We start from the raw sequence: 144179 nt of genomic DNA on the forward strand, positions 1-144179 counted from the left end.
CGCAGTTCTACCGAGACGTCTTTGTTAACCGGCGGGACGTCGAGCCGCGGCTGGAGCAGGGCTACCCAAGCTGGAACCTCTACCCGGGTGACCTGGTGTCCTACACCCGCCACCACGGGGAGCGTGGGTGGTACACCCTGAACGTCCACAGGGTGTTTAAAGAGGATGCCCCGACACACCTGCCAACAGAGGATCGGTCAGGCTCTGTCGGCAAAAATGAGCCTTTTCCCCGGTGGGGATATTTTGACTAAGCGGCCCAGGAGGCAGAACCTCCATGTAAGAAGTTAAATTTTGTTTACACCCGGATTTGAGTTTGAAGAGACATTTGTCCCTGCGGACACTAGCAGTAGACAGACTTATTCTTGTATATAGTTTGCATCTATTTAGGTGCTCCCTATTGGTCTTATGCAAAACCGCTTCTACTTCTACTTCAGACCTCAGAAGCAAAACCTGTCTGGAGTGGCTCTAATGGAGGTCCAACTCAGGATCTCCATGCCCTGCAGCCACCCCAGGGCCTACGTTGAGGGTTTGGGACAGGTCCCTCATGCTGCTGAACTGACACGTTTCTACAATGTTTTCTACTGATCTGTCTACATGCATAATGTCTCTCTACTGTTTTCTATATTTATACTATATTATATTTATATATATATCATGCAACGTTAAAAGTGTCCTAACCTCCCATAAAGGGAAGAATGTTTTCATGTTTACAAAAACTTTTAAAAATTGAAGTCTGTACCTGAATTTTACTCTATTGCAGCCCGCGGACGTGCTGTGTTTCACCAGGGGGGAATGTGGCGCCCCTGAGGGTTCAGTCACCACAGGGGTACTGCACCTCAGTAGAGGTGTGGTATCTCCTCTTCCAGGTAAGGATGGAGCATTTCTCAGGACCTTACTTCACCACTCAACACTACACCACTCCTGTCCTGTAGGGGGCCTAAATGCACCAGGGTGCTGCCCCGGCCCGGGATAGAGGAGATGGGGGGGGGGAACCAAAGATAGGGGGAACCATGTAGTGGGTGAGGGTGGAGGACACATTTTTAGGAAACACTTACTAATTCATATTTAACCTACAGCCATCTTAAGTTCAAGGTCTTTGACTGTGATCTTCGTCTTTGATTGTGGTCCTCTGCTAGAGTCTGCAGCTGACAGAAGATACACGATCCTCGTTCTCTGGCCTTGAGACGAGGAGCGGGTCAGAGTTAACCACTGCCTCTACCCGGTCAAGGTCCTTACCTAAGAAGGCCTCGAGGGGAGCAGAGGAGATAGGCTCCACAGGCAAAATGATCCCAGGGGGATACGGACGGAACGGCATACGCCACCTGTATTTCTTACTCTGGCCTAGTCAGAGGGACTCCTGGTGCAAGAGGGGTGACCGGCCCCCGATATCTGACTTTGTTACTTCACGTCTCAGTCAGAAAAGCCCGGAGGCTTAGTGGATCCCAAGGGGGATACGGACGGAGCGGCGTATGCCACCTGTATCTCTCTACCTGCGTTCATCCAGTGGGACCCGACCTTACACCTTGTTCTAACCACGCAAACAGTCAAGTGAAGACTTAGTGGGAGAACTCACCAAGGAGAGGAACACACACCAGAGGGGTCTCGACAGGTGCTCCTGATCTACCTGGAAAGTGCTGGATCCCCCTTCCTGGTGGCCGCAGTACGCCATGAGGAGCAGAGGGAAGCTTTGCGGCTAAAGTTCATCTGAATGTGAGTAAAAACCCTGGATGACTTCACACCCCGCTTCAGCCTGTTATTTCCTGCGCGGCACTGCACCCACCATTCCTCATCACACTTCCCTGAGGCCTGCTCCGCCTGCGGGGAGCCGTCCCATCTAAGCTGCCTGTAACACCGGCCTCAGTGAACTGAAGCAGGGCTGGTGTCCATCACCGTAAACCGTAGGTGGCGTAGTCGGAAAATACCACTCAACCCTGAAAGCCCATTAAATCTTTTATGTGACCGCCCTGGGCACGGACCGGGTCCGGGCTACGACTGCAACCCCGAGACACCTACACTGACCCGGTTCCGAGTAACCCATTTCCCAGGGAGGGCTGAGAGCGTCACACATACATAAGGAGAGACCTTTCTGGAGCAGAGCTGGGAGAAAACAGCCAGGACCTGATTTTGACTAATATAATACAAGATACATTTAATTTGTAACACTATAACATTTCAGAGTTAAACAATAAAGCTATGTTCACATGCAGTGTTTCTGCAGCGTTTTTCTTTTTGCTGCATTTTTTTATGGAAATTAAAAGCTGCTTTTTACAGAACTAGCAAAAGCTATGAGATGTAATAAATATCGTGCACATGCTTGATTTTTTTTTTTCCTGAATGAATTTGAGAACTGCAAAGTTTTTAAAATCTGCAGCACGTCAATTCTTTCAGTGTTTTTGCAGCATTTTTTCACCTATAGAAAGCAATGAGAAAGTGTTTTTGGTGAATAAAACTAACTTTATCAAACACGTACTGTAGACGAAACACATATATAATCCACGCTCAAAAAACGCTGCAAAAAAAACAAAAAAAAGCCACAAAATGCTGCAAAAGGAGCATTTTGAAAGCAGTATTTTTACTGTCAAGAGAGCAGGTTTTGGTTGCAGGAAATATTGCTGCGTGTGAACATAGTGTAATACAGCCAGTGACTGATTCAAGCTGTCCATGGTTCATGAAGCAGGAATCTGATGACGGTGAAGGTGAAATTTCTGCTTCTCATTTGTTCATGAAAAATTTGCACATATTCTATGAGTTCTAGTCAGTGCTTGAAAATTATCCGAGACTTTTCTAGCAATAGGATTTTCTGCTTGTGATGCCACGGCCCCACTATCAGTATTTGGTCAGTATTCGGTCAGTATTTTTTTCTCAGGAGTGGGAGCCAAAACCAGGTGAGGAACAATCAGAGAAAAGATATAATAGAAACAAGTCACCAATTCTGCATTTATCACCCACTCCTGGTTTTGTCTCCCACGCCTTAGAAAAAATGATGACCAAATACTGACCGAATACTGATAGTAGGGCTGTGGCCTAAGGCTGTGTGCCCACGATGCGTTTTTGGTGCGTATTTGCAGCGCGTAAACGCTCCAGAAACGCATTGCATACCTTATCCCATGACTTCCTATGACATTCTGCAAGTTGTGTGCGCATGGTCCGTATTTTTCTGCGCAGATTTTACTCGCAGAAAAAATACGGACATGACCAATTCTTGTGCGTTTCTACATGTGTATTTGCCTATACAATGCATTGGAAAAACGCATGGCAAATGCGCATGCAAATACGCGTCAAATACTCCTCAAATACGCGTCAAAAACGCATGTAAAAAATGTATGCGTTTTTCTGCCAAGGAGATGCAGAATTGCTCAGGAAAATTTTTGCTTCATTTCTGCATCGTGGGCACTAAGCCTAAGTGTAATTCAGGGATCTCCACTTTTTCTGTTGCTAAAATATCTGACGCAATATAGTAAAAAAACATTACATAGACATGAAACATGGGCCCTGATTCATCCAAAAAATCTGAGTAAAATGCTTTGATAAGTTGCAAAGTTTTGCGCAACGGTTGAATTTATCATGCCAGTTTTTGCCAAAATTGGTAGAGCTGGAGTGGAATGGGGGTGTGATGGCACTGCTTGTCTAATTGATAATGAGTTGTGTTGTACCTTTTGCCAGAAATCATACTCCAGTCCCTGGCTGGAGTAAGATTTATTGCAAGGTGCACAGAGACTTACGCCACTTTACAGACACGCTGGATTCATTAAGAGGCATCTCTGACTTCAGCACGGACCCGTCATCAAGATTGACGCAAACAACGCCGGTCTTCATGAATCGGGGGCCTAAAAGTTCTAAGAATTTCTAAGAAAAAAAAAGCTTTGATTTCTAAAATATTGAAAAAGATTTCATAAACCTGTAAGGGGTGATAATTGGAGAAAAACCCAATTAAACTGAGAAGCCTTTTGGATAGTAAATCTTAACATAAGATTTTCATGGCAATCAAATTATGGAAAATATTTGATGTTTCTTTTTTAAAATGTTTAGTGGTTTTCTAGCTGGTCTATTATTTTGACGTTCATCATTGGTAGTAGAGTAAATTAACATTAAGGGCTCTTTCATACCGTCTGTGCAATTTGGTCCAAAGTTGGGTCGCAATGCTCGGACTGGCCGCGGCTCTCTTGATCCGAGCGTGGCAGCTTCATAGAGATGTATGAAGCTGTCACGCTTGGGTCGGGAAAGCCGCGGCCAGTCCGTGTATTTCGAACCAACATTGCACAGATGTGTGAAAAAGCCCTAAGAGGGCATTGTAGGGACGTAACAGCAGGGTGTGTGATATAATATTCATAAATGGTTATATATATGTTATCAGATTATGCTTAGACTAAGGGCACATTTATGGAAAAGATAAGGAGATCCAGACATTTTTTGGATAAAAATTGCAAAAAAAATTTTATTTGTAGAATTCAATAAAACAGAACATTTCCTGTATTATAGAAAAAGCTCTCGCATTTATTATTTTTTCTATCTGTTTCGAACTGACTCTCAATCTTTACTTATGGATTTAAGGATAATCGAGAACAAGCGTTGTTAGAATCCTGGTTTCGCTATTATCTTGCTGTGTGAACAGGCTGCCGATGACCCAATGAACGAGCAAAATCCTCGTTCATGGGGTAAAGCGATCTATTGCAAAGCATAAAAGTTCATCGTTCTCGCGGGGCATCATCCTGTGTAATCAGGACTTGCACTACCGAGAACCATAGCAGCCTACGCGTACTGAGTAACAAGAATGAGCATAGCAAGAATGCATTCCTGATTAATTCTGCTGTTCCAATTACATTCCTCTAGGGGGCATCACATGGCATCTTTCAGGAATCGAGTAACGCATAATTATTAGTTTTTATTTTACAATACATATTTTTGTGACATGAACAGTGAAGACACGACAGAGGCATGGAGGTTCAAGTCTTTGGAATTTATGAAGCTTTTTCTATTTTCTTCAGGTTCAAGTGAATGCCGTTCACAGAACGTAAGACGAGCTGAGGGACCAACTTCGGCTCATTGTCGGGGTCCAGACTCAGTTCAAATCTTGGTAATGTCAGTGCGATGGCAACTTTCATCTCATTCATAGCGAAGTTCTGTCCTATGCAGTTCCTGGGTGGGGGCGGGGGGTTAAGAATATAAAGGGTTATGGTAATTTTTACCATTTTAGCTTATATTTTGTACTGGTTATGTAGAAAAATATTGAAAATAAGAAATTTTGTTGTGGCAATTAAATGCCACTGATGGCAAATCTACAGTTTTTATATATGAACACCCAAAACACACCAGACAATAGTGTATATTGCGGGTGGATACAAGCTGAGATGACTGTTATATAGACTACCTGAGACAGAAAACGAGACAAACAGCTAAGCCTGGCAACTGTCAATTAAGTGATATACTGTATTATGAATTATATTAACAGTCAGTTCTTGTTATTGCCGGCAAGCTCCAATTTCTGTGCACAACTCTCATATGTAACCACAAAGCTCTGTGCCTCACCTGTGATGTGTAACTGCCAAGATCTGTGCCTTAAGTCTGATGTGTAACCGTCAAGCTCTGTGCCTCACCTGTGATGTATAACTGCCAAACTGTGTGCCTCACCTGTGATGTGTAACTGCCAAACTGTGTGCCTGACCTGTGATGTGTAACTGCCAAGCTGTGTGCCTCACCTGTGATGTGTAACTGCCAAGCTGTGTGCCTCACCTGTGATGTGTAACTGCCAAGCTATGTGCCTGACCTGTGATGTATAACTGCCAAGCTGTGTGCCTCACCTGTGATGTGTAACTGCCAAGCTGTGTGCCTCACCTGTGATGTGTAACTGCCAAGCTATGTGCCTCACCTGTGATGTGTAACTGCCAAACTGTGTGCCTCACCTGTGATGTGTAACTGCCAAACTGTGTGCCTGACCTGTGATGTGTAACTGCCAAGCTGTGTGCCTCACCTGTGATGTGTAACTGCCAAGCTGTGTGCCTCACCTGTGATGTGTAACTGCCAAGCTGTGTGCCTCACCTGTGATGTGTAACTGCCAAGCTGTGTGCCTCACCTGTGATGTGTAACTGCCAAGCTGTGTGCCTCACCTGTGATGTGTAACTGCCAAGCTGTGTGCCTCACCTGTGATATGTAACTGCCAAGCTATGTGCCTCACCTGTGATGTGTAACTGCCAAGCTCTGTGCCTCACCTGTGATGTGTAACTGCCAAGCTCTGTGCCTCACCTGTGATGTGTAACTGCCAAGCTCTGTGCCTCACCTGTGATGTGTAACTGCCAAGCTGTGTGCCTCACCTGTGATGTGTAATTGCCAAGCTGTGTGCCTCACCTGTGATGTGTAACTGCCAAGCTGTGTGCCTCATCTGTGATGTGTAACTGCCAAGCTGTGTGCCTCACCTGTGATGTGTAGCTGCCAAGCTGTGTGCCTCACCTGTGATGTGTAACTGCCAAGCTGTGTGCCTCACCTGTGATGTGTAACTGCCAAGCTGTGTGCCTGACCTGTGATGCATAACTGCCAAACTGTGTGCCTCACCTGTGATGTATAACTGCCAAGCTGTGTGCCTGACCTGTGATGTGTAATTGTCAAGCTGTGTGCCTTAAGTCTGATGTGTAACCTTAAGCTCCAATATTCTTTGTACGGCTCTGACATGTAACCACCAAGCTCTGTGTTTCATATTAAGTAAAACCCTCTCCTAATTAAACATTATGCAAGTCATTGTGCCATCTGTAAGTGGGATGCCTAAACATTGATGTGTGACCACCAAGCTATGTGCCCTAAATCTGAGTGTAACAAAGTTTTTGTCCTCAATTCTGATGTTCTTTGCCTCAACTCTTATGTGTAACCGGTATGGTCTGTTCCTCAACTTTGATGTGTAACTGCTATGCCGTAATGCCTCCTATTGAATAAAAGCCTTCCTCATTGAATTTTATACAAATCCTCAAGTTTAATGCCAATGTAGGGAGTCCATTTTTTTTAAATCTTCAAGATTTTTTACCTTGAGCCAGCTGAGAATGGAACATACGCATGTGAATGTCTACTTGATGAATTCTCTGGTGAAAACCTCAGTGGATCAAAAACCTAAAATCATAAAACAGACGCCTCATAAACTGGGTTGTGAATATTTTTGCTTCATAGTACAAAATAATAGAGTTCATTCACAATATACATAGTATATAAAGTACAATGTTAACTTAAAATTCTACATGAAAGGCAGAGAAAACATATTATGAAAATATAATTATATGATTAATAACTCTGTGGCCAATCAAGCGCAAGTTCATATATTTAGGCAAAATGGTAAGTGTTCATACATAATTGGTAAGCTATCTATCTATCTATCTATCTATCTATCTATCTATCTATCTATCTATCTATCTATCTACAGTGGGTACGGAAAGTATTCGGACCCCTTTACATTTTTCAATTTCGTTTCATTGCAGCCATTTGGTAAATTCTAAAAAGTTCATTTTTTTCTCATTAAAGTACACTCTGCACCCCATCTTGACTGAAAGAAAACAGAAATGTAGAAATTTTTGCAAATTTATTAAAAAAGAAAAACTGAAATATCACATGGTCATAAGTATTCAGACCCTTTGCTCAGTATTGAGTAGAAGCCCCCTTTTGAGCTAGTACAGCCATGAGTCTTCTTGGGAATGATGCAACAAGTTTTTCACACCTGGATTTGGAGATCCTCTGCCATTCTTCCTTGCAGATCCTCTCCAGTTCCGTCAGGTTGGATGGTGAATGTTGATGGACAGCCATTTTCAGGTCTCTCCAGAGATGCTCAATTTGGTTTAGGTCAGGGCTCTGGCTGGGCCAGTCGAGAATGGTCACAGAGTTGTTCTGAAGACACTCCTTTGTTATTTTAGCTGTGTGCTTAGGGTCATTGTCTTGTTGAAAGGTGAACCTTCGGCCAAGTCTGAGGTCCAGAGCACTCTGGAAGAGGTTTTCATCCAGGATATCTCTGTACTTGGCCACATTCATGTTTCCTTCAATTGCAACCATTCGTCCTGTCCCTGCAGCTGAAAAACACCCCCATAGCATGATGCTGCTTCCACCATGTTTCACTGTTGGGATTGTATTGGGCAGGTGATGAGCAGTGCCTGGTTTTCTTCACACATACCGTTTAGAATTATCACCAAAAAGTTCTATCTTTGTCTCATCAGACCAGAGAATCTTATTTCTCATAGTCTTGGAGTCCTTCATGTGTTTTTGAGCAAACTCTATGCGAGCTTTCTTATGTCTTGCACTGAGGAGAGGCTTCCGTCGGGCCACTCTCCACCCGACTGGTGGAGGACTGCAGTGATAGTTGACTTTGTGGAACTTTCTCCCGTCTCCCTACTGCATCTCTGGAGCTCAGCCACAGTGATGTTGGAGTTCTTCTTTACCTCTCTCACCAAGGCTCTTCTTCCACGATTGCTCAGGTTGGCTGGACGGCCAGGTCTAGGAAGACGTCTGATGGTCCCAAACTTCTTCCATTTAAGGATTATGAAGGCCACTGTGCTCTTAGGAACCTTGAGTAATGCAGAAATTCTTTTGTAACCTTGGCCAGATCTGTGCCTTGCCACAATTCTGTCTCTGAGCTCCTTGGGCAGTTCCTTTGAGCTCATGATTCTCATTTGGTCTGACATGCACTGTGAGCTGTGAGGTCTTATATAGATAGGTGTGTGCCTTCCCAAATCAAGTCCTATCAGTTTAATTAAACACAGCTGGACTCCAATGAAGGAGTAGAACCATCTCAAGAAGGACCACAAGAGTGTACTTTATTGAGAAAAAAATTAACTTTTTAGAAATTACCAAATGGTAATGAATGCAATGAAACAAAGAGTGAAAGATTTAAAGGGGTCTGAATACTTTCCGTACCCACTCTATCTATCTATCTATCTATCTATCTATCTATCTATCTATCTATCTATCTATCTATCTATCTATCTATCTATCTATCTATCTATCTATCTATCTATCTTTCGCTTACCTCAGGATTATCCCACATACTGGGAGATCTGTTCAGGCAAAACATACTCAGAAGTATAACAGTACCTGGCACATCAAAAAATAAAGAATGAAGTTATAATAAATTGCTGTAAGACAATATACAGTAATAAAACATGCTAAAACTAAAACCTTTCATTCCTTCAATATCAATGACAAACTTACCATTTTTAAGAATGTATACAGTGTATATATATATATGTATATATATATATATATATATATATATATAGTATAAATATATATAATCATCAAAAAAATGTGTCTGACCTTTTGGTAGACTTCGCCCATCAAAGAATGTGATTGGTTCTTTCAGCTCACGGGCTACTCCCGGTACAGGAGGGTAGAGACGCATACTCTCCTTTATACACATTGTGGTGTATGGCAGCTTACTCAAGTCTTCCCTGGAAACATGAAATAGCAATAATAAAATTATTAATATTACAATGTCTATTCTGTCAAATGTTTAAAAAAGGCCAACGTCTATGAGGAGCTTCTCGCTGACTTTAGTGGGTGAAAACCTGTTACAGAAATAATGCTTGTAAAACCTGTGATCATAAAAACTTCCTAGAACTGTTTCTTAAAAAAGGGAAACAATTGCAGCAAAACCACAATAAAAAATACCCTTATTAAGTACACTCTCCCCCACACACACAGTTTGATGACCCATAGTGCACTCCACCTCCCCACGCATACAGTATAATGCCCTGATAGTGCACTCCTCTCCACGCACACAGTATGATGCCCTGATGGCACACTCCACCCCCTACGCATACAGTATGATGCCCTGATAGTGCACTCCTTCCCACACACACAGTATGATGCCCTGATAGTGCACTCCACCCCCTACGCATACTGTATAATGCCCTGATAGTGCACTCCACCCCACACACACAGTATGATGCCCTGATAGTGCACTCCACCCCCTACGCATACTGTATAATGCCCTGATAGTGCACTCCACCCCCTACGCATACTGTATAATGCCCTGATAGTGCACTCCTCCCCACGCATACAGTATGATGCCCTGATAGTGCACTCCTTCCCACACACACAGTATGATGCCCTGATAGTGCACTCCACCCCCTACGCATACTGTATAATGCCCTGATAGTGCACTCCTCCCCATGCATACAGTATGATGCCCTGATAGTGCACTCCTCCCCACACACACAGTATGATGCCCTGATAGTGCACTCCACCCCCTACGCATACTGTATAATGCCCTGATAGTGCACTCCTCCCCATGCAGTATGATGCCCTGATAGTGCACTCCTCCCCACGCACACAGTATGATGCCCTGATAGTGCACTCCTCCCCATGCACACAGTATGATGCCCTGATAATGCACTCCTCCCCACGCATATGTAGCACCCTGAGGACTCGGCTGCTACAGGGGTATTGCACCTCAAACCAGAGGTATGGTATTCCACTCCCGGGTAAGGATGGAGTGTGGGACTGAGCTCAGTAGGCTGCATGCACTACATACATCCCATTTCCGGGGGACAGAACTACGGTACTCCCACCAAGTAGATGTGCAGGTACGACAGCGTCTGTCCCTGGCTGGAGTGGGAGGGGGGGTGGAACATCCCAGTACTGTAGGGGCAGATAGGGGAGGGGCTCTGGGCATAGAGATAGGAGCCCATTGGGTGCTGGTCACCTGGGCTCACACATAGAGGGAGTATATATGGTGGGCACCATCTAGAGATAGGGTCAGTCTGTCAGGAGAGTGCTGAGGAGGAGTTCAGCCAGGAGGGCTGACAGGGAGCTGTGGCTCCGGCTGGGCCCAGCTCCAGGGCCAGGCCTGAAGCAGAGAGGAAGAGGAAGAAAGGCCCAGAGGCCTAAGACCAAGAGGAAACCCTGAGATCCCACGAGTGAGCTAAAAAGGGTGAAGGGTTGGCAGAAGAGGGCACCTGATCCCAAGCTGGCGGAGGCAAAAGTAACCCTTAACCAGGAACCGGAGGTCGTGGGCAAGCTTTGCCACGACCCTCACCACATCCACCAGGAAGGTACACCAAGAGTAGGGTCAGGAAAGCCAGAGAAGGTTTTACCATAGAAGGCCCAAGGGAACCGGACAAAGGTGGATCCCTGGTGGGGACGGCCAGGAGAAAGAGAGAGAGAGGGAAGCTCAGGACCACGCTCCGGAACTGCCTGGGGGTTGGCCGAGTCCAGCACCTGGTGGATGCAGCACGGCTCGGGTGGTCACTCAAGGCCAGAGTGACTGAAGGAACACCTGTGAGTAAAAACCCTGAAACTGCATCTCACGTCTCTGACTCTCCTTTCTGCACTATCACTACCCCCATCATCCGCACCAGCTGCCCTGAGGCCATACCCCTCCCGTTGGGGGTTATACCACCATCGCTGCACCCATACTACCGGCCTCAGCGGACTGTTCTGCAGCGGCGGCCTTGTGACCGCAAATCAACGGGTGGCTTAGTCGACACAGAAACAACATCTACCAAGACTGCCACACACTTAGTTTGACACCCTGGGCATGGACCGGGTTACCGCCACGAGACTACTACCCCCATCTGATCCGGCTCCGGGTAAGCCCCCGTGCGCGCGATGCCGCACGACACAGCAGGCCCAGGGGCGCGTCAACTTTGGCGTAGTCGGCAGGATCACGTGCCCGCAACCGACGGGTACTGCGTGCCTGAAGAGAAGTTCACATTTACCGTAAAAAGGAGTCTCCCGCCAATTCCAGAGGGTCACCGCCATCGGACGCCATCTCGGATCGTTTCCCGCCGTTTGCCCGCCATCTGCAGTCTTTTCCCGCCGTCCACGGAGTTTCCCGCCATTGGGAGACGGTTCCCGCCATCTGAGAAGATTTCCCGCCCTGGCAGAGCGGACGCCATTATGGGCGTGCCAGAGGGTGGTAAGAGATGACCTCCCATCGTGGGCCTGGTCCCAGAAGAGCGCCAAAAGCAAGGACCGCCCCCACCAGCAGAGACTGCAATGATAGAGATGTCCATCAGCGTGGGGGGACTGCCCCTGGAACTGACAATCACCAAGTTGCCCCAGGACCGCCCTCAGTGTGGGCGGATCAAGAACAAAAGAGTGAGGATGGGTGCAGCCTGGAGGAGTCTGGGGAGGTCGCACCCGGAGATGGAGGGAGAGTCAGGCAGCACCGACCCTGTGGTCAGGAGCCTGTTGCAAGCCACCACCCCACAAGACCTGGTGGAGATCTTGGCACAGCTCCCCCGAGACCGGGAGCGTGCACAGACCGCGCTGGAGGGCCTCGCACGGAGGATGGCCCAGGTGCAGCGAGAAACGCTGACTGAGTGGAGTAGGGAGATGGCCCAGCAGGCTGGAACCCGCCAGCGGAGCACGCCACCCGAGACGAGGAGTCTGACCGCCTCTGAGGATGGTGCAGGAGGAATGAAGGCCGGAGACGACGCCGTGGAAGGAGCTGAAGAGACGGAGGCAGGTAAAGGGGACGTCACTACCCCAAGCCTAGAAACCGTGAGCCTGCCCCAGCTCCCCGTCGCAGAGCCCGAAATTCCCCCTACCGTGCCCGTCGCTGCACCGCCACCGCTCCAGACTAGGCCTCAAGCAGGAGCCGCGGCCACGCCCCCTGTGACGTCACGCGCCTCAACCCCGAGCGCGGCCAAGCAGGAGACGCCTCCGGCCTGGTCGCAGGGCCGAGTACCCCCGGGCGCCGCAGTTCCAACAGAGCCCTCTATCTCCACCAAGTCACTGGCTTGGTCGCAAGGTCGAGTGCCCCCGGGCGCTGCCGTCTCCACAGTGCCCTTTACCTTTAGAGTGCCACCGGCCTGGTCGCAAGGCCTGGTGAATCCGGGCGCCGCTACCACCATCGCGCCCTCAACCTCCACCGTGCTACCCTTGGGTGAAGACCTGTTCGCCCAGCACACTTGCCCGGATGGGCAGCCCTTTGAGTGGCCACCGGAGTACCTCCATCCCCGACTCCGGAAGGAAAGGCCTCTGTGTGAGCCCCTGATTCCGGCTCCGGCGCCCGCCAAGATCACCCCACTCCCGTTGGAGGAGGCGCAGTTCGAATGGGACCCCACCGGAGAAAACCTCATTGGGTTCACCCATGAGACTCGGGCGGCCGCAGCCCAGCGAGCAGAGTGCTGCCGGCAACAGCTGGAGGTCTTCGACCGGGAACGGCGAGAGAGGCGGGTCCGCGGGGAGCGGCTGCAAGTACAGAGTGCGGAACAGAAAAGCCGGACCAGACGAAACCCCCGTGCAGCCCATGGTCCCCGCGCCACCGGGACCGTAATCAAGTTTCAACTGCAGCACGGTTGGGGTTTTATCCGGGACCACAGAACCCCCGGCGACGTCTTTGTCACCCGCAGGGACGTCGAGAGCCATCTGCCGGAGGGACACAGAGGACGTGATCTTTACCTGGGTGATGAGGTCACCTTCACCCGGCATCAATGTGCCAAAGGTCCATATGCTCTCCATGTGCACAGATTGACTGAGGAGGAGCTGCGGTTTGAGGAAGGTCAAGAGGACCCGGACGGGTCTGAAGATTACCCTCAAGAAGGAGCAGGAGGACGCCGTTACTGAAGTACGGTAAAGTGGAACTGTAAATAGTTACCCGTGAGGGTACAAGAACTGCTGCTAATTAAAATATGGTCCCCGTTGGGACTAGTGAATAGTTCCCGTGTGTCCCTATCCCTAACCAGGCTGAGGACTGTGAGCAGCCATCCCTTATTCCCACTGACCGAGGACTGAGAGCGGCCATACCCTTGTAAATAGTTGCGCTTCCTAAGGCGCCCCCTACCGGTTTTATAGGAGGATTACTGTTTTCCTCCCAGTGACTGTGGCACTTTACCTGGTCACAAGTGCACAGTGGCCAGAAGCTCAAGAACATTTTATATAAAAGAGTTTTATATGAAAAAGTTTATATTGCTAGAATCTGATAATGTTTATAATGTTTTATATGTTGGTGTATGTTTTAAAAAGTTTGTATGTTTTGGTATGTTTTATTCTTTTACAGCCCGAGGACGTGCTGTGATTTACCAGGGGGGAATGTAGCACCCTGAGGACTCGGCTGCTACAGGGGTATTGCACCTCAAACCAGAGGTGTGGTATTCCACTCCCGGGTAAGGATGGAGTGTGGGACTGAGCTCAGTAGGCTGCATGCACTACATACATCCCATTTCCGGGGGACAGAACTACGGTACTCCCACCAAGTAGATGTGCAGGTACGACAGCGTCTGTCCCTGGCTGGAGTAGGAGGGGGGGTGGAACATCCCAGTAGTGTAGGGGCAGATAGGGGAGGGGCTCTGGGCATAGAGATAGGAGCCCATTGGGTGGTGGTCACCTGGGCTCACACATAGAGGGAGTATATATGGTGGGCACCATCTAGAGATAGGGTCAGTCTGTCAGGAGAGTGCTGAGGAGGAGTTCAGCCAGGAGGGCTGACAGGGAGCTGTGGCTCCGGCTGGGCCCAGCTCCAGGGCCAGGCCTGAAGCAGAGAGGAAGAGGAAGAAAGGCCCAGAGGCATAAGACCAAGAGGGAACCCTGAGATCCCACGAGTGAGCTAAAAAGGGTGAAGGGTTGGCAGAAGAGGGCACCTGATCCCAAACTGGCGGAGGCAAAAGTAACCCTTAACCAGGAACCGGAGGTCGTGGGCAAGCTTTGCCACGACCCTCACCACATCCACCAGGAAGGTACACCAAGAGTAGGGTCAGGAAAGCCAGAGAAGGTTTTACCATAGAAGGCCCAAGGGAACCGGACAAAGGTGGATCCCTGGTGGGGACGGCCAGGAGAAAGAGAGAGAGAGGGAAGCTCAGGACCACGCTCCGGAACTGCCTGGGGGTTGGCCGAGTCCAGCACCTGGTGGATGCAGCACGGCTCGGGTGGTCACTCAAGGCCAGAGTGACTGAAGGAACACCTGTGAGTAAAAACCCTGAAACTGCATCTCACGTCTCTGACTCTCCTTTCTGCACTATCACTACCCCCATCATCCGCACCAGCTGCCCTGAGGCCATACCCCTCCCGTTGGGGGTTATACCACCATCGCTGCACCCATACTACCGGCCTCAGCGGACTGTTCTGCAGCGGCGGCCTTGTGACCGCAAATCAACGGGTGGCGTAGTCGACACAGAAACAACATCTACCAAGACTGCCACACACTTAGTTTGACACCCTGGGCACGGACCGGGTTACCGCCACGAGACTACTACCCCCATCTGATCCGGCTCCGGGTAAGCCCCCGTGCGCGCGATGCCGCACGACACAGCAGGCCCAGGGGCGCGTCACATACAGTATGATGCCCTGATAGTGCACTCCTCCCCATGCTTACAGTATGATGCCCTGATAGTGCACTCCTCCCCACGCATACAGTATGATGCCCTGATAGTGCACTTCTCTCCACACACAGTATGATGCCCCCACAGTGCACTCCATTATTATATATAACTATATCTGTGTTCATAGTACAAAAATACAGTTGAAGGTGGGATATACCCCCGTCCTCCTGGGACATCAGAATAGCTTCCCAAATTTGGGGCATTCCACTGGATCAAGGTATGGAGATTAGTGATACTCAAATGCACATAATACAGATCTTCCTGGTAGCTGGAACAGGTCGACTGGGGAGGAAAAGCCCAGTATGAAGTGATAGACAAGTCAAGATATGCAGGCCTGAGTCCCAAGGAGATAGATACGGAGCCTAGTGGAGGCCTGCCCTGGGAAGGAGTGCTGCACTGTACACCATCAGTCCAGAACACCCGCTGCTGCTGCTGCTGATCTAGGTTTGAGGTACGTGTCTCTATATCGCAGATGTGAAACCGGCAAACTTTTGTACCAGAATATGTAACCATCAACTATTACTGTATCTCCAGTTTCATGGACTTTTTAATACTACGAGGTACACCACAAACTACACCATCCAGTCACAAGGAAACAGTATTGCTGATGTCACCCACCTTATTTACATTCATGCGCCTGTAAGAGGAAGCAGTGATACCCCTGAAGAGCAAGTCCCAGAGACCAGACATTGCCCATCAAGAGCCGAGACCCAGTCCTTAATGCCCCAAACCCAAGAGACTTCCACCAACGGTCAAGCCGCGAAGATCCGTGAGGAGACGACGACTAGAGAGGCACGCCTGCTGTTGCAGAGGGACAGCACGAGTAAGCATGGCCATCACTTTCAGCTATAACATATGGTACCGGGGTCGGCTGGGATTAGGACAACAGTTTGGGAGGCAGCCGGTTGGTGCGTGGGAGGCTCAACGCGCCCTTAAATAGACTTAGAAAGACTTGCGGCCCAGCGGGAAAACCAAGTGACCCCTGCTAGGGCCCGAACTACAGGAAGAACTTACGTGGTAACTCCCGTGAATGGGTGCCCCACTTTTGTAAAGAGAACATTAGCATTTTATAGTGAAGAACCTTCGTTGCTATTTCAATCTTATTGTTATTTGGTTCATTGTTGATTTGCTTTGTTATTATCACCAATTGTCTAGAATTACTGTAAATTACTACTGCATTTAAACAGAATTATACCGTTCACTAACTGTTCCTGCCTTGTGTCCTGCATTACATTACACGCCCACCGCTGAAGCACAAGGCAGCGGGCATGGCCACCACTGGCGAGAAGCATCCAACCCTTGCCTGATGTACTTGATATTGCGCACTGCATTAAGCCACCATACAGTGCCATTAACCCTGTGAGAAACAGTGTTTCTCCCTAGCCTGGGATAGTTGATAACAACGTACAGGTCCATTCATCTGCACAGTGTAGAGGGTTTAGGTGTGTAGTGTTAATGCATTTGTTCTTTTGCATGGATTAGTTAGAGCATACTAGACTTCACTCAAGTTCTCACCCACAATATAATATTCCGGCTAATTCTTGGCTTAGTATTACCAGTATTCATTACACCCATTACCATGACGGATAAGTACAAGCTTACATGAAACATTAGACTGGAGAATTCTCCAGTGTTGCAGGGCGGGCCAGCATTTTTTCTGCCATGTTACTTATTAGGGCCAATAGCACCCAAAAGCCTCAAAACTCATGTGTGACCCCAGAAAACTCCCTGTCCTACATCGCATCCATAAGGGTTCAGGAAGCTGAGATCTGAGTAGCTGTTTGGTGGGGTCTCATGTACTTACAGCCACCTTACTGCAGAGCGTAGTAGTCAGCGCCGGAGTTAGGAAGGAGGCAACTGCGTGGTGCCATTCTTTGTGGGTCCTGATAAGTCAAAAACTACTTTTGTGTTGTCTTGCAAAAATTTGACATTGCTGGTCATTAGGGGGCACTGTTAGTTAAAAGGGGGCTTTTTTATTATGCAGGGTTTGCTGTTATTTTGTGGGCAGAAAGGAAGTTTTTTTTATGAGTAATAATGATAATATTAATAACACCCTCTTTCTGTCTTCAATGAAAATGTCCACCGTTATTACCTATTTAGGGGGCAATACTACTTTGTAGGATGCACAAAGTTGGCAGTTTTTACTGTGTAGTGGACATAAATGCGGAATTTTATCTGGGTGGGGAAAGAAAGGGGACATTATTACTTTCCAATCCAAATTATTACTTGGAAGGGAGTACAAGTGTGGCTATTATTACGATGTGGGGTTACACTGGGGCCAAAAATCAGGTGTGCTAGTTGTACAGAAATGTAAGGACCATGAGTGTCCGATTGGCCAGTGTAAATGCCCCCTTAGCCTTGCCACGCTTATAGTGGTACAGCGGCTCAGTGCTGTTTTTGCTGCACTGCCATGGGCTGGAATCTGTTGATTATAACATAAAAAACAATATATAGTATTATATACAGAGAGTTCTCACCACTCCACTGTGGTCCGGTCTCCCAGGACCTCTCTGATCTCCTCCCGGCATTTCTCCTGGTGCTCGGGGTATTTAGCCATACAGTATAATGTCCAGGAGACACCGCTGGCAGTTGTGTCATGTCCTTCAAACATGAACGTGTCCACCTCTGCCCGCAGATCTTCATCAGATAGACCTTGACCATTTTCATCCTGATAAAGTCAGAAAAACCTGTGTTACTGAATATGTTGAGATAATATGTGTGATTTGATTTTATTTCCCCCAAAACAGCTCCACTCTTATCCATGGGTTGTGTCTGGTATTGCAGTTTAGCCTTGTTCACATGAAAGGAGCTGCACTACCTACCACCCATAAGCATAGGACTGTCTACATGTTCGTCAGACAGTGCTAGGGGTTATCTCTAGTGTTGAGCGAGCGTGCTCGTTTAACCCTTTAAAAGAGAATGCTCGGGTGCTCGCCGAGTATTTGCAGGGTGCTTAGCATCTAGGTTTGAGCCGCCGCGGCTGCATGTGTCGCGGCTGTTAGACAGCTGTGACACATGCAGGGATTGCCTGTTTGTTAGGCAATCCCTGCATGTGTCACAGCTGTCTAACAGCCGCGACACATGCCGCCCTGGTGGCTCAATCCTAGATGCCGAGTACGCTGAAGCTACTCGGCGAGCACCCGATCACACTCGCTCAACACTAGTTATCTCCTATCATATGCATACCTTGGCGCATAAAAGAATGTCCAAAAAATCCAAATGTCTCTTCTTCTTGATTTTCTCAACCTCCGTCTCCTGTTTTAGTGATTCCTTCCTCAGTTTGATTACTCTCGCTATATGAAACCAGAAAAAGAATATTAGTGCGGTGCGGTCATCATGGACACCAAACTGGATATTTTCCAACTCTCCGGGAGCGCCCAGGAGGTTCCTGGAGTAAAGGGAGACTCCCTGGAAGAGTCGAGGAGTCTCCCAGGCCTTGCAAATCTGCCTGAAGCCTCCTGGTAACCAGCTATTCTTGTAGGTATTTTCATTTTAGGGAGGACAGGAATGTGGAGTGGAAAGATGCAACATGGAGATGTGTGGCTTCAGAAAGAGCGTAACTACAGCAAAGTATTCCATCAAAAGTTGTCATGTCTGCTCTATGGTAGGTACATCACTGTATCATTGTGTAAGTGTTTATACATATATAAGATCTTAAAGGGGTTTTCTGGACTCTAAAAAATTTCCTGCTCTCACTCTATGACTGCAGATTGCCAAATTGTGACAGCGTGCAATGCACACACTGTCACGGTTCCCGTTGTGATTTGCATAGTTGCAGTCATGTTCCGACTAGATTCTCAGCCCCTTCTTTCAGTTTTGCTATCAAAATTATTCACATCCATTGTAATCAGTTTTATTACCAAACTTTACAAACTGTCTGCTGTTTCCAATAAACCCATGAAACAAGTACAATGTAAATAGTTCAACACAACTAATATTTCAAGTGGTTTCTCCAAATTCAGCACAAAAGCCCAGTTTTAATGACTCCTACAGTCTCAGAATTATTGGGATCTTCAAGATAGCTTAGCTTTTTAGTCGACTTCAGAGAGATTAACACCCGTCCTCATAGCTCCAGTGAGGATGAAGTAATGCACTTGCTCCGAGTCTTCACAAAGGGTAATGTGAGTATCGCCGGCACCTTCCTTCAGCAGACAGCAGGTATTTATACACCCAGGCCAGGGTGTTAATTAGCCAGAGGAAGGTAGCCTCTGGGTCTTAGAGAGACAGCCTCTAAGAAGGTGTTTTGTAATGCCAAACTTAGAGATCTCCTGCAACCAACTGCAGGGCGACTGTCTGTCACTTCTGACACACCCGTGACACTGGTGTTTGCCTATGCATGACATTTGCAGCAGGTCATAACAGCCAGAGGAGTCCTACTAAGTACTAAAGACTCTGGGCTTGAGGGAGTACAATAATTTAAAGACTGCAAGATTTAAATTCCTCTTGTTTGTTTGGTTTATTGCAAACAGCTCAACGTTTGTAACATTTTCCTATAAAACCTATGGTAATTAGAAAATTGGTTGAATAATTTTGATTGCAACTGTAGAATTTAGAACATTTTTTTTTTTAAATTAACATTTTTTTTTATAAAAAAGAAACTCGAGAATAATCTATGATCTCTTCTGACCTGTGTGTTCATGTGTTGTTTTTCCTGCTCTCACTCTATGACTGCAGATTGCCAAATTGTGACAGCGTGCAATGCACACACTGTCACGGTTCCCGTTGTGATTTGCATAGTTGCAGTCATGTTCCGACTAGATTCTCAGCCCCTTCTTTCAGTTTTGCTATCAAAATTATTCACATCCATTGTAATCAGTTTTATTACCAAACTTTACAAACTGTCTGCTGTTTCCAATAAACCAATGAAACAAGTACAATGTAAATAGTTCAACACAACTAATATTTCAAGTGGTTTCTCCAAATTCAGCACAAAAGCCCAGTTTTAATGACTCCTACAGTCTCAGAATTATTGGGATCTTCAAGATAGCTTAGCTTTTTAGTCGACTTCAGAGAGATTAACACCCGTCCTCATAGCTCCAGTGAGGATGAAGTAATGCACTTGCTCCGAGTCTTCACAAAGGGTAATGTGAGTATCGCCGGCACCTTCCTTCAGCAAACAGCAGGTATTTATACACCCAGGCCAGGGTGTTAATTAGCCAGAGGAAGGTAGCCTCTGGGTCTTAGAGAGACAGCCTCTAAGAAGGTGTTTGTAATGCCAAACTTAGAGATCTCCTGCAACCAACTGCAGGGCGACTGTCTGTCACTTCTGACACACCCGTGACACTGGTGTTTGCCTATGCATGACATTTGCAGCAGGTCATAACAGCCAGAGGAGTCCTACTAAGTACTAAAGACTCTGGGCTTGAGGGAGTACAATAATTTAAAGACTGCAAGATTTAAATTCCTCTTGTTTGTTTGGTTTATTGCAAACAGCTCAACGTTTGTAACATTTTCCTATAAAACCTATGGTAATTAGAAAATTGGTTGAATAATTTTGATTGCAACTGTAGAATTTAGAACATTTTTTTTTTTAAATTAACATTTTTTTTTATAAAAAAGAAACTCGAGAATAATCTATGATCTCTTCTGACCTGTGTGTTCATGTGTTGTTTTCACCGCTCTCCGGAAGCGGAATCCATGTGGGCTTATGTAGTAAAGAAAGTCATTATGATATGGAAAGCAGCGGAATCGATGATCCACCAGGTAGGAGAGCTCATACACGGCTTTGATGTAGTCATTTTCACTGCAAAAAAGAAGAATGTGGTCAAACATGTTTTATAGAGCGAAGAACCTGACTTTGCCTCTGGATAGGAGAGTCGTTTTGCCACCAAGTTGCAAATTGGATTGAACCAACCATGTTTTGGGCCCCTTGACTTCAAGGATCCCATAGAACCACATGATTTGCTCCTAATATATGCACGTCCTGGATAATCTGTGTAGTTTTAGACATAAATTGTTGTAAACAACCAACCTGTTATTCTGGCAGTTGCTCTCGTAACTGAAGGCGCATTTCATGATGGTGTCCAAGGTCATGAGACTGACATGATGGAAAAGCTCCACTGGTTTCCTTTTAGGGGCCAGTTTCTCCCATTTATCCTAAATAAGATTCAGAATTAACCCAAGTTATTGCAATCAGAAAATAGCTGCCCATAGATTGATTTTCTCCTCTGTCTTTTAGTTACTGTTTTACACTAGAGAAAGTTTCTGGATCTGGACATTTCTCCTTACCAACATGACATTAACACTGTCAGACGTCACTCTGACATACGGCTTCAGGACATCATAATGGAATCCTGGTGTCAACAGTTTCCGGTGCTGGAACCATTTCTGCCCCGACAGCACCAGCAAACCTTTCCCTGAATGATATGAAGGCCAAAGACAGGTCAAAGTACAGGAGGTATACTGTATGATGATTATATCAGGTCTTACTGTTAATGGAGCAAGGAGCATACAAAATGTCAGAAAAATATTAAGAATTTCTCCACCTGAAGCCCCTCTCAACCCTCCCCTATAGTATTTGTCAGGAGAGAAGAGCTGACAATCTACCATCTGTCTGTATGCATATTAACACCCACAGCAGAAGTAGCTTAAACAAATGCGGGCACAAGAGAGGTGCTACCAACCCAATTAAAATGCGAGTGTAGCTTTCCTCTAACACAGACCTGTGACAATTTACATCTAGCTGAGGAAGCTTGATTTCCAGGACTTCAAAAGGAATTTAACAGAGGCCTGTAGCCTGGCTGGAGCCAAAACGAAATATGGAATAACCAAAGTTCCATATTTCTGATAATAACGGGACCTTTACATTTTAAGTGGCAGAGTCAGCCAAGGAACAATAAGCTTATTTTTCTGTAGCTGTGAGCCCCTCCGGGGAGCTGTGGCGCAAAATTACCAGAATAACAGATCGCAGCTGTGCCATGTGTTGTCTCTACGGAGAGGTAAATTCATAATAAAAAATATGGTATCACTTTTGGGCTTCTGCGATCAACTAGTGAGGAGTTATCGAAGAAGTTAGAGTTTTTAATAAAAACATGAAGGGTGGAGCCGAGCCCACATGATGTCAGCACAAGGGGCATGTGGGCAGGTCCCCCCTTCGGCATAAAAGATCCAACTGAAGATTGATCCATACTCATGTTTGAAGTACATATTGATGTGTAACACGGGTCACGTTCGCTGAACGGTACAATAGAAGCGCCTCCCTCCAACTATACAGAGTCATCTCTGCGAACTTTATAGTAAGTTTCTTTTTAATCCTTATTATTTTGTGTATCTGCATATTCATTGTATTGTCCCCTTTGTAAAATCCTTGTATATTTTTCATAACACTGCCTCCCTTTTAAAATAAATATAATATTTAATAGTCCTGTTTCTTTTGTCCTGTAATAGTTCCCTCCCCCAAAGCCATATACGCTACCAGAACGCAGGCGTCCGGCCAGGCCTGTATTATAGTCCAAACTCGGCCGGTGGTGGCAGCGAATAATATTAATCGAGCTATCGTGAAGCTGGCAGTAACCGTACTTGGGCTTATACACATATTCCATGCGTTGGAATCCGGCGGTGTGATGTCATACGCTTTCTGCTCTCTTGCCGATAGCTACATAGTGAGAAATCGGGATCGTGTGCTCGCGAATCCCTGCTCAATCCTGTGAATTCTTGACAAAATGACAGCAGCGATGGGATATTGTGTGATCTCCCCGGTGTCGTCCCTGACGGTCCTGACACACAATAATTGCAAAAAAATAGTGTTAAAATGTAAAGCTTAAAAATATGTGAAAAATAGCCACTATTATCCTTGACAAATATGTAACTATTTGTGGACTTTCTTAGCATATATGAAAAAAAGATGTTTTAATGGAGCAGACTATGCTTACATATCAGGTCATGTTACGTACCTATCCATGGGGTTATGAAGTAATAGGCAAAGTTGTCCTTTGGATCTATAAAGAAATGATATGTGGATTAAAGATGCATTTATTGAACATGGCAAGACTTACAATTCGTATTAATATTAAAAAGGGTCTCTAGGGTTCATCTTGAACAACAGAGAATGCCAGTCACAAAAAAAGCTTACTACCATTCAGTCCATTTTAGGGCTGAGTTGCAACACCAGACACTGCCCTTGACTAAGGCTGGGTGCCCACGTAGCGTTTTTCAAGCGTTTATGCTGCGGAATTTCCGCAGCGGAAACGCTTGTGAAACGCTAGGTAATCCGCACCCCATGGTCCCCAAGGGGATTCCGCATGTTCTATGCACATGATGCGGATTTTTCCGCAGCGTTTATGCTGCGTACAAAAATCCGCATCATGTCATTTAATTTTGCGGAAGCGCAGCGGAACTCCCGCCATTGACTTGCATTGAAACGCATAGAAACCGCGACTGTACATTTGTACAAGCGGCTTCTATGCGTCTCTATGTGCGGATGGTACCCAGTTCTGGAGGAGAGGAGACTCTCATCCAGACCTGGGTACCATTGTACCTGTAAAAAAAGAATAAAATAACAAATAAAGTTTATACTCACCTTTCCGAAGGCTTTTCTCTGAATGCTGGCATCGCTTGAGGACCTGCGGTGACGTCACAGTCATGTGACCGCAGGCCCTTCACCGCTCTATCTCGCGATATGCCGGCAGCCGGGAACCAGACAGGAACGAGCGCTGCAGCAGACGCCGGGGCATCGGGGGTGAGTATAGCTTTATTTGTTTTAATTTTTACGGTTCACACTGTATAAATCCATGCCGTTTGCATGGATTTATATAGTGTGACCTAGTTGTCAAGCACTTTCCAAGTGATGCTATCGCCTGGAAAGCACTTGTCAATCTGCATGCGGAAACGCATGTGAATCCGCATGTGGATCCGCATGTATTCTGCAGGAAAAACGCATGCACAATCTGCATGCGTTTTTTCTGCCAGGGAGATGCAGAAATGCTGCAGAAATTTTCTGCTTCATTTCTGCATTGTGGGCACATAGCCTTAGAGTGGAGCAGTTTCTAAAAAAAAGAAATTGTCCGGGGGCGACGCCACCCCGCGCTCAGCCTCAGGGGACCGGTTAGCCTCCATCGGGAGGAAAGAGCCTTTTTCCCAGGAGGGAACCCGAGGTTTAAGGCAGCCCCGGCTGTTGCAGTTTTCGTTTACCAGTTTTATGAGTGTTGACTTTTCTACTTTTGCTTATTTTCAATCCCCGGTTTTCCTGAGGCATGTGTCCCTGGGGACTGGCAGCAGACAGACTCTTTCCTTTGTAAATAGTTTGCATCTCTTTAGGTGCTCCATATTGGTTTTATACAAAAACCACGGATATTCTCTACCTCAAGACCTCAGAAGAAACACCTGTCAGGGTGGCTCTCCGGGAGGTCCAACTTGGGATCTTCATGCCCTGCAGCCACCCCAGGACCCACGTTGAGGGTATAGAGCAGGTCCCTTGCACTTCTGAACTGACTCTGCGTCTTTTGCACCTTAACCCGTCTGTTTGCACTAATGTCTCTGGAAAAATGCTAGCACTTTTATAATTTTATAATTTTATACTTTTATATTTTTTTTGTACTGTGTAACCTGTTATGCAACGTTTAAGAAGATGTGCCTCCCATAAAGGGAAGATAGTTCATGTTAATATTAAAAAGAAAATTTCCTGGGTGTTGCTTCTTTTGCAGCCCGCGGACGTGCTGTGTTTTACCAGGGGGGAATGTGGCGCCCCTGAGGGTTCGACCGCCACAGGGATGCTGCACTTCTCTAATGGAGTGTAGTGTTCCTCCTCTGAGGTAAGAACAGTGTGATAGTCGTGACCCAACCTTTGCATCCAACACCACATTTCTCCACCAGAGGGGGCTAGTATGCACTAGGTGCTGCCCTCCTGGTTACAGGTTGACTGGGGAACCAAGAGTTAGGGGAACCAGTTAGTGGGTGAGGGTGGAGGACTTACAAGTTAGTTACACTTTAAATTTCATATTTAATAGAAAGCCATCTTTGGTCTTGGTCTTTTCGCTGGTCCTTGTTAGTCAAGGTCTTTCGGCTGTTCTCTGTGCTGTCATATACTGTGTGTAAATGTGACCTCTCTCCCGGAGCGCAGATCCTGTGTGGGCCTGCACCGGCAAGGGACACAGCCCTCGTACCTCAGACTTGGGACGAAGGGCAGGTTGTAGACGAGGAATGTCTCAATGACCAGGACCAAGAAGGCCCGGAGCTCAAGAGTGTGGCTCCACAGCAAATGGATCCCAGGCAGGATGCAGACAGAGCGGAGTACGCCACCTGTCCTCGCCATGCTGATATATTCAGAGGGAGTCTGGCTGCAAGAGGGGTACCGGCCCCCGACACCCAACCTTGCTACTCCATGTCCTGGTCGGGAAAGCCCGGTAGGCCCTGAGGATCCCACCGGGTATCAGAAGGAGCAGAGCTGCCACCCGTGCCCTTGTTCTGAGAGGAGTTCAGAGGGAGTCCCGGCCTATTTGCACGCACATGGACAGGAAAGGATTCGGTCTGTAGTTCAGGAACACTCTGGTGTAGGGTCCCGACTGAACGCTGGACTTACTCGGAGGTTGTCGGACCCCCATCGCTGGTGACCGCAGGACTCCACGGGGAGCAGGGAGTCGCCTTCCTTCTGCCATCTCTAAAGTGAGTAAAAAGCCTTGGAAGTTCACCCCTATGGCCTCCGGACTGTTTATTCTGCGCCACACCGCAGGACGCAGCGCCCGCCTTCCTGGAGCAGGAAGACACCGGACCGGGACAGCTGCGGTGAGGGGAACGGCGTCTCTGCCCGGCATGAGGCAGAGACGCTGATGCAACAAGTTATATATAAAGTTTGATAAATTATTCAAAAACACACACAAAGGAACAAGAAAGATACAACATGAATAAAATGCAAATGAAAACATAAAAATATCTATAAAACAGCAATGTTCCTCACCTTGCCTGGACAGAATGGCCTTTACATAGTTTGGATGATAGACAATGAGGGAGGCAAAGAAATTTCCAAGCCACATAGGAAAGGCATAGTCAAATTGTTTAGCATAGCCATTCACCCTGTCCAAATCTTTACCATCTTGTTTGAACTGTTGAGAAGCAGAAAAATATCAGATAAAAACTTTGATGGTGCGACCACTACTCAAAGTAGAAGGTCCAACTAGACCACATTTCAATGCAGTTTTCAAGCATCATGTTGTACAATTTTGTGAACTCTAGTAACCTCCAATTGTGTAGTGTCTCAAAAAGGGGCATTACTATTATATGGGTGCTGAAATATGGAAAATAGTACTGTATAGGGTCTTAAAAGGGGACATTACTATTATATGAGGTTGGATAACATACCGTAATTACTGTGCAGGGGCTTAAGGGGTTGGATATTGTGTATGGAGCATAAAATCGGCATTAGTACTATGTAGGGTCACAAAGATGGCTCTTAGTTGAGCATGTGAAGCACTCAGCGGAGAACTGTTACTATATTCGGGTGCAAAAGGGCATTATTACCATCTGGGTCACTGGGAATGGGAAGTTTATGTAGAGTGGGACTAAGTGGATTTGCTGGAATTAAGCAAATTCTACAGTGACGAATCGTGACTGGAAGAAGTTGTCATGACGGTCTGGGCTAGAAAAACGCAGATGAGAAAACTGTCTACAATTAGAGAAGAATTAAAATGTGATTCACTGCATGTATCTGTACTGTATCCACTTATATGGTCTACAGAGCTCCTGCGTATCATTGTGTAGTCCGCACCATGTGTTGGCGGGTTAGGAGTTGCCCATGAGGGGATGAATCCAGAAACGCATTCAATGCTGAATATCGATTGATTGTACTAATGGAAATTATTACCCTAAATTCAGATTCTACCTTAATTAATACATGGTGGTAATATTGGTTATTTATACTGGTTTTTAGTCAATCAGTACGGTAATATTATGAAATCATGGTGTACTTGTCTTGGTGTGGGGATATTATTTCCCCTTGAATGGTTGTATTATTATTAATTTTAGTCTTGATTTACAATACTAGTACTAGGTTTTGTTCAGTAAAAGCAATTGGATAATATCTTCTAGAATATTTTTTGGTGATTGTATTTTATCTAAAGGTAAATGATCAAACATAGAATGTTGTCTTATCATCCGAACTTTATGATTTTGGCCACTGTTGACTGGAGATTGTGTGTGTGTGTGTGTGTGTATATATGTACACTTAAACAACAGAATATAACTCCAAGTAAATCAAACTTCTGTGAAATCAAACTGTCCACTTAGGAAGCAACACTGATTGACAATCAATTTCACATGCTGTTGTGCAAATGGAATAGACAATAGATGGAAATTATTGGCAATTATCAAGATACCCTCAATAAAGGAGTGGTTCTGCAGGTGGGGACCACAGACCACATTTCAGTACCAATGCTTTCTGGCTGATGTTTTGGTCACTTTTGAATGTTGGTTGTGCTTTCACACTCGTGGTAGCATGAGACAGACTCTACAACCCACAGAAGTTGCTCAGGTAGTGCAGCTCATCCAGGATGGCACATCAATGCGAGCTGTGGCAAGAAGGTTTGCTGTGTCTGTCAGCGTAGTGTTCAGAGGCTGGAGGCGCCATCAGGAGACAGGCCAGTACACCAGGAGACATGGAGGGGGCCGTAGGAGGGCAACAACCCAGCAGCAGGACCGCTACCTCCTCCTTTGTGCAAAGAGGAACAGGAGGAGCACTGCCAGAGCCCTGCAAAATGACCTCCAGCAGGCCACAAATGTGCATGTGTCTGCACAAACGGTTAGAAACTGACTCCATAAGGGTGGTATGAGGGCCCGATGTCCACAGATGGGGGTTGTGATCACAGCCCAACACCGTGCAGGACGCTTGGCATTTGCCATAGAACGCCAGGATTGGCAAAGTCGCCATTGGAGCCCTGTGCTCTTCACAGATGAAAGCAGATTCACACTGAGCACATGTCACAAACGTGACAGAGTCTGGAGACGCCGTGGAGAGCGATCTGCTGCCTGCAACATCCTTCAGAATGATCGATTTGGCAGTGGTTCAGTAATGGTGTGGGGTGGCATTTCTTTGGAGGGCCGCACAGCCCTCCATGTGCTCGCCAGAGGTAGCCTGACTGCCATTAGGTACCGAGATGAGATCCTCAGACCCCTTGTGAGACCATATGCTGGTGCGGTTGGTCCTGGGTTCCTCCTAATGCAGGACAATGCCAGACCTCATGTGGCTGGAGTGTGTCAGCAGTTCCTGCAAGATGAAGGCATTGAAGCTATGGACTGGCCCGCCCGTTCCCCAGACCTGAATCCATGTCTAGCTCCATCTGTGAGGCCTCTACTCGAAAAGCCCTTTTCTTTACCCTGGGAGATGGGGGACTCGGAGTCGGGTCCTGTGATGGAGAGATGGGGTGCAGCCATGGCTCGGACCCGACCCGTGCTCAGGGCCGTCACATGAAAAAGGATGGTGTGGGCTTATCCGGGTTGAGTGGCTGATTTACGACTACGCCACCTGTGGCACCTGGTGAAGGCCACCAGCACCGCTGCAGTCCGCTGAGGCATGGTGTTATGGCGGCCAGAGTTATTACTACTCCCCACAGGCGGAGCAGGGCCTCAGGGCAGAGGGACAGGATGGAGGGGGTAGTAGTAAAGGAGAACGGATGTAGCGCAGAATAAACAGTCCGGAGGCCATAGGGGTGAACTTCCAAGGCTTTACTTACTTTAGAGATGGCAGAAGGAAAGCGACTCCCTGCTCCCTGCGGAGTCCTGCGGTCATCAGGGACGGGGGTCCGACAACCTCCGAGTAAGTCCAGCATTCAGTCGGGACCCTACACCAGAGTGTTCCTTAACTACAGACCGAATCCTTTCCTGTCCATGTGTGTGCGAATAGGCCGGGTCTCCCTCTGAGCTCCTCTCAGAACAAGGGCACGGGGGGCAGCTCCGCTCCACCCGGTACCCGGTGGGATCCTCAGGGCCTACCGGGCTTTCCCGACCAGGACATGGAGTAGCAAGGTCGGGTGTCGGGGGCCGGTACCCCTCTTGCAGCCGGACTCCCTCTGAATATATCAGCATGGCGAGGACAGGTGGCGTACACCACTCCGTCTGCATCCTGCCTGGGATCCATTTGCTGTGGAGCCACATTCTTAAGCTCCGGGCCTTCTTGGTCCTGGTCCTTGACCGGGTTGAGACATTCCTTGTCTACAACCTACCCCTCGTCCCAAGGCCGCGGTACGAGGGCTGTGTCTCCATCCGATGCAGGCCCACACAGGATCCGCGTTAGGGTGGGAGATCACAGTGCCCTCAGCAATTGATAGCATAAAGACAGTCAAAGAGCTAGGCTAAAGACGATCAAAAGACCAAGAACAAAGATGGCTTTTTATTAAATATGAAATTTAAAGTGTAACTAACTTGTAAGTCCTCCACCCTCACCCACTAACTGGTTCCCCTATCTCTTGGTTCCCCAGTCTCCCTGTAATCAGGGGAGCAGCACCTAGTGCATACTAGCCCCCTCTGGTGGAGAAATGTGGTGTTAGATGCAAAGGTTGGGTCACGACTATCACACCGTTCTTACCTCAGAGGAGGAACACTACACTCCATTAAAGAAGTGCAGCATCCCTGTGGCGGTCGAACCCTCAGGGGCGCCGCACATCCACTAACGTCACGTTGCATAACAGACTGTCCAGGAGATGGCGGATGCTTTACTCCAGGTCTGCGACGAGATCCCACAGGAGACCATCCGCAACCTCATTAGGAGCATGCCCAGGTGTTGTAGGGAGGTCATACCGGCACGTGGAGGCCACACACAATACTGAGCCTCATTTTGACTTGTTTTAAGGACATTACATCAAAGTTGGATCAGCCTGTAGTGTGTTTTTCCACTTTAATTTTGGGGGTGACTTCAAATTCAGGCCTCCATTGGTTAATAAATTTGATTTCCATTGATGATTTTTGTGTGATTTTGTTGTCAGCACATTCAACTTTGTACAGAACAAAGTATTCAATGAGAATATTTCATTCATTCACATCTAGGATGTGTTATTTGAGTGTTCCTTTTATTTTTTTGAGCATTGTGTATATATATATATATATATATATATATATATATATATATATATATATATATACATACACACACACTGTATATACAAAGGCTCGGACTGGCCCATGGAGGAGCAGTTGAATCCCCTGGTGGGCCCCTCTGAAGGCATGCTGATGAGCAGTGCTAACACACTTGATTCAATATTTACAGAGAAAGGCGTCATCTAATCATTCATTAAACAAGCTGCCAAGTTTGGTATCATATTAAAGCATAAGTAGATTTGTGGACAAGGGTCAGGGATTTTTTTTTCCACATAGCTGAACAATGGTGTTCTAAATTGCCACCCCTGTCCAACACTGTATGTATATACAGTATATAAAAGGATCATTCACAACGGCTGACAAGATCTAGTGTATTTTAGTGATGAGCGAGTATGTTCTGTTAACCCTTTCGGCGAGTATGCTCGGGCCGAGCATACTCGCCGAAAGGGTTAACAGAACATACTCGCTCATCACTAGTATTTATCTAAAATGTGTGGCATGATTGGATAACTTCAGCAGCTCATTTCCTACTGTGTTGTTGATGGACATCTTGGTTGCACAAACGATCCATCAAAACATAGATTGCCCACGCTCAATCAAAGCATAGCCAACTTTGATCCCCTCTGTCCAAAAAAGTTAAAAATGAAGCCTTCATATAATGCTTAACACTACAGCTGCTGCAGATCTTGATTCCGTCTTAGTAACAAGATATTTATTTTGAAGTACAAAATAATTAAAGTAACTTTGGGAAGGATAAAGAATTAGCACGTTCACGCCTTATAATAATTCAATTATCAGCAGAAAGAGAACTATGGCACCGGGAGCTCAGATAAAACTGAAGCCAAACTGGCACAAAGGGCATACATATCTGTGGAGTTTGGTCGTTGTCCCATTTTTCTGTACTATACATAATGAGCAGCTTGTTTATGGCATGAAAGGTAAAGGTGAATGTCACCAGTCACATGGCCTCCTGTTTATACACAAGTCCAGCAAGCGGGTCATTGCATAGTCATTGCACGGTCCCACCAGATATGTAAGTGCAGTTGACACCTGGTACGTTGAGTAAACCTAAAATATTATCATTATGTTCTGTGGCTCGGGAGGGTTTTGTGAGGTATCTGAGAAGCAATTTGATGACTTTTCCGGGATGTCCAGGAAGTCTCTTTTTTCAAAAAAACATTTGTCAAGCATGCCTTAATATCACAACCTTTTAGGATCTAGTTACAGTCACAAAACAAGGTTGACAGCCATCACTCACTAGTATTATAGAATCATAGAATGCGAGAGTTGGAAGGGACCTCCAGGGTCATCGTGTCCAACCTCCTGCTCAATGCAGGAGTCACTAAACCATCTCAGACAGATGTCTGTCCAGCCCCTGAAGACGTCCATTGAAGGGGAACTCACCACCTCTCGTGGAAGTCTGTTCCACTCATTGATCTCCCCACTGTCAAAAAGTTTTTTCTAATATCTAATCTATATCTTCTCCCTTTCAGTTTCATCCCATTGCTTCTCGTGTTTCCATGTACAAATGAGAATAAAGCTGATCCCTCCACTTACTTTACTCTAGCAAGGAGTGTGTGTGTGTGGGGGGGGGGGGGGGGTTGTGCACCCCTGATTAGTATGGCACATTGATGTACTGTAATTAGGTTAGTATACTCGAGAAATTTGCTTGAAATCCAGAAATCAAAAGCCTATACGGAAACAAAATCTGCACCTGTGATTAGAAATGTTTTTTCATTTATTATAAAAGTTTCTACTCATTGATAAGAAGCTGAAACTTTGAAAACCGTGAAAAGTAAAAATGCAAATTCCATGGGAAAGTTGCATAAATTAATTGAAAGAAAATATAACAGCATTTACCTCGTGGGCATTACCATACAGCCAGTGACGTTTAGGACCTGGGAAAGAGCTAAATATCCTCTGCAGCTTCTTCTGCCTGAGGAATAGACTGGAGACCTTGTAGACCAGGTAGAGGACACACAGGTAGGCTGCCCAGTGCAGGAGCTCAGCGAGGCTCAGGGAGAAGAGTCCTGGCAGCGTGGGAGAAGCCATGTCTGGATTTGGCTCTGTGCTATACACCCAGGGACATATATTGGTGACAGGAGGAGCTACAGTCTCACAAATCCAAAGGGCAATGAATAGAGGAGGACTAACACCTGAGGAAGGTGTGTGCTCCGGCTGATACACACAGACACGACAGTGATCAGTGCACCCAGGAAACCGGATTGTGCAGAGGAAGAAAGGAGATAGCCTTAATGTTATGCTCTATTTCTATCCAGTGACTTTTGAGTTTTGTATCAGAAAAACAAAGCTCAACTATGAAGATATTTTAAGAAATTATTCAGCAGAGAATATGGAGCCTATTAGAAAATGCAGAAAATTGTGTTCAAGAACAGTGAACATCAATTTTAAGGGGAAACTTTTAATCTCAATTTCTTCATGAATAATTTAGAGAAATTCTGTGAATTGTAGACAGTATTTGAAAATTGTCTGTGGCTTTCCTAGCAATAGGATTTATTGCCTGTGGACAGGATCTGACTGTACACACAGGTGACCAGGTGAATCACCTGGTGGGCCCCTGTGCAGGAGTGATGTTCCCACAGTTTCTAAATGAGCAGTGCTTGGCACAATATAATTAATGGTATATTTATAGACATGGACAGCAAACTACCCAGTTTATTATAACACAGAAGCATAAGCAAATTTGTGATCAAGAGTCAGGTAATATTGTATGTAGCTCAAACGTAGGCTCCCAGAATCAATGTCACTGGTGGCAAGAGATGTACTGATATAGATAAATATATATATGAATATACTGTATATATATGTACCAGTACAATGTGCATGTAAAGAAGAAGAATACCCTTAACACAGCTCACAAGCTGCTGCCTGCCTTGCTAAAGGTGCCAAGAGACACGGCAGTCACATTGCCTGTGGATGATACTGCTGGATCGCCACTCTTTCTATTGTGTGTGTGTGCTTACCTCCCAACCCTCCCGATTCCAACAAAACAGTCCTAAATTGGGGAAGATGTCCTGCTGTCCCAGGAGGTCAGGATATGTCCCAACTTCAAGTCTGTGTTCTCAGTACCAGCAGTCTGCATATCACTCAGGGGCAACACAGTGATGCCTCCATGTCTTCTAACCATTCAGGCTCAGTGCATATGTGTTACTGAGGATGTAGCTATGATATGGAAGAGTGGTCCTAGATTGAAACATCACAACCTTTAGCAAGGCAGGCAGCAGCTTGTGAGCTGTGTTAAGGGTATTCTTCTTCTTTACAGGCACATTGTACTGGTACATGTATATATTCATATATATGTGTATATATATATTTATCTATATCGGTACGTCTCTATATACCTGTATATTATGGGTAAAATAAAAGTCAGTGATTTTTTTTCCTAAAAAATTACTAAAAACAATTAAAAATAATTTACAATAATAACATTTCTTAATGCAGTTTAAAAGAAATTAATGAACATACATAATAAACCTGTAAATAACATTAACACATTTGGTATTCATGTAATCATAGCAACCCATACAATACAGTGAACATTTTATTTACAGTGTTCGGTAAATAATGTCAAAATATTTCATGATTGTTTTTTTTCTATTTAACCAATAAAAAATATAATAAAAATGGAATTCTTACATAAGTGTTTGGAAAAATGGCACTTAACAAAACTACTGGGTGGAGCACTGAGGAGGCGGCCTGAGACCAAAAAGGAACACTGGGAAGACGGTCTGAGGGCAGAGAGGAGCACTGACGAGGCGACCTGAGGGCAGAGAGGAGCGCTGGGAAGATGGCCTGAGGGCAGAGAGGAGCACTGACGAGGTGACCTGAGGGCAGAGAGGAGCACTTGCGAAGCGACCTGAGGGCAGAGAGGATCACTGATGAGGTGACCTGAGCGCAGAGAGGAGCACTGAGGAGGCGACCTGAGGGCCGAGAGGAGCACTGAGGAGGCGACCTGTGGGCCGAGAGGAGCACTGACGAGGCAACCTGAGGGCAGAGAGGAGCACTGACCAGGTGACCTGAGGGCAGAGAGGAGCACTGAGGAGGTGACCTGAGGGCAGAGAGGAGCACTGAGGAGGCGACCTGAGGGCAGAGAGGAGCACCGACAAGGCGACCTGAGGGCAGAGAGGAGCACTGAGGAGGTGACCTGATGGCAGAGAGGAGTATTGATGAGGCGACCTGAGGGCAGAGAGGAGCACTGAGGAGGCGACCTGAGGGCAGAGAGGAGCACTGACAAAGCGACCTAGGGGCAGAGAGGAGCACTGACGAGGCGACCTGAGGACAGAGAGGAGCACTGACCAGGTGACCTGAGGGCAGAGAGGAGCACTGAGGAGGTGACCTGAGGGCAGAGAGGAGCACTGAGGAGGCGAAATGAGGGCAGAGAGGAGCACTGACCAGGTGACCTGAGGGCAGAGAGGAGCACTGAGGAGGCAACCTGAGGGCAGAGAGGAGCACCGACAAGGCAACCTGAGGGCAGAGAGGAGCACTGAGGAGGTGACCTGATGGCAGAGAGGAGTATTGATGAGGAGACCTGACGGCAGAGAGGAGCACTGAGGAGGCGACCTAAGGGCAGAGAGGAGCACTGACAAAGCGACATGAGGGCAGAGAGGAGCACTGACGAGGCGACCTGAGGACAGAGAGGAGCACTGACCAGGTGACCTGAGGGCAGAGAGGAGCACTGAGGAGACGACCTGAGGGCAGAGAGGAGCACTGAGGAGCCGACCTGAGGGCAGAGAGAAGCACCGACAAGGCGACCTGAGGGCAGAGAGGAGCACTGAGGAGGTGACCTGATGGCAGAGAGGAGCATTGATGAGGCGACCTGAGGGCAGAGAGGAGCACTGAGGAGGTGACCTGAGGGCAGAGAGGAGTACTGACAAAGCGACCTGAGGGCAGAGAGGAGCACTGACGAAGCGACCTGAGGGCAGAGAGGAGCATTGGGGAGGTGGCCTGAGACCAAAGAGGAACAGTGGGGAGACGACCTGAAGGCAGAGAGGAGCACTGACAAGGGGACCTGAGGGCAGAGAGGAGCATTGATGAAGCGACCTGAGGGCAGAGAGGAGTACTGACGAGGCGACATGAGGGCAGAGAGGAGCACTGACGAAGCAACCTGAGGGCAGAGAAGAGCACTGAGGAAGCGGCCTGAGACCAAAGAGGAACAGTGGGGAGACGGCCTGAGGGCAGAGAGGAGCACTGACAAGGTGACCTGAGGGCAGAGAGGAGCACTTAGGAGACAGTCTCAGTGTGGACTTACAAGAACAAAAACTTAGGTTTGAAATATGATGGGAATCTTCACAGAATGTGTGACACCACTGATGTGCATCTATAGTGTGGCTAAAATGGAACAGGACAATGGAGGGGTTTAGCAGTAGTGTGAACACAGCCTTAAAAAGGTTATCCATCACGTTCTAACATTTTACTTATGTGGTCAGGGGAGAATGAAATGGTAAATGGGTGTGTCTATGTGGTTTTGTTAAGCATGTGGCCTAAAATATTGCCGCAGTGTACTACGCACACCACATAGCGTGTCCCTGGTTATCTTTTTTGAAACTTTGGAGGTATTGTGTGTGTTTTCAGAGGCATAACTCCCAACATTTGGGATTGTCCAGACTTCTCTCAGACCATTAGGCCATTTTAGCAATGCCCAAAAACACAAGACCAAAAGGGAGCATACAGGCTGAGTCAGATGTGGTGGAGTCGCTGCCAACAAGGTGAACTTTTCTGATGCAAAACTACAGCTAAATCTGCATGAATAACTTGCAAATATTTCTATGACTTTCACCTCTTTACATTGGACGTGAAAAAAATCTGCAGTGAAAATCCACAGTGGAAACTGACAAGCTGAAGATTTAAAAGTCCCCGTCCGCACCACGCGGTTTATTTACTTACTGAAAATGTGGAGCGAGCAGATGAGATTTGTTAAAATATCATCTATGTGACTGGTGCTAAAATACACCATGGATTTTCCATGTGCAAATTCTCACATAAAATCAACTGTTATATCAGTGCATCCATTGCTCCCATTATTCGTTACATTCCTGACTCAAGATGACCGATGAAGCTGGAAGCATCCTCAAGGCAATCACATAACAAGAATGCAGTCCTGTTTGACTTTGCTATTCCATTTAGATTCCTCTAGGGGGCATCACACAACATCCTTCACAAACTGAGTAATGCATAATTATTAGTTTTTATTTTACAATACATATTTTTGTGGCTCATAGCAGCAGTACAACATGAACAGTAAAGACACGACAGAGGCACAGAGGTTCAAGTCTTCAGGATTTATGAAGCTTTTTCTATTTTCTTCAGGTTCAAGTGAATGCCGTTCACAGAACGTAAGACGAGTTGAGGGATCTTCTTTGGCTCATTGTCGGTGTCCAGACTCAGTTCGAATCGCGGTAACGTCAGCGCGATGGCAACTTTCATCTCATTCATAGCGAAGTTCTGTCCAATGCAGTTCCTGGGGGAAGAGAATATGAGGGTTTTGGTCTTCTTTAGTGATCATCTTTACTATATTATGTTATATTTTGTACTGGTTATATATAAAAATAATGCAAATAAGAACTTTGGCTTGTGGCAAGTTTTTATGTATGAACATCCAAAACACACAGACTCTAGTGCTGACCAGGCAACATGTAGACAAAAGTGCCATTTAGTATATTAAAGGGAATAAAGTACATTTATGGCCTATCCACAAGATTGCTAGGGCGGGTACCAACATTGAGACCATCACTAAGCCCTGTCTATTAGGGCACTGCTCTGATGGAAAGTGCTGTTTACTGCTGGAGTGAACGCTTCATTAATAGATGTGACCTTGGGAATTGCAAGTGATAGCAAATTACTACAGGGGTATAGTTTGTACCTTGGGTGGATCTATGTCAAACTTTCCTGTTTTATATGGGTTACCTGAGGCAGCTTGCCAAGTCCAGCAACCACCTGTTGAACATTACATTATGAATTGTGCTAAAATGCTTAGAGACAATTTTTGCTATTGCTTGTAGTCACCAAGGTCTGTGCCACATCTTTGATATGTAATTGCCAATTTATTTGCATCAAATCTGATGTGTAACCACCAAGCTCTGTGCCTCAACTGTGATGTGTAACCACCAAGCTCTGTGCCTCAACTATGATGTGTAACCACCAAGCTCTATGCCTCAACTGTGATGTGTAACCACCAAGCTCTGTGCCTCAACTGTGATGTGTAACCTCCAAGCTCTGTGCCTCAACTATGATGTGTAACCACCAAGCTATGTGCCTCAACTGTGATGTGTAACCACCAAGCTATGTGCCTCAACTGTGATGTGTAACCACCAAGCTCTGTGCCTCAACTGTGATGTGTAACCGCCAAGCTCTGTGCCTGAACTCCGATCTGTAACCACCAAGCTCTGTGCCTCAACCCTGATCTGTATGTGTAACTGCCAAATTCTGTTCTCTGAAGTATAACTGCTAAGCTCTGTGCCTCATATTGAGTAAAAGCCTATCCTAGTTAAACCTTATGCACCATCCTAGAAGTCATTAATTAGATATTCAAGATGTCTTACCTTGATCCAGCTGAGAATGGAACATACGCATGTGAATGTCTGTCTGAAGAATTGTCAGGTGAAAACCTCAGTGGATCAAAAGCCTAAGATCATAAAATAGACACATAAACAGTTTCTTCATAATACAAAAAAAATAGAGTTCATTCACAATTTATACAGCTGCAATCAAAATTATTTACCCTCCCCCATTCCAAATTAGCTTTATTAGCAAAATTTACAAATGTTCTACCCATCAATCAATTACTGCATAAATATAAATACGCATAAACGGATAATCAGACTCATTTCCAATATATTATTCTATTTAGGAAAATAATGAGGATGCCCAATATTACATGTATTAATTCTCATACCTCATTAGAATAAATAAAAAAATGGTAATTCTTGTGCTATCAAAATATGTAAGTTTATTACATCAAAAAATACAAAATTACACAGGCAACAGACAAAACCCTTATATAAAATAGCCCCTAAAAAGACCTGTTTAAAAGACTGGGGCAGTGTGGTTCTAGATGAAAATATTATTCGGCATCATGATTATGCCATCAAAATTTAGTGGTGAACATGATACAAGAGTTCAATTCATATATTCCATTAATAAGGTTACATGGATAACATATATTATAAATTACATATATTTACAGCTTTATGATAACAACCGTTTATAACAGTGATTATAGTTGCAATACATGATTCTAGAATGGATATTAGAAGCTAATAAATGGATCACATATAATTTAAGTTTTGTATCATGATCATTATCTCAATGGGTCAAGAATTCATACATTTATAAGATATAGAAAGCCACCCAGAGATAGATCAGGATAGTAAGGGCAAAGAAAATTGCTATGACCCCCACAGCTTGATGAAGATCTATTAAGTCAGCAGTAAACATACAGACCATGTGCCATCTTATTGGAAACCACACTGCTTCGTACCCCTGGTACGAGGCAGATATGGTCTGTATGTTTACTGCTGACTAAATAGATCTTCATCAAGCTGTGGGGGTCATAGCAATTTTCTTTGCCCTTACTTTGCACTTGAAATGGGGCCTTTTAGGCATGTGGAGGCGGAATCTGGCCACCACATCATGGCTGCATCGGCGGCCTGGTATCCATACTCAGTTCCCAGCCGCCCGGCGGCCGGGTGTCCATGCTTGGTCCCCAGCCGCCAAGGGGCTGCCGGGTGTCCATAAACAGTCCCCAGCTGCCCCTATTTGAAGGACAGCCTAACCACAAACACATGGACAAGTGAATGTGGCCAGGGATGGTCCATCTGACTGACGCCTTCACACTGGGTTAATATTGTGGAAGCCGGGACACAGTTGGACACTGGGATGCAACACGTCCTCCAGACATAGAGGATTGCGGGTCCTGGGTCAATCAGGCTTCAACACAAAGTTCAGAAGGTAGACAGGAGCAGTGGTCGGCCTCCTACACAACGAGTAAATTATTCATGAGGCCATCCATCTCCTTAGCTTTCTGTTCCTTGGAATGCAAGCGCATGTATGTAGTAGCAGCTAGTCCTGAGGTGGTCAGCGTTTTGGCGGATATCCTACCTCCTCCGAGGATTTCTGGATGTTTTCCTGCTACTATCCCAGTTTTATGACTCCCGTTAAAACAAAGCTTCAGGTGATGAATGATGGATGAGGTGGTGGCAAAGGAGAAAGAGCAGGAGGAACAGGGACCATTCACATCAATATCAGGCCAGTCAAACACACATGTCTTGTAGGATATGTTTCTGTACCAAAAGGAGCGGTTCGGCTATACAGTTATAGGGCATACAGTGAGTGCAATGCCTACCAAAAATTTCGAGGCACTCCAATGCCCCTTGGAAGTGACATGGAGGTCAGAGGGCTTTAACTAAACTGTTTTTTCCATTTATAGCAACTGGGTCTCCTGTACACTGTTGGCCTAAGCAGTGAATGGAAGGCTTTCCAAAGATTATGAGGAACTGCAATGCCCCTTGAAACAGACGTGGATTACAGCATACTAAAAACCTTCTACCCATTATTGGGGAGTGGGTCTCCCTTAGTGTTCGCCTATGCATTGAAAAGAAAAAGCTGACTGAAATTAGGAGGAAATGCAATGCCCGTTATAAGAGTTGTGGAGGTTAGAGGTAATTAAAAACAACATTTCAATGCCCCTTGGAAGAGCTGTGGAGTTCAGAGTGGTTTAACAAGATGGTTTTAATGCCCCTTGGAAGAGACGTGGAGGTCACAGTAGCTTAACAAGACGGTTTTAATGCCCCTTGGAAGAGTGGTGGAGGTCACAGTAGCTTAACAAGATGGTTTTAATGCCACTTGGAAGATACGTGGAGGTCACAGTAGCTTACCAAGACGGCTTTAATGCCCCTTGGAAGAGTGGTGGAGGTCGCAGTGGAATAAAAAGACAATATCAATGCCCCTTGAAGAGTGGTGGAGGTCACAGTAGCTTAACAAGATGGTTTTAATGCCCCTTGGAAGAGTGGTGGAGGTTACAGTAGCTTAACAAGACAGTTTTAATGCCCCTTGGAAGAGACGTGGAGGTCACAGTAGCTTAACAAGACAGTTTTAATGCCCCTTGGAAGAGTGGTGGTGGTCGCAGTGGAATAAAAAGACAATATCAATGCCCCTTGGAAGAGTGGTGGAGGTCACAGCAGCTTAACAATACGGTTTTAATGCCCCTTGGAAGAGCTGTGGAGTTCAGAATGGTTTAACAAGACGGTTTTCATGCCCCTTACAAGAGCCATGCAGTACAGCATATTAAAAACATTATTCCCATTATTGGAGAGTGGGTCTCCCATAGTCTTTGCCTATGCCTTCCAAGCAAAAGCTGCCAAAAATTAGGACGGAGGAACTTGCAATGCTGGCAAACAAGAGCCATGCAGTACAGCATATTAAAAACATTATTCCCATTATTGGGGAGTGGGTCTCCCATAGTCTTTGACTATGTCTTCCAAGCAAAAGCTGCCAAAAATTAGGACGGGGGAACTTGCAATGCTGGCAACACGGACCACGGTCACCCTGGTGGTATAGTGGTGGTGGAGGCTGAGGATAAGGAGAAGAGCAAAATACAGCCGAAATGAGGAAGCGTATACCCATGTGTGGGTGTGAAGTGGTGCATGGGAATACACCTCCCGAAATAACACAGTGGATTTGACTTTATGTTACTCTGCTGTCATTTGGTGGTGATGAGAAGTCTGGCCCAATCCAGCCCTTGTTCATTTTGATAAGTGTCAGCTTGTCAGCATTGTCAGTTGACAGACGAGTGCGCTTATCAGTTATAATTCCCCCAGCGGCACTAAAAACACGCTCCGATAACACGCTAGCGGCAGGGCAGGCCAGGACCTCCAAGGCGTACAGAGCGAATTCATTCCAAGTGTCCACCCAATAATTAAAAGGCACAGAGGAATCACGGAGGACGCTAGTACGGTCGGCAAGGTACTCCCTCACCATCTTTTGAAACTTTCCACTCCTTGTGAGAGTACCCCGCGCCTCAGGGCCTGTAAGCTGGGCGGGTCTCAGAAAACTGTCCCAGAACGTTGACAGTGTTCCCCTGCCTCTGCTGGATTGGAGTTGCGTCTCTCTCGCCTGTACGCGTTGGTTGGGCAAAGAACTGTGACCTCTGCCGCTAGAGTGTTCAGAAGGGAATTTTTTTAACAGTTCTGCAGCAAGGGCCTTCTGGTACTGCCCCATTTTTGTAGACCTCTCCACCTCAGGAATAAGAGAGTGAAAGTTCTCCATGTAGCGGGGGTCTAAAAGTGTCCCCAACCAGTAATGACTGTCACCTAACATTTTGACAACGCGAGGGTCACGGTTAAGGCAGCGTAACATAAAGTCAGCCATGCTTGCCAGACTGGTAACGGGCAAGACTTCCGTGCCCTCACCAAGATGACGACTGACCATGCTCTCCTCCTCCTCCCCCCTGTGCTCAGGCCACCCACGCTGAACCGACGGTATGACAGTTGTACAAGTACTACCGTCTACAGCGCATGATACCAGCTCCTGTTCTTCCTCCTCCTCTCCCTCATTGTCCCCCAATGCACGTTGGGATGAGATGAGGCTGCGCTGTGTGTAATCGTCCGTTATGGCTTCTTGATCCATCTCATCATACTCTGGCTGCAATGCCTCCTCTTTAATTCTCTGCAGAGAGCGTTGCAAAAGACAGACAAGTGGGATGCTGATGCTAATGATGGCACCATCGCCACTAACCATCTTGGTGGACTCCTCAAAGTTTGTCAGGATGGTACATATGTCAGACATCCAGGTCCACTCCTGAGGTCATATGTGTGGAGTCTGACCTGAATATCGACAGCCTTGTTGCAGCTGGTACTCCACAACTGCTCTCTTCTGCTCACAAATCCTTTGCAACATGTGGAGGGTAGAGTTCCAACGTGTGGGGACATCACACACCAGTCGGTGTGCCAGAAGCTGCAAACGCTGCTGCAACACAGCAAGGTCGGCGGAAGCTGTAGCCGACTTCCGAAAATGAGCTGACAGGCGGCGTACTTTGACGAGCAGATCTGGCAACTCGGGGTACGATTTAAGAAACCGTTGAACCACAAGATTAAGCACATGAGCCAGGCATGGTACGTGTGTGATCTCGCCTCGCCTCAGAGCCGCCACCAGGTTATGGCCATTGTCACACACGACCATGCCTGGATGTAGGTTCAGCGGTCTCAGCCACAGATCCGCCTGCTCTTCCACAACTCACAAGCAGTGTGAGGTTTATCACCTAAGCTTATGAGTTTCAGCACAGCCTGATGCCGCTTGGCTGATGCAGTACTGCAGTGCTTCCAGCTTTTAACTGATGTGGTGATATCTGAGATGGAGGCTGAACATGAGGAGGAGGAGGAGGATGATGCGCAGGAGCTGTACACTGTGGGGGCAACTCAGACTGACATAGGGCCCGCAATCCTCGGTGTGGGGAGGATGTGTTCCGTCCCAAGGTCTGACTGGGTCCCAGCTTCCACTAAGTTTACCCAGTGTGCCGTCAGGGAGATGTACCATCCCTGGCCACAAGCACTTGTCCATGTGTCCGTTGTCAGGTGGACTCTCCCAGTAACTGCGTTGTTGAGGGCATGGCAGATGTTTTGAGTAGAGATGAGCGTTGTTCTACTCGAACTGTTCGCCAATCTCAAATTCGAGCTGTTTTGGGCGGTGTTCGAGCCGTTCGGCGAACACGAACAATTTGAGAAAAATTCGGCTGTTCGAGGTTATGTTCGATAACTGTTCGTGCACCAAAATCATAACTGGATTTTTTCTCAGTAATGATGAAAATTAATGTTAATACGCAGTTTGAGTGTACAGCGGGTTGGGGGGAGGGGCAGGGGATGGATCTCTGCAGGAACAATGAAGATCTCCATTTTTTTTTCTCTTTCCCGCATTTACAGTGGGGAGGTGCAATCTGTCAGCCTATCAGCAGCGCACACACGGAGCGAAGTGCTTTTTTTCACACAAGCAAGGGCATGTGTCATTGGCAGTGTATGTCACATGTCCTTGCTCTATAAGACCAAGCCATTTTCCCCGTCGCCACCATTTTCTCACTGCTGCAGCTGCGTGTTAGACGGCACCGCTGTTGCTGTGTGCGCTATACCTTGTTAATTTCAAGCCAATTTTCGCACAAATATACAGATAGCTTGGGAGTAGGGAATAGTTGTGATTGCAGTCCTTTTAAGGACTAGGTTACAGCATTTCCTACGACTTTTATCAGGCAGGTCTGTGCTCTTAAATAGATAGGTTGTGGGAGTAAAGACTAATTGTAATTGGAGTCCTTTTCAGGACTAGGTTACATCAGTTCCTATCAGTTTTTGCCAGGCAGGTCTGTGCCAGTGCTGTGCAAGTTTTTTTCACAGCATTTGGCTGAATCTAGCAAAGCTAATCCTTTTTGGCCTATTGCAGAGTGTGTTAGTCAGTGGAGTAGCCTATCTGTGTTGCAAGATATACCACCTGTGTATAGAATACCAATTTTTTTACTGCACCTAGTGAAGTAAAATCTTTTGGGCATAGCATCATTCTATTAGTCCATCTATACTGACCTCCATCAGGTTGCAAACTGAATCTAATTTTTTTCTGCATCTAGCTCTGAAAAAATATTTGGCCTTCTAGCAGTGTGTGGGACTTGTTCTATTAGTCCACCTATACTGACCTCCATCAGGTTGCAAACTGAATATATTTTTTTCTGCATCTACCTCTGAAAAAATATTGGGCTTCTAGCTGTGTGTGGGACTTGTTGTATTAGTCCATCTATACTGACCTCCATCAGGTTGCAAACTGAATATATTTTTTTCTGCATCTACCTCTGAAAAAATATTGGGCTTCTAGCTGTGTGTGGGTCTTGTTCTATTAATCCATCTATACAGACCTCCATCAGGTTGCAAACTGAATATAATTTTTTTCTGCATCTAGCTCTGAAAAAATATTTGGCCTTCTAGTAGTGTGTGGGACTTTCTCTGTTAGTCCATCTATACTGACCTCCATCAGGTTGCAAACTGAATATATTTTTTTCTGCATCTACCTCTGAAAAAATATTGGGCTTCTAGCTGTGTGTGGGACTTGTTGTATTAGTCCATCTATACTGACCTCCATCAGGTTGCAAACTGAATATATTTTTTTCTGCATCTACCTCTGAAAAAATATTGGGCTTCTAGCTGTGTGTGGGTCTTGTTCTATTAATCCATCTATACAGACCTCCATCAGGTTGCAAACTGAATATAATTTTTTTCTGCATCTAGCTCTGAAAAAATATTTGGCCTTCTAGTAGTGTGTGGGACTTTCTTTGTTAGTCCATCTATACTGACCTCCATCAGGTTGCAAACTGAATATATTTTTTTCTGCATCTAGCTCTGAAAAAATATTGGGCTTCTAGCTGTGTGTGGGTCTTGTTCTATTAATCCATCTATACTGACCTCCATCAGGTTGCAAACTGAATATAATTTTTTTCTGCATCTAGCTCTGAAAAAATATTTGGCCTTCTAGCAGTGTGTCGGACTTTCTCTATTAGTCCATCTATACTGACCTCCATCAGGTTGCAAATTAAAAATAATTTTTATCTGCATCTACAGTACCTCTGAAAAAATATTTGGGCTTCTAGCTGTGTGTGGGACTTGTTGTATTAGTCCATCTATACTGACCTCCATCAGGTTGCAAACTTAATATAATTTTTTTCTGCATCTAGCTCTGAAAAAATATTTGGCCTTCTAGTAGTGTGTGGGACTTTCTCTGTTAGTCCATCTATACTGACCTCCATCAGGTTGCAAACTGAATATATTTTTTTCTGCATCTACCTCTGAAAAAATATTGGGCTTCTAGCTGTGTGTGGGTCTTGTTCTATTAATCCATCTATACTGACCTCCATCAGGTTGCAAACTGAATATAAGTTTTTTCTGCATCTAGCTCTGAAAAAATATTTGGCCTTCTAGTAGTGTGTGGGACTTTCTCTGTTAGTCCATCTATACTGACCTCCATCAGGTTGCAAACTGAATATATTTTTTTCTGCATCTACCTCTGAAAAAATATTGGGCTTCTAGCTGTGTGTGGGTCTTGTTCTATTAATCCATCTATACTGACCTCCATCAGGTTGCAAACTGAATATAATTTTTTTCTGCATCTAGCTCTGAAAAAATATTTGGCCTTCTAGCAGTGTGTGGGACTTGTTCTATTAGTCCACCTATACTGACCTCCATCAGGTTGCAAACTGAATATATTTTTTTCTGCATCTACCTCTGAAAAAATATTGGGCTTCTAGCTGTGTGTGGGACTTGTTGTATTAGTCCATCTATACTGACCTCCATCAGGTTGCAAACTGAATATATTTTTTTCTGCATCTACCTCTGAAAAAATATTGGGCTTCTAGCTGTGTGTGGGTCTTGTTCTATTAATCCATCTATACTGACCTCCATCAGGTTGCAAACTGAATATAATTTTTTTCTGCATCTAGCTCTGAAAAAATATTTGGCCTTCTAGCAGTGTGTGGGACTTGTTCTATTAGTCCACCTATACTGACCTCCATCAGGTTGCAAACTGAATATATTTTTTTCTGCATCTACCTCTGAAAAAATATTGGGCTTCTAGCTGTGTGTGGGACTTGTTGTATTAGTCCATCTATACTGACCTCCATCAGGTTGCAAACTGAATATATTTTTTTCTGCATCTACCTCTGAAAAAATATTGGGCTTCTAGCTGTGTGTGGGTCTTGTTCTATTAATCCATCTATACAGACCTCCATCAGGTTGCAAACTGAATATAATTTTTTTCTGCATCTAGCTCTGAAAAAATATTTGGCCTTCTAGTAGTGTGTGGGACTTTCTCTGTTAGTCCATCTATACTGACCTCCATCAGGTTGCAAACTGAATATATTTTTTTCTGCATCTACCTCTGAAAAAATATTGGGCTTCTAGCTGTGTGTGGGACTTGTTGTATTAGTCCATCTATACTGACCTCCATCAGGTTGCAAACTGAATATATTTTTTTCTGCATCTACCTCTGAAAAAATATTGGGCTTCTAGCTGTGTGTGGGTCTTGTTCTATTAATCCATCTATACAGACCTCCATCAGGTTGCAAACTGAATATAATTTTTTTCTGCATCTAGCTCTGAAAAAATATTTGGCCTTCTAGTAGTGTGTGGGACTTTCTTTGTTAGTCCATCTATACTGACCTCCATCAGGTTGCAAACTGAATATATTTTTTTCTGCATCTACCTCTGAAAAAATATTGGGCTTCTAGCTGTGTGTGGGTCTTGTTCTATTAATCCATCTATACTGACCTCCATCAGGTTGCAAACTGAATATAATTTTTTTCTGCATCTAGCTCTGAAAAAATATTTGGCCTTCTAGCAGTGTGTCGGACTTTCTCTATTAGTCCATCTATACTGACCTCCATCAGGTTGCAAATTAAAAATAATTTTTATCTGCATCTACAGTACCTCTGAAAAAATATTTGGGCTTCTAGCTGTGTGTGGGACTTGTTGTATTAGTCCATCTATACTGACCTCCATCAGGTTGCAAACTGAATATAATTTTTTTCTGCATCTAGCTCTGAAAAAATATTTGGCCTTCTAGTAGTGTGTGGGACTTTCTCTGTTAGTCCATCTATACTGACCTCCATCAGGTTGCAAACTGAATATATTTTTTTCTGCATCTACCTCTGAAAAAATATTGGGCTTCTAGCTGTGTGTGGGTCTTGTTCTATTAATCCATCTATACTGACCTCCATCAGGTTGCAAACTGAATATAATTTTTTTCTGCATCTAGCTCTGAAAAAATATTTGGCCTTCTAGTAGTGTGTCGGACTTTCTCTATTAGTCCATCTATACTGACCTCCATCAGGTTGCAAATTAAAAATAATTTTTATCTGCATCTACAGTACCTCTGAAAAAATATTTGGGCTTCTAGCTGTGTGTGGGACTTGTTGTATTAGTCCATCTATACTGACCTCCATCAGGTTGCAAACTGAATATATTTTTTTCTGCATCTACAGTACCTCTGAAAAAATATTGGGCTTCTAGCTGTGTGTGGGACTTGTTGTATTAGTCCATCTATACTGACCTCCATCAGGTTGCAAACTGAATATATTTTTTTCTGCATCTACCTCTGAAAAAATATTGGGCTTCTAGCTGTGTGTGGGTCTTGTTCTATTAATCCATCTATACAGACCTCCATCAGGTTGCAAACTGAATATAATTTTTTTCTGCATCTAGCTCTGAAAAAATATTTGGCCTTCTAGCAGTGTGTGGGACTTGTTCTATTAGTCCACCTATACTGACCTCCATCAGGTTGCAAATTCAAAATAATTTTTTGTATGCATCTAGCTCTGAAAAAATATTTGGCCTTCTAGCAGTGTGTGGGACTTTCTCTGTTAGTCCATCTATACTGGCCTCCATCAGGTTGCAAACTGAATCTAATTTTTTTCTGCATCTAGCTCTGAAAAAATATTTGGCCTTCTAGCAGTGTGTCGGACTTTCTCTATTAGTCCATCTATACTGACCTCCATCAGGTTGCAAATTAAAAATAATTTTTATCTGCATCTACAGTACCTCTGAAAAAATATTTGGGCTTCTAGCTGTGTGTGGGACTTGTTGTATTAGTCCATCTATACTGACCTCCATCAGGTTGCAAATTGAATATAATTTTTTTCTGCATCTAACCCAGCCAATAGTTTTGGCCTAATACCACAGTTTGGCCACTCAGCTCTGCTCGGTTACCATCCATTGTTTTTTTGTGCAAACAACTCCAGAGTTGTGAATTAGTTAACCACCAAAATGAGTGGAAAAAGGCCTGCTGCTGGTGGAAAGGGGAATAGGCGTGTTGGGAAGGGGAAAAAAGGTTGTGTCCGTGGGGTAGGTGTTAAAGCAACAGTAACATCTGCAGAAGAAAGACCATCTTCCAGCCAAACTAAAATGTCTACTTCTTTTAGCGGACAATGTGATAAGATCCCTTTCTTACGGCCACGCCAATCGCTACAAATTCCAGATGAGGCACAAAAACAGCAGGTGCTTCAACGGATATCAAGTGCTCCTTTAAGTGGGCTCTCCTCCACATCAACTTCAACATCACAAATACTCCAGTCCTCAAAGGTGTCACCCAAATCGCACTTGCTTCCTCAAGGCTCCCAAATCTCCAGCTGCCCGTCTGAGTATGAGGTAGAACAGATGGTTGAGTCTGCAGAGCTGTTTACTCATACTATAGCCTGGGAATCAGAGGTCGACTCCAGCGCTTCTGTGAATCCAGACGAGGAAATGATCTGCACTGATGCCCAGAATCTTTATGAGTCGGATCCAGGACCAGACGCAGAAGGTTCTGACCATAATGTAGACCCTCATTCCCAAACTGTAACTCCTGTTGGTGGAGACAATGAGGAAGACGATGATGAGACTCAAATACCTGATTGGAGCGACAACTTTAGTTTTTTGTCAGGGCAGGAACAGGTTGGCTCTGAGGACGACGGGTGTGATAACACACAGGGTGATGATGATGAGGTTGGAGATCCCACTTACTGTCAACCCACAGTCAGCCAAGAGATGAGGTCAGCAGAGGAGGTGGAGGAAGATGCTAGTGACGACGAGGTCAGGTTGCGCCTTCCTGGACAGAGACATAGTACTGGAAGCACGTCACCAACTGCATCCTCAAACACAACTCTGCCTCTCACCACAAGTCGTGGTGGCTCTTCAGGTCGCATGGGTGCTAAGCCTTGCATAGCCTGGGCATTTTTTCAGATCGATAAAGATGACCCAACTCGTGTTATCTGTAACATTTGTCAGCAAAAGCTAAGTAGAGGCCAAAAAATACATAGTTTGAGTACTTCATGCATGAACCGGCACATGGACATGAAGCATAAGTTGCAGTGGGAAGCTCAGTGTGCTACAATGCGGCCTAGCCGGCCGGGCCAACCACCGTCTGCCATATCTTGTGCATCCGCGGCCTCTTCATCCTCTGTGACTGGGGGGACAGCAGTCACACCTGTTTTGGGGCGCAGACCTGCCACCTCTTTACCCGCAACAGCCAGCGTGATTGGCAGGTCATCATTTTCTTTGGAGGTGGTAACACCAGCTGGTGTTGAGCGCTGTCCGACATCGATAGCACCACCTTTGGATCAAGGCAACCTAACATGTCCGCCTGCATCTTCCTCACAGACCGGCAGTTTGCCGGGGACACCCTTATCAACCCCGTCTAAGCACAATAGCCAGCCCTCGGTCCCTCAGATGTGGACAAGTAAAAGACCATTTCCTCCTAGCCATGAGAAAGCTAAGAGGTTGAATTTCACCATCTGCAAGCTCTTGGCTACAGAAATGCTGCCTTTCCGCCTGGTGGACACAGAGGATTTTCGAGACCTTATGTCCGTCGCAGTGCCCCAGTACCAGATGCCCAGTCGGCACTACTTCTCAAAGAAAGGTGTGCCTGCGCTCCACCAGCATGTCGCACACAACATCACCGCTTCTTTGAGAAACTCTGTGTGTGACAGGGTGCATTTCACCACAGACACTTGGACGAGTAGGCATGGACAGGGGCGTTACATGTCGCTGACTGGGCACTGGGTAACTATGGTGACAGCAGGACAAGGGGCTGCTGTCCAAGTCTTGCCGTCCCCACGAGTTGTGCGTCAATCCTCTTTATGTCAAAGTTTCTCCACTGCTTCTGCCTCCTCAACCTCCTCTCGGTCTTCCACCTGCACCCAAAGCCTGTCTGGTCATGCCACAAGCTTTCTAACTGCGCAGAAGGGATCCTGCACACCTCCTTACTATGCTGGCAGTAGGGCTCAACGTCATCAGGCGGTTTTTACTTTGAAATGTCTGGGAAATGTGAGTCACACAGCTGAGGAGTTGTGGTCAGCTCTGGAGAACCAATTTCATGAATGGCTGTCTCCACTGGACCTGAAACCAGGGAAGGCCATGTGCGACAATGCTGCAAACCTGGGTGCGGCCCTTCGCCGGGGCAATGTCACACACGTGCCTTGCATGGCTCACGTGTTGAACCTGGTTGTCCAGCAATTTTTAGCCCACTATCCCAGACTAGATGGCCTTCTGCAGAGGGCACGGTCGCTGTGTGCTCACTTCCGCCGTTCGCATCCCGCAGCTCAGCGACTTACATCTCTACAGAAGTCGTTGGGCCTGCCACTTCACCGGCTAAAATGCGATGTGCCTACCCGGTGGAATTCAACTCTGCACATGTTGCAGCGACTGTGGCAGCACCGACAAGCCCTGGTGCAATACGTTCTGACGTATAGCCTGGGCCAACGAGATCCAGAGGTGGGGCAAATCACGCTGGAGGAGTGGTCTCAGATCAGGGACCTATGCACCCTTCTGCACAGTTTTGAAATGGCGACGAAGATGTTTAGTGCTGATGATGCCATTATCAGCATGACTATTCCGGTGATTTACATGCTGGAGCACATGTTAAACAGAATTCGGAGTCAGGTGGTGGCACAAGAGGAGGTGGAGGAAGTAGAGGAGGAGGAGTTGTATGCGGAAGGGCTAACATCTGCAAGGTCCAGACGGTCGGCAGCACCAAGGCGGCAGGCATGTGAGGGTGGGGGAGATGGTTTTACCAGGGCGCATGGTAGCAGCCAAACTAGTGAGGAAGGTGCAGGAGCCCAGGAAGAAGTGGAGGACGAACTGATGGAAGACTCATCAGATGAGGGAGACCTTGATCACATTTCTGTTGTGCGAGGTTGGGGGGAGAGGACAGAGGAAGGAAGCATGATTGTTACCTCGCCACCAACACAACAGGGACTTGGTGCTCCTGGATGCGCAACACACATGAGTGCCTTCTTGCTGCACTACCTGCAACATGACCCTCGAATTGTGAGAATTAGAAATAATCCTGACTACTGGGTTGCCACACTGTTAGATCCCCGGTACAAAAGTAAATTTGCCGAAATTATTCCTGCCATAGAAAGGGATGCACGCATGCAGGAGTATCAGCAGAGACTGTTGCAGAATCTTACATGTGCTTTTCCACAAAACACCAGTGGTGCACGTAGTGAATCTCACAGTTCCAACTTGCCAACCGTGGGACCGTCAAGTGTTCAGCACTCAAACCGTAACAGAACCACAGTATCTGCTGGTAACATCAATTTTGTGGAATCATTTCACCACTTTTTTAGCCCATCCTTTGCAAGGCCACAGGAGACAAGAAGTCTGACACATAGTCAACGCCTAGAGACGATGGTACAGGAGTATCTCCAAGTAAACATTGAAGCCACGACTGTGTCACTGGACCCTTGCTCTTTTTGGGCTTCCAATCTGGATAAATGGCCGGAGCTAGCCACTTACGCCTTGGAGATCTTGTCATGCCCCGCAGCCAGCGTTCTGTCTGAACATGTGTTCAGCGCTGCTGGTGGTGTGCTGACAGATAAGCGCACGCGGCTCTCCACTGATAATGTAGACAGACTCACGTTCATAAAGATGAACAAATCATAGATCCGAAACGACTTTTCTACCCCTGTGTCATCCTGGGGAGAGTAAAAGCTTGATGATTGGTTAAAATCACCCTACCAACCGTTTTAAGCTTTCAAATTACTAATCATGTTTATCTGTATCTTGACTGGAAAATAATTTGGGCTTTGTAGCAGTGTGCAGCACTGATCCTATTAGGCCATCTATAATAAGCTCCACCAGATTTAAAATTAAAAATAATTTTTAGCTGCATCTAGCCCGGAAAATAATTTTGGGGCTCCGAGATGCGCAAGACACATAAGTGCCTTCTTGCTGCACTACCTGCAGCATGACCCTCATATTGTCAGAATTCGAAGTAATCATGACTACTGGGTTGCCACACTCTTAGATCCCCCAAACTTTTCGATCAACCTTTTCATTTTAATAAAGACCAAAAAAATTGTCATTTTTGAAATTGTAAGCATTAGCAGGTTGTTAGAAACTGAAATCAAACAGTTTTCAACTCAAAACTTTATTCTAGGTGATGTTACATTTTCACATAGGACCCCTTGTTCGAAAGGAGCTTCTGAACTCTCTCGTCCATTGAATTTGTCAAGTTTTGGATGGTTTCTGCTTCAATTGTTTTGCATGAGGACAGAATACCCTCCCAGAGCTGTTGCTTAGATGTGAACTGCCTCCCGCCATCATAGACACTCCTTTTAATGATGCTCCAAAGGTTCTGAATGGGGTAGAGGTCAGGGGAGCATGGGGGTCACACCATAAGTTTGTCCCCTTTTATGCCCATATCAGCCAGAGATGCAGATGTTTTATGTGCAGCATGAGATGGTGCATTATCATGCAGAAAAATGATCTTGCTGTGAAATACACGGTTCTTCTTCTTGAACCATGGCAGGAAGTGCTGTTTGAGAAAATCCACATACATTATGGAGTTCATCTTTAGCGCCTTCAGGGATCCTAAAGGGGCCGACAATCTCTCTCCCCATGATTCCAGCCCAAAACATTACTCCACCTCCTCCTTGTTGGCGCTGTAGCCGTGTTTGCGTGGGGTGTCCATCAACCAGCCATCCTCCACTCCATCCATCTGGACCATCGAGCGCTGCACGGCACTCATCCGTGAACAAAACAGTTTTGAAATCAGTCTTCATGTAATGTTTGGCCCACTGGAGCCGTTTCTGCTTGTGTGAAGTGGATAGAGGAGGTCGACAGGATGGCGTATGCACAGCTGCAAACCTCTGAAGGACCCTGCATCTTGTTGTTCGGGGGACGTTGGAGGCACAAGCAGCTTCAAAAACTTGTCTGCTGCTATGACAAGGCTTTTTTGCCGCTGCTCTTTCAACCTGACGTAATTGCCTGTAGGAAAGAGTCCTCAATTTGCCCTTATCAGCACGCACACGTGTGTACTGTGAATCAGCTACATACTTCTTGATTGCCAAGACACTTCATCCTGATCATCGCACAATGTTGATTGTAGTCATGCCTTGACCTAAACACTCCACAATTTGTTGCTTCTCAGCAGCCGACACATCCTTTTTCTTTCCCATTTTGGCAGAAAATGTAGGCTGCTTAATAATGTGAGAGAGCCTTCTTAAGTAGTCTTGCCTTTCATTGGACACACCTGCCAAACTAATTAGCACAGGTGTCTGCAATTGCTTACAGTGATATAAAGAGCCCTGACACACATCACCATCAATGAGTTTAACTGACAAACAAACAAATTCTTCCCTTATCACTCCTAAACACTTTTTGCATAATAATTTGGAACGCAGTGTACATGTGCTTTTCCACAAAACACCAGTGGTTCACGTAGTGAATCTTACAGTTCTAACTTGCCAACCGTGGTCTGTATGGAATTGTTCAATAAAGGGCCCAAAATTAAGATAACATAGATGGGAGAGGTCTCTATGAATAGGAATTTCTAAGTATTTGATACCCTGTGAGGGCCAGGCAAAGGGAAAGTTGGACTGGATGGAATCCTATATGGATTTGGGGAGGGAGACATCGAGGGCCTCAGACTTCGCTGCATTGATTTTAAAATTTTACCATGTAACAAAGTGATCTATTTCAGCCATAACAGCAGGGATGGATATATGTGATTGAGTGATATATACTAGGACATCATCAGCAAATAGAGAGCACTTGTACTCGGTGCCTCCCACCTCAATCCACCTAATATTGGGGTTATGGCGAATTGATGAGAGCAGGTGCTCCGTCACTAGGATGTATAAGAGAGGGGACAGAGGACATCCCTGCCTTGTCCCATTGGTGATTGTGAAAGGTGATGAAAATGTTCTGACGCACCCCCTGGGCCTTGGGACACCCGGAGCCGGACCCTTTTTGGTGGATGCTGGTGGTTGTAGTCTTCGTGGCGGCGACCCAGTTCCGTGGCTCATGGCGGTCAAACCAGTGGCGGAACTATTTATGTGGTTTTGATGTTTAAATGTCCGACTACGCCACCCGTGGATTGCGGTCAGAGTGAACCGCCGCTACAGGGCAGACCGCTGAGGCTGGTGTTGTGTTTGCAGCAGAGCGTAGCATAACTCCCCACGGGAGGAGTATAGCCTCAGGGCAGTGTATGCGGAGGATGGGGGTGATGGTGCAGGGCAGCAGCAGTAACGACACGGAGTCAGTGATGCAGTCCAGGGCCTTTACTCACAGTTCTTATTATCCAGACCACGTCTGCAGGTAACGGCTGCCCACGTCGTACTGTGCTCACCAGGTGAGGGGCTCAGACAACTCCCAGATAACTTTGGAGCACTTCACAGGACCCCCTTTGTGTGTCCTTTGTCTGGCCTTTCTTACCAACACTTCTGTCCGGCTGCCTCGGGCCTCCTGTTGGTAAACTTGGCGCCAGTTTCCCTGACCCTATGTGGTGCCTTCCTAGCGGGTGTAGCGAGGGGCTGCGCCACATAAAATGTCAGAGCCTCCGGTTTCTAGCTGAGGGTCGTTTCCTGCCTCCACTAGTTCGGGGACCGGTCTCCCCCTTTGGCCTGACCCCTCCACGCAGGTGGATTCGGGCGTGCGGTGGCGACTCGCCCGTCCGCACCCCTGGGATCCCTTCATTCCTCGTTCCTGGAGCCTTCTCCGCTCCTCTTCCTTCCTTCTCCCTCTTCCAGGCCTGGGCCTCTGTTACTAGGCCCGCCTCCGGAGCAGAGCTCATGCAGAGCCCCTGCTCCCTGCCACTTCTGCTCAGACTTCTCTGCACTGAACTAAGATGGTGCCCACCTTTTATACTCCCTTCTCAGTGCACCCAGGAACTGCTTCCTCCCTGCTCCTGCACTACAGGGTTCCCCTTCCTCAGTGTTCCCTCCCCCCACTCCAGCCAGGGACAGGGACTGTCGTGCCCATCTCAGGGGCATATTGGTCGCCCTGCCCCACGGCAATGTGGTGTAATGCATGCAGGTGTCGGGTCCTGATCCACACTCCATCCTTACCTGAGAGTGAGATATCACACCTCTGGGTGAGGTGCAATACGTCTGTAGCAACCGAGCCCTCAGGGTGCTACAGTTCCATTTATCTTCAGCCTAGGTGACGTATTGCGATACAGGGCCGTGATTTTGGCTATAAAAGGGTCCCCTAGACCCCTACCCCAAGCTTTTTAAGAGAATAATATATGGCGTGCCAGGAGACTCTATGGAATGCTTTCTCAGCATCCAACGAGAGTATCTAATTACAAATTTTTAACTGCATCTAGCCCAGGAAATACTTTGTGCCTAGTAGCAGTGTCTGCTAGTCAGCGGATTATCCCGGCTGTTAAGCAAGCTACACCACCTGTAGTTTAGACACTTAATTTTTTCAAAGGAAATGCTTCGGGACCATGGGATACTTAGTGAAGAGCATCAGGAGGCACCCCAAGGCATAGGGGCTGGGACTGGCAGTAGGATGCCTTGCGGTGGACAGCCGAGCTCGATCCTTATAAAAGCTTTTTAACTGCAGCAGCTTTAGTGGACGCTACTGGAGCTGGAATTACCGCGGCTGCTGGCATGAGACTTGCCCTCCAATAGATCCTTGTAAATGGATTTAAAGTGTATTCATTCAAATTAGAGAGACAATTTAAATTAAAAAGCTTAGAGCTGCCTCCACCACAGGGGGGCTCGCTCGACCCACCAGCGGACAGGCACCAGTATTGGGAGAGGGGGGCTGGCCGTCAGGGTTCACCGCGGCTCTGGCACAAACCCGGCGACACGGAGGTGGCACGGGCAGGAGCGGACTGGCCGTGTCGGCTTCTCACTTTTTGGATTTTAGAAGGGCATGACATGCCTATATCTGTGTCTCCCCCTCCTTTTACTCCTCCACCTCTTTTATTTTCGCATGACTATATGTACTTGTCACTTTTCCATGTGTTAGTTATGTCTTCTGAGCAGTTTGTCAGCTTTTGGACACCTTTGAAGGTGTTTTCTATGTGTTTCTATGTGTTTTTGTTTGCCTGCCATTGGTTTTAACGGTGTTCGAAGGTGTTCGACGAACAGTTCGACGAACAGTTCGGCGAACACACGGGTGTTCGACGAACCGAACCGAACTCGAACACTACGGGGGTGGCTCAACACTAGTTTTGAGACACGTGCTTGTGTAGTGCGGGGATGGCACACCGGGCAAAATAGTGTCGGCTGGGGACCGAGTACAGAGGGTGGCCACCTCCATAAGGTTGGAGAAGGATTCCATCTCCACCAGCCTAAAAGGCAGCATTTCCAACGCAAGTAGTCATGAAATGTGCGAATTTAGGACTGTGGCCTGTGGGGCGTTGGCTGCGAATTTGCGCTTTCGTTCAAAGGTCTGGGATATGGACAATTGAACGCTGCGGTGGGACGTGGACGTGGACGTTGATGCTGTTTCTTGAGAAACTGCCATAACAAGTGAAGACTGAGAGGAGGGGGCATCTTTACATGCAGTATAGACAGGGGACTGCCTTGCACGCACAACAGGGGGTTCTCTTACACGCACAACAGCGGAAGAAGCAGTGGTGACACCCGCTGACACTGGTCGTGGACCCTGGGGTTCGCCCCACAAAGTCGGGTGCTTTGCTGACATGTGCCTGATCATGCTGGTGGTGGTCAGGCTGGTAGTTTTGTCACCCCTGCTGATGCTGGCATGGCAAATGGTACAAATGGCCTTTTTGGGGATATCAGCAGAGTCTTTAAAAAAATTCCAGACTCTGGAAGACCTACAGGTTGTACTGGCAATGTCCCTCGTGTTGGTGTTACGGGGAACTGTTGCCCGCCTTCTGTGTGCGGCCACCACACTGCTTCTTCCTGCCCGTTGGGGTACTCTGCCTCCCTCCCCCTGTGTGCTGCTGGCCTCGCTCTGCGTGTCCTCCTGCCACATTGGGTCAGTTACTAGATCATCCACCACCTCCTCCTCTTCCACTTGCGCACCACGATCCTCCTCCTCACTTCGTGGCAATTGTGTCTCGTCATCGTCCACCTATTGTGACAAATTGCCAGCGTCGCCTTCCTGTGGCCGTGGCTGTTCAAATATTTGGGCTTCGTTACATGGGATCTCCTCTTCCATCACTTCAAGGGGAGCAGGCGAGGGGCACAAATATGGAAATGGACCAGTGAACAGCTCTTCAGATTGTCCAACTGTGGGATCAGTTGCTATCTGACGACACTCGGCATGGTGGGAGGAAGGAGCATCAGGTTGAGGAGGAGTATGCGGTCGAGACTCACGGCTACTAAAACTTGACCGTTTGGAAGACAGACCGGAGGTGGTGGTGCCCAGGTAACTGGAAGTATTATCTGCTATCCAATTAATAACCTGTTCACACTGATCAATTCGCAATACTGGTGTTGTAGTGTGCTTCCCTAGTAATTCGGTCAAGAAGTGGGAGCGAAAAGATGTGGCTGTTGGTAGTGCACATTTTCACCTTGGCCACGGCCCCGTCCTCTACACGCACCATCACCAGAACGTCCAGTTCCATGTCCCTTGCCACTCGCCATGCCCATTGTAAATGAAGTAAAATAGCTTACACTCGCACTATCAATGGAAAAAGGGTAATGAAAAGGAGATTAGAATCGTGGAAGAGGAAAACCACTGTTTCTCTGGCCTACACCAGAATCTTTTAAACAGATATATTTGTGTCTGAACAGTCAGCAAGACACTATTACTGTTTTTTTTTACAGAAAAAAGGCCAAAAGCTGGATAATACTGAGATTTGAACCATGGAACTGCAAAACCAAAGTTATAGTTATGTGGCCTGCACCAGAATCTTTTAAACAGATATATTTGTGTCTGAACAGTCAGGGAGACACTATTACTGTTTTTTTTACGGAAAAAAGGCCAAAAGCTGGATAATACAGAGATTTGAACCGTGGAACTGCAAAACCAAAGTTCTAGTTATCTGGCCTACACCAGACTCTTTTAAACAGATATATTGGTGTCTGAACAGTCACAGACCCACTCAATTTTTTTTTTGTGGGGGGGGGGGTACCAAAAGGTTAATAAGATGCATATTTGTACAGTCTGATTGAGGAAAAAAAAATACAGGATTTAGATGAAAAAAAAAAGGATTTTTCCTGGCCCTTGAGACCGGGGTGATAAGTCTAGCAATTTGAGCAGCAGCAGCACACAGAACTGTAATGCAGTGTTTGTTGGTATAAACACTGCGTCTCCTATACAGCCTGCCTGATATCTGCGATGGATATTAGTCCTGAGAAGGACTGTCTCTTTGATTTGGCAGGCTTTAGAGACCCTACACTACCTATTTCGCACTATATATCTCTCCCTAACTCAGCAGCACTGACCCTACACTGTCTGATCCCGGGCGACTGTGTCCAAGATGGCGGCGCCCGGTTTTAAATACTCGAGGTGACGCTGTGCGGCCAGCCAATCACTGTAATGCCCACAACCAACATGGCTGCAGCATTACAATGACTGGCTGGCAATCCCTGCATGTTCATTGGCTCTGTAAAGAGCGCCAAACATGCAGGGCGGAGACCCGAGCTCCCGCCCGAGTAACCCGGAAATGCTCGATGCTCGGGCGAGTACCGAGCAGTGTCGAGCATGCTCGCTCAACACTAATTATGATGATTCTATACAGCTAAATATCTATGTAGCCTCCACTTACCTCAGGATTATCCCACATACTGGGAGATCTGTTCAAGCAAAACATACTCAGAAATACCTGGGTACCTGTCACATCAAAAGATAAAAGAGCAATGTATAATACATTTCCATAGAGTATTACCATAAAACATGCTAACAATGACAACTATTATTCCTTCAATATCAACTACAAAATTACTATTCTTAAAAGTGATTGAATTATGTAGATTCTTAACAAAAGGTTCATATATGTTACAATCAGAGATAATTGGTAGTTTGCTGCAGGTGTAGGACCTATGACAGTTAACTTACTACTGCATTAACTCCCACATTGAAGGGGTTGTCTATAATGAGATATTCTTTCTAAAGGCAAGGCAAGATTCACTTTTATTTTGCATTTCTAATTTTTAATGTGTTTTTATCATTTTATTGAAAAAAAATGTCACCGACCTTTGGGCAGACTTCGCCCATCAAAGAATGTGATTGGTTCTTTCAGCTCACGAGCTATTCCCGGTACAGGAGGGTAGAGACGCATACTCTCCTTTATACACATTGTGGTGTATGGCAGCTTACTCAAGTCTTCCCTGGCAACAGAAAACAGTAATAATAAAATTATTAATATTACAATGTCTACTCTGTCAATTATGTAAAATAAGGAGCTTCTCACTGACTTTATAGCGGGAGATAATTTATTACAGAAATAATCCTTGTAAATAGAGATGGGATTATCGATTGGCAAGACTCTGGTCCATCGGGCAGGTCAGTAATCTTTGGCCATCGGACAAATTGTTCGCAAATCTCTTACCTTCTTGGATTCCTGTGGTGGCCTTTGATTAGTTGGGCTGGATTAATGTCATCATTGCGGTGTGACTCACAGATTACTTCGTGCGAGCCTGGCTAATCAGAAGAGCTTGCCAAACCTCTTAACCAGTTGCCAGAGACTACAGACCAGGCCGATGGACCAGAGTATTTCAATATTTGTAGTCTTTATCTGTTTGGAGCCTGTTTGATAATATTTGTGGAAAAGATTTATAAAGTGGCTGGGACTCACAAAAATGACTCACAAAAAAATTAAAAATGAAACAAAATAATACTCAACTAACCACTACTTTTACATTGCTTCCACAGTTCCCCATTGGTCCGTACTGATATACACAACAGCTCAGCCAATCACTGACCACAGCAGTGATCCATCTCAACCAATGACGGCTGTGGCTGCAATTTGTCACGTGTCATATGTGTTACAATGTTGGGTTGTTATTGCTGTAGCAGGTAGTAGAAACTATCAGGGCTCAGGCAACTTATTTAAATTAAAAAAAAATGTTCAAGTGGACAACTCCTTTAAGACTTGGGTACAGATATGACCCTCAACATCGTTTAAAGGGGAAGTCCATTTTTCAACAATATATTCTAGTATAAACCTACATAAAATGAAAAATATTTTTCTAAATATTTTTTTTCATCATATTTTTGTCTTAATTAAAGAACCCTAAAAGCAAAATTCTGATGTATTCCTGCCATTGAAACTGTGGGAGTGCATTGTGAGAGTTTAGCTGTTAAGTCACATAATTATAGTTTAGTGCTTTTCATTACATTGTAGTCTTCCCAGATACAGTATTTCCTCCTAGCCTGCAAAGACTAATAACAAGAAACAATTAGTCCTTACCTCCTGCGAAGTATATAAGTTAAAAAAAAGTTCAGCATACAGTTTACTGTTACTGCATTTATTCACTTCTTAAGGTTATTATGAGCAAACTAGATTACACTCCTGTTATCACCCACTATATAAGACTAGCTATTGAACCTATTCTACGCCCGGGTGGCGAGCATTTTTATTGGTATATGCTCCCCAATTCTGGTCCCCCATCCTGGTATATGCTCCCCAATCCTGCTCCACCATCCTGGTATATGCTCCGCCACCCTGGTATATGCTCCCCAATCCTTGTATATGCTCCCCCATCCTGGTATATGCTCCCCCATCCTAGTATATGCTCCCCAATCCTGGTATATGCGCCCCAATCCTAGTATATGCTCCCCAATCCTGGTATATACTCCCCCATCCTGGTGTATGCTCCCCCATCCTGGTATATGTTCCCCAATCCTCGTCCATGCTCCCCCATCCTGGTATATGCTCCCCCATCCTGGTATATGCTCCCCAATCCAGGTATATGCTCCCCCATCCTGGTATATGCGCCCCAATCCTAGTATATGCTCCCCAATCCTGGTATATACTCCCCCATCCTGGTGTATGCTCCCCCATCCTGGTATATGTTCCCCAATCCTCGTCCATGCTCCCCCATCCTGGTATATGCTCCCCCATCCTGGTATATGCTCCCCAATCCAGGTATATGCTCCCCTCATGCTGATCCCCCATCCTGGAATATGCTCCCTCATCCTGGTATAAGCTCCTCAATCCTTTTCCCCCATCCTGGTATATGCTCCCCCATTCTGGTATATGCTCACCAATCCTGGTCCGCCATCATGGTATATGTACAGAGGGGAGTAGGGAAGGGATGTCATTGCTGGAGAACCCTTTTTTTCTTTTTGCATCCTGATATATGCTCCCCAATCATGGTCCCCCATCCTGGTATATTTGGCCCGCGACACCAGAACCACCACTCCTACGTGAGGCCATTATACTGTATGGAGGACTATGTGGGGCCCATTATACTGTATGGAGGACTATGTGGGGCCCAATATTTTGTATGGAGGACTATGTGGGGCCACTATACTGTATGGAGGACTATGTGGGGCCCATTATACTGTATGGAGGACTATGTGGGGCCCATTATTCTGTATGGAGGACTATGTGGTACCCAATATTCTGTATGGAGGACTATGTGGGGCCCAATATACTGTATGGAGGACTATGTGGGGTCCATTATACTGTATGGAGGACTATGTGGGGCCATTATACTGTATGGAGGACTATGCGGGGCCCATTATTCTGTATGGAGGACTATGTGGGGCCCATTATTCTGTGTGGAGGACTATGTGGGGTCCATTATACTGTATGGAGGACTGTGTGGGGCCCATTATACTGTATGGAGGACTATGTGAGGCCCAATATTCTCTATGGAGCACTATGGTTGGGCCCATTATACTGTATACTGGTTGGCCCGCAATTTTGTCCAAGTTTTTCATTTTGGCCCTCTGTGTGTTTGAGCTTGACATCCCTGTCCTAGTTGTTGGCTTAAAATGTTTTGTATTACTAGTATTTTTTATATGCAAATTGCCTCCTTAGAGAAAAAGAGGACTTGAACTCTATAGTGCCACCTATTGGAAGCAGTGATCCTACAAGTCACAATCAACCCTTTAACGAATCATGCAATATGACTTAGGATAAAAGCCAAATCAGAATCTCAATTTGAAGACACGGTGTTTCGGGCTGTTGGCCCTCGTTAGTGCAAAGTATGAGAACTGATTTGGCTAGATGAGAGGCTCTGGACTGAGGTCTAAGGGGTAACGTTTCTCCTTGTGGAGAGTGACATACCAGCACTGGCTTGTCAAGGTAAGGAGGCTTATTCGCTGTGCAATGCTCCTCTGGGAAATTTAATATGAAAATTGCCTCCTCAGAGAAATTAATATGGTGATAAAATACAAGTTTAACTAAAAGACTAGACTAAAGAATTCCCACTGAGTGTTGCAGGGTGTTTCAGCATTTGCTCCACTATGTTGTTTATTAGGGCTTGAAATTAGGTCTCCCGCATCTTACAAATATTACAGACTGTGACTATGTGAACCCCTGTTTCTACATGCTAGTCTGTCCAAAAGTGTGCTATTGCCAAATTAATGTTAATATTGTTATTTATAATGCAATGTTTTATACTGTGACAACTGTGCAGCTGAACTAGTGAATCAATACATTGAGCCTAACATGCCCAAGCAGTAGGCCAGTGAGTAGCCGGAATGATGTCTGAAGTGATAAATGCAAGGCATAAAAAGTTAACACACTGAGCTGCTGTGTGAAATGCTGAGACATGTGGAGTTAGCATTACCATGCCTGCCCACATGCCTTGGGTGTCTCAGAGAGCTTGATTGTTCTGTATAACTTTACTGAGGCACGGAGAGTTTGGCTGACAAATTCCAGCCTGAAGAAGGGAAAATGTCTGCAAAATTGATAGCTAGCATATGGGGTGCATAACACATGTAAATTGGTGTGCCATCTGAGGGACTTGAAAAGATTAAAAAACAGAAAGTAAGAATATCCATCTTACACTGCAGTTCATGTAGTCTGGCCCAGGAAGAAGAGATTACCCCTATTGGATGACACTCCATTGCAGAGATAGGGCGACTATTTCCAATACAGAACATATCTGCAAATTGTCCCAGACCAAAAGTGGGCGAGACCTCTGTAAACCATGCTCCAAAATGGGTGTTCCCATATGGGGAGCATTTTTAGGGAGGTTTTGGGGTGATACTAAAACATTCCTATTCCTCCAACATAAATCTTGCTAACTATGACACAGGCTTATTCTTGTAAGTGAAGAATGTATACAGTCTCTATTAAAGAATCTGCCTTTCATGCTACAGGTCATGAGTTTTAATCCCTGAATTAACAAACTAGAAAATGAGCATGGAATATATAGCAACATCCAATGAGAGCTGTCAGGTGACAAGGCTCCTTCCTCCATGTTAGAGTCTCAAAGAAGAACACTCTCCTATGAAGGAAGCCATAGAACACAAGCTGAGATCAACAATGATGGGTAACAATCAGCTGGTGTATGTGCGACACTTGATTTTCACTCCAAAGGCTGAGTATGGGCAGGAGTGACTGCAATGTGGAAGCTGGCACCATAGCTAAGGTTAGTCGAGTATAACTTTTTTTATTTTGGGGCAAAATTGGGGCAATGCTGGATATCAGGAGTAATAATTGGGGGGCCTTAGAAATTACCATTTCTATTGTTTACAGGTTAGCTTTACTTTTGGGGGCAGAATGGAAGGATTTTTTTAACAAAGGTAACATTTTTCTGCCCCCTAAACAATAATAACCCCCTTCATGCCCCACATATTAAAAATGGCCAAATATCAAGTATGGACATTTTCTTCTAGACGTAGGCTTGGCATGCTTATAGTAACATAGTAACATAGTTTTTAAGGTTGAAGGAAGACTAAGTCCATCTTGTTCAACCCATAGCCTAACATGTTGATCCAGAGGAAGGCAAAAAAAACCCATGTGGCAAACACTAAGCTCCACATTGGGGAAAAAAATTCCTTCCCAACTCCATATGACAATCAGACTAGTTCCCTGGATCAACGCCCTATCAAGGAATCTAGTATATATAACCTGTAATATTATACTTTTCAAGAAAGGCATCCATGCCCTTCTTAAATTTTAATAGTGAATCACTCATTACAACATCATGCGGCAGAGAGTTCCATAGTCTCACTGCTCTTACAGTAAAGAATCCCCGCCTGTGATTATGATTAAACCTTCTTTCCTCCAGACGTAGAAGATGCCCCCTTGTTCCCGTCTCTGGCCTCAGAGTCAAAAGATCAGTAGACAGGTCTTTGTACTGTCCCCTCATATACTTGTACATAGTAATAAGATCACCCCTAAGCCTTCGTTTTTCCACAGTAAATAACCCCAAGTGTAATAACCTGTCTTGGTATTGCAGACCCCCCAGTCCTCTAATAACCTTGGTCGCTCTTCTCTGCACCCTCTCTAGTTCAGCTATGTCTTTCTTATACACCGGAGACCAGAACTGTACACAGTATTCTAAGTGTGGTCGCACTAATGACTTATATAGAGGTAAAATTATGTTCTCCTCATGAGCATCTATGCCTCTTTTAATGCATCCCATTATTTTATTTGCCTTTGCAGCAGCTGCCTGACACTGGCCACTAAACGTGAGCTTGTCGTCCACCAATACACCCAGGTCTTTTTCAGTTACAGTTTTGCCCAGTGTTTTACAGTTAAGCATATAATTATACATTTTATTTCCTCTGCCCAAGTGCATTACCTTACATTTATCCCCATTAAAGCTCATTTGCCATTTATCAGCCCAAGCTTCTAGTTTACATAGATCCTCCTGTAATATAAAATTTTCCTCCTCTGTATTGATTACCCTGCAGAGTTTAGTGTCATCTGCAAATATTAAGATATTACTCTGTATGCCCCCTACAAGGTCATTAATAAATATGATAAAAAGAAGGGGGCCCAATACTGACCCCTGTGGTACCCCACTGTTAATTGAGACCCAGTCTGAGTGTTTTCCATTAATAACCACCCTTTGTTTCCTATCACTGAGCCAATTCTTAACCCACATACATATATTTTCCCCTATCCCCATTGTTCTGATTTTATGTATCAACCTTTTGTGTGGAACCGTATCAAAAGCTTTTGAAAAGTCCATATACACAACATCCACTGCATTTCCTTGGTCCAGTCCAGAACTTGCCTCCTCATAAAAACTGATCAGATTAGTTTGACAGGAACGGTCTCTCGTAAACCCATGTTGATATTGGGTCATGAGGTTATTCTTCTTCAGATACTCTAGTATAGCATCTCTTAGGAAACCCTCCAGGATTTTACCCACAGTAGAGGTTAACCTTACCGGCCTATAATTTCCAAGTTCAGTTTTTGTCCCCTTTTTGAATATTGGCACCACATTTGCTATACGCCAGTTGTGTGGTACAGACCATGTTATTATGGAATCTTTAAAGATTAAAAATAATGGTCTATCTATGATGTTACTTAATTCCTGCAGTACTCGCGGGTGTATCCCATCCGGGCCCGGGGATTTGTCAACTTTAGTGATTTTTAGATGCCGCCGTACTTCCTGCTGGGTTAAGCAAGAGACATTTAATGGAGAATTTTTGTTATCACTGATCATGTTTTCTGTCATGTGATTTTCTTGTGTAAATACAGTTGAAAAAAAATCATTTAGCATATTGGCTTTTTCCTCATCCTCATCCACCATTTCACGCAGACTATTTTTAAGGGGGCCAACACTATCATTTTTTAGTTTTTTACTATTTATGTAGTTAAAGAATATTTTGGGGTTATTTTTACTTTCTCTGGCAATGATTCTCTCTGCCTCAATCTTTGCTGCCTTGATTTGGTTTTTACAGAATTTATTTAATTTTCTATATTTATTTAATGCCTCATCACTACCTACTTGCTTTAGTTCTCTAAATGCTTTCTTTTTGTCACTTATTGCGCCCCTTACAGCTCTATTTAGCCATAGTGGTTTCCTCCTATTTCTAGCATGTTTATTCCCAAAGGGTATATATTGTGCACAGGTCCTATTCAGGATGCTAATAAATGTCTCCCATTTGCTTTGTGTAGTTTTATGTCTCAGGATATCGTCCCAGTTTATTGCACTAAGATCATCTCTCAACTGTTGGAAATTTGCCTTCCTGAAGTGTAGTGTCCTTGTAACCCCTCTACCACACATCTTATTAAAGGTTACATGAAAACGCATTATTTTGTGATCACTATTACCCAAGTGATCCCCAACTCGTATATTTGATATGCGGTCTGGCCTATTGGTTAATATTAGGTCTAGCAGTGCCTCCCTTCTTGTTGGGTCCTGAACCAGTTGTGAAAGGTAATTGTCTCTCATAGTTGTCAAAAACCTATTACCTTTGCTTGAACTACAGGTTTCTGTCCCCAATGTAGTGTTACAGTTGCTCAATGTGTGGCGCCCCTGAGGGTTCAGTCACCACAGGGGTACTGCACCTCATTAAGAGGTGTGGTATCTCCTCTTCCGAGTAAGGATGGAGCATCACCCAGGACCCCACTTCACACTCAACACTACACCACTCCTGTCCTGCAGGGGGCCTAAATGCACCAGGGTGATGCCCCATTCCGGGATAGAGGAGATGGGGGGGGACCAAAGATAGGGGGAACCTAGTAGTGGGTGAGGGTGGAAGAAACACTTACAGGAAGCACTTATAGAATCATTTATAATAGGTGGCCATCTTAGTTCAAGGTCCTTTGATTGTGGTCTTCTGTCAGGGTCCAGCAAGAGTCTGTAGCTGGCTGAGGATTCACGGTCCTCGTTCTCAGGCCTTGAGACGAGGAGCGGGTCAGAGTTAACCAGTGTCTCTGCCTGGTCAGTGTCCCATTCTAAGAAGGCCTTGGAGGGGAGCAGAGGAGATAGGCTCCACAGGCAAAAGGATCCCAGGGAGATACGGACGGAGCGGAGTTGCCACCTGTATTCTTCAGTCTGGCCTAGCCAGAGGGATTCCTGCTGCAAGAGGGGTGACCGGCCCCCGATATCTGACTGTGTACTTCACGTCACTGTTGGAAAAGCCCGGTGGCTTAGTGGATCCCAGGGGGGGACACAAGCGGGAGGAGAAGGAGAAGGAGAGGAACACATCAACGGGGTCTTGACAGGTGCTCCTGATCTACCTGGGAAGTGCTGAACCCCCTTCCTGGTGGCCGTAGCGCGCCACGAGAAGCAGAGAGAAGCTTTGCAGCTGCTACTTCGCCAAAGTGAGTAAAGCTTGGATGACTTCATTTACCGCCTCCGCTTGTTCATTCCTGCGCGGCACTGTACCCACCACTACTCTCCAGATCTAACACTGCCCTGAGGCCTACTCCGCCTGTGGGGAGTAGTACCAACCAAGCTGCCGGAACACCGGCCTCAGAGGACTGTAGCGGCGCTGGTGATCTTCACCAGAAACCACAGGTGGCGTAGTCGAACAACCACTCAACCAAAAGCCCATTTTTTTATGTGACAGCCCTGGGCACGGACCGGGCCATGGCCACGACGACATCCCACACCACCACCATACATTGGCCCGGCGCCGAGTAAAACCCCAACACTCAGGGAGGGCGTCACAAACGCTTTTTTACAACACTTTCATGGGCTTGATTATAGTATAAAAACAATATATAGGTTGGTAATATACATTAGGTTTTTACCAGTCGACTGTGGGCCGATCTCCCAGGACCTCTCTGATTTCCTCCCGGCATTTTTTCTGGTGCTTGGGGTATTTCGCCATACAGTATAATGTCCAGGAGACGCCACTGGCCGTTGTATCGTGTCCTTCGAACATGAAAGTGTCCACCTCTGCTCGCAGATCTTCATTAGATAGACCCTGACCATTTTCATCCTGATAAAGACAAACAAAAATCTCTGCTACTGGAAATATGGGGTTGCCCTGGAATAGATTCTTTTTGTTTCCAGAAACTCCTATTCATGGGTTGCATCTGGTATTGCAGTCTACGCTATGGGTTATCTTCAGAACTTAAAACTCTGATCACCAATGCAATATCTGCAGCAGGACCTCACGCCCACCATGTGCCATCTATAATACCCCTGTATAGAAAAGAACTGCTTCACCCTCTCAGAATCAGTCTAGACGATGGGGCGTGACGGTGCACTTACAGCTTCTCATCCTCTTCCTGTATTTATTACCTTCCCTGGCTGATTAACAGGTCAGTGACAATGTACCAGACCAAACAACTTCTCAATCAACCAGAGGAGAGCAATGCTAGGCAGGGAATACAGCATGAGGCTGAGAAGCTGTAAGTGCATCATCAATGCACTTTTAGACACAACTTGAAAACATGATTTCTCGCTGCTGGAGCAATGATTTAAGGCCATAAAAGGATCAATTGGCTTATCTTTTAAAGGGAGGTAATAGGTTCTGACAGGTTCTGTCAAGTACGTTTTTGACAAGGGAGATCAGGGACCTAAGAAAATAGGGCCCCATTTCTATTATGTGACGTTTATAATACTAATAAGTTCTTATGCAGCAGAGAGGCATTTGGACCCCCCCTAAGACAACAGAGCCTGGATGTGACTGCAACCTCTGCATCCCATTTACCTTTTCTCTCGATAAATGGTCAATTATATATGGATCATTTCAGTACCTTTGCACACAAAAGAATGTCCAGAAAATCCAAATGTCTCTTTTGTTTGATTTTCTCAACCTCTGTCTCCTGTTTTAGTGATTCTTTTCTCATTTTGATTACTCTCTCTATATGAAAAGAGAGAAAGCAAATTAGTGCTGTCATCATGGACACCAAACTACAGTAGTTGCATGGTCCACCTCTATGGTATATCTGCCAACTCTCCTGGAATGTCTAGAACAGTGGTTCTCAACTTCAGTCCTCAAGACCCACCAACAGATCATGTTTTGAGGATTTCCTTAGTATTGCACAGGTGATGGAATTATTACCTGTGCAATACTAATGAAATGCTGAAAACATTATCTTTTGGTGGGTCTTGAGGACTGGAGTTGAGAATCACTAGTCTAGAAGGCTCCTGGAAAAAGGGAAGACCCACTGGACCACTGAAAAAGTAAGCTCAGCAAGTCTCCCGGGTCTTGTGAAACCTGTCTGTAACCTCCTAGAAAACAGCTAGTCCAGGAGGCATCTTAATTCAGAGAGGTGGGAAATGGGAAGTGTAGAGGTGGAGAAAGAGATATTTGGCGTCAGATACAACATGGGTGCTAAAGATGATTGAACCCTTTGAAATTTTAATTCACCAGCTTTGTAAAAAACATTGTGTCCTCAAAATGTGTGTCTAACCCTCTGAGGTCTCCTAGAGATATAAGAAACTTCTGTTAATGTGTTTGAGATAGTGTGTAATTAGAGAGGGAGGGAGAGAAAAGAGAGCGAAAGAGAGTGAGAGAGGTAGAGAGAGAAGGGAGCAGAGAGAGGGGAGAGAGAGTAAGATAAAGAGTGGAAGAAGGAAGGAGAGCGGTAGAGAGAAAGGTAGAAAGAGACAAAAACAGAGAGACGGGGAGAGAGGTAGAAGGACGGAGAGATATGAAGAAAGAGAGGGAATGAGAGCCAGCGTGAGTGTCGGAGAGAGGGAAGGAGATAGAAAGAGAGATAGAGAGGGAGAGTGAGATGAAAAGAATGGGAGGGATGGAGAGAGAGCATTTGAAGGAGAGAAAGAGCAAGAGAGGGTGAGAAGGAGAGGGATGGAGAGAGAGTGCTAGAGGGTGAGAGCGGGGTGGAGAGAAAGAGAGAAAGAGACAAAGTGAAACAAAAGGAGAAGGAGGTAGAGAGAGGAAAAGAAAGAGGGAGAGAGAAGTAGATGAAGAAAAGGGTAGAGAGAGGAATTTTAAGGTGCATGCAGAAGTGATTCTAACTGCTGGATTACCACCATCAGAGACATAGGACATGGTGATCTCTTCTGGTTGGTTGTGCAGTCTGATGTGTGGCACCCTGCTGTTCACAGGTACCACAGGACCCAAAAGGGTGCATGGATGGACTTCTCCACAAGAGGCCCTCATTACAAACACCTCCACCCTTCCACCTCATACCACCAGAGGGAGCCCGTTAGGGATATATATGTGGAGGGTGGAGCCAGGCAGTTCAGTGAGTCAGAGTGTTTAGTCTGAGGAGAGCGTGCTGACGCTGAGAGCAGCGAAGACGCAGCACATCTGCTGCTGTATTGAGGGCCCCGAGTGTGGCCGGTGGCAAAGAGGAGAGGAGAAAGGAGTTGAGGGGGCAGAGGAGCATCATAGGCTCACCCCCGAGTATACAAACCGGACACCTGGTCCGCGCCTACAGGGTCCCTTTATACCCAGTAGGGATCACTGGCATACCAGGAGGACTACAAGTCCCTGGCCGACCCGAAGCTAAACCCATTACAGGACCAGGAACCACGAAGGCCCCGGCGCCCAGGGATAGTGGTTGCCAGCGGAAGGTCCTACTACCAAGCGACAGAGGAAGAGAGCAACACGACACAGAAGCTAGGCCCAGTTGCAGGCTGGCCAGGAGCTTAGAGAGAGGGAGACACGGACCAGGAGGCCTTATACCCGCTCACTGGGGAGAAGTCCTGAAGTGCACCCTTCCTACCGAGTACCCTGGACCATACCTGACATCCGCACCAGTAAAGGTATTGAAGCAAAACCCCTATCTTTGTCAGTTACTCCTGCTGTGCCATCCCGATTGCAATACAAGCCCCAGCATCACCACCCACCGTCAAACTCTACACTGCCCTGAGGCCTGCTCCACCTGTGGGGAGCTGTTCCATCCTAGCTGCCTATCAACTGCCTCAGAGGTCTGCAGCAGCACTGGTACAAATTACCAGAAACCACAGGTGGCATCATGATCAAACTACAAATCCCATATAAACTATCCCCTTTTTGTTGACCGCCCTGGGCCACGGACTGGGCCAGCCACTGTGACATATTCCGCCCAGCATCCATAGGCCCCGACACCGAGTACCCCACTGCCCTGGGGACGCGTCAGATGTCTTAGCTGGAAGGTATTTTGGGGAAGCCTGTGGAGTCTCACTCGTGCAATCTTCTGTAATGTGTAAAATTGTGACAGGAGTTTTTTACCAATACACCGTGATCAGTGGATTGTTGGAAATTCGATTCAATTTCGATCGATTTGATCATATCTAGGCATGGCTAGAGCCAAAATTTGCCTGCAATGCGCTTCACGTGTGGCACATGTACACTTCTTCCAGATGTTTGTCATTGAAAGTTACAGTAGTATGTATCTCCATTGTGGGTACACCACTGTATCCTGGCTGGTTTATAATTGTGTATGTGTTAAAGATCCATTGGATTGTAACATGTATAAAAAAATCCATTATTTCAATATAAAATTACAATACATATTGTAAGGTGGCTAATGGTCGGTAAGTCAATGGGAGGTATGTATCACAGAGATGGCTGGTCTCTGTGATGTAACCCGGGGTATTTTCTTTTGTGCACGCACACACTAAGAGGACTAATTGGTGCCCCTGGGGGCCGGGTTACGGGTAGTTTAGAGAGATGGGCTGGTCTAGTTACCCATATACCTCACCTCTGGGTGTGGTTAACAGCCTATATAATGGAGGCTGTTGTTTGTCACCTGGTCTGTGTTTGGAGGGAGAAAGCCTCCTGTGTGTTGTCTCCAGACTTGTACTGGATACGCACCAACCTGTGTGACCACAGGTCCGGTTTACCAGAGACTTTGCTAAACAGGCGGTTTTCTTTGTTTTTGCCTGCCCTAAAGACTGTTTGTTTGCCTTTTACTTTCTGACTGGTTTATGGAGCAAATAAACCTCTCTGGATATTTAAAGGAACATGCCTCCTGTTTGCCTCACATCGCACCTGAGTGAGTACAATCCCTACAATATAATATATATACGGTATTTTTAAACTTTGCTCATTTTTCTCTTTTTCTTTTAAATACTTGTGAATAATTTATGATCTCTTCTGACCTGTATGCTCATGTGCCGTTTTCACCGCTCTCCGGAAGCGGAATCCATGTGGACTCAGGTAGAAAATAAAGTCATTATGATATGGAAAGCAGCGGAATCTGTAATCCACCAGGTAGGAGAGCTCGTACACGGCTTTGATGTAGTCATTTTGACTGCAAAAAAAAAAAAAAATTTAAGAAAATCATAAAGAGCTGGTTAACCATGTTTTACAGAGAACAGTACATGATCTAGTTTCTGTAGGGAACCGCAAGTCCTATGGAAAGGGAAGTCCTGTTGCCACTAACTTTCAAATGGGATTAAACCAACCAGAGCTGGGCCGCTTCTACTGATTGATCCCATAGCAGCTACATGATATGCCTCTACATTGTGCAAATCTATAAATTGTTGGAAACAACCAACCTGTTATTCTGGCAGTTGCTCTCGTAACTGAAGGCGCATTTCATGATGGTGTCCAAGGTCATGAGACTGACGTGGTGGAAAAGCTCCACTGGTTTATTATTTGGGGCCAGTTTCTCCCATTTGTCCTAAACAAGATTCAGCATTAATCCAAGTTATTGCAATCAGAAAATAGGTCGGTTGTTTTACACTAGAACGATATTTGGGTGACCAAGAAGGTTTCCAAACCCTTACCAACATGACATTAACACTGTCGGACGTCACTTTGACATATGGCTTCAGGACATCATAATGGAATCCCGGTGTCAACAGTTTACGGTGTTGGAACCATTTCTTCCCCGACAGCACCAGCAAACCTTTCCCTGGATGGTATGAAGGCCAAAGACAGGTCAAAGTAGGGGACTTATATATTGACTAGAGCAGGTCTTACTGTTACTGGAGTGAGGAGCATGCACAATAATTGCATAAAAATAGAGCAAGCTATGAAATATGCAAAATAGCGAATGTTATCATTCATACATACTGTACCTGAGTATTTATGGAGTTTCTTAAAATCTACATTATTATGGAACAGGTTATGTTACGTACCGATCCATGGGGTTAAGAAGTTATAGGCAAAGTTTTCCTTGGAATCTATAAAGAAATGGCACGTGTATTTAGGATATATAGTAGTTAAACATAACAGAGCTTATAACTCTGATTATCATAAAGAAAGGAGCTCCATGGTTTCGCTTGAACTACGCAGAGCACATTAGTGAGAAAAAGTCACAAAAAAGTGTAAAGTAGTTTTGTTATAGAAGAAAACACTATATCTGAGATTGTAGTTTAGTCCTTATGTGACGCTCACAGCCCTCACCCTGGGAAGTGGGGTTTTACTCGGAGCCGGGTCAGTGTAGGTGTCTCGGGGTTGCAGTCGTGGCCCGGACCTGGTCCGTGCCCAGGGCGGTCACAATAAAAGATTGAATGGGCTTTCAGGATTGAGTGGTAATTTTCCGACTACGCCACCTGCGGTGTCCAGTGATGAGCACCAGCGCTGCGACAGTCCACTGAGGCCGGTGTTACTGGCAGCTTAGATGGGACGGCTCCCCGCATGCGGAGCAGGCCTCAGGGCAGTGTGAGGGAGGATGGTGGGTGTAGTGCCGCGCAGTAAATAACAGGCTGAAGCGGGGTGTGAAGTCATCCAGGGTATTTTACTCACTTGATGAAGTTTCAGCCGCAAAGCTTCCCTCTGCTCCTCACAGCGTGCTGCGGCCACCAGAAAGGGGGTCCAGCACTTTCCAGATTGATCAGGAGCACCTGTCGAGACCCCTCTGGTGTGTGTTCCTCTCCTTGGTGAGTTCTCTCACTAAGTCTTCACTTGACAGTTTGTGTGGTTAGAACTAGGTGTAAGGCCGGGTCCCACTGGATGAACGCAGGTAGAGAGGTACAGGTGGCGTATGCCGCTCCGTCCGTATCCCTCCTGGGATCCACTAAGCCTCCGGGCTTTTCTGACTGAGACGTGAAGTAACAAAGTCAGATATCGGGGGCCGGTCACCCCTCTTGCAGCAGGAGTCCCTCTGACTAGGCCAGAGTAAGAAATACAGGTGGTGTATGCCGCTCCGTCCATATCCCCCAGGGATCCTTTTGCCTGTGGAGCCTATCTCCTCTACTCCCCTCCAGGCCTTCTTAGGTAGGGAACTTGACCAGGTAGAGACAATGGTTAACTCTGACCCGCTCCTTGTCTCAAGGCCAGAGAACGAGGACCGTGTATCTTCAATAGGCTGCAGGTTCTTAGCAGAAAGCCACATTCAGCGGTGAAGATCACAATCAAAGGGCCTTGAACTTAAGATGGCTGAAGATTAAATATGAATGGGTACGTGTTCCCTAAAAGTGTGTTCTCCACCCTCACCCACTACATGGTTCCCCCTGTCTTTGGTTCCCCCCCATCTCCTATATCCCGGGCCGGGGCAGCACCCTGGTGCATTTAGGCCCCCTACAGGACAGGAGTGGTGTAGTGTTGAGTGGTGAAGTAGGGTCCTGAGAAGTGCTCCATCCTTACCTGGAAGAGGAGATACCACACCTCTACTGAGGTGCAGTACCCCTGTGGCGACTGAACCCACAGGGGCGCCACACTTATCAGGGCTGAGCTGCAATTCCAGACACTGCCCTTAACTAAGAATGGCACTGTTTGAAAAAAAAAAGTTCCACAAACAATGGTAAGAAGTTGATAGATCTGCTGGGAAAAAATATTATTTTATATATTAAATCTTATTTTATATTATAAATTGTATATTTAATTCAAAACTTGAAAATGAACATAAAAGAAACAAAAATAAATAAATGCAGATGAAAAAAAAACATGTATAAGACAATATTGTTTCTCACCTTGCCTGGACAGAATGGCCTTCACATAGTCTGGATGATAGACAATGACGGAGGCAAAGAAATTTCCAAGCCACATTGGGAAGGCATAATCAAATTGTTTTGAATAACCCTTCACTATGTCCATATCCTTTCCATCTCGCTTGAACTGTTAAGAAGAAGGAAAACACCAGCTAAAACCTTTGATGATCCAACCAGCATTCACAGAAGAAGACCCATCTGGAATACACATTTCAATGCAGTTTCAAGCTGTACAGCATCATAATCCGCAATCTTGTGACCTCCAGTCACCTTCAGTTGTGGATGACTTCTGCTGGAGCTTTGGAGGCCGGTTTTGTGTCAGAGCCTGGGTCAACTGAAGGACCTGCTTGTACTGTCATACTCAAGTCTGCCACATTTTCCATTGAGAAGCCCCAGTGTAACAGCACCTGTGCTTATTGTCTTCTGATAATAAGTTGGCCATCTACCAAAAAACCCAAGGGCTCTACAGAATTCTGGTCTTAGCCCTAAGACTCCCCTGGCCAAACTTGCATTGGCGTTTCTAACAACAGGCTACATTCCTCAGATTTTTGAGCTGCTGCTTTTAAACCCCAGGCAAGCACTATTTCCACACGCCCCCTGACGAAGGGAACAGCCGAAACGCGCGTAGGGGCGTCTCTCTCGACATGTGCCTCCCCATTATGGACCCCTAACAGTGCTATTGCCCCCTGGTGATTACATTTGGACACTGGAGAGCTGCGGTAAGCATACAATGGGGACATCTATGTTCCCTCTATTCATCTAGTGCACCGCACATGACAATAATAGTAGATAATAGGAGGGTGATATGGTAAATGACTTCTACTGGTTTCCACTATACAGCAGTGAGGGTAATTAGCATATATAGTATCCATTTTAATGCTTATGTGTGTTATATATATATAGCAGATATGATATAATAAAACTAAATACATAGGATCTGGGTCTGCCATGGATTACCTATATTATGGGTCCCTGTGTGGAGTCACATGTAGAGAGGGCTGTTATTGATTTTATTGTCCTTTTTTATAATATTGTACTGACCTTTGTATATGTCTGATCTTTGTATCATAATAAATATTGACCATTTTTTGCTATAGAAGTGTTGATTCGGTCTTCGCTTTTTTTCTCTGGAAGCACTATTTTCAGCAGGATCTGGGTCCTCCGGATGTTGACCTCTATGCAGAGCTGAGAGCCATTAGTTCCCTGCCTCTCCATTTACTTTCATAACCTACAAGCTGCTCTATGTCTCCAGCCTACAAGTGGTCGGAAACTTGCTAAGGACATCAGTGGCCCAGGGCAGGTGGTACAATGATGTCCCCGGGTAGCACTGCATGCACCAGGTTGAGGACAACAAATGCAGGAAGAGGCCCCAACTACTTATCTTGGGATTGGAGCTAGGTCAGAATAAGGTTTTTTTTAATGGCAAAAAGAGCATTGTTCATAGAGAAAACTACTAAAGACTTCAGTATATTAGCACAAAAGAGTGCTGCTGCTTTGTGATGGCACAAATGGGGACAATATTATTGTGAGAAGGCTCAATGAGGGACTTTGCACTTTTATAGGTGTTCAAAAGGGGTATTACTATTGTATGGACGCTCAGAGATGGAAGCTGGCACTTTCTTGGGGTTCATAAGGGGACACTACTATTGTATGGGGCTGCGTGGCATAATTAGAAGGTTGGTTACTGTGCTTAGAGCATGAAAGGGGCATTAATTCTGAGAAGGGGTAGAGACAGGGCACTATTAGTGTGAAGCACTGCTATTACTGTTTAGAAATCCCTGGCCTGGATGCCACAAATGTATAATAAAGCTGTGTCTGAGAGCAAGGGGGAGGTTCTCTGGTCAAGGACCATTATCATGCAGTACCTCCTGTCCCAGGCCAGTAGGGGGAGCAGGCTGCCCCTATAAAAGCTGGAACTGGGGGCAGGGTTAGGGAGAACTGGACAACCTGTGTCTGAAGAAAGAGGTGTCCCAGAGCAGGGACAGACAGTTGTGTTGCAGCCTAAGAGGCCGTGTGGCAGTAGGAGAGCCACGAGCCAGGGACAAGAGGCGAAGCGAGCCTGTCCTGGCAGATAGAGAAACTAATCTTCCAGACTTTGGTGTCTGAGGCTGTGAGGATTCCAAGTCCTACAGCAAATAACCAGTCCGCAGGGGATTGTATGTTCCCTGGCCTAAGAAACCCGGAGGTTCCGCCACAGCAGAAGGGACCAGCAAAGCCGTACCAGGCCGGGAGTAGAAAGGGACCCAAGTTGCAAGCCATACGGGCGAGAAGACACGGCGAGCTCAGGAACGTGGGTTATTACACCACGAGGAGGGAAATAGCCAGAGAGAGCGCAAAGAGCACGGTAGGCCTACACCCTCACCTTGATCAGGGCCAGCTTCCCACTTGTTCTCAGACATCCAGGCCCCCTCCTAGCCGGGACTGTTTTTGGGTCGTCTCACCTGTCCTAATAAAGACCCTGAACTGTTTAAGAGGCCTCCGTTTCCTGGCTATTGCGGTCGGAATCATCCTCTCCATCATCCATTATATACTGCCCTGGGGCCATACTCCTCCCGTGGGGAGTTGTACTATTCAGTGCTGCACATTTACATCTGCCCCAGCGGTCTGCACTGCAGTGACGGTTAGCCCTGACCGCAATCCACGGGTGCCGTAGTCGGACATTGCAAAACATATAGAAGACTGCCACTGGTCTGACCACCCTGAGCCACGGACCGGGTTGCCACTACTACCTCCATCATTGCCCTGTTGCCCGGATCCGAGTGTCCCACGGCCCAGGGGGCGAGTCACCAGTACTATGTGGAGCACAAAAGAGGGGTACTATTACTGTATGGGGCACCAGGGGAGGCGGCATTATTACCATCTGGAGCACTGTGGATGTGAAGTTTGTGTAGAGTGTGGAAAAGGGGATCTGCTGCAAGTAAGGAGCCAAATATGTTACGAATAGTGAAGTCAACCACGACTTGTAGAAGTTGTCATGGCAGTCTGAGCCAGAAAAAACAGATGAGAATAGTAACTGCAGTCAGAGAAGAAGTCACATGTGATTCACTGTATTTTTCTGTACTGCTATTGACTCGCCTCCTGGGCCGTGGGGGCACCCGGGACCGGACTTCAGGGCAATTCTGGGAGTAGTAGTGGCAAACCCGGTCCCGTGGCTCAGGGTGGTCAGGCCAAGGTTGTGGCAGTCTCTGTATCAGTATAATGCAATGTCCGACTACGCCACCCGTGGATTGAGGTCAATAAGAACCGCCGCTACTGAGCAGACCTCTGAGGCTGATGTTGTGAGGGCAGCAGAGTGTAGTATAACTCCCCATGGGAGGAGTATAGCCTCAGGGTAGTGAGTGTGGATGATGGGAGTGATGGTGCACGGGCGCAGCAGGAACGACTCAAAGGCTTTGCAGTGCAGTTCAGGGTCTTTACTGATGGTGATAAGGCAGACCCTCCCGGGAGTACTGGCTAGCATAAGAGGCCTGGTCAGTCTGTGAGCAAACTGGAGTTCCCCTGGCCAAGTGGAGTTGTAGGCCTCCCCGTCTATCTGCACTCTTCCTGGCTACCTTGCTGTAAGCGAGTGGAAGTAGCCCACGTCCCTGAGTGTACCGTGTGGTGCTCACCCATATGGCTGGTGACTTGGGGCCTTCTGATAGCCCCCGCTCCTCGATGGCGGTGCTGGTCCCTTGCTCGTGACTGAGCCTCCGGGCTTCTATGGCCAGAGGACCTGAAATCCCCTGCCGGTGGGTTTCTGCTGCTTGGTATATATAAGTCCCCACAGCCTCGGACTCCTGTGTCCGGTTCTTAGCGTCTTCTGCCAGGACGAACTCCGCTTAGCTCAAGTCCCTGGTCTTCAGCTCCTGCTCCTACAGAGCTCCTCGCTGTTACTTTCCCTGTGTCTGGAACAAACTCCAGGCTCTGACTGACTCTCTAACGCCGCCCCAGATCCAGTTTATATAGGGCAGGTTCCTCCACCAACTGGTCTGGGACAGGAGGTGTTGCATGTTTAAGGGCTCCTGACCAGGAAACCTCCCACTTGCTCTCAGACGTAATATTTCTATTACTGTGGTAACCAGACCCCTGGGGTGCCACATTCCCCCCTAGTGAAACTTAGTACTCCGGGACTAAACACATTTTTAAGAAAAACACAAATACAAGGGTATAAACAATAACAGGAAAAAGTACATTTTGTCTTGATGGTCACGGCATTTCCGTAACCGGGTGTCCATATAACCCAAGGTGAAGTTTTAGAACAGAGTAGGGGACCTGTCCAAAGCAAACCCCAAACGTTGGCCCTGGGCGTGGCTGCAAGGCGAAGCGAACTACTTTGGACCACACGGGACCACGCCAGACAGGTTTTTTTTCCATGGCCGTCATCGCCAGAATCACTAAGTGCAACTATTTACAATATAGTTCCGGTTACTCAGCGTCCATAACCTGTCAGTCCAAATAAACCTGCAGGGTAACTAGAGAAACATAATTAATAAACAGGCAACAAAAACATAAACCATTTTCAACATTGACAATTTACAGGCAAATTCACATTACATTTTAGATTCTCCAGCGAGCGGGCATTTGTCCCCTAGTGCTCCTGGTGGACCTACGTAACCCACTATCTGGCTCTGCACTACAGGGTGTAGGAGGTGTTGCGGGTAGGCCTGGCAGCTTTCTGCATACTCTTTGGCTTACTAGGGGCACGACAGGCTCACTACTAGCAGAGGGTTGATTCTCCTGGGCTGCTTGTATGGATCCTGGGCTGGCTGCTCTTCTGACACTACCTGTTCTTCTATAGGCCCTTGAGGGGCTGGCTGGAGAAAGGTGAGGACGGGTACCATGACTGCATTGTTGATTTGAGTCCAGGACCGGGGAAAGTCTCCGAGTACGGTACTGATCATTTCTTCCCTTTCCTCTGCGGGTTGAGGGTTCTCTTGATCTTCATCAGGGCTTTGCAGCTGCTAGGGACACTTTTTCAGGTGGTCTCTGGAGACAATGGCTGTGGTCTCTCCTCCACCCTTACTGATTACACAGACTTTTGGATTATCATGACTTGAAGGCAGTACTATGTACGGGTCCTTCTCCCACTGGTCGTCCAACTTGTGGAGCCGCCTCTTTCTCTTCAAGACCTGCTCTCCAGGTACCAGGGGAACAGCGGGAGCATGCTGGTTATAAGTCTTCTCTTGCCTTTCTCTTGCTTGAGATAGACTTTGTTCGACGCTCTCCTGTACTTTCCGATACTGCTGCTGCCGTTCTGTATCCCAGTCTGCCTCTGGCGAGGTGTCCTCAGGTGTCAGGACTCCCATATCCAGGTCAATAGGCAGCTTACCAGGTCTTGCTCTCATTAGGTAAGCCGGGGTACAGTTGGTGGAACCTACGGGGATGTGATTATACAAGTCCACCAGATCAGGCAGTTTTTCAGGCCACAGACTGCATTCTTCCAGGGGCAACGTTTTTAGCAAGTCTATCACCACCTGGTTCATTTTCTCACATAGTCCATTGGTCTGAGGGTGATAGGGCGTTGTTCTTATCTTCTTGCAGCCATACAGATTGCAGAACTCTTGGAAGACCTCCGCTTCGAAGGCTGGCCCTTGGTCAGTCAACACTTGCTCCGGATACCCGTGTGGACGGCAGATGTGCTGCTGGAAGGCTCTAGCTGCTGTTTGAGCCGTTAAGTCCTTGACAGGGACCACCACCAGGAACCGGGAGTAGTGATCTACGATGGTGAGGGCGTAGACGTACCCAAATTTGCTTGGAGCCAGTTTCACATGGTCCAGGGCTACCAGTTCCAGTGGCTGCCTGGTGATGATGGGCTGCAGGGGAGTCTTCTGGCTGGCACGGTCTCTTCTCCTTAGGCTGCACGGGCCACAGTCTCTGCACCACCTCTCGATGGCTCCTCTCATGCCTACCCAGTAGAACCGTCCACGCAACAAGAACTCCAGCTTCTTCCATCCGAAGTGTCCTGCTCCGTCGTGGTATGCCTCCAGAACCATAGCCGCGTCTCGTCTTGGGACCACTACCTGCCAGGTCAGCTCATGTGTTCTAGAGTTGACCATTCTCCGGCACAGCTTCTCCTTGTAAAGAAACAGTTTACTTTTCTCCTTCCACAGTTGCTTGGTCTTCTCCGGAGCGTCTGGGTCAAGACGGGCATCAGCCTGTGTCAGCATTTCCTTCACCAGACGGACTGCGGGATCACTGTCTTGTGTCTCCGCCCAGCTTTAGTGGGGTAAGGGATTGAACGTAGCAGAGCGCCTGTCCCTTACACGGTGGGAATACAGGGTAATCCCATGACGGTGGAACGCAGGGAGTTCGACTTCTTCCAGTTCTTCTGGATCTTCCCCTACGTCTGGTAAGTTTGGCATTCTGGACAGGGCATCCGCGTTGGCATTTGAGCGTCCCGCCCGGTATTTGATGGTGAATTCATAGTTGGACAGGTGGGCCACCCATCTCTGCTCCAGGGCACCAAGTTTTGCAGTGTCCAGGTGTGTCAACAGGTTGTTATCTGTGTACACGGTGAACTTGGAAGAGACAAGGTAATGCTTGAAACGTTCGGTCACTGCCCACACCACTGCCAGGAACTCTAGCTTGAATGAGCTATAATTTTCAGGGTTTCTCTCTGTGGGCCGTAGTTTTCGGCTGGCGTAAGCGATTACCCGTTCTTTCCCCTGCTGGATCTGGGACAGTACTCCTCCTAGCCCGATGTTGCTCGCGTCCGTGTGGAGGATAAAGGGCTGACCGTAGTCAGGGTAAGCCAGGATTTCATCCCCCGTGAGGGCCATCTTCAGCTGGCGGAAGGACTCCTCTTCCAGCTTTTCCCACCTGAAGGGCGGCTTCTGGTTTTTGGCCTTCCTGGATTGACCTATCAGGAGGTCCTGCATAGGAGCTGCCATTTTGGTGAAACCGGGAATGAATTTTCGGAAGTAGCCTACCAACCCGAGAAACTGCTGCACTTCCTTTATGCTGGAGGGTCTTGGCCAGTCTTTAATCACGGTGATCTTATCGGGGTCGGGAGCCACTCCGTCAGCACTCACCACGTGTCCCAGGTACTGCACCTTTGGTTTCAGCAGGTGACACTTGGAGGGTTTCACCTTTAGGCCGTAGCTTGCCAAGGCGTCAAACACTTCTGCCAGGTGTTTCAGATGGTCCTCGTAGGTTTTGGAATAAACGATGACATCGTCCAGGTATAACAGGACCGTCTCGAAATTCCGGTGTCCCAGACAGCATTCCATCAACCGCTGGAAGGTTACTGATGCGTTGCAGAGCCCGAACAGCATACAGTTGAATTCGCTGAGACCCATCGGGGTGGTGAATGCAGTCTTCTCCTTGTCTGCCTCTGCTACAGGAACCTGCCAGTACCCGCTAGTAAGATCCAAAGTGGAGAAGAAGTTAGCAGATTTTAATGCAGCTAAAGATTCTTCTATTCTAGGTAACGGGTACGCATCTTTGTGTGTGATACGGTTGACCTTTCTGAAGTCTACACACATTCTCATTGTGTTGTCCTTCTTTTTCACTAGAACTAGTGGAGCTGCCCAGGGGCTACTGTTATGATCTGCTACAAACATTAAGGAAAGACAGGAGATCTGTCCCTACAATAGAACTAAGCTGGATCCCTACGATGTAACGGGGAACCTCATCCTGCGATCAGACCCGCTAAAGTCCTCGGCTAGTCTGAACGAAGACCAATAGATGTGAGGGAAGGGATCCCTACAAGAACTAGGGACTGGGAGAAAGATGGACACCTCCTAGCAGAAATTGTAGCAGAAATAGGACAAACAAACAAAATAGAACATAGAGGTCCGAAGACCTAGCAAAACTGACAGAGAAAGGTAACAGAGTACCAAGCTAGCTCAAGAGTAGAAATTACAATGAAGTCCAGCAAGGCCAGGAGGGCGGAGCCGGATTAAATAGGCAAAAATAGTCATGTGACCAGCAAACTAGAAAAAACCTAACAGGAGAGTTCTAACAGTACCCCCTCTTCTAAGAGGATCCTCCGGATCCCCTAGGCCCGGGCTTATCAGGAAACCTCCTGTGAAATGCTCTGACAAGTCTGGAAGTAGAAACATCATCCACCCTCACCCATGAGTTATCCTCGGGTCCGAAACCCTTCCAAGCGACGAGATACTGCAAACTCCCTCTATAGCGTCTAGAATTTAGGATGCGGGAAATTTCATATTCCCCGTCCTCCACCACTGGAGGAACAGTGGCAGAGGCGTCACCATCCGACACATCAGCTCTTTTCAACAGAGAAACATGAAATACCGGATTAATCTTCCAGGAGGTAGGAACCTCCAACCTAACAGCAGATTGGTTAACTATCTGAAGCACCTTAAAGGGCCCTACGAACTTGGGACCCAATTTTTTAGAAGGAATCCTCAATCGCAGATTCTTAGAGGACAACCAAACCATGTCACCAACAGCAAACAAAACCTCTTGCCGTTTCCTATCAAAGTACCTCTTAGATTTTTTGTTAGCCTCCTGAAGATTACCACACACATCCGTCCAAACTCTCTCCAAATCACCGGAAAAACTCTCCTCCTCAGGCACAGCCGATACCAATTTGGAGAATGACCCAAAAGACAGATGTCTCCCAGAACAACAAAAAAAAGGCGAACACCCAGCAGAAGAGGATGTATGGTTGTTAAGAGCAAATTCAGCAAGTGGCAGAAACTCAGACCACCCCTCTTGATTGTCTGCCACAAAACAACGCAAGAACTGTTCAACATCCTGGTTCTTTCTTTCTGTCTGGCCATTAGACTCAGGATGATATCCGGATGAAAACGACAAATGAACTCCCAACCTGTCACAAAAGGCACGCCAAAAACGAGCCACGAACTGAGGTCCCCTATCAGAAACAATGTCAGTAGGAACGCCATGTAGTCTGACAATTTCCTTGACAAAGGCCTTAGCGAGTGTCTTAGCGCAGGGCAGTTTGATGAAGGGAACCAAGTGACACATCTTGCTAAAACGGTCCACGACCACCCAGATGACCGTGAAACCCTCAGAGGGGGGAAGGTCAGTAATAAAGTCCATAGCCAGATGTGTCCAAGGCGCACTAGGAACCTCCAGAGGGCAAAGCAACCCCGCAGCAGGAGCATGCGAAGACTTAGATCTAGCACACACAGTACATTGACGCACCCACTTAATGACTTCCTTCTGCCATCCAGGCCACCAAAAACTGCGACCCACAAGTCTCTTGGTCTCAGAAATTCATGGATGACCTGCCAACCGAGACTCATGACACTCAACAAACAAATCTCTCCTAAAGGTCCTAGGCACAAACAACCTCCCATGGGGAGTGTTAGATGGGGCATTCTCCTGAGCTTTAAGAATCTCATCCTCCAAAACGGAGTCCAAAGCAGCAATCACAACACCTTCTTGTAAAATGCTCTCCTCCTCTTCCTCAGCACCGACCATGGGAGAAAAGCTGCGAGACAAAGCATCAGCTTTAACATTCTTGGTACCCGGGATGTAAGTAACGGAAAAATTAAACCGCGAGAAAAAAAGTGCCCACCTAGCCTGACGGGCATTCAAGCGCTTGGCAGCATCAAGATAGATCAGATTTTTATGATCAGTGAAAACCTGAATGGGAAATTCAGCACCTTCCAAGAGATGACGCCAGTGTTCAAATGCCAGTTTAATCGCCAGCAATTCCCGATTATCAATATCGTAATTATGTTCAGTCTCAGAAAATTTTTTTGAAAAAAAGGCACAGGGATGTACTCCATCCTTGTTTTCCTGAGACAACACCGCACCGACCCCCACAGAAGAAGCATCAACCTCAACCAAAAACGGCTTAGTCACATCAGGCTGCATAAGGATGGGAGCAGAGGTGAACCTCTCCTTTAAAAACACAAAAGCTTCAATGGCCTCAGTAGTCCACTGAACCGCATTAGCACCTTTCCTGGTGAGATCGGTCAGTGGTTTGACAATAATAGAATTTTTTTTTATGAATTTTCTGTAATAATTGGCGAAACCTAGGCCATTCCTGCACAGCTTGAACTTTAACCGGATCCATCTCAAAACCTTCACTGGAGATAATGTAGCCCAAAAAACTAATTCTCTGTACAGCGAACTCACATTTCTCTAGCTTAGCAAAAAGCGAATTGTCCATTAATAACTGTAAAACCTCACGTACGCTCCGCCAATGAGACTCCAGATCCGGCGAATAAATCAAAATGTCATCCAAATACACAACCACATTTTTGCCGATCAAAGGACTAAGGATGTCATTAATAAGATTCTGAAAAAATGCTGGAGCATTGGTAAGACCAAAAGGCGTAACCAGATTCTCAAAATGACCCACAGGAGTGTTAAAAGCAGTCTTCCATTCATCACCCTCCTTCATGCGCAACAAATTGTATGCCCCCCGGAGATCAATTTTAGAGAACCACTTGGCCCCCACTAACTGGTTAAACAAATCAGGAATCAATGGCAGTGGGTAAGGATTGCGTACAGTAATTTTATTAATCTCACGAAAGTCCAGACAAGGACGTAAACCGCCGTCCTTTTTTTTTAACAAAAAAAAATCCAACAGCCACAGGAGACTTGGAAGGCCTAATGTGACCGGCGGCCAAGCTTGTCTGTATGTATTCCTCCAAAGCCTTTCTCTCAGGAATAGTAAGATTAAATAAACGACTTTTAGGAAGAGTCACTCCAGGGACAAATTCAATGGTACAATCATAGTCTATATGGGGAGGCAAAATTTGCGATTCCTTCTCAGAAAAAAACTTTCCAAAAATCCTGAATAGGTACAGGTAATTCCCCTTTATCCACAGCAGCAATGCGCCCGTTACAACACTTGTCATAACACTTAGGGCTCCAGGACTTTATTTTATTGGTAGACCAATCCAGTACAGGATTGTGCAATTTTAACCAGGGTAACCCCAACACTACTGGAGAAGGCAAATTATTTAATACTACCAAATCCAAATTCTCTTGGTGAATACCATTAATAGTGAGGGGAAATTCATAGACCTTGTGAGTAACACTCTTTAAGGGAGAGCCATCGAAAGAAACCACAGCAATAGGGGATGACAAAGGTTTGGGTTTTACTTTAAGTTTTTCCAGGAATCCCCCATCAATCACATTCAGAGTAGAACCACAATCCACAAATACCCGAAATTCAATTAATTCTTCCTGAGCAGTGGTAGTAGCAGAAATAGGACAAACAAACAAAATAGAACATAGAGGTCCGAAGACCTAGCAAAAACTGACAGAGAAAGGTAACAGAGTACCAAGCTAGCTCAAGAGTAGAAATTACAATGAAGTCCAGCAAGGCCAGGAGGCAAAATAGGCAAAAATGGTCATGTGACCAGCAAACTACAAAAAACCTAACAGGAGAGTTCTAACAGCTACAACTGTCCCTGATTACTCCAGCCTCCTTCATGTCCCGCAACATCCCCTTTGCATGCTGATAGTGTGCAGGGAGTACAGGTCGGTATCTTTCCTTTATGGGTGGATGGTCTCCCGTGGGGATGTGATGTTCTACCCCCTTTACTCGCCCGAAGTCTAGCGGGTGTTTACTAAAGACTCTTTCGTACTCCTGAACCACCCGGTAGACTCCTTGTTTTTGGTGTGAGGGAGTGGAGTCAGTACCCAAATGCAGTTGCTGACACCAGTCCTCCATTTGTTTCTTAGAGCCGTTACCTTCCTCTGGTTGAGATGGAGGCAAGGGTTCCACTGCCCTTACAGAATTTTGGTTTATGGTGAACAATTTGGCTAGCGTGGCATACCGGGGCAGGTATACTTCTCTCTCCCCGATATTTATGATGCGGACAGGTACCCTCCCATGGGGTACATCGACCACCCCCCGTGCTGTCAAAATGGTGGGCCTACTGTCTGAGTAAACGGGTTCCACCATTGCCTGGTAGTCTCTACCTCTTAGACCAATAGCTACACGGCACCAGATCATCATCTCACTTTTCGGGGGCATGGCAATAGGGAACGGGTCACACATTCTCACGCTACCAATCTCACCACCAGATAGTTCCACCTGTTGCCGTTTCATCAATGCCCGGATCTCCTTTTGTAGGTCACGCTGCTGGCTGGAACTGGTGTTCATGGCATCCTGCTGTAAAATGAGAATTATCTCTGCAAGACAATTTTCAATCACGTTAGTACCCAAGGTTATTTTAGGGTGACTCTCACGACGGTCAATGTCCACAATAATCAGTCCTTGTGCCGCCAGTTCAACTTTACCGATTTTAATGGTCACCTCTTTGAATCCCACCTGCGGCACGGGCTGACCATTGCTGGCGATGATACTCAGGTCGTCATCTGGGTAGCGGGTTATGTCCGAGTCATTCCAGTACCGCTTAAAGAGCACATAAGGGATGGTAGTTACCTGTGACCCGGTGTCTAGTAGGGCACTCATTGGAATGCCATCCAGTACCACAGGCAAGACTGGATGTCCCCCTACATATTTATCACGCCAATTTGAGGGGCCTGATGATCTTATGCCTGGGGGTTGGCCGTCTGCCCCAGGTTGTGCCCGTTTAAATGACAGTACTTTGCCATATGTCCGGGTTGATTGCAACGGCGGCAGATGGGTTGTCCGTCCTCGTTGTATCTGTCGCTGTGTCTTCCTCTAGACGTTGAGATCCTCCTCTGTCGGCGCCACGGGACATCCTCCAGTCCGGACGCCAGCTGTATCTTTTCTGGAGGAGAGACCTGTAAAGACTGCACCATTCTGGTTAGCGCGGCTACGCTTTAAGTCAGCTCTTGGACCTGATAGTGCAGGTCTGTAGCCGGGTTGTTGTCCAAAGCCTGCGCACCAGCTCCTACAGACTCTGTAGACAAGGGCGCCGCCTCCTGATGATAGGTAATAGCAGGGCGCCGGTGGGTTACAGCGCTACTCGGTGCCGGTTCTCGGAGCACCCGGATGGCCCTGTCTTTGAACTTTGCAAAGTCTAAACCAGGGTTCTGCAAGGCCATTGCACGTAACTGGGTTCGGTGGGCGTTGGATAGCAGACCCTCAATGAATTGCTCAGTTAACAGTTCATCTGCATTCCGCACACTGTCAGGGTCTGCCTGTTTAATGGCTCCCAGGGCCTCTTGTAAACTCAAAGCATAGTCTCTTATACTGTCTTGGGCCCGCTGCTTGCACCCATAAAATCTCATTTTGATCTCGGCTGAGGTGCGGGTATCAAAAGTGTCCTTCAGACAGGCCAAGATCTCCTTTACGGTCTCCTTGTCCCGGACTGACCAGGACTTTACTTCACGCTGGGCTGCGCCGGTTATCTGGCCTATCAATATGCTCACTTTCTGTCCCTCCGTCAGGGGGTATACTTTAAATAGGCTGTACAGTCTCTCTTTAAAGTCGCTTAGGGTATGCGACTCTCCTGAGTATTGGGGTAGCCAGGCCGCTCCGGGGATGTATGGCATTGTGAACGGCATTACTGCGGCAGTGGCCGCGCTGGTGGTAGAGGGTCCCTCCGTATCCGTCATCTTCCTCCCCCCTTGTTAAGTATGGCCTACCTTCGGTCGATCCTCTTCTGTAGGCCGCGGCTCCACTGGTGCTGCTCCGGACGAGGACCTTGCGTCGTGTCCTGGTGACGTCAGCGTCGCTCTCTCTCCCTTCCAGGACCTTGCGCAGCGTCGGTGCATGGGGCGGATCTTCGGGTCTCGCGCGGTTTGGACGTCCACGCCCCTCTTCTTCTCGCGCGGCGTCCTGAAGATGGCGTCCGATGGCGGGAAAACAGCTGAAGACGGCGGGAAACGACTGAAGATGGCGGGAAACGGTGCTCAGGTAAGTACAAAGTCTTTTCCAGGCACGCAATACCCGTTTCTGGCGGGTTGATCACAATCCTGCCGACTACGCCTAAAGCTGACTCGCCCCCTGGGCCGTGGGGGCACCCGGGACCGGACTTCAGGGCAATGCTGGGAGTAGTAGTGGCGACCCGGTCCCGTGGCACATGGTGGTCAGGCCAAGGTTGTGGCAGTCTCTGTATCAGTATAATGCAATGTCCGACTACGCCACCCCTGGATTGCGGTCAATAAGAACCGCCGCTGCTGAGCAGACCTCTGAGGCTGATGTTGTGAGGGCAGCAGAGTGTAGTATAACTCCCCACGGGAGGAGTATAGCCTCAGGGTAGTGAGTGTGGATGATGGGAGTGATGGTGCACGAGCGCAGCAGGAACGACTCAGAGGCTTTGCAGTGCAGTTCAGGGTCTTTACTGATGGTGATAAGGCAGACCCTCCCGGGAGTACTGGCTAGCATAAGAGGCCTGGTCAGTCTGTGAGCAAACTGGAGTTCCCCTGGCCAGGTGGAGTTGTAGGCCTCCCCGTCTATCTGCACTCTTCCTGGCTACCTTGCTGTAAGCGAGTGGAAGTAACCCACGTCCCTGAGTGTACCGTGTGGTGCTCACCCGTATAGCTGGTGACTTGGGGCCTTCTGATAGCCCCCGCTCCTCTATGGTGGTGCTGGTCCCTTGCTCGTGACTGAGCCTCCGGGCTTCTATGGCCAGAGGACCTGAAATCCCCTGCCGGCGTGTTTCTGCTGCTGGGTATATATAAGTCCCCACAGCCTCGGACTCCTGTGTCTGGTTCTTAGCGTCTTCTGCCAGGACGAACTCCGCTTAGCTCAAGTCCCTTGTCTTCAGCTCCTACTCCTACAGAGCTCCTCGCTGTTACTTTCCCTGTGTCTGGAACAAACTCCAGGCTCTGACTGACTCCCTAACCCCGCCCCAGATCCAGTTTATATAGGGCAGGTTGCTCCCCTATCTGGTCTGGGACAGGAGGTGTTGCATGTTTAAGGGCTCCTGACCAGGAAACCTCCCACTTGCTCTCAGACGTAATATTTCTATTACTGTGGTAACCAGACCCCTGGGGTGCCACACTATTAATTTTTGGACATTGTATAGCAGTAATATTGATTTTAATAAGTACCAAGTGTGGACAGATTAGAAGATGCCTGTGAAGGGATGAATCCGAAATACATTTAATATTAAATAGATATTGACTGCGCTAATAAAAATTACCTTAATTGCAAAGTTCGAAATTTGGGGTGTGCTGTTATTCCTACATGGCGGCTGGCTCTGATTGGTCCATAGGAGAACAGGTAAATCACTGGGTGGGTCCCTTGTGCAGGAGTGGGCCAACCATCCCCTATATGAGCAATGTTTGGTACAGTTTCCTTAATGCAACATGTACAGAATATTGTTTATTAAAAATGGGATTCGTCAGGTTTGATTTTTTTCAGCTGCTGTTGGCTTGAATGAGAAGCGTGTGGCATGATTGGATAAATTCAGCAGATCATTTGCACTTTGTACAAGTGAAACAGGTTGTTCTTTTTTATTTATTCAAACTTTTTCCCTAAATTAGAATCATAGAATCCTAGAATGTTAGAGTTGGAGGGGTCCTCCAGGGTCATCGTCTCCAGCCCCCTGCTCAATGAGGGTTTCACTAAACCATCTCAGACAGATATCTGTCCTGCCTTTGAAGACTTCCATTGAAGAATTCACCACCTCTTGTGGCCGCCTGTTCCACTCATTGATCACCTTCACAGCCAAAAAGTTTTTTTTAATATCTAATCTGTATTTTCTCCCTTTCAGTTTCATTCCATTGCTTCTCATGTTTCCATTGACTGTTTAGTCTGGGATGTTGAAGGACAGATTGATTATACTCAATTAACTTGTATGACCAGCTTTTGTCCCCCACAAAAAAATTAAGAAAGAAGTCCCACATAACTTTGAGAATCATAAAGAAATAGTATGTTCACTCCGTATAACAGCTGCATTATCAGCAGGATAAGATCTCTGGAACCGCGACCTCTGATAAAACTGGCACAAAGGGCATAAATATCCCTGGAGTTTGGTCTCTGTCTGCTTCTCTCTCTCCCATTTTTTCTTTTTTTTTTAACGTAACAAACAGATAATTTATGGCATGAAAGGTAAAGGTGAATCTCTCCAGTCCGGGGAAAGTGGATCACAGTCATAAAATATTCATACGCACCTGACACCAACTATTTAGGAAACTAGCCACCTTCCATTGGCCACCCATAAAATTCTATTGTTATGGTTTAAGGCTAGGGGGTAAAACTCAATGGACGCTCCTAGTTCCAGAAAAAAGTAGTAACAGAAATGGGGGTTTATACTTGGGTTGCTGGACTTGACTTTCCCCTCTTTCCAATACAATGCACCCCATAAAAATAACATTCTGGGGTTTATACGTGGCTAGCAGAGATCCCATTTGCTTATTACTGTCTCTAACTATTCAAATTTTGCCCCTACTTTAAGTAGTTTTAATACATACTTGCCAAATTTAAAGTTGGCATCAAGGACATTAAATGCATTTAATGTCCCATTTTTATCTGGTTTCCGTCTTCCAAGGAACAAAAAACCTTTTATAATTGATGATTTTGGGAGGTATCATAGAGAGACCCAGGAAATGTTCCGAAAGTCCAAGAGGTCCCCTCTTTTTTGGGGAAATTTGGCAACATTTTAGGGTCTGATTACCGTCACAACACAAGGTTGACAGTCATTGGTCACTTGTAAGAAGTTTGTAAAGGTGAAAATAGCCAGCTCACTATAGATAGGTATTAGGTGCTCGAAACCTTGCCATTGTCCTGGCGCGCCTTGTAAATCGAAAGAAAGAGTAGTTTGGCTCTCAACGAATGTATAAGAATATTTTTTCAATGCTTTAATCCAAAATGTTTAAGGCACGTTCAGCAACTCCGTAAAAAATCTATACCAACAACGCGTTTCTGGCGTCAAGTACAGGATACTTGATGCCAGAAACACATTGGTGTATTGACTACTTTAAAAATATTGGAATAAAGCATTGAAAACATTTTAATATACATTCGTTGAGCCGGACCATTCTTTTTTGGATTTACTAGTAAGACGTGTGTGGGGAGTGCACCCATTATTAGTATGGTACACTCACTTAAGTTTGGCAGCATGTTCAAGTGGTTTGCTTAAAATCCAGAAACCAAAAACCTACTGATTGAAAATGGGTTTCATCTATTGTGAATATTTCTACCTACTGATCAGCAATAGAAACTTTGAAAGCAGTGAAAAAGCAAAATGCTCATTTCCGTTAGACAGTTGTATAAACTTTCATCAGGGTTAACCAACCTTTGTGGAAACAAAAATATAACACTTACCACATGGGCATTACCATACAGCCAGTGACGTTTAGGACCCGGGAAAGCACTGAACGCTCTTTCCAGCTTCTTCTTTCTCAGGAATAGACTGGAGACCTTGTAGACCAGGAACAGGACACAGAGGTAGGCTGCCCAGTGCAGGAGCTCAGCGAGGCTCAAGGAGAAGAGTCCTGGGAAAGTGGAGGAAGCCATGGCTGGATTTTGCTTTGTACTATACATACAGGAACATATACATAACGGACAGGAGGAGCCACAGTCTCACATATCCAAAGTGCAATGAATAGAGGAGGAGACTTACGTTTGAGTGTACACCGGCACAAAAACACAGACACGGCAGTGATCAGAGCACCCAGGAAACCGGATTATGCAGAGAAAGAAAGCAATGAAAATATAACTCATGCTACAATTGCAATCAAAATTATTCAACACCTCATTGCAATATTATTTTATTAGCAAAATGTACAAACTTTCTGATGTTTGCAATAAACTAAGCAAACAAAAATTGTTTACATAGCTCAAACAACTACCGTAATATAATAAATAGTTTCTCTAAATTCACCGAAATTGCCAATTTTACTGACTATTGCAGTCCCAGAATTATTCACCCTCTTTATAATAAGCAGTACTCTCTGCAAGGAGAAATATTCTCCCTTAAACTCCATGTCAGTAGTCTCTCACCCAGGAAAATCTGACCTCCTGCTTTAGACTGATGAGGGGCAAACACCCCAAAACACGTGTCTGCAAATGGAGTGTCCTGTTTGGCTCTTTATCCTAAGTCATGCGGCTCATTAAAGTGCCAATATTTACTTTTAGGATTGCTACTTCCAGTAGGTGGCGCTAGAGTTCTAGTCCTCTTCCTCTCTGAAAAGGCTCTTTGCATTGTACATAGTAGAGCACTTATGGCTGCTATGGCCAGCTGCAAAAATAATGCATAGCCAGACACCAACTTCTGGCAGCGTGACTGAAGAATTCTTCCTTAAGTTCCATGTCAGAGGTCTCTCACCAGAGGAAAACCAGACCTCCTGCTTTACACTGATGAGGGGCAAACACCCCAAAACACGTCTTTGCAAATGGAGTGTCTCTTTTTTTTTTTATACTAAGTCATGTAGCTCATTAAAGTGCCAATATTGACTTTTAGGATTGCTACTTCCAGTAGGTAGCGCTAGAGTTCTAGTCCTCTTCCTCGCTGAAAAGCTGTTTGCATGGTACATAGTAGAGCACTTATGGCTGTTATGACCAGCTGCACACATAATGTGTGTCACCCCAGGCCTGGATGCCACAAATATTAAAGGCTGTGTCTGAGAGCAGCAGGGAGGTTCCCTGGTCAGGGACAATTAGCATACAGCACCTCCTGTCCCAGGCCAGTAGGGGGAGCAGGCTGCCCCTATAAAAGCTGGAACTGAGGGCAGGGTTAGAGAGAACTGGACGACCTAGCTCAGGACTGAGACTAGTCCCAGAGAAGGAGGGACAGTTGAGCTGTAGCCAAGGAGTCCGTGAGGCAGAGGAGAAGCTGCGAGTCAGGGACAGAGGCGACGAGAGCCGGTCCTGGCTGAGAAAATCACCACCGGACATTGAGGTCCGAGGCTGTCAGGGTTGCAAGCCCTGCAGCAGATAACCAACCCGCAAGGGATTTCAGGTCCCTTGGCCTAAGAAGCCTGGAGGCTCCGCCACATAGAGGGACTGGTACAGCACGGAAAAGTAAAAGGTACCTAAGGCCCGAGTCGCAAGCCATACAGGCGAAGTACACGGCTAGCTCAGGGACGTGTTCTATTACACCACGAAAAGGGGGATAGTCAGCAAGGGCAGAGAGAGAACGGTAGGCCTTCACACTCACCCTGACCAGTGGGGCTCGCCCGAATACCCTCAGACACCCAGGCCCATTCCTGCCCGGTACTCCTGTTGAGTCAGTAGTAATACCTACAATAAAGACCCTGGACTGTTTGAAGCGGACTCTGAACTCTTATTACTGCGGCCTACACCATCACCCCCAGCATCCACCTACATTGCCCTGAGGCTACACTCTTCCCGTGGGGAGTTATCGTATCCCTGTGCTGCACACCAACACCAGCCTCAGCGGTCTGCCTTGCAGCGGCGGTCATCCCTGACCGCAATCCACGGGTGGCGTAGTCGGACATTCATAACTCTACAAATAGACTGCCACAGCATTTGGTCTGACCACCCTGAGCCACGGGATCGGGTTGCCACTACTACCCCCATCATCGCACTGAAGCCCGGTTCCGTGTGCCCCACGGCCCAGGGGGCGAGTCAGCTATGGCGTAGTCGGCAGGATTGTGACCCACAAACGGGTATTGCGTGCCTGAAAAAGACTTTGTAGTTACCTGAGTGAAGTTGCCCGCCATCCGGAGCCATTTCCCGCCATCTTCAGCCGTTTTCCCGCCATCTTCAGCCGTTTTCCCGCCATCTTCAGACGTTTTCCCGCCAACGGGCGCCATCTTCGGGACATCGCGCGGGAAGAAGAGGGGCGTCGACGTCCAAATCACGCGAGACCTGAAGCCCCGCCCTACGCACCGACGCTGCGCAAGGTCCTGGAAGGAGAGAGCGACGTTGACGTCACCAGGACGCGACGCAAGGTCCTCGCTCAGAGCAGCACCAGCGGAGCCGCGGCCTACGGAAGAGGATCAAAGGAAGGTAGGCCACGGTTAACTAGGGGGGAGGAAGATGACGGACGCGAAGGGACCTTCTACCACCAGCGTGGCTGCAGCAGCGGTGATGCCTTTCTCCATGCCCTACATCCCCGGAGCAGTTTGGCTGCCCCAATACTCAGGGGAATCCCATACATTAACTGACTTTAAGGAAAGACTGCACAGTTTATTTAAAGTTTATACCCTGACAGAAGAACAGAAAGTGAGCATTCTGACAGGGCAGCTAACCGGTGCAGCCCAGCGGGAAGTGAAATCATGGTCAGATGAGGAGAAAAGAACTGTAAAGGACATTCTGACCCGGCTGCGCAGTACCTTTGATACCCGTACCTCGGCAGAAATCAAAATGCGGTTCTATGGCTGTAAGCAGCGACCCAAGATAGTATCAGAGACTATGCCTTGAACCTGCAAGAAGCTCTGGGAGCAATTAAACAAGCTGACCCTGGCAGCGTGCAGGACACCGATAAACTGTTGACTGACCAGTTCATAGAAGGTCTGCTGTCCAGCGCCCACAGAACCCAGCTGCGCCTCATAGCCCTACAGAACTCCGATTTGACTTTTGCGCAGTTCAAAGATAGGGCCATCCGGGTGCTCCGAGAACCCGCACCAGGTGGCGCTGTAGTTTCCCGGCGCCCTGCCATCACTTACCACCAGGAGGCGGCGCCCTACCCCGCAGACCTTGTGGGGGCTGATGCGCAGGCCCTAAATCCATCCTAGCCTACCAACCTGCACCATCAGGTCCAAGAATTAACCAAGAGTGTGGCTGCATTGACCAGGACCGTACAGTCGTTGCAGATGGAACCATCAAGACCAATCAAGCTGGCTTCCAGTCCGGAGGATGTCCCGTGGCGTCGACAGAGGAGGATCCCGTCGTTCAGAGGGAGGCCCGCCGACCGTTACACCGAGGATGGACAGCCGATTTGCCGCCGTTGCAGCCAGCCAGGACACATAGCCAGGTACTGTACTTTAAATGTGTCCGACCTGGGGCAGAGGGCCAACCCCCAGGCATAAGGTCATCAGGCCCGTCTAATTGGCGCGATAAGTACGTGGGGGGACGCCCGGTCTTACCCGTAGTGCTGGACGGTATCCCCATGAGTGCACTGCTGGACACCAAGTCTCAAGTGACTACCATCCCCTACGTACTTTTCAAGCAGTACTGGAGTGACGCTGACATGACCCGCTATCCAGACGATGACTTAAGCATCATCGCCAGCAATGGCCAACCCGTGCCGCAGGTGGGGTGCAGAGAGATGACCATCAAGATTGGTAAGGTTGAACTGCCGGCACAGGGAGTGATCATTGTGGACATTGACAGTCGTGAAAGTCACCCTAAAATAACCTTGGGTACTAATGTGATTGAAAACTATCTTTCAGAAGTAATTGTGATTTTGCAGCAGGTGGAGATGAATGCGAGCTCCAGCCAACAGAGGGTCCTCCAGAAAGAGATAAGAGGCCTGATGAGACGGCAACAGGTAGAACTGTCTGGTGGTGAGATCGGTAGCGCGAGGATGAGCGACCCGTTCCCCATTGCCATGCCTCCCAAAAGCGAAATGATGATCTGGTGTCGGACTGCAATCGGGTTAAGAGGGAGAGACTACCAAGCCATGGTAGAACCCGTGTACTCAGACAGCAGGCCCACCATTTTGACAGCCCGGGAGGTGGTTGATGTCCGCCATGGAAGGGTGCCCGTCCGGATCTTAAACATCGGGGAAAGGGAAGTACACTTGCCCCGGTACGCTACACTAGCCAAATTGTTTGCCGTCGAGCACAATGCTATCAGGGTCGTGGAACCCTTGCCTCCATCTCCCCCGGTGGAGGGTAATGGCTCCCAGAAACACAAGGAGGACTTGTGCCAGAAACTCCATGTGGGTGCTGACTCCACTCCCCTGCACCAAAAACAAGGAGTCTACCGGGTGGTTCAGGAGTACGAGAGAATTTTTAGTAAGCACCCGCTAGACTTCGGCCGAGTAAAGGGAGTAGAACACCACATCCCCACGGGGAGCCACCCACCAATAAAAGAGAGACACAGACCTGTACCCCCTGCACATTATCAGAATGCAAAGAGCATGCTGAGAGAAATGAAAGAAGCCGGGGTCATTAGAGACAGCTGTAGCCCCTGGGCAGCCCCCTTGGTTCTGGTAAAAAAGAAAGACGGTACCATGAGAATGTGCGTGGACTATAGACAAATCAATCGTATCACCGATAAAGATGCGTACCCGTTACCTAGGATAGAGGAGTCTTTAGCCGCACTAAAATCAGCTAACTTCTTCTCTAGTTTGCATCTTACTAGCGGGTACTGGCAGGTTCCTGTGGCAGAGGCTGACAAGGAAAAGACCGCCTTCACCACCCCGATGGGATTGAGCGAATTCAACTGTATGCCATTCAGGCTCTGCAACGCACCCGGGACCTTCCAGAGGCTGATGGAATGCTGTCTAGGGCACCGAAACTTCGAGACGGTCCTACTTTACCTGGACGACGTGATCGTCTATTCGAAGACCTACGAGGACCATCTAAAACACCTGGCAGAGGTGTTCGAAGCCCTGGCAGGCTATGGCATGAAAGTGAAACCCTCCAAGTGCCATCTGTTAAAGCCGAAGGTACAGTACCTGGGGCACGTGGTGAGTGCAGAAGGAGTAGCCCCAGACCCCGACAAGGTCACAGTAATCAAGAGCTGGCCAAGCCCCTCAAACATCAAAGAAGTGAGGCAGTTCCTCAGGTTGGTAGGCTACTACAGAAGGTTCATCCCTGGGTTCACAAAGATGGCAGCTCCAATGCAGGACCTCCTGATAGGTCAGTCTAAGACCAGAAGCCAAAAGCCACCCTTCAAGTGGGACAAGCCGGAAGAGGAGTCCTTCCGCCAGTTGAAGATGGCCCTCACGGGGGATGAGATCCTGGCCTACCCCGATTATGGCCAGCCTTTCATCCTCCACACAGACGCCAGCAATGTGGGGCTGGGAGCCGTACTGTCACAGAACCAACAGGGCCGAGAAAGGGTGATCGCGTACGCCAGCCGGAAGCTGAGGCCCACTGAAAGAAACCCGGAGAATTACAGCTCCTTCAAGATAGAATTCTTGGCAGTGGTGTGGGCCGTCACAGAACGGTTTTAGAATTACTTGGCCTCCGCAAAGTTCGCTGTGTACACGGACAACAACCCGCTGACACACCTGGACAATGCAAGACTAGGTGCCCTAGAACAGCGGTGGATGGCCCGGCTATCCAATTATGACTTCACAATCAAATACCGGGCAGGCAGGACCAACGCCAACGCAGACACCCTATCAAGAATGTCTCACCTACCCGAAGGACAAGAAGACTCGGAAGGGCTGGAGGAAGTAGAGCTCCCTGCGTTCCACCGGTATGGGGCCACTCAGTATTCTCACCGGGTAAGAGACAAAGACCTAACCACCATCATGTTCAACCCCTTACCCCACTACGGCTGGGCTGAAATGCAAGATAGTGACCCTGCAGTTCGCCTGGTGAAAGACCTGTTAACCCAGGCAGACGCTAGCCCTGGCCCGGACGCTCCAGAGGAAGCCAAGCAGTTATGGAAGGAGAAAAGCAGGCTATTCCTCTACGAAGGTAAGCTGTGCAGAAGGCTTGTCAACCACCGGACGCACGAGCTGACCTGGCAGGTAGTGGTCCCAAGACGAGATGCAGCAATGGTCCTGGAGGCCTACCATGACAGAGCGGGACACTTCGGGTGGAAGAAACTGGAGTTCCTACTGAGAGAGCGGTTCTACTGGATCGGTATGAGAGGGGCCATAGAGAAGTGGAGCAGGGACTGCGGCCCATGCCACCTCAGAAGGAAGGACCGTACCAGCCAGAAGACACCCTTGAGGCCCATCTTCACCAGGCAGCCTCTTGAGCTGGTAGCTCTGGACCATGTGAAGTTGGCTCCAAGCCGGTCCGGCTACATCTATGCCCACACGATTGTGGACCATTACTCCTGGTTCCTGGTGGTGGTTCCTGTTAAAGACCTGACAGCCCAAACAGCGGCCAGAACCTTCCAGCAACACTTCTGCCGTCCACACGGGTATCCGGAACAGGTCTTGACAGATCAAGGTCCAGCGTTTGAGGCGGAAGTCTTCCAGGAGTTCTGCAACCTCTACGGCTGTAGGAAGATTCGGACAACGCCTTACCACCCGCAAACCAATGGGCTGTGTGAGAAAATGAACAATATCGTCATTGATCTCCTCAAGACGTTGCCCCTGGAAGAATGCAGCCTGTGGCCGGAGAAGCTGCCAGACCTGATTGACTTGTACAACTATATCCCGGTGAATGCTACAAATTGCACCCCGGCTTACCTGAGGCGCGCAAGACCAGGTAAGCTGCCGATAGACCTGGAGATGGGAGTCCTGACACCCGAGGACACCTCCCCAGACGCGGACTGGGATACGGAACGGCGGCTACAGTACAAGAAGGTACAGGAGAGTGTGGAGAGGAGTCTGGCTCAAGCGAGAGAAAAGCAAGAGAGGCTCTTCAACCAACACGCCCCTGCTGGTCCCCTGGAACCTGGTGAGCAGGTCCTGAAGCGGAAGAAAAGGCTTCACAAGCTGGACGACCAGTGGGAGAGAGACCCGTACACAGTACTGCAGTCCGACCACAACAACCCAAAGGTATGTGTGATTACCAAGGATGGAGGAGAAACTACTTGCACCGTCTCCAGAGACCACCTAAAACGGTGCCCCGAGGAGCTACAGAGTCCAAGTGAAGATCAAGATGACCTTGAACCCGCAGAGGACAAGGAAGAAATGATCAGCACAGTTCTCGGAGAGTTCCCCCGGACCTGGACTCGGATAAATGACGCGATAGTGGTAACCGTCCTACACTTCCTTCAACCTACCCAGCAGGAGCCTACAGGAGAGCAGGAAGAACAAGAAGAACAAGCAGCCCCAGAGGCAGAAGAACCCTTGCCAGCAGCCCAGGAGAGTCAACCCTCTGCTGACAGTGAGCCTGCCATGCCTGCGGTAAGCCAAAGAACCCGCAGACAGCTGCCTGCCCTGCCTGTAAACCCAGCTAGCAGAAATACCCTAAATACTAGTGGGGAAAGCCAGGTTAGACCACCACCAGACAGTGGGTTACGGAGGTCAACCCGGAGCACTAGGGGTCAAATACCAGCTCGCTGGAAGATCTAAATGCACGGTGTATATATTTAATGTTTTATGTTTGTACCCTGGTTATTAATACTGTTTTCCCAGTTTTTCTAGATATATGGACTAACAGGTTATGAACTTTGATTAACCGGGACTTCCTTGTAAATATGTTCGGAGCCTAACCAAAGGAATGAATAAAGACTGTCAAGGACTCGGGGCAAGGACAGACCCCCACCTGGTTAAGGCTCCCGTTGTGTTGGTGAAATGGACACCCGGTCACGGATCATACTGTGACCCTCTCCTTTTGTTGGTGATATGGACACCCGGTCACAGACCACACTGTGACCTAAAGAACTCAATATGTGATGTTGTTCGTTATTTCCTTCCCTGTTGTGTTTATGGTCATGTATTTATAACCTGTATTTGTGTTTCCTGTTTAGTCCCGGAGTACTAAATTTTACTAGGGGGGAATGTGTCACCCCAGGCCTGGATGCCACAAATATTAAATGCTGTGTCTGATAGCAGGAGGGAGGTTCCCTGGTCAGGGACAATTAGCATACAGCACCTCCTGTCCCAGGCCAGTAGGGGGAGCAGGCTGCCCCTATAAAAGCTGGAACTGAGGGCAGGGTTAGAGAGAACTGGACGACATAGCTCAGGACTGAGACTAGTCCCAGAGAAGGAGGGACAGTTGAGCTGTAGCCAAGGAGTCCGTGAGGCAGAGGAGAAGCTGCGAGCCAGGGACAGAGGCGACGAGAGCCGGTCCTGGCTGAGAGAATCACCACCGGACATTGGGGTCTGAGGCTGTCAGGGTTGCAAGCCCTGCAGCAGATAACCAACCCGCAAGGGATTTTAGGTCCCTTGGCCTAAGAAGCCTGGAGGCTCCGCCACACAGAGGGACCGGTACAGCACGGAAAAGCAAAAGGTACCTAAGGCCCGAGTCGCAAGCCATACAGGCGAAGTACACGGCCAGCTCAGGGACGTGGGCTATTACACCACGAAAAGGGGGATAGTCAGCAAGGGCAGAGAGAGAACGGTAGACCTTCACACTCACCCGGACCAGTGGGGCTCGCCCGAATGCCCTCAGACACCCAGGCCCATTCCTGCCCGGTACTCCTGTTGGGTCAGTAGTAATACCTACAATAAAGACCCTGGACTGTTTGAAGAGGACTCTGAACTCTTATTACTGCAGCCTACACCATCACCCCCAGCATCCACCTACATTTCCCTGAGGCTACACTCTTCCCGTGGGGAGTTATCGTATCCCTGTGCTGCACACCAACACCAGCCTCAGCGGTTTGCCTTGCAGCGGCGGTCATCCCTGACCGCAATCCACGGGTGGCGTAGTCGGACATTCATAACTCTACAAATAGACTGCCACAGCATTTGGTCTGACCACCCTGAGCCACGGGATCGGGTTGCCACTACTACCCCCATCATCGCACTGAAGCCCGGTTGCGAGTGCCCCACGGCCCAGGGGGCGAGTCAAATGCATAGCTAGACACCAGCTTCTGGTAGCATTACTGAAAAATCTTAGTCCATGTTTCATAAGCCAAGTTCATTTCAGTTCACTAATAGTTTTGGGTTTGTGTACAACAACTGCCTTCTTCATGACAATCCAAGAAGGGATTTTTGGTGTTCCAATTGTTACCAACCCCTTTCTTAACGTCCCTTTAAATAAACACATGACTGCATGTGACATGGGTTAAATGGCCACAGCAGCCTTTTATTAAACAGTACACACAATCCGAGGCAGCCACAACAATAGCGCCGCAGAACATTATAAACAATATAAACAGCAACCATGTAAACATTACATATATATAATAACAACAGATAAGTCTGGTCCAGGAGCAGCCTCAAAGGTTTTCCCTGGTCACAAAACACCAGCCCAGGGATGAGGTATTAATATCCCGTAATTAATACCCCTACCCCTTGCAGGACGTACCCTCACAAGTTACCTAGTCCTGTGTAGTGCCGGCGTCCCTGCCCTCTGCTAGGCAGGGACGCTGTTCCCCTCACCGCTCTGCTCCGTGCCCGGCGTCCCTCTCCCGCTCTGCTGGCAGCGCGCGCTCCTTCCCGGCCACTGTGCTTAGGGCGCGCGCGCGCGCTCTCCCTCCCTCTTAAAGGGGCCGCGCGCGCCGTCCTAAGGAGTCCTCGGCCAATGGCCGGAGGACTTTACCATATTTAAGGCACCTCCTCCAAAATGGAGGTGCCCAAGCAATGTTGTTTGCACCTGTGTCTCACCTGTGCTTCAGCCCTCAGGTCCCGTTGCCAGTTACCTGCCAGTTACCTGCCAGTTTCCTGCCTGATTACTTGCTACCTGCCTGCTAGTCTGAGGTCCGACGGTCTGCCTTACTAATCCTGTCAGTCTGTCTAAGGACCAGCCTGCCCGCTCACCTGGGAGCGCACATCAGCTACCTGCCTGCTTGCCTGAGGTCCGACGGTCTGCCTTCCAACTCCTGTCAGTCTGTCTATGGACCAGCTTGCCCGCTCACCTGGGAGCGCACATCTGCTACCTGCCTGCTAGCCTACCTGGAGGCTCCGCCGTCACGTGCTGTGACCACCTGCCTGTCCAGTGACTCCTGCCCGCTCACCTGGGAGCGCTCATCTGCTACCTGTCTGCTTGCCTACCCGGAGGCTCTGCCGTCACGTGCTGTGACCACCCGCCTGTCCAGAGACTTCTGCCCGCTCACCTGGGAGCGCTCATCTGTCGCTTGTCCGCTGGTCTTCCTGGAGGCTCCGCCGTCACATGCTGTGACCACCCGTTCATCCAGAGACTCTCGCCTGCTCACCTGGGAGCTCACGTCTATCTTCAGCCGCCACAGGTCGTACCAACCCTATACCTAGAGACTGCCCCGGTCACTTGCCGTGACCTCCAGCCCGTTCACTCAGAGACTGTCCCGTTCACTCAGAGACTGTCCCGTTCACCTGCTGAGACTTCCAGCCCGTCTTCCCTGGTCGCCACCCGCTCCCTTACAAGGACTGCCCCCTTGTATAGTAGCTCAGAGGTTCCGCCTCCCAGATCCGTTACATCCTGTAACAGAAGCCACTATTCCCCAATAGTGACTTCCCACCCAAACGGACATTAGCAAAACCAGCTGCTGAACCAGACCCACCCCCCGCCACAGCCCTGGACACATGACACCTTATGTAGCCTGGGTTCGCCACACACCCAAAGCTCACTCAATACCATCCGTTAAGCCCAATAACCATAAGTCAATACCAATCTCATTGAGGTGTACACCATCCGACCGCAGATGCTCCGTTGATGGCACCTCCAAGTCCTTGTGCCTCACCACCACACCTCCATTCCTTGCCACGAAACGATCCATTGTTGTGTTTACTTTGATCCTGGTCTTGTTGATACGCTCCACCGATTTCGCGTACCTCCAACTCAATCGTGCCACAATGTCCAACCACACAATAATAATTCCAGGATAGGACGACCACAATCTTAACAGGTCGAACTTATTGTCTCTAATTAACTCCTGAGACGATCTGACGCCAAGGTCATTTCCTCCCACGTGCAACACAAGCACATACAGTGGTTCATCCAGTCTGCTATGTTATGCCACTTCAGGCAAAACCCTCCTCCAAATCGTACCACAAATTCCAAGCCACTTGATCAGCACCGTGGACCTTCCGGGAAAACATCCGCCCACAACACCCCTCCAGAATAACCCAGGATCCGAATTAAACATGCACCTATAACAAAAAACGAAACAATCATGGTATTAATACACATATTGCTACAATCAAAACACAAACGGCTCCAGACCCACTAAACCTTATATAGCCATAAGATGAGGGCAGATATAAGAACGAAACTGTGTGGATTAGCAATTGCCCCCAAAAAGATAAATTTAGAACAACCTATCCGAAGAATTCACCCCCACACATGCACAAAAAGAATCCCATTCTACCCAGACTTTCTGATACTGACCCCACGTGGCCGCAGATACCGAGTTCCTGCACTACACCTTCACCAGGTTTCACAGCAAATTGGGAGTTTCCGCTCCTACCAGATGTCTTAACCTGTCGAACTGAAAACGAGACAGCGCATCAGCTACATCATTGGATACCCCTGGAGCATGCCTTGCTACTATGCACACATTCCCTTCCAAACACAGAAAAACCACATGACACAAGTAAGCAACTACTTTGCTCAAAGTGAATTTATTGCATGAACCACAGACAGGTTATCACAATAAAAGCACACCTTCTTCCCACCAAATTCCGACCCCCAGAGCTCCAAGGCCATTACAATTGGGAATAGCTCCAACAAGGACAAGTTTTTTACCAAACCAGCTGCCTGCCATGACACCGGCCAATGACCGATACACCAATGTCCCTGAAAAAATGCACCAAAACCCACTGACCGGCCAGAATCCATGTAAAGCTGCAAACAATCATTGGGCACCACCTTGTCCATCCACAATGTGCGACCGTTGTATTCCATTAAAAGGAATCCCAAACCAACAGATCAGCCTTGATCTCCTGAGTAATCCGAACAAAATTATGTGGTGAAGACTTCCCCGACATGGCCACCGATAACCTCCTGGAAAACACACTGTCCCATTGGCATTATATAGCAAGCAAAGTTAAGATTACCCAGTAATGACTGAACTACCCTCAACCTTACTTTTTTGGCTCAGAGCAAAGCCGATACTGCCAGTCGCAAATCCACCAATTTATTCTCTGGAAGCCTACACTCCATGGCTACACTGCCAATCACTATACCCAAAAAACGCATCACAGTGGCTGGGCCCTCGGTCTTGTCTGCGGCTAACGGAATCCTCCTGGTGGGTTGTTCCTCAGAAATCATGGACTCTTCGGTCACAGGAGTTTCTTCCTCCGCACTTATTTCTCGTACTTTCTCAGATGCTCTTGGAACTGCCTCCTGTACTTGCCTTGAATCATCCATTTCCGCATGGTCTGGTAATTCCGCTACTCCTAAGTGTCGATCGGTCTCTTCAATGACCGGTATTCGATTGTCAGATCTGGATTGGACTTCATCTGTATTCCTTGGTACAAACTCTGGAGCCTCGGGGCTTAGTTCACTCTCCTGAAGATGGTAAATCCCTCTCTTTGCCAGTCCAAGAAGTACAACAGTCTGCTCTTCTTCATTTGAACTCTCAAGATCATTATCCACCTCCGGAGCTTCAGTCTAGGGTAGTTCCTTAGTCAATCTCGGTCGACGTCGATCTGCTTCTGGGAAGTCTTGTTGTGGTGGGAGATAATCACAGGGTAGTAGTAAATTCCGATGGACTATTCTGGTTTTCTTATCCCCTGTTTCCAATCGGATTTCATAAACTGGACTGTCATCGGCTTTCCTCTTTACGACCAAATACACCTTGTCTTCCCAGTACGAACGAAGTTTTCCTGGACCACATTTTTCACGTATGTTCTTGACTAGCACCCGACTTCCCGGTGTCAATTTTGCTCCATAAAATTTTCGATCATAGTATTCCTTACTCTTTGACTTACCATCACCACTTTGGACTTTATGTTGAATGCCTCTGCCATCCGTTCCTTCCATTTGCGAACGTACTCAGGATACGTTTTGTAAGTTTCTGACACCGGAGTATCGAACATTATGTCGATTTGCAATCTTGGTGAAAGTCCATACAATAGAAAGAAAGGTGAATAACCCGTTGCCTAGCTCTTCATACAGTTGTAGGAATGTACCCCTTTTGAAAGAGAACTCTTCCAGTCTTTCTTCTCGTCAGCTGTTAAAGTGCGTAGCATCGACAATAACGTCCAGTTGAAACGTTCCACTTGTCCATTACCCTCTGGGTGATAGGGTGTTGTGTGGGATCTCTGAATTCTACAATACTTTCCTAACTTGGAAAAAAGCTGGTTCTCAAATTCTCTTCCTTGGTCATGGTGTAATCTCGTAGGGAACCCAAACTTCAACGCGATATCATTGAAGATCTTCTGTGCCTTTGTTCTACCAGATTTGTTGGTGATGGCATATGCTTGAGCAAATTGAGTAAAATGGTCCATCACCACCAAAATGTATTTGTAACCGCCCTTGCATGTCTCGAGATGTAGAAAGTCTATTGAGACCATCTCAAACGGGTAGGTGGTTTGGATGTTGCCCATAGATGTCCGGGTTGATGTGTTGGGACATTTATCTTTCAGACACCCACAATCCCTGGTCACATACCTCTCAATATCTCTCTGCATGTACGGCCAGAAGAAACGTTCACGGACCAAGTTTGTTGCCCTTTCCACTCCCAGGTGTCCCATGTTTTCATGGAGTTCTTTGAAGACCAACCTACGGAATACTCTGGGTAGTACCAACTGTTGGTTTTGTCCTCCTTTACGATACAGGATACCGTCTATGCTGAGGTAGAGCTTCGCCCATTCTTTGAATAAAACAGATACTGCTGGTGACTCATTAACTCTCTCCCGTTTACTTGGAAACTGATTTTGGTCCACATAAGGTAGTATTCTGGCAATTATCAGATCTTCCCATTGTGCTCTATGGATTGTTCCTTTTGGTAGTTGTTGAATGGACCGGGGGTGGTCTTGTTCTTTCGCTTTTACAGTGGTTTCCACTGTCAATGGGCACCACAATGGTGTGTCTTCCTCCTGATGAGCTTGTAGTGCTTGGCTAGTGCTCATAATGGCTTCCAGACTGACTTCCTCTGAGCATTCTTGCATGAACTCCTCAGGCTCTTGTGGCGCCCTGCTGCGCACTGGTGCCACAGAACCCAGAAGGGTGCATGGATGGACTTCTCCACAAGAGGCCCTCACACATTCACACACCTCCACCCTACCACCTTACACCAGCAGAGGGAGCCCGTCAGGGACATATATACTGGAGGGTGGAGTTAGGCAGTCAGTGGAGTGAAGTTCAGTTCCTGCTCAGACACAGAGAGGGACAGGTCACAGTCTCTCAGTCAGAGAGAGAGCGTGCTGACGCTCAGAGAGCAGAGAAGAGGCAGCACGCTGGCTGCTGTGCTTAGGCGAGCCAATGCCTACAGCACGAGTGAAAGCCTAGTGAGGGCCCTGAGCATGGTCGAAGGCGAGAGGAGAAGGAAGAAGTAGCGAGGGGGCAGAGGAGCATACCAGGCTCACCCCGAGATATATACCGGACACCAGGTCCACGCCTACGGGGTCCCTTTATACCCAGTAGGGACCACCGGAACACCTGGAGGACTACAGGTCTCAGGTCTACCAAACGCTGACTACCGTACCAGGGCTAGGAGTCACGGAGGCCCCAGCGACCAGGGAGAGTGATCTCCAAGAGAAGGCCCTACCACCAGGTCAGCAGGTGCAAGAGAGAGACAGTAATCAAGCAAGGCCTAGCTCCAGGCAGGTCAGAAGCTCAGCGAGTAAAGCCACGGATCAGGAGGCCCTATACCTGCTCACTGGGGAGAGTACAAAAGTGCACCCTTCGTCCGGAGTACCCTGGACCGTGCCTGCATCATCACCAGTAAAGGTACTGAAGCTTTCCCCCGTGTGAGTGTCCGTCTTTCCTCCGGGACCGTCCTGCCGTCTCTCACCAGCATCCACCATCTACCCCTACACTGCCCTGAGGCCCGCTCCACCTGTGGGGAGCCATCCTAACAAAGCTGCCCAAACACCTGCCTCAGAGGACTGTCGCAGCGCTGGTAATCCTTACCAGACACCACAGGTGGCGACACAAACTATACAAACCCCCTATAAATAATCCCCCTTTTTATTGACCGCCCTGGGCCACGGACCGGGCCAGCCACCGTGATATCCCCCCCACCAGCATCCATAGGCCCGGCTGCCGAGTTACCCCCACGGCCCAGGGGGCGCGTCACTCTATTGTCATTCTCGACAATCCGTCAGCATCCGCATTGCATTTTCTTGGTCTGTACTTGATACTGAAATTGAAGTCAGCTAGCTCAGCTACCCATCTCTGACCTGTAGCATTTAGTTTGGCTGTAGTGAGGACATAGGTCAAAGGATTGTTGTCAGTGTATACCTCAAACTCTTTGCTGTAATAGAGATAATCTCTAAATCGTTCACAGATAGCTCATTTCAATGCCAGGAACTCCAATTTTACAGAATGTAGATGGTAATTCTTCTCGGCGTCTGTCAACGTTCTGGAACCGAAACCGATGACTCTCAATTTCCCATCTTGATGCTGATACAGGGCAGCTCCCAGTCCAACTTGAGAAGCGTCACAATGAAGAACAAATGGTAAGTTGAAATCAGGATATCCCAAGATGGGTGGTTTTACCAGGTAATCCACTAGATCTTCTTTTTGTCCATGGGTGTTGTTGACTCTGTCTGCGAAAGGGGATTCCCACTTTTGGTAATTGGCGCCGCCAATCCATCTTCCAACTTCAACCCGGTTAGAAACTGTGTTAGTCTTGACGTCTTCAGCTTCTTTCTCCTCCAGCTCATCCATCTGTGCATTAATGGCGGCTAAAAATTGTCTGCCAGTGCGTGCTTTAGAAATCTGTTCTTCTGACATCTTTTTATGTTTTGCTACTGTCGCGCCCCCAGTTGGGGCCTTACTGTCTGGGGAAGTATATATGTATATCACGGTGGCTGGCCCAGGGCGGACAGTGCGCCAAAAAAGGGGGTTTAATAATATGAAAATAAAGGTTCGTGACGCCACCTGTGGATTCTGGTAAGAGGTTACCAGCGCTGCGACAGTCCACTGAGGCTGATGTTAGGGGCAGCTTTGATGGGACGGCTCCCCACAGGTGGAGCAGGCCTCAGGGCAGTGTAGAATGAATGGAGGTGGGTGCGCTGGGCATTGTGATGCAGGTAGGGAACGATGACGCAGCCGGAGTAACGGACAGAGACAGGGGGTTTTGCTTCGTTACTTTTACTGGTACAGCTGTTAGATACGGTCCAGGGTATTCTAGGTGAAGGGTGCACTTTTGGACTTCTCCCCAGTGAGCGGGTATAAGGCCTCCTGTTCTGTGTCTGTCTCTGTGTAAGCTCCTGGCCAGCCTGCAACTGTGCCTAGCTTATGTGTCCTGCTTTTACTTAACCTGTTGCTCTGAGGTGGGACCTCCGGTTGGTAACCACTTTCCCTGGACGTCGGGGCCTTCGTGGTTCCTGGTCCTGTGAGTCTAGCTTCAGGTCTGCCAGGGACTTGTAGTCCTCCTGGGATTACAGTTAACCCTACTGGGTGTGAAGGGTCCCTGTAGGCTCGGACCCGGTGTCTGGTAAATATACTGGGGTGAGCCTGGTATGCTCCTCTGCCCCCTTTATCACTCCTTCTCACCTCGCCGTCGGCCACACTCGGAGCCCTCACTAGGCTTCAGGGCTGCTGGATGCCTAGCTTGCCTCACACAGCAGCCTGCGTGCTGCTCTCACTCTGAGCACTGTAACTTAACTTAACTTAACTGAGCTGCCTGGCTCCACCTTCCCTTTTTATATCCCTATCAGGGCTTCCTCTGCTGGTATGAGGTGGAAGGTGGAGGTGTTTGCATGTAGTGAGGGCCTCTTGTGGAGAAATCCAGCCATGCACCCTTCTGGGTTCTGTGGCACCAAGCACAGCAGGGCGCCAGACTACTGTTCTCAATTCTTCACAGATTAACTGAAGAAGCAGCTCACTAATTCTGTCAAATTGTATTTCCACATCCATTGCTGCTAGTGAGTTTTCTTTAGGGCTGGTCCCCTTAAACTGGTGTAGCAGAGTTGAGTTGAAGTGCTGTGCTGCTGTATTTTTCAGTCACTTTGCCTTTTCTACCTCTACACCAGGGGTCTCAAACTCAGCTGGGTATATGGGGCGCACACAGAAAAACATTTAATTTGGGGGGCCGCATTATTTGCAGGACAAAGTGACATTTTTAGTGATACCATTTTTTTTCTATATACCTTTTGAACTGGTCCTCATCTTGTAGTAATGTCCCATGCTGGTCCCTATCTTGTAGTAATGCCCCATGCTGATCCCTATCTTGTAGTAATGTGCCTCATCCAGGACCCAATATTGTAGGTATATCCCCATCCAGGTCCCCATATTGTAGGTATATCCCCATCCAGGTCCCCATATTGCAGCCATGTCCCCCATCCTGCGCACATAGACCCCGTAATGATCGCGGCTCTCTCCAGCAGCCGCGGACATCAGCGCTGTAGTGCAGTGTATTGCCGCGCAGAGACTAGCTCTCTGCACAGCAATATCAGTGCCAGCCGCTGGCCTATCAGAGGCTAGCAGCTGACATCTGCGTCACAGCGCAGCAGCATTTGACGTCACTGCCATGCGCAGATGTCAGCTGCTGGCCTCTGATAGGCCAGCGGCTGGCACTGATATCGCTGTGCAGAGAGCCGGTCTCTGCGCGGCAATACACTGCACTACAGTGCTGATGTCCGCGGCTGCTGGAGCGAGCCGCGATCGTTACGGGGTCTATGTGCCTGCGGGCCGCATGAAGCAGCCAGAGGGGTCGCATGCGGCCCGCGGGCCACGTGTTTGAGACCCCTGCTCTACACGCTGATTCCCAGGACTCCCCGTATGGGCCACCATTGTTACGTGCACGCAGCTAATGTTTAGATAGGGACAAGATAAGTTTCATGAATTCTTGGAATCCTGGGGGAATTGTTACTCAGGGCGACCATAAATTGCAGCTTTTTCAGACATAAGGGGGTATTGACTCCTAGGCACAGACTCACTTGACAGAGTCCTTAGGACCAGTTTAATAGTAGAATTTAATGCAGATGCACGGCCAGCATTCTTTATCTTGCAGTGAGATGGAGAGGGGGGGGGGGTTTGAAGAGGGAGAAGATCCCTGTGACACAATTCCTTCCAGTTCTTATCTTCCTTCCCGATGATAGACTTCCTCAACTAGCAGTACAGGGTCTCTGCCCTTAGCCCAGCTTTACTCTTTACTTGAATCCCATTCAGCTATGATTCACTTGCCTGAACTTCTGTGAGATACAGATCACACACGACTCATCCCTTCAGCTGCTGCCAGAACAGTGAACGACTTCCCCACTACCCCCCTGGGGCTCTGCTAACCATTCCCTGTCTCCAGTGACTGTGTTAACCCCTCCAGTTGCTGGATACTTCTGAAGCAAACCACTTCCTGTCTCCTGTGATTGTATTAACTCTTCTAGTTGCTGGATGATTTTGAAGCAGCAGCACTACTTCTGCCTGTCACATATCTGGTGAGCCCATGACTGACCCTACAACCAGAACACTCATGCTTGCTTAAATTTACATGCTTCCCCAAACTTGCACTGCCCTTCATTGAACTGCCAACAGAAGCCTTTCTTTTGGGATGCCAAAGATCCGCTGGCAGAGCTAGAACTTCCAGCACTTCCTCGAAAGGGCTGAGATACGGGAACTGTCATCAAAGGCATCCATAAGGAAATGTCCTTATGGTCCCACCGCATGCCAGTCCTCATGGCCTTCTTTTGCCTGAACTGCTCATCATATCTAAGCCACGCCAAACTGCCATAAAACCTGTATGCTTCCCTATTGCATCCATATAACCAAAAATTGCTGAGCAGTGCTCAGGCTCTTTCTCTCCAATGACACTCGCCAAAGGGGCCCCAATGGGACCTCAAAACATACGTACACCTCACTCCTGGACCTATCGTCCAACCGCACTACCTCATCCTCCTTCTCCTTTTCAGTATTACTTTTTTCCTGCACTACACCTGAAGAACCAGTTCCTCTCCCGCTACCGCTTCCTGAGGTACTACCACAGACTGCCGAGTTTACAGCCCAGAGCCCACGGGAGATACCTATGCCCCTGCCGGAGACCTCAGATCACTCACTACTGCCCGCTGAGATGCTAAGCCCTGCAAAACTCCTACCAACCGACCCCATAAATCGTGCCCCCCACTATTTGACCCTTGACTATTTCCCACAATAACCCCATAATTACTAACGCCTAACACACCCCGAAACAGGTAACTTATCAACAATTGACCTCTCTTCACCAGGCTGCCTTGGAGAAATTCTCAGACCAGCCGCGACATCTCGAGGTGGAACTTGCTCGTTATCAGACGGTCCCGGTGAAATCTCGTCTTCTTCCCCACTGGACTACTGTCTGTCCGTCACGCCATCAGGCCTTGATAAAGCTGCATTAGGGGTTGGCCGTCACTGCTCCAACTCCATAGATCACTCTCCCTGGTTAACGTCCTCCACCGGTCGCTTCTCACCCCTTAACCGATGGCCTCCCCAGGGACCAGCGGGACAGCCTGCCCGCGCGAGCCCTCGCAGTATCCTGGGACAACTGGGCTTCCTCATCCGTGTCGGGCCCACAGACATCCACAGACCCACCCTACCAACTGCAGGAGGGTCGCTCACATCCCACCAGTCCCCTGGCACTACGACTTGCTGCGGCATCTGCGCCTCCTGTAGCCCTGCTGAGCTGGTGCCCAGCAGGTCGCCATCCTCCCTGCCAACTGTAGGAAGGCTCAAAATGCTCCATCCAACACTAGATTCGGCCCCCAAATGCCCCAGGGGCCACCGCTATCTGCCTCCACTCCCTATCATATGCTATGTATGAGGATTGGTGTGCACACAATCAGCGAGCGAGATGATGGTGGAACAGGGTATGGTAACCCCCATAATAAAATAGAGATTCACCGCACACTCTGGGCTTGGGTGAGGAGCAGTTTATTTATTCTCCGTGACAAGCAAAATTCAAAAATGCAAAGACATACTGTGCTTGAATGTGACCAGGTTTAAAAACGTTTCGACCCTTGTGGGTCTTTTTCAAAGCGTCACTGTAAGGGAAAGATGACATATTAGTGAATCCCTAATGTTTGGGGCTCTTTTACAGCACATAAGAACTGGAATTGAGAATGACTTAATATTGGGATAAGCCCTGGCAAGGAGGAGCCAATGTGTCCGGATAATGGTTTCTATTTTGGGCATCAGATTCTCTCCGTTTTGTTGATAGGGGGAGGGGGAGGAGGAGGTGTCTGTATTCTCTCTACTTCCTGTTCTAGTAGTCTGGTGGGATAGTTTCTTTTCTTGAACTTGAGTGACATCTCAGACAGGCGAGTGTGTAAAAGGTTAGTGTCCTTTACAATGCGAGAGACCCTTTGGAACTGTGAGGGTGGGAGACTGTCTTTAGTGGATCTGGGATGACAAACTGGAGTAATGTAATAAGCTATTACGGTCGGTAGGTTTAGAGGAAATGTCAGTGGAGAGCGCCTCATCAGGGCTTTTGATGACCATGGTATCTAGGAATAGGATTTGGTTACTGTCAAAATTCAAAGTGAATTGTAGCTCTGATCTAATTGAGTTGAGGTAGCTGTGGAACGTGTTGAGTGAGTCAACACTGCCCTGCCAAATGAAAAAAATGTCATCGATATATCTGTAGTAACTGGTGTTCCATAGTGACATTAGACCAACCCCCTGGTGGTATCTCACCATGAATTTCGTAGCATTGTATATACTGTAAATAACCCATTGTATTTATGTTTTTTTTGTATTTATACCACTGTACAGCACACTTTAGTATGTATATACTATTATTGCCGTTGTATTTGCCATCTGTTAGATCATATTTTGGGACTTTACTCTTCCATTATTCTATTGTAACGTTAACTCTCTCCCAAAGCGATTGACTCATATGTCATCCTTCCATTACAGTGACGCTTTGCAAAAAGACCCACAAGGGTTGTTTAAACCTGGCAACATTCAAGCACAGTATGTCTTTGCACTTTTGAATTTTGCTTGTCACAGAGAATAAATAAACTGTTCATCACCCAAGCCCAGAGTGTGTGGTGAATCTCTATTATATTTATTCACTCCCTACAGGAGAAGGAGTCACAGACTCGCGCTGCTTCCCCGACCACAGAGGGTCCCCGAGGGGGCTCCTAGAGCATCTCCTGCTCTGAATCTCACCCGTCAGTGAGTAAAGCTTTGACAACCAAGGCACAGGCTGGCTGGTTTACTCTGCAGATGTGGCGCCCCTGAGGGTTCAGTCGCCACAGGGGTACTGCACCTCAGATAGAGGTGTGGTATCTCCTCTTCCAGGTAAGGATGGAGCATCACCCAGGACCCCACTTCACACTCAACACTACACCATTCCTGTCCTGCAGGGGGCCTAAATGCACCAGGGTGCTGCCCCGTTCCGGGATAGAGGAGATGGGGGGCAACCAAAGATAGGGGGAACCATGTAGTGGGTGAGGGTGGAGGACACACTTTTAGGATGCACTTATAGATTCATATATATCCAACGGCCATCTTAAGTTCAAGGTCTTTTGATTGTGGTCTTCTGTCAGGGTCCAGCAAGAGTCTGTAGATGGCTGAAGATTCACGGTCCTCGTTCTCAGGCCTTGAGGCGAGGAGCGGGTCAGAGTTAACCAGTGTCTCTGCCCGGTCAGGGTCCCGTTCTAAGAAGGCCTTGGAGGGGAGCAGAGGAGATAGGCTCCACAGGCAAAAGGATCCCAGGGGGATACGGACGGAGCAGAGTCTCCACCTGTATTCCTCACTCTGGCCAAGCCAGAGGGATTCCAGCTGCAAGAGGGGTGACCGGCCCCCGATATCTGACTGTGTACTTCACGTCACTGTTGGAAAAGCCCGGCAGCTTAGTGGATCCCAGGGAGGGACACAAGCAGGGAGGAGAAGGAGGAAGAGAGGGAGAAGGAGAGGAACACACCGACGGGGTCTTGATAGGTGCTCCTGATCTACCTGGGAAGTGCTGAACCCCCTTCCTGGTGGCCGCAGCGTGCCGCGGGAGGCAGAGAGAAGCTTTGCAGCTGCTACTTCACTAAAGTGAGTAAAACCTGGATGACTTAATTTACCGTCTCCGCTTGGTTATTCCCGCGCGGCCCTGCATCCACCATCCCTCCACTCAGTCCATCTGACACTGCCCTGAGGCCTACTCCGCCTGTGGGGAGTAGTTCCAACCAAGCTGCCAGAATATCAGCCTCAGAGGACTGTTGCAGCGCTGGTGGCCTTCACCAGAAACCACAGGTGGCGTAATCGAATAACCACTCATCAAAAAGCCCATTATTTTTCATGTGACAGCCCTGAGCACGGACCGGGTCATGGCCACGACGACATCCCACACTGCCACCCTACATTGGCCCGGCTCCAGGTACCTCACCACTCAGGGAGGGCGTCACAACTTCGCGTAGTCGGCAGGATTGCGTGCCCGCAGCAACGGAAGAAGATAATCCCCATTGTCGCCGGGTACTGCGCGCCTTTCACAAAAGACTGTCGTTACACACTCAATGTGGCGCCAGCCCAAGAAGAACGGACGCCATTATGTGCAAAAACAACAGCAACCAAAGTCTCCCATCGTGGGCCTGGCTCCCCAATGGCGCCAAAAGTGCCGACCGCCCCCTCCAGTAGAGACTGTCCGCATAGTAGTGTCCGTCAAGACAGATGGGACGTCCCAAGGAGTGCCCGTCAGCCCGCCCTGGAGCCGCCCCGAAAAGAGGAGGAGAAAGAGACCGCACCTTGCAGCAGAGTTGGACGCAGCCAAGGAGAAGCTCTCCGTTGCTGGCCCACCAGCTGCTATCTCCCTCAATATGGAGGGAATCCAACTGACCGCAGAGGAAGCCGAGTTCCTCGGCGGTGAAACGCAGGACCTTACCCGGAGGGTCGAAGAGGCCCCACAATTGGCCGCTGCCGAGTGGAGAGAGGATGTGCTGCGGAGAATCAAGGCCCACCGCAAGAGCTCGTTGCGCCTGACGATTGTGGCCCCAGCCCAGGCGGAGGAAGCCCAGGAGGCCCTGTGCAGCCCAAGTGCGGGTAAGACTGAAACCCCTATCCCGGGCGCGGGACGCACCGAAGCCCTCCTAGACCTCTTGCCGGCACCCCTATCCCTGGGCGCCATCGTATGGGAGCAGCTCTTGGCTCCAGAGGCCGAGGCCCAAGCCACCGCCACACCCGGAGGCCTGCTAAGCCTCCCGACCCCCGATCCGGAAATGCCTGCACTTAACTGGGTGTCCACCTGCCCCAACCCAGACTGGTCTGCACCAGTAGAGGGCCGGCAGCAGCCCCCGCTATTGCCGCTCCCCGCACCTCCAGTCACCTGCCCGGCGGCAGAAGAGTATGCCTGGGACAACCAGGGGGGCGACCTGATGGGCTTCCCCCAGGAGACCCAGTCCAAAGCGCAGAGGTGGGAGGAGTTCTGCAGAAAGGAGCTCCTCCAGCTCGACAAGGAGCCGCGAGGGAGGAGGATCCTCTGCGAGCGCCTGGAGGTGCGCACCAGGGCTGCGAAAACACAGGCCCGCCAGGCGGAGGCCACCCGTCCAAGCCCCCGGGAAGAAGGCCTTATTGTGCGCTTCCACCAGGAGGCAGGATGGGGCTTCATTCGGAGCCCACAGTTCAGCCGGGACGTCTTTGTCAACCGGCGGGACTTCGAGCCACGGCTGGAGCAGGGCCACTCAAGCCGGAACCTCTACCCGGGTGATTTGGTATCCTACACCCGCCACCACGGGGAGCATGGGTGGTATGCCCTGGATGTCCACAGGGTATTCAGGGAGGATGCCCCCACGCACCTACCTACAGAGGACCGGTCAGGCTCTGTTGGCAAGAACGAGCCTTTTCCCCGGTGGGGATACCACTTTTGAGCAGCCCCGGGAGATGCATCTCCCCTTTGTGTGAACTGTTATTTTATGTTATGTTCCTTTTTATACTCGGATTTAGTTGAAAGAGACATTTTTCCCTGCGGACGCTGAGCAGTAGACAAACTAACTTTGTAAATAGTTTGCACCTATTTAGGTGCTCCCTATTGGTTTTATGCAAAACCCCTTCTACCTCAGACCTCAGAAAAGAAAACCTGACATATTTGGGCAATATTAACATAACAACTATGTACTGCATGATAGGTTATATCTGCAATGACTGCCCATAGGGACTATACAAATAGGATCATCCTATAAATATACAAAGGGGAAGAGAGCAGGGCTCAAAAAGATGATACCTACACAAAACGTAATAAGTAGCATATATTTATTAGAGCATATATAAAGAACAATACAAAAATGGAGGTGCAAATACATACGTGAACAAACTCACAAGAGATAAAATGGCGTGCACAATGAGAGAGAGGGCTCCATATAGGACATAGTAACAATCGTATAGTATAAATAGTAGTAGTATCTAGTGTATATATACTTAGTAGAGATCACGTAAAAAAGATACACTGATTGTAAACATTCTCAGAGAAGAAGCAATTGCTTCTATAGCAGTTACCTGAGATAGTAGCCCACGTGCATGCCAGCCCCGACGCGCGTTTCGGCAATGCGCCTTTGTCAAGGGGTGTATAAAAAAGTGTAGTAGTGCAGTATAAATAGGGAACGTCATTCCCCCTGGACGTCCCATTATATCGGGGGGAGGGAACTACTTGGAGTCGGTAAATAGATGGATTGACTCCATACTCCAGCCTCTTGTGGAAACTCTGCCTTCCTTTCTGAAGGATACGATGGATCTATTGCATAAAGTGGATGAGTTACACTTGGATTTGGACACCATCCTTGTTACAGCTGATATCGAATCTTTATATACGAATATCAGGCATAAAGATGGTCTAATGGCGACCAGATACTTTTTAGATGGTTCTGACATCTCTAGACCAATCAAGGAACTGGTGCTAGAGTTACTAGAATTCACCCTTACTCATAATTTTTTCACTTTTAAGGGGTCCTTTTTTCTGCAGCTCCAGGGAACAGCTATGGGGCGGCCTTTGCTCCCTCCTATGCCAATCTGTTCCTGGGGCTGTGGGAAAGGGACCTCTTCCTGTCAGACCGTCTGCCGTCGATGTGTCGCGTCCTTTCCTGGACGCGTTACATCGACGACATTCTGATTATCTGGCAGGCCACGGATTTGGAATTGATTTCCCTTATGGACGTGCTAAACATCAATGATTTGAATATACATATCACATACCAATACAGTAGGGAAAAGGCGGAATTCTTGGACGTTATACTTAAGAAAGATATTAAAGGTAAAATACAGACAGACATCTATAGAAAGCCTACCTCTACCAACATGCTTCTACACGCCTCTTCTTCCCATCCTCAACATATGGTGCAGTCGGTCCCCGTCGGACAGTTCCTGCGTATCCGCAGGATCTGTTCGACGGATTTTGATTTCGAAATTCAAGCCAGGGATCTTACATCCAGATTTCTGGAACGAGGTTACAGTAGGAGGTCCATAAAAAGAGCTTATCATAGGGCCAAGTTTTCCTCACGACATGACCTTCTATATAAGTCTCAACGTACCGCGCAGAATAAAGTGGTTAGATTTATTACCAAATTTCACACGCAGATCCCTGCAATGAAACAAGCACTTACAAAGGCTTGGCCTGTGTTGAGATGTGATCCCATACTGTGTAAATATATTCCATCTGTACCATCAATTACCTTTCGTAGGTCTAGGAACTTACGCGACCATCTTACAAGGAGCCATTATGTCGGGGAATCTAATCCCACTTTTTTGGATGCCGCGACAATGAAGTATGGGTGTTCACCATGTGGTCACTGTAGGGCTTGCAGTAATGTTGATAGAGCTGAGGAATTCTGCGATTCCAGTGGTCAAAAAATTTATAAAATCAAGAAACGTATCAACTGCATGACTAAGAACGTAATATACTACGCTACATGCCCTTGTGGTCTTATATACATCGGGTTGACCACACGCCAATTTAAAATAAGTATTAGGGAACATGTATTAGGCATCCTTTCGGCACTCAAGCAAACTGATTTATTGAGTCTAAAAACGATTCCACGCCATTTTAAACAATATCACCAATGTAATGGTAATTTATTGAGAATAAAAGGTATTGATTGTATCGACATGGGGATCCGTGGTGGACCCATTTCCAGACGCCTGGCCCAATTGGAGGCCAGGTGGATCTGGACCCTTAACACTATTCAGCCTAATGGACTTAATGAGAATCTTAGTTTTGTACCATTTCTGTGATCACCATCTCTTCTTTTCCTTTCCCTTCCCCTTCCACTTTTTCCTTCTCTTTTCTTTCCCCCCCCCCCCCTTTTTCCTTTTTTTTTTTTTTTTTTTTTTTTTCTTCTTTCTTCTTTTCCCTTCTCCCCCTTTCTTTTCCTTATCCACATTCATACTGCCAACTCATTTTATATGATCCCTTTTAGAATTTTAATTTATTATCACTTTTATATATTAGGTACGTCTTCCATTGCTTCTTCGGCCTCCTATACTACTACTCATGGCCTTGTTCCTGCATGATGAATCAACTATTCTGTTCCCATGATGTATACAAGACATAATTTCTACATCTACATGGATGATATTCTTTACTATATTATCTAATTGAATTGTGTACGAATGGTGATATCATGTATTTAATATCTAATTGTGCCTCGTAATGTTTATAAATCATGCACATGAGTACTGACTATACAGCAATATACATATGTAATATTATAATTATTCAACATGTATTTAACTATATTCTCATAATATCTTTGTTTGCTTGATTTATCTTTTCTATCCTTTATGGGGCACATTATATTATTTCCTCCAGGGATGATCCACACATAGATTCTGTCATTTTCTCTAGGGTAGTTAATTGCCTCACTATACATTTGAACACTGTGATGCACTTCCCTTGGTTTATTTATTTAGGGATGTCATTTCGCTTACCTGTACGCGCGTGTCCCGTGGTCCCTGTGCGCCCTTCAGCTTGTGACATCTCACTGATGCCGCGGCCGCTGGGCGTCCAGGTTACCCGGCGAACAGGCGCGTCACTTCCGGTTTCGCGTTACACATCCTGGAGTCATGGGCGATACCTCTTTTGTTTACAGCCGTTCCCATGGCTCCTATTACATCATTTCCGGCCAGCGCAGTGCATCTCTGGGAGGCAACATGTGCTTCCCTAGACACATTAAGTGACGGATGATAGAGGCCGTGACCTGCGTTATTCCTTCTATTGGCTGACGTTCCCTATTTATACTGCACTACTACACTTTTTTATACACCCCTTGACAAAGGCGCATTGCCGAAACGCGCGTCGGGGCTGGCATGCACGTGGGCTACTATCTCAGGTAACTGCTATAGAAGCAATTGCTTCTTCTCTGAGAATGTTTACAATCAGTGTATCTTTTTTACGTGATCTCTACTAAGTATATATACACTAGATACTACTACTATTTATACTATACGATTGTTACTATGTCCTATATGGAGCCCTCTCTCTCATTGTGCACGCCATTTTATCTCTTGTGAGTTTGTTCACGTATGTATTTGCACCTCCATTTTTGTATTGTTCTTTATATATGCTCTAATAAATATATGCTACTTATTACGTTTTGTGTAGGTATCATCTTTTTGAGCCCTGCTCTCTTCCCCTCAGACCTCAGAAGCAAAACCTGTCTGGTATGGCTCTACTGAAGGTCCAACTCGGGATCTCCATGCCCTGCAGCCACCCCAGGGCCTACGTTGGGGGTTTGGGACAGGTACCTCATGCTTACCTCATGCTGCTGAACTGACACTTTTCTACAATGTTTTCTACTGATCTGTCTACATGCATAATGTCTCTTTGATGTTTTCTATATTTATACTATATATATATTATGCAACGTTAAAGTGTCCAAACCTCCCATAAAGGGAAGATTGTTTTACTGTTTACAAAAGCATTTAAAATTTTGAATGTCTGTACCAACACTTTGCTCTTTTGCAGCCCGCGGACGTGCTGTGTTTCACCAGGGGGGGATGTGGCGCCCCTGAGGGTTCAGTCGCCACAGGGGTACTGCACCTCAGATAGAGGTGTGGTATCTCCTCTTCCAGGTAAGGATGGAGCATCACCCAGGACCCCACTTCACACTCAACACTACACCATTCCTGTCCTGCAGGGGGCCTAAATGCACCAGGGTGCTGCCCCGTTCCGGGATAGAGGAGATGGGGAGCAACCAAAGATAGGGGGAACCATGTAGTGGGTGAGGGTGGAGGACACACTTTTAGGATGCACTTATAGATTCATATATATCCAATGGCCATCTTAAGTTCAAGGTCTTTTGATTGTGGTCTTCTGTCAGGGTCCAGCAAGAGTCTGTAGCTGGCTGAAGATTCAGGGTCCTCGTTCTCAGGCCTTGAGGCGAGGAGCGGGTCAGAGTTAACCAATGTCTCTGCCCGGTCAGGGTCCCGTTCTAAGAAGGCCTTGGAGGGGAGCAGAGGAGATAGGCTCCACAGGCAAAAGGATCCCAGGGGGATACGGACGGAGCGGAGTCGCCACCTGTATTCCTCACTCTGGCCAAGCCAGAGGGATTCCTGCTGCAAGAGGGGTGACCGGCGGCGGCTTAGTGGATCCCAGGGAGGGAAACAAGCAGGGAGGAGAAGGAGGAAGAGAGGGAGAAGGAGAGGAACACACCGACGGGGTCTTGATAGGTGCTCCTGATCTACCTGGGAAGTGCTAAACCCCCTTCCTGGTGGCCGCAGTGCGCCGCGGGAGGCAGAGAGAAGCTTTGCAGCGGCTACTTCACTAAAGTGAGTAAAACCTGGATGACTTCATATACCGTCTCCGCTTGGTTATTCCCGCGCGGCCCTGCACCCACCATCCCTCCACTCAGTCCATCTGACACTGCCCTGAGGCCTACTCCGCCTGTGGGGAGTAGTTCCAACCAAGCTGCCAGAATATCAGCCTCAGAGGACTGTCGCCTTCACCAGAAACCACAGGTGGCGTAGTCGAATAACCACTCATCAACAAGCCCATTATTTTCATGTGACAGCCCTGGGCACGGACCGAGTCACGGCCACGACGACATCCCACACCGCCACCCTACATTGGCCCGGCTCCGGGTACTCCACCGCTCAGGGAGGGCGTCACACAAACGTGGGGACGCAGACTGTCCGAAGCTGCTCCTGCACCAGATCTGCCCCATGAATCGCCGTAGCAGCCCACACTGGCTCCAATAAGGCCTCAAGGTCAGCCATGGCTCCTCAAATCTGTGTCGAGGATGTGTCCCGCTGCGTTCCAGGTTGCAAGAGGAGGTAACTGACCCCTGCACCTCCTTTTATCCCCTCTTCATCCTGCCCCCACATCTACCCCTCCAATCACAAACCCCCAGATGTATTCATACTTTCCCATTCAAATTCTTTAACCCTTCACTCCCCACCCTTTGTATTGTCATGTGGCCTGTACACCCTATGGGGCTCCTTGGCCTTTTTAATCTTAACAAATATTTCTATGGGATTAATATAATGCAACTGTGTTGGCCGCTCCAGACTATTCCAGGATTTCTGCTGAAAATTGAATTTTCCTAGAGATACAGGTAGATGCAAAGTCCACAGTGGCGGTGACCCGGTCCGTGACCTAGGGCGGTCAATAAAAGGGGATGTTGAGAAAAGGGGAATTAAAGTTTTATATATATAACATTCGTGATGCCACCTGTGGTGTGCGGCTATATGGGGCCGCCGCTGCGGTGCAGATCCTCTGGAGCTGATGATGATGCAGCAGAGTTGGTTCAGCTCTCCACAGGCAAAGCTTAGCTCCAGGGCAGGAAATGGTGATGTTATAGATGTTTCTGTGCAGTGTAGTACAGGGGATGGCGCAGTTAATAATCAGTCCACAACTTAATGGCGGTTTCCTCTTATCTTTACTTGCGGTAGTTAGGCAGACCGGGGCATGAGTACTAGCTGGTAGTAGAGGTCCTGGCGGTCTGGAAGCAAGTTGGGAACCCACCTCGCCAGGTGAAGTTGGAGGCCTTCCCTTTGCGCTAATCTCTTTGACCCTACTGCTTATAGCTCTGCTGTGGCCCTCGTCCCTGAGTAAAACGTCTTTGTGCTCACCCGTATGGCAGGCAGCTTGGGCCTTCCTGGAGTGTCGCTCCCACGTGGCGGCACTGGGCCCTATCGTGCTGCTGGGCCTCCAGGCGTCTGATGGGGCCAGGAAACCTGCAGTCTCCTGACCTCCGGATTCTGCTGCTGGGCCTTCAGTGCCCCACAACCTCGGACTCCGGTGAACGGTTCTTCTACGCTCCTCTCTGGGGTGAACTGCCGGGCAGCTCCACTCCCCAGGTCTTTCCTCGTCGCTGTCCTGTATTCAACTCCTCTCACTAACCCCGCCTCCAGATTCCAGTTGCTAATGGGAGGAGCTCCCCTTGCTGGTCTGGAGCCAGGAAAGTGTTGCATGTTACTATACCTGACTAGGGGACCCCTGCTTGCTTCCAGGCATGGCATCACCTCTTGTGAGGGAGGCAATGCCACTGTGGCAACCGGACTCCTGGGGTGCCACACGCACATACCCTCAGCGTGAATTTTCTGAGAAGAATGGGGGCATATCTAATATTTCAACTGGACGCCGGGAGAGTCTTAGGCTTGCAGTCCAGAAGAGAGCCTGACAATCAGGACTCTGTCTCCCAGAAGAGGAAGATGTCAGCAGGGTCGCAGGGGGAGAGAAGGATAGTGAATCTCAGGACTGGATGGGGACAAAGACTGCCAGGACACAAAACAAAGGGAACATCACCACAAAAAGACTGTCTTAATCTGTATGCTGTAGCAGTGTGTAAATGAATTGCACAGTAAAGATGAACCTGTTAACCCGAACTTCAAGTCTCCTGTCTTGTTTGCAGTCGGTACCGGTCCTGAGAACGGGGAGGTAACGCAGACCCCCGAAGTAACAGTGAGTAAAGAACAGATTCCATCACACAAAACACTCCACTCTCAGTCCTTTTTAGAAGAGGGGTTTCAGGACACAGAGAACTCCGTTCCGGTCCACAGCGTACCATAGTAACTCATCACGTACGATCTCAGTGTGAACCAGTCATAAACCCATTCCCAGCCTGGGACAAAATCTTTTGTGAGTTTTGTAGAAGGCGGTTGAAGCACAAAAACCCATGAATATTAGTAAGCTGTAGGCAGTTGCCTATAAAGAACTCGGGAATGCTACAAAAAGCTGGGGCCTAGGCTAAGCATCGTGTTTGCAGCAGGTCATATCAGCCAGAGGTGCTCAATGAAATACTAAAGATTCTTGTCATGAAGGACTTCGATACTTCAGTTTGGTTTATAGCAAACAGCAAAAAGTTTGCAAATTTTGCAATGACGTTGAATAATTTTGACTGCAACTGTATATTCTCTGTCTATAGGGCTTGTCCCATCTTGTACAAATAAAGCTTATTCTTTGTATAATAAAACATTTTGCAATTTTCTAATAAACCATATGATGCATTTATGAATGGTGTAGTTAACATTCTCCTGTCAACAATAATGGTGCAATCATTATAGGAATATTTATAATGTAAAGAATGCGGTAGACTCTTAAAGGGATTGTTCATGCTTGGGGCTCAAGTCTGTAGTCACTCCATGTGGCTGCAGATTTGTGAATCCTCAGAGTGAGCACACTGTGCACTGTCAGGACTCTCTGGCGAAATGTGACTGCAAATATGCAATTTGAATGCTTCCGGACGCATTGCAGCCACATTCCGACTAGACATATCAAGCCTCTCTCAATTCACTTGTATGATGTCCTACTCCCAGCACCGGCAGCGGAGAATCCTGACAGCGTGCACACTGTGCACTGCGAGGATTCACAAATGTGCAGTCACAGAGTGAACCGGTCTGTAAAAATTGCCTAAATTTCAACAATATGTGCTTAATTGCCTTTTGCATACAAACAAAAGACAGATTTCGACACAACGAAGGACCAAAGGGCAACGAAACAGGCAGCAATCCATTAGGTCAGTGTTATGACGGTGGGAAGAGGACGCCCAGCGTGCGACATGAACATGAGGGGAACTCCAGGGAAGATGTACAAGTAAAGCCCTGGTGATAGGAGGTGACACCTCTTCCTTAACATAAACCTGAGTTAAATCCGTGCACTCCCTATCGTCTGTAGACGGGTCCTTCCTCCCATGCGCTATCACAAGTGCCTAAGCCCTCGCTGGCCCTGAACTTACCCTGTCTAGTGCATAATGCCTGTTTCTTAGGCATTCCTCACATGTATTAAAGCTGTCAAACAGTCGCAAATCATGAGCACGGAGTGACTAAAACATAACACCGAGCATGCTGAAGATAATCGGCAAGCACCTGAGCATGCTCGCCGAAAGGGTTAACAGAAAATACTCGCTCATCATTAGTTGTGTGACCTTCTAATCCTAGATCCCCCAGGGGTCCCATCAGGATGTGAGACACACGTGACAGGCAGTGACAAAGGGCTCAAAGCTAGAAGAGACCTACACCTTCACTCAGATGCAGTAGGGCAGCTGCACATGGGGTGTATTTTTTTTGCACAGCAAATTCTGCATCAATACCTTGCGAATGTGTATGTAGATTTCACTATTCTATGGTGAAAGAGATAAAATCTGCTGTGAAAACCCACAGCAGCAACTGGCACACTGAAGATTTAAAAATCCACATCATGTGGTGAATTTACTTGCCAAAAATGTGCAGCAAGGTCATGAGATTTGGTGCTATAATTCACTATAGATTTTCCATGTGAAAATTCTTACATTAAATCACCAGTTATGATACATCCATGCAACCATTGTACCCTTTATGTGTTAGGTTATGTGCGCACGATCAGTATTTGCTTGCACAAATTTCTGCAGCGTTTCTGCAAGGTTCTGCACCTCTTGGCAGAAAAAACGCTGCGGAAATTCCGCAGCGTTTTTGATGCATTTTCATGCGTTTTTGCCTGCGGATTTGCCATGTGTTTTTTCCAATGCATTGTATAGGAAAAACGCAGGCAAAAACACACAAAGAATGGACAGGCTGCTTCTTTTAACACACATGAAATTCTGTCAGGAAAATTCTTGATCATGTGCACAGATCTTGCAAAATCTCATAGAAAATACTGGGATAAGGTTTGCAATGCGTTTTTGGGGCCAATTCCGCACGGATTTACCTCAGCAAAAAGCGCTTAAAAAACGCACCGTGTGCACATACCCTTACCCCTATGCCTCAAAATGACCATTGAAGCTTGAAGTTACAAAGACTGCTGCACAATATGAATGCATTCCTGTTTTAATTTTGCAATTCCATTTACATTTCTCTAGGGGGCATCACACAGCATCCTTCAAGAACCGAACGATCCATAATTAGTTTTTTTATTTCTCAATTTGTATAAATGTGTCTCATAACAGTAGTGTAACATTTCCAGTAAAGACACAACAATTGCGATGTACTGACACCACAGAGCCACGGGTATTTCAGTCTTCAGGTTTTATGAAACTTTTTCTATTTTCTTTAGGTTCAAGTGAATGCCGTTCACAGTACGTAAGACGAGCTGAGGGATCATCTTTGGCTCATTGTCGGGGTCTGTACTTAGTTTGAATCTTGTTAATGTCAGTGCGATGGCAACTTTCATCTCATTCATAGCGAAGTTCTGTCCAATACAGTTCCTGGGGGAGAGAATATGAGCGTTTTGGTCTTACTTGACAATTTTTACTATTTTATTACACTGTATATTTGTACTAGTCAGATATAAAACATAATGGAAATAAGAACTTTTGTTGTGGGACCCTCAATAAGAATTGCCTGTAAGCGTGCTTTACTATTGGAGACTGTTAAGGGCTCTGCTGAGACTGCTCTGAACTGATGGGCCCGCTAGATTGGACACTCCATGAATAGTAGTGGCTTTGGAAAGTGCAAGAAATGGCAGACCACTTCCAGCCTGTAGTTTGTATCATGGATGGGTACAAGCAGAGTTGCCCTGGTATAAATCATTTATCAGTGACTGAGAGCCTGCCAAACACTTGTTGTGAATTACATTATGAACTGTGCTAAGATACAATTTCTGTTACTGCTGGTAACCACCAAGTTCTGTGCCTCAACTGTGATATGTAACCAAGTTCTATGCTCAACTCTGATGTGTAACCACCAAATTCTGTGCTCAACTCTGATATGTAACTACCAAGTTCTGCCCTCAATTCTGATGTGTAACTACCAAGTTCTGTGCTTAACTCTGATGTGTAACCACCAAGTTCTATGCTCAACTCTGATGTGTAACCACCAAGTTCTGTGCTCAACTCTGATGTGTAACCACCAAATTCTGTGCTCAACTCTAATATGTAACCACCAAATTCTGTGCTCAACTCTGATATTTAAAAACCAAGTTCTGTGCTTAACTCTGATTTGTAACCACCAAGGTCTGTGCTCATCTCTGATGCGTAACCACCAAGTTCTGTCCTCAACTCTGATGTGTAACCACCAAGTTCTGTCCTCAACTCTGATGTGTAACCACCAAGTTCTGTGCTCAACTCTGATGTGTAACCACTAGTGTTGAGCGAGCATGCTCGACACTGCTCGGTACTCGCCCGAGCATCTCACTACTCGGGATGTTCGGCAAGCATCGAGCATTTCGGGTTACTCGGGCGGGAGCTCGGATCTCCGCCCTGCACGTTTGGCGCTCTTTACAGAGCCAATGAACATGCAGGGATTGCCAGCCAGTCACTGTAATGCCGCAGCCATGTTGTTTGTGGGCATTACAGTGATTGGCTGGCTGCAGAGCGTCACCTCGAGTGTTTAAAACCGGGCACCGCCATCTTGGACACAGTTGCTCCGGATCAGACAGTGTAGGGTCAGTGCTGCTCACCTAGGGAGAGATTTATACTGCGAAATAGTAAGTGTAGGGTCTCTAAAGCCTGCCAAATCAAACGAACAGTCCCAGATATCAGGCATGCAGGCTGTATAGGAGACGCAGTGGTTATACCAACAAACACTGCATTACAGTCCTGTGTGCTCCTGCTGGTCAAATTGCTAGACTTATCCCCAGGTCTCAGGGGCCAGGAAAAATCCTTTTTTTTTCATCTAAATCCTGTTTTTTTTTCCCTCAGTCAGACTGTAAAAATGCCCGTCTTATTAACCTTTTGGTATCCCCCCCCCCCTAAAAAGAAAATTGAGTGTGTCTGTGAGTGTTCAGACACAAATATATCTGTTTAAAAGAGTCTGGTGTAGGCCAGAGAAATAGAACTGTGGTTTTCCTCTTCCACGGTTCATATCTGGGTGTTATCAACCTGCTTGCCTTTTTTCCATAAAAAAAACAGTTTGAGTGTGTCGCTGACTGTTCAGACAAGAATATATCTATTTTAACAAGTCTGGTATACACCAGGAAATTATAACTGTGGTTTTGCAGTTCCACGGTTGAAATCTCTGCATTATCCACTTTTTTGTCTTTTTTCCATAAAAAAAAAAACATTTTCAGTGTCTCGCTGACTGTTCAGACACCAATATATCTGTTTAAAAGAGTCTGGTATAGGCGAGAGAAATAGAACTGTGGTTTTCCTCTTTCAAATCTCCTTTTTATTACCCTTTTGCCATTGATAGTGCGAGTGTAAGCTATTTTGCTAAATTTACAATGGGCAAGGTGCATGGCAAGGGACGTGGAACTGGACATTCTGGTGATGGTGCGTGCAGAGGACGAGGCCATGGCCAAGGTGAAAATGTGCCACAACCAACAGCCACATCTTCTCGCTCCCAGTTCTTGACCGAATTACTAGTGAAGCAAACAACAGCACCACTATTGCGAACTGATCAGTGTGAACAGGTTATTAATTGGATAGCAGATAATACTTCCAGTCACCTGGGCACCACCACCTCCGGTCTGTCTTCCACACGGTCAAGTGTTAGTAGCCGTGAGTCTCGACTGCATACTCCTACTCACCCTGATGCTCCTTCCTCCCACCATGCCGAGTGTCGTCAGACAGCAACTGATCCCACACTTGGACACTCTGAAGAGCTGTTCACTGGTCCATTTCCATATTTGTGCCCCTCGCCTGCTCCGCATGAAGTGGTGGAAGAGGAGATCCCATGTAGCGATGGCCAAATATTTGAACAGCCACGGCCACAGGAAGGCGACGCTGGCAATTTGTCACAAGAGGTGGACGATGACGAGACACAATTGCCATGAAGTGAGGAGGAGGATCGTGGTGCGCAAGTGGAAGAGGAGGAGGTGGTGGATGATCTAGTAACTAACCCAACGTGGCAAGAGAACATGCAGAGTGAAGCCAGCAGCACACAGGGGGAGGGAAGCAGAGTACCCCAACAGGCAGGAAGAAGCAGTGTGGTGGCCGCAGACAGAAGGCATGCAACCATTCCCCGTAACACCAACACGAGGGACGTTGCCAGTACAACTGGTAGGTCTTCCAGAGTCTGGAATTTTTTTAAAGACTCTGCTGATAACCCCAAAAAGGCCATTTGTTCCACCTGCCAGGCCAGCATCAGCAGGGGTGACAAAACTACCAGCCTGACCACCACCAGCATGATCAGGCACATGTCAGCAAAGCACCCGACTTTGTGGGGCGAACCCCAAGGTCCACGACCAGTGTCAGCGGGTGTCACCACTGCTTCTTCCGCTGTTGTGCGTGTAAGAGAACCCCCTGTTGTGCGTGCAAGGCAATCCCCTGTCCATACTGCATGCAAAGATGCCCCCTCCTCTCAGTCTTCACTTGTTATGGCAGTTTCTCAAGAAACAGTATCATCGTCCACGTCCACGTCCCACCGCAGCGTTCAATTGTCCATATCCCAGACCTTTGAACGAAAGCGGAAATTCGTAGCTAACGCCCCACAGGCCACAGTCCTAAATTTGCACATTTCACAACTGCTTGCGTTGGAAATGCTGCCTTTTAGGCTAGTGGAGACGGAATCCTTCCGCAATCTTATGGCGGTGGCCGTCCCTCGGTACTCGGTCCCCAGCCGACACTATTTTGCCCGGTGTGCCATCCCCGCACTACACAAGCACGTGTCCCAAAACATCTGCCGTGCCCTCAACAATGCAGTTACTGGGAGAGTCCACCTGACAACGGACACGTGGACAAATGCTTGTGGCCAGGGACGGTACATCTCTCTGACGGCACACTGGGTAAACATAGTGGAAGCCGGGACCCAGTCGGACCTTGGGACGGAACACATCCTCCCCACACCGAGGATTGCGGGCCCTATGTCAGTCAGAGTTGCCCCCACAGTGTACAGCTACTGCGCATCCTCCTCCTCCTCCTCATGTTCAGCCTCCATCTCAGATATCACCACATCAGTTACAAGCTGGAAGCATTGCAGTACTGCCTCCCCCAAGCGGCAACAGGCTGTGTTGAAACTCTTAAGCTTAGGTGATAAACCTCACACTGCTTGTGAGTTGTGGACAGCTGTGAAAGAGCAGGCAGATCTGTGGCTGAGACCGCTGAACCTACATCCCGGCATGGTCGTGTGTGACAATGGCCGTAACCTGGTGGCGGCTCTGAGGCGAGGTGAGATCACACACGTACCATGCCTGGCTCATGTGCTTAACCTCGTGGTTCAGCGGTTTCTTAAATCATACCCCGAGTTGCCAGATCTGCTCGTGAAAGTACGCCGTCTGTCAGCTCATTTTCGCAAGTCGGCTACAGCTTCCGCCGCCCTTGCTGTGTTGCAGCAGCGTTTGCAGCTTCCGGCACACCGGAACTCTACCCTCCACATGTTGCAAAGGATTTGTGAGCAGAAGAGAGCAGTTGTGGAGTACCAGCTGCAACAAGGCCGTCGATATTCAGGTCAGACTCCACACATAAGACCTCAGGAGTGGACCTGGATGTCTGACATATGTACCATCCTGACAAACTTTGAGGAGGCCACCAAGATGGTGAGTGGCGATGACGCCATCATTAGTGTCAGCATCCCACTTGTCTGTCTTTTGCAACGCTCTCTGCAGAGAATTAAAGAGGAGGCATTGCAGCCAGAGTATGATGAGATGGATCAAGAAGCCGTAGCGGGCGATTACACACAGCCCAGCCTCATCTCATCCCAACGTGCATTGGGGGACAATGAGGGAGATGAGGAGGAGGAGGAGGAGGAAGAACAGGAGCTGCTATCATGCGTTGTAGACGGTAGTACCTGTACAAGTGTCATACCGTCGGTTCAGCGTGGGTGGCCTGAGGACAGGGGGGAGGAGGAAGAGGAGGAGGAGGAGAGCATGGTCAGTCGTCATCTTGGTGAAGACACGGAAATCTTGCCCGTTACCAGTCTGGCACGCATGGCTGACTTTATGTTACGCTGCCTTAACCGTGACCCTCGCGTTGTCAAAATGTTGGGTGACAGTCATTACTGGTTGGTGACACTTTTAGATCCCCGCTACAAGGAGAACTTTCACTCTCTTATTCCTGAGGTGGAGAGGTCTACAAAAATGGGGCAGTACCAGAAGGCCCTTGCTGCAGAACTCTTAAAAAAATTCCCATCTGAACACGCTAGCGGCAGAGGTCACAGTTCATTGCCCAACCAATGCGTACTGGCGAGAGAGATGCAACTCCAATCCAGCAGAGGCAGGGGAACACTGTCAACGTTCTGGGACAGTTTTCTGACACCCGCCCAGCTTACAGGCCCTGAGGCGCGGGGTACTCTCACAAGGAGTGGAAAGTTTCAAAAGATGGTGAGGGAGTACCTTGCCAAACGTACCAGCATCCTCCTTGATTCCTCTGTGCCTTTTAATTATTGGGTATCCAAGCTGGACACTTGGAATGAACTCGCTCTGTACGCCTTGGAGGTCCTGGCCTGCCCTGCCGCTAGCGTGTTATCGGAGCGTGTTTTTAGTGCCGCTGGGGGAATTATAACTGATAAGCGCACTCGCCTGTCAACTGACAATGCTGACAAGCTGACCCTTATCAAAATGAACAAATGACAGCAGAGTAACATAAAGTCAAATCCACTGTGTTATTTCGGGAGGTGTATTCACATGCACCGCTTCACACCCACACATGGGTATACGCTTCCTCGTTTCAGCTGTTTTATCTTCTTCTCCTTATCCTCAGCCTCCACCACCACTATACCACCAGGGTGCCAGCACTGCAAGTTCCTCCGTCCTAATTTTTGGCAGCTTTTGCTTGCAAGGCATAAGCAAATACTATGGGACACCCACTCCCCAATAATGGGACTTATGTTTGTAATATGCTGTACTGCATGGCTCTTGTAAGGGGCATTGCAAGTTGCTCCGTCCTAATTTTTTGCAGCTTTTGCTTGGAAAGCATAAGCAAATACTATGGGAGACCCACTCCCCAATAATGGGACTTATGTTTGTAATATGCTGTACTGCATGGCTCTTGTAAGGGGCATTGCAAGTTGCTCCGTCCTAATTTTTGGCAGCTTTTGCTTGCAAGGCATAAGCAAATACTATGGGACACCCGCTCCCCAATAATGGGACTTATGTTTGTAATATGGCAGCAGAGAATGGGATAACTCCCCACGGGAGGAGTATAGCCTCAGGGCAGTGAGTGTGGATGATGGGGGTGATGGTGCACGAGTGCAGCTGGAACGACTCAGGGTCTTTGCAGTGCAGTTTAGGGTCTTTACTGATGATTATAAGGTAGACCCTCCCGGGAGTACTGGCTAGCATAAGAGGCCTGGTCAGTCTGTGAGCAAGCAGGAGTTCCCCTGGCCAGGTGGAGTTGTAGGCCTCCCCGTCTGTCTGCACTCTTCCTGGCTACCTTGCTGTAAGCGGGTAGAAGTAGCCCACGTCCCTGAGTGTACCATGTAGTGCTCACCCGTATGGCTGGTGACTTGGGGCCTTCTGTTAGCCTCTGCTCCACGACGGCGGTGCTGGTCCCTTGCTTGTGACTGAGCCTCCGGGCTTCTATGGCCAGAGGACCTGAAATCCCCTGCCGGCTGGTTTCTGCTGCTGGATATATAAGTCCTCACAGCCTCGGACTCCTGTGTCCGGTTCCTATTGTCTTCTGCCAGGGCGAGCTCTGCTCAGCTTCCAGCCCCTGGTCTTTAGCTCCTAGCTCCTACAGAGCTCCTTGCTGTTACTTTCCCTTGCTCTCACTCTGACTCTGACTGTTCTCTGTTCTCTGACTCACTCAACCCCGCCCCAGATCCAGTTTATAAGGGCAGAGTTCTCCCCTCCCAGGACTGGGGCAGGAGGATGTTGCATGTTTAAGGGATCCTGACCAGGAAACCTCCCACTTGCTCTCCGACGTAATATCTCTATTACTGTGGTGACCAGACCCCTGGGGTGCCACACATGGCTCTTGTAAGGGGCATTGCAGTTCCTCATAATTTTTGGAAAGCCTTCCATTCACTGCTTAGGCCAACAGTGCACAGTAGACCCAGTTGCTATAAATGGAAAAAAAGGTTTAGTTAACGCCCTCTGACCTCCATGTCATTTCCAAGGGGCATTGGAGTGCCTCGAAATTTTTGGTAGGCATTGCACTCACTGTATGCCCTATAAGTGTGTAGCCGAACCTCTCCTTTTGTTACAGAAACATATGCTACAAGACATATCTGGTTGACTGGCCTGATATTGATGTGAATGGTCCCTGTTCCTCCTGCTCTTTCTCCTTTGCCACTACCTCATCCATCATTTATCACTGAAGCTTTGTTTTAACGGGAGTCATAGAACTTGGATAGTAGCAGGAAAACATCCAGCCATCCTCGGAAGAGGTAGGATATGCGCCAAAACGCTGACCACCTCAGGCCTAGCCGCTACTACATATGACTCGCCCCCTGGGCCGTGGGGCACTCGGATCCGGGCAATAGGGGGAACGATGGGAGTAGTAGTGGCAACCCGGTTCCGTGGCTCAGGGTGGTCAGGCCAATGGTAGTTCGTTATATTGATTATGTCCGACTACGCCACCCGTGGATTTGCGGTTATTAGGAACCGCCGCTGCATGCAGACCGCTGGGGCTGATGAGATGTGCAGCTATGGTAGTGTGACTCCCCACGGGAAGAGTGCGGCCCCAGGGCAGTATAGTGGATGGTGGGAGTGATGGTAGTGAGAGTCCCAGTGATGATAGTGCTGGAGGAGCAAGGAGCACACAGACAACAGGTTGCAGTCCAGGGTCTTTACTTGAACAGGTAAACTGACCCACAAACAGTCCCAGCTAGGAGGTGACCTGGATGTCTGAGAGCAACGGGGAAATTGGCCCTGGTCAGGGTGAGGGTGTAGGCCTACCGTGCTTTCTGCGCTCCTTCTGACTATCTCCTCCTGATAGGATAACAGCCCACGTTTCCGAGCTTTCCGTGCTTTCTCGCCTGTATGGCCTGCGACGTGGGTTCCTTTTTGCTCCCAGCCTTGCACGGCTTTACTGGTCCCTTCGGTTGTGGCAGGGCCTCCAGGCTTCTTAGGCCAAGGAATGTACAGTCCCTTGCGGACTGGTTCTCTGCTGGGGGATGTGGAATCCTTCCAGCCTCAGACACCAAAGTCTGGTAAAATTAAGTCTTTTCTCTGCCAAGACAGGCTCTCTTCGCCTCTTGTCTCTGGCTTGTGGCTCTCTCCTACTGCCACACTTCCTCTTAGGTGCAACACAACTTTCTGTCCCTGCTCCACTCTGGGACACGTCTCAAAGCTGAGACAGGCAATCCAGTTCTCTCTAACCCTGTCCCCAGTACCAGCTTTTATAGGGGCAGCCTGCTCCCCCTACTGGCCTGAGACAGGAGGCATTGCATGCTAATGTTCCCCTGACCAGAGAACCTCCCCCTTGCTCTCAGACACAGCTTTAATTACACTTGTGGCATCCAGGTAGGGTGACACATTCCCCCCTAGTGAAATTTAGTACTCCGGGACTAAACAATAAACAAAGACAATATGCATAACAATAACACATTAATAGACAGACGACGCACAAATTGAGTTCTTTAGGTCACAGTGTGGTCTGTGACCGGGTGTCCATATCACCAAAAACAACGAGAGCCTTAACCAGGTGGGGGTCTGTCCTACCCCAAGTCCTTTACAGTCTTAGTTCATTGCTGGGTTAGGCTCAGAATGCAGTCCATACAAGGTCCCGGTTATAAAAAGTCCATAACCTGTGAGTCCTTACGGTAGCTGCAAGAAACTGAAACAGAGTATTACCAAACATGCAGGTAACTTGGCAAACAATTCAACATTTGGCAACAAGGTCATTTACAATCTTAGTACACTCTATATTCTCCAGCGAGCGGGTATCTGTCCCTTTGTGCTCCTGGTTGACCTCCTTAACCCACTGTCTGGTGGTGGACCAACCTGGCTTTCCCCACTAGCGTTAGGGGTACAGCTACCAGCTGGGTGTACAGGTAGGGCAGGCAGCTGTCTGCGGGTCCTTTGGCTTACCGCAGGCATGGCAGGCTCACTGTCAGCAGAGGGTTGACTCTCCTGGGCTGCTGGAACAGGCTCTTCTGCCTCTGGAACCGCTTGCTCCTCTTCGCTTTCCGGCTCTGGTGTTGGTTGTTGCTGTGCCGGTTGCAGGAAATGCAGGACGGGTACCACTATGGCATCATTTATGCGAGTCCAGGACTGAGGGAACTCTCCGAGAACGGTGCTAATCATTTCTTCCTTGTCCTCTGCGGGTTCAAGGTCACTCTGATCCTCTTCTGCACTACGGAGTTGCTCGGGGCACCTTTTGAGGTGGTCTCTGGAGACGACACTAGTGGTTTCTCCTCCGTCCTTGGTGATTACGCACACCTTTGGGTTGTCGTGGTCAGACTGCAGTACGGTGTAGGGTTCCCTTTCCCACTGGTCGTCCAACTTATGTAGCCTTCTCTTCCGCTTTAGGACTTGCTCACCAGGTTCTAGGGGACTAGCAGGGGCGTGTTGATTGAAGAGTCTTTCTTGCCTCTCTCTCACTTGGGCCAGGCTCTTCTCCACACTCTCCTGTACCTTCTTGTACTGCAGTTGCCTTTCCGTATCCCAGTCCGCATCCGGGGAGGTGTCCTCAGGTATTAGGACTCCCATCTCCAGGTCTACGGGCAGCTTACCTGGTCTAGCTCGCATCAGGTAAGCCGGGGTGCAGTTTGTAGCATTCACCGGGATGTTGTTGTACATGTCTACCAGGTCCGGCAATTTTTCTGGCCACAGGCTGCGTTCCTCCAGGGACAACGTCTTCAGGAGATCAATGACTATATTGTTCATCTTCTCACACATCCCGTTGGTTTGGGGGTGGTAAGGCGTTGTCCGTATTTTCTTACAGCCATAGAGGTTGCAGAACTCCTGGAAGATTTCAGCCTCGAACGCTGGACCCTGGTCTGTCAGGACCTGTTCCGGATACCCGTGTGGACGGCAGAAATATTGCTGGAAGGCTCTGGCCGCTGTTTGGGCTGTCAAGGCCTTTACCGGGACCACCACTAGAAAACGGGAATAGTGGTCCACGATTGTCAGGGCATAGATGTATCCAGACCGGCTTGGAGCCAATTTGACGTGGTCCACAGCTACCAGCTCAAGAGGCTGCGTGGTGACGATGGGCCTCAAGGGTGTCTTCTGGCTGGTGCGGTCCTTCCTCCTCAGGTGACAAGGGCCACAGTCTCTGCACCATTTTTCTACAGCTCCTCTCATGCCGACCCAAAAGAATCTTCCTCTTAGCAGGAACTCCAGTTTCTTCCAACCGAAGTGTCCCGCTCTGTCATGGTAAGCTCCCAGGACCATAGCTGCATCTCGCCTTGGGACCACGACTTGCCAGGTCAGCTCGTGCGTCCGGTGGTTGACAATCCTTCTGCACAACTTGCCTTCGTAGAGGAACAGCTTGCTCTTCTCCTTCCATAGCTGCTTGGCTTCCTCTGGGGCATCTGGATCTAGGCGGGCGTCTTCCTGGGTCAGCAGATCTTTCACCAGGCGGACTGCAGGGTCACTATCTTGGGTCTCGGCCCAGCTGTGGTGAGGTAGGGGATTCATCATCACAGTTGTTAGATCCTCCTCCTTCACGCGGTGAGAGTGTTGAGCGGCTCCATACCAGTGAAACGCGGGGAGTTCTACCTCTTCCAGCTCTTCTGGGTCTTCGTCACCTTCAGGTAAGTGAGGCATTCTTGATAGGGCGTCCGCGTTGGCGTTGGTTTTGCCTGCCCGGTACTTGATCACGAAGTCATAGTTGGAGAGACGGGCCATCCACCGCTGTTCCAGGGCACCCAGTCTTGCATTGTCCAGGTGTGTCAACGGGTTATTGTCCGTGTACACGGTGAACTTTGCGGAGGCCAGGTAATGCTTGAAGCGTTCCGTCACGGCCCACACCACCACCAAGAATTCTAGCTTGAAGGAGCTGTAATTCTCCGGGTTCCTCTCGGTGGGCCTCAGCTTCCGACTGGCGTATGCGATCACCCGTTCTCTGCCCTGTTGGTTTTGGGACAGTACGGCTCCCAGTCCCACATTACTGGCATCTGTGTGGAGAATGAAAGGCTGGCCATAATCAGGGTAGGCCAGGATCTCGTCCCCTGTGAGGGCCATCTTTAGCTGGCGGAAGGACTCCTCTTCCGGTTTATCCCACTTGAAGGGCGGCTTTTGGCTCCTGGACTTAGACTGTCCGATCAGGAGGTCCTGCATAGGAGCTGCCATCTTGGTGAACCCGGGGATGAACCTTCGGTAGTAGCCTACCAACCTGAGAAACTGTCTCACCTCTTTGATGTTCGAGGGGCTTGGCCAGCTCTTGATTGCCGTGACCTTGTCAGGGTCGGGGACCACTCCTTCCGCGCTTACCACGTGCCCTAGGTACTGGACCTTTGGTTTCAGCAGGTGGCACTTCGATGGTTTCACCTTCAGGCCATAGCCTGCCAGAGCTTCGAACACCTCGGCCAGGTGCTTGAGATGGTCCTCGTAGGTCTTCGAATAGACGATCACGTCGTCCAGGTAAAGGAGGACCGTCTCGAAGTTTCGGTGCCCTAGACAGCATTCCATCAGCCGCTGGAAGGTCCCTGGTGCGTTGCAGAGCCCGAAAGGCATACAGTTGAATTCGCTCAGTCCCATCGGGGTGGTGAAGGCGGTCTTCTCCTTGTCAGCCTCTGCCACAGGAACCTGCCAGTACCCGCTAGTAAGGTCCAAAGTAGAAAAGAAGTTAGCAGATTTTAGTGCGGCTAAAGACTCTTCTATTCTAGGCAGCGGATATGCGTCTTTGTGAGTGATACGGTTGATTTGTCTATAGTCCACGCACATTCTCATGGTGCCGTCTTTCTTTTTGACCAGAACCAAGGGGGCTGCCCAGGGGCTACAGCTGTCTCTAATGACCCCAGCTTCTTTCATCTCCCTTAGCATACCCTTGGCGTTCTGATAATGTGCAGGGGGTACAGGTCTGTGCCTCTCTTTTATTGGTGGATGGCTCCCTGTGGGGATGTGGTGTTCTATCCCTTTTACTCTGCCGAAGTCTAGCGGGTGCTTACTAAAGACTCTCTCGTACTCCCGTACCACCCGGTAGACTCCTTGTTTTTGGTGCAGGGGAGTGGAGTCAGCACCCACGTGGAGTTTCTGGCACCAGTCCTCCTTTTGTTTCTGGGAGCCATTACCCTCCGCCTGAGGAGATGGAGGCAAGGGTTCCACGGCCCTGATAGCTTTGTGTTCAACGACAAACAGTTTGGCGAGTGTAGCGTACCTGGGTAAGTGTACTTCCCTCTCCCCAATGTTGAGGATGCGGACGGGCACCCTCCCATGACGGACATCAACCACCCCCCGGGCTGTCAAAATGGTGGGCCTGCTGTCTGAGTACACGGGTTCTACCATGGCTTGGTAGTCTCTACCTCTCAACCCGATTGCAGTCCGACACCAGATCATCATTTCACTTTTGGGAGGCATGGAAATGGGGAATGGATCACTGAGTCTTACACTACCGATCTCACCACCAGACAGTTCTACCTGCTGCCGTCTCATCAGGGCTTTTATCTCCTTGTTGAGGACTCTCTTTTGGCTGGAACTAGCATTCACCGCCACCTGTTGTAGAATTACAATTACCTCTGAAAGACAATTTTCAATTATGTTAGTACCCACAGTTATTTTAGGGTGACTTTCATGACGGTCAATGTCCACAATAATTACTCCCTGTGCCGGCAGTTCAACTTTACCAATTTTATTGGTCATCTCCTTGAACCCCATCTGCGGCACGGGTAAGCCATTACTGGCGATGATGCTCAAGTTACTGTCTGGATACCGTGTGATATCAGCATCAGTCCAATACTGCTTAAAAAGTACATAAGGGATAGTGGTTACTTGTGACCCAGTATCCAGCAAGGCGCTCATGGGGATACCGTCCAGCACCACGGGTAAAACCGGGCGCCCCCCAACGTACTTATCACGCCAATTATAAGGGCCTGGTGATCTTATGCCTGGGGGTCGGCCCTCTGCCCCAGGTTGGACCCGTTTAAATTACAGTACCTGGAAATGTGTCCGGGCTGGTTGCATCGACGGCAAATGGGCTGTCCATCCTCTGCGTAGCGGTCTGTGGGCCTCCCTCGGAAAGACGGGATCCTCCTCTGTCGACGCCACGGGACATCCTCCGGACTTGAAGCCAGCTTGATGGGTCTTGACGGGTCCACTTGCAACGCCTGGACGGTCCTGGTCAACGCCGCGACGCTCCTGGTCAGCTTCTGGACTTGGTGGTGCAGGCCTTTCGACGGGGCTTGGTTCAGGGCCTGTGCATCAGCCTCCACGGAGTCCATAGAGGAGGGCGCCGCCTCCTGGTGGTAGGTGATAGCAGGGCGCCGGGGGTTTATAGCGCCACTGGTTGCAGATTCACGGAGCACCCTTATGGCCCTGTCCTTAAATTGGGCAAAGGTCAGGTTGGGGTTCTGGAAGAACATGAGGCGCAGCTGGGCCCTGTGGGCGCTGGACAGCAGACCCTCTATGAATTGTTCTGTTAGCAGCTTATCGGTTTCCTGCACACTGCCAGGGTCAGTTTGTTGAATAGCCCTCAAGGCTTCCTGCAGATTTAGGGCATAGTCTCTGATGCTGTCCTGTGCCCGCTGCTTACATCCATAGAACCTCATTTTAATTTCAGCGGAGGTACGTTTATCAAAGGTACCTCGCAGCCGGGCCAGAATACCCTTCACAGTCCCTTTCTCCTCAATGGGCCATGATTTTACCTCCCTTTGGGCTGCGCCAGTTAACTGCCCTGTCAATATACTGACCTTCTGTTCCTCTGTCAGGGGGTAAACTTGGAACAAACTATACAGTCTTTCCTTGAAGTCAGTTAGGGCATGGGGCTCCCCTGAGTATTTGGGCAGCCAGGCCGCTCCAGGGATGTAGGGCAAGGAAAAGGGCATCACCGCTGCTGCAGCTGCGTTGGTGGTAGTGGGCGCCTCTGTGTCCGACATCTTCCTCCCCCCCTAGTGAAGTGTGGCCTACCTTCCGACGATCCTCTTCTGTAGGCCGCGGCTCCGCTGCTGCTCTGGACGAGGACCTGGCGTCGCACTCCGATGACGTCAGCGTCGCTCTCTCTCCCTTCCAGGACCTTGCGCAGCGTCGGTGCGTGGGGCGGAGCTTCGGATCTCGCGCGGTTTTGACGTCCACGCCCCTCTTCTTCCCGCGCGGCGTCCTGAAGATGGCGTCCGATGGCGGGAAACAGCTGCGGATGGCGGGAAGACGGCAGAAGACGGCGGGAAAAGGTCCAAGATGGCGTCTGATGGCGGGAATCGGCTCCGGATGGCGGGAAACTTCTCCACAGGTAAGTTTACAACAGTCTTTTTCAGGCACGCAGTACCCGGTGGTTGCGGGCACGAAATCCTGCCGACTACGCCAAAGCTGACTCGCCCCCTGGGCCGTGGGGCACTCGGATCCGGGCAATAGGGGGAACGATGGGAGTAGTAGTGGCAACCCGGTTCCGTGGCTCAGGGTGGTCAGGCCAATGGTAGTTCGTTATATTGATTATGTCCGACTACGCCACCCGTGGATTTGCGGTTATTAGGAACCGCCGCTGCATGCAGACCGCTGGGGCTGATGAGATGTGCAGCTATGGTAGTGTGACTCCCCACGGGAAGAGTGCGGCCCCAGGGCAGTATAGTGGATGGTGGGAGTGATGGTAGTGAGAGTCCCAGTGATGATAGTGCTGGAGGAGCAAGGAGCACACAGACAACAGGTTGCAGTCCAGGGTCTTTACTTGAACAGGTAAACTGACCCACAAACAGTCCCAGCTAGGAGGCGACCTGGATGTCTGAGAGCAACGGGGAAATTGGCCCTGGTCAGGGTGAGGGTGTAGGCCTACCGTGCTTTCTGCGCTCCTTCTGACTATCTCCTCCTGATAGGATAACAGCCCACGTTTCCGAGCTTTCCGTGCTTTCTCGCCTGTATGGCCTGCGACGTGGGTTCCTTTTTGCTCCCAGCCTTGTACGGCTTTACTGGTCCCTTCGGTTGTGGCAGGGCCTCCAGGCTTCTTAGGCCAAGGAATGTACAGTCCCTTGCGGACTGGTTCTCTGCTGGGGGATGTGGAATCCTTCCAGCCTCAGACACCAAAGTCTGGTAAAATTAAGTCTTTTCTCTGCCAAGACAGGCTCTCTTCGCCTCTTGTCTCTGGCTTGTGGCTCTCTCCTACTGCCACACTTCCTCTTAGGTGCAACACAACTTTCTGTCCCTGCTCCACTCTGGGACACGTCTCAAAGCTGAGACAGGCAATCCAGTTCTCTCTAACCCTGTCCCCAGTACCAGCTTTTATAGGGGCAGCCTGCTCCCCCTACTGGCCTGAGACAGGAGGCATTGCATGCTAATGTTCCCCTGACCAGAGAACCTCCCCCTTGCTCTCAGACACAGCTTTAATTACACTTGTGGCATCCAGGTAGGGTGACACACATATGTAGCACCCTGAGGACTCAGCTGCTACAGGGGTATTACACCTCAAGCCAGAGGTGTGGTATTCCACTCCCGGGTAAGGATGGAGTGTGGGACTGAGCTCAGATAGCTGCATACACTACATACATCCCATTTCCGGGGGACAGACCGACGGTACTCCCACCAGTATATGTGCAGGTACGACAGTGTCTGTCCCTGGCTGGAGTGGGAGGGGGGTGGAACATCCCAGTAGTGTAGGGGCAGATAGGGGGAGCAGTCTGGGTAAGGCTAGGAGCTCATTGGGTGCTGGTCACCTGAGCTCACACATAGAGGGAGTATATAAGGTGGGCACCATCTTAGATCAGGGTCAGTCTTCTGTAGAGGGTCAGTCAGTCCTGAGAGAGGTCCAGCAGCGCCTGCAGAGAGAAGAGAGAGAGGAGAAGAGGAGGACCCAGAGGGGGAGAAGAAGGAACCCCAAGAACCCAGTATACAACCAGAAGGGTGAAGGGTTGGCACGCAAGGGAACCGGATCCCAAATTAGTGGAGGAGAGAAACTACCCTCAACTAAGAACCGGAGGCTGCGACATTACATGTGGAGCAGCCCCTCACCAAGTCCACTAAGAAGGCACACCGAGCATAGGGTCAGGGAAGCCAAAGAAGGTTCACCCAACAGGAGACCCGAGGGAGCCGGACATAAGTGGACCCCTGGTGGGAACGGCCAGTAGAGAGGACAGTCAGAAAGGGAGCTCAGGACCACGCTCCAGAATTGCTTGGGGGTTGGCCGAGTCCAGGACCTGGTGGACGCAGCACGGCTCGGGCGGTCACTCAAGGCCAGAGTGACCAACAGAACAGCAGTAAGTAAAAACCCTGAACTGCACAGCCCGACTCTGAGTCTTCTTACCATCCACACTGCACCACCACTACCACCATCCTCTACACCTGACCCCCTGAGGCTATACCCCTCCCGTTGGGGGTTATACTACCACAGCTGCACATATACCACCAGCCTCAGCGGACCCTGCTGCAGCGGCGGCCTTTTGACCGCAAATCAATGGGTGGCGTAGTCGACACTAAGAACAACTAATAACATCTGTAAAGACTGCCACACACTGAGTTTGACACCCTGGGCACGGACCGGGTCGCCGCCACTCGGAGACTACAACCCCCATCAGATCCGGCTCCGGGTAATCCCCAAACAGCACTGGCCCAGGGGGTGCGTCACATACATGCGCTTGCATTACAACAAAACAAAGCAGATGCTAACTTCTATCATCCTCATCATGCTCCTCACCTTGGCACTCTCAACTCCCCTGATGGAGAAGCCAGGGCCCACCGGAGGAGTCTGATAGTCCGGTGGGCTCGGCCAATGCTGCCCTAAAGCAGGCCAGGCTAAGAAAAGTGTGGGAAAGTTTACCGGGACAAATAGGGGTGGCTGGGGACCGAGTATGGACACCCGGCCACCCCCTGGAGGCTGGGGAGCAAGCGGGGACACCCGGCCACCAGGCGGCTGGGGACTGAGTATGGATACCAGGCCGCCGACACAGCCATGGCGTGGTGGCCAGATTCCGCCTCCACATGCCTAAAAGGCCCAATTTAAAGTGCAAGCAAGCAAGCAGTATGGTATTGCAGCCTGGGGGTGGGTGGGTGGCAGGCTGCATACTTGCGCTTGCATTGCAAGGAATGGGAGAGGTACAATTGAACACTGCCCTGGGACAAGGACTTGAATGGGGATAGTTGCAAGTCTACAACGACAGGTGCAAGGTGGGAGGCATCTTCGCATGTACCATGAACAGGGGTTTGGCATGCACACACTACAGCGGAATAGGCTCTCCTTCCCACTAAATGCACTGGGGAGGGCACAGGTAATGTTTTGGTATACGCTCTTAATCTTATGTATAAGGCACACCAGGACAAATAGGGGCGGCTGGGGACTGAGTATGGATACCTCGCTGCCGAAGCAGCCATGAGGTAGTGGCCAGCTTCGGCCTCCTCCAAACTAAAAGGCCCCATTTCAAGTGCAAGCTAGCAGTATGGAATTGCAGTCTGGGGGTGGGTGGGTGGCAGGCTGCACACTTACACTTGCATTAAAAGAAAATATAGCAGATGCTAACTTCTGTCATCATCATCATGCTCCTCACCTTGGCACTCTCAACTCCACCGATGGAGAAGTCAGGGCCCACCAGAGGAGTCTGGTTCTCTGGTGGGCTCGTCCAATGCTGCCTAAAGCAGGCCGGGCTAAGAAAAGTGTGTGGGGGGATGTTCCAAGGAGCAATAGGGGCGGCTGGGGACCGTTTATGGACACCCGGCTGCCCCCAGGAGGCTGGGGACCGTGTGTGGACACCCGGCCGCGGGGCGGCTGGGGACCGAGTATGGACACCCGGCCGCCGGGCAGCTGGGGACTGAGTATGGATTCCAGGCCGCCAACACAGGCACGACGTGGTGGCCAGATTCCGCCTCCACATGCCTAAAAGGCCCAATTTCAAGTTCAAGCAAGCAAACAGTATGGTATTGCAGCCTGGGGGTGGGTGGGTGGCAGGCTGCATACTTGCGCTTGTATTGCAAGGAATGGGGGAGGTACAATTGAACACTGCCCTGGGACTAGAACTTGCATGGGGATAGTTGCAAGTCTGCATCTTCTGATGCGGCAAGGATCACTTATGATGGGCACACTTTTAGACAGTGACCTGGGAGACAGAGATGCTTCCAGGGGTCTTCCCCATGCTGTTCCCATGTCTTTTCAGCACTTTATGCATGTGTCACACAGAACATGGCCAGATAAGGTTGTAAAATGTTAAAATGACATTTCCCGGTGAATGCATTTGTCATAGTTGAAAGCAATACAAAAGTGCAAAAACGCATAAAAAATGCTACTTGTGAACATAGCTGAAGGTGTGGAAGAGTATTTTTGTTTTTGGTCATTTATTTTAACTTATACACAAGTCTTTTCCCTGGAAAGGATGTTCCTTAACATATTTCACAGGAAAAAAGTTTCACTTTCGTTTTTGAACGTTTTATTGTGAGCCCGTAAAAGTGGCTTAATACCTCTGACCACGTTGTTGACAGCAGTGACCTGGGGGTCAGAAATGCTTCCTGGGGCGATCCCCATGCTGTCCCCATGTCATTTGAGCACTGTCACTATCGTTTTGGGCACTTGTTAGGCTTTTAAAAGACTGCCGGGGGAGCCGCCGCAAAAATGCTCGAGTCTCCCATAGACTAACATTGGGCTCGTTGCTCGGGTCGAGCACCCAAGTATCACGGCGAGCTCGGCCCGAGCTTCGAGCACCCGAGCATTTTAGTGCTCGCTCAACACTAGTAACAACCAAGATCTGCACCTTAATGGTGATGTGTGACTACCAAGATCAGTCCTCAGTTCTCACATGTAACTGCTAAACATTGTGCC

The 144179-nt window shown here is 48.0% G+C and overlaps 2 protein-coding genes across 2 annotated transcripts; both read right to left on the reverse strand.

The window, feature by feature from the left end:
- Positions 1 to 4406: 4406 nt before the first annotated feature.
- On the reverse strand, positions 4407 to 32401 carry LOC141156945 (cytochrome P450 4B1-like). Its single transcript, XM_073643532.1, has 12 exons — positions 32166 to 32401; positions 26179 to 26323; positions 23180 to 23224; positions 21516 to 21643; positions 21259 to 21383; positions 20879 to 21030; positions 18474 to 18580; positions 17765 to 17955; positions 9277 to 9410; positions 8990 to 9054; positions 7010 to 7092; positions 4407 to 5136 (listed from the first exon to the last, which is right to left on the reverse strand). The coding sequence occupies exons 1-12, from the start codon at positions 32355 to 32357 to the stop codon at positions 4959 to 4961; spliced, it is 1545 nt and encodes a 514-aa protein (XP_073499633.1). The 5' UTR covers positions 32358 to 32401; the 3' UTR covers positions 4407 to 4958.
- Positions 32402 to 36504: 4103 nt separating this feature from the next.
- Positions 36505 to 92057, reverse strand: LOC141156946 (cytochrome P450 4B1-like). Its single transcript, XM_073643533.1, has 12 exons — positions 91766 to 92057; positions 74665 to 74809; positions 72889 to 72933; positions 72535 to 72662; positions 72304 to 72428; positions 71905 to 72056; positions 68604 to 68710; positions 67650 to 67840; positions 59225 to 59358; positions 58797 to 58861; positions 37865 to 37947; positions 36505 to 36783 (listed from the first exon to the last, which is right to left on the reverse strand). Exons 1-12 carry the CDS (start codon positions 91982 to 91984, stop codon positions 36606 to 36608), a joined length of 1572 nt encoding a protein of 523 aa, XP_073499634.1. The 5' UTR covers positions 91985 to 92057; the 3' UTR covers positions 36505 to 36605.
- Between the last annotated feature and the right edge of the window lie 52122 nt (positions 92058 to 144179).

Source organism: Phyllobates terribilis, unplaced genomic scaffold (genome assembly GCF_046119375.1).
Source record: "Phyllobates terribilis strain yellow unplaced genomic scaffold, ASM4611937v1 Scaffold_8__6_contigs__length_399053987, whole genome shotgun sequence".
Taxonomy (NCBI): Eukaryota; Metazoa; Chordata; class Amphibia; order Anura; family Dendrobatidae; genus Phyllobates; species Phyllobates terribilis.

Bases quoted from the DNA above. Each gene is read 5' to 3' on its own strand.
- LOC141156945 (XM_073643532.1), bottom strand. From the start codon at position 32,357: ATGGCTTCTCCCACGCTGCCAGGACTCTTCTCCCTGAGCCTCGCTGAG. The intron at 23,225-26,178 runs GTGAGGAACATT...ATTTCTTTATAG, and splicing joins GGCCATTCTGTCCAGGCAAG to ATCCAAAGGACAACTTTGCC. The intron at 5,137-7,009 runs GTAAAAAATCTT...GCCCCCACCCAG, and splicing joins CCATTCTCAGCTGGCTCAAG to GAACTGCATAGGACAGAACT.
- LOC141156946 (XM_073643533.1), bottom strand. From the start codon at position 91,984: ATGTATAGTACAAAGCAAAATCCAGCCATGGCTTCCTCCACTTTCCCA. The intron at 72,429-72,534 runs GTAAGGGTTTGG...AATCTTGTTTAG, and splicing joins ACAGTGTTAATGTCATGTTG to GACAAATGGGAGAAACTGGC. The intron at 72,057-72,303 runs GTTGGTTGTTTC...TTTTTTTTGCAG, and splicing joins AGCAACTGCCAGAATAACAG to TCAAAATGACTACATCAAAG.